The sequence below is a fragment of the Scleropages formosus genome, chromosome 12, assembly GCF_900964775.1.
Source record: "Scleropages formosus chromosome 12, fSclFor1.1, whole genome shotgun sequence".
In the NCBI taxonomy this organism is placed as follows: Eukaryota; Metazoa; Chordata; class Actinopteri; order Osteoglossiformes; family Osteoglossidae; genus Scleropages; species Scleropages formosus.
Window position 1 is genome coordinate 3,846,105 of NC_041817.1, and position 144,179 is coordinate 3,990,283.

General features: G+C 42.6%; 5 protein-coding genes across 7 annotated transcripts; 3 read left to right on the top strand and 2 right to left on the bottom strand.

Moving 5' to 3' along the window:
- Nucleotides 1-1,926: 1,926 nt before the first annotated feature.
- Nucleotides 1,927-2,583, bottom strand: cldn26 (claudin 26). Its single transcript, XM_018740511.1, has one exon. The coding sequence runs from the start codon at nucleotides 2,575-2,577 to the stop codon at nucleotides 1,927-1,929; it is 651 nt and encodes a 216-aa protein (XP_018596027.1). The 5' UTR covers nucleotides 2,578-2,583.
- Nucleotides 2,584-7,578: 4,995 nt separating this feature from the next.
- On the bottom strand, nucleotides 7,579-23,711 carry lztr1 (leucine zipper like post translational regulator 1). Of its 2 annotated transcripts, none has more exons than XM_018740482.2 (20): nucleotides 23,172-23,711; nucleotides 22,589-22,651; nucleotides 22,449-22,505; nucleotides 22,116-22,195; nucleotides 21,907-22,015; nucleotides 21,452-21,535; nucleotides 21,281-21,338; nucleotides 20,854-20,993; nucleotides 20,540-20,741; nucleotides 18,410-18,520; nucleotides 18,117-18,209; nucleotides 15,666-15,761; nucleotides 15,372-15,567; nucleotides 14,073-14,242; nucleotides 13,836-13,992; nucleotides 13,593-13,719; nucleotides 13,344-13,493; nucleotides 13,092-13,197; nucleotides 8,419-8,499; nucleotides 7,579-7,967 (listed from the first exon to the last, which is right to left on the bottom strand). In XM_018740482.2, the coding sequence occupies exons 1-20, from the start codon at nucleotides 23,339-23,341 to the stop codon at nucleotides 7,851-7,853; spliced, it is 2,367 nt and encodes a 788-aa protein (XP_018595998.1). In that variant the 5' UTR covers nucleotides 23,342-23,711; the 3' UTR covers nucleotides 7,579-7,850. The 2 variants fall into 2 exon arrangements, with proteins under 2 accessions (XP_018595998.1, XP_018595997.1); XM_018740481.2 differs by having other exon boundaries at nucleotides 15,372-15,582.
- Nucleotides 23,712-46,254: 22,543 nt separating this feature from the next.
- Nucleotides 46,255-88,041, top strand: scarf2 (scavenger receptor class F, member 2). Of its 2 annotated transcripts, XM_018740512.1 has the most exons (12): nucleotides 46,255-46,311; nucleotides 47,344-47,754; nucleotides 51,772-51,830; nucleotides 52,472-52,573; nucleotides 55,767-56,286; nucleotides 57,732-57,950; nucleotides 59,702-59,830; nucleotides 62,850-62,953; nucleotides 73,039-73,153; nucleotides 73,517-73,641; nucleotides 85,158-85,310; nucleotides 85,834-88,041. In XM_018740512.1, the coding sequence occupies exons 2-12, from the start codon at nucleotides 47,477-47,479 to the stop codon at nucleotides 86,985-86,987; spliced, it is 2,958 nt and encodes a 985-aa protein (XP_018596028.1). In that variant the 5' UTR covers nucleotides 46,255-46,311; nucleotides 47,344-47,476; the 3' UTR covers nucleotides 86,988-88,041. The 2 variants fall into 2 exon arrangements, with proteins under 2 accessions (XP_018596028.1, XP_029112550.1); XM_029256717.1 differs by lacking the exon at nucleotides 46,255-46,311 and having other exon boundaries at nucleotides 46,805-47,754.
- A 21,159-nt stretch (nucleotides 88,042-109,200) lies between these two features.
- On the top strand, nucleotides 109,201-110,519 carry LOC108927285 (selenoprotein M). The gene is given in 5 exon segments (XM_074559714.1): nucleotides 109,201-109,314; nucleotides 109,426-109,502; nucleotides 109,928-110,006; nucleotides 110,377-110,494; nucleotides 110,497-110,519. Coding segments are annotated over 5 exon segments (411 nt in total).
- Nucleotides 110,520-112,374: 1,855 nt separating this feature from the next.
- LOC108927286 (transmembrane protein 17A) lies at nucleotides 112,375-118,360 on the top strand. The gene is made up of 7 exons (XM_029256888.1): nucleotides 112,375-112,498; nucleotides 112,722-112,825; nucleotides 112,910-113,023; nucleotides 114,819-115,040; nucleotides 117,738-117,948; nucleotides 118,012-118,079; nucleotides 118,169-118,360. Exons 1-7 carry the CDS (start codon nucleotides 112,375-112,377, stop codon nucleotides 118,358-118,360), a joined length of 1,035 nt encoding a protein of 344 aa, XP_029112721.1.
- Nucleotides 118,361-144,179: the final 25,819 nt, after the last annotated feature.

Consider the following 144,179-nt stretch of genomic DNA (forward strand, 5'->3'; position numbering starts at 1 on the left):
ACCGCCAGTCAAGATGAGTTCATAGTGTACCACTAGTAATAAACATGTAATGTGCAAAATATCAAAACAAAAAAAAGCAAAAAAGTGTAAAAGATCTTTTTTTATGCATTTATTGGAAAAATGAATTCAGTACCTTAAATATACTGTATATTGCTTAATACGCTCTCTATTGGTCATTGGTGGCACTGCAAAAGCCTGTTTAAAAAATAAAGTTAAAATGCAGCAGAAAATGCAGACTAATAAATACTAATAACTAAAAAAGATCAGAGTGAGAGACAGAGAATCTGCCAGAATCATTACATCACCCTGAAATCCTTCAATTTCATTTCATCTCAGTAAATATCAAATAACAGCAACACAGTGAGCAGTGGGTGGCTAAGTGCTCCTAAAATACCGATTATGTATCTCAATTTGCATTTGATTGATCATTCTGCTATAATTAATTAAACTGATTGCAGCCCTTAATTAAGACAGGCTTGACTAAGCAGAGCTGGGTTAATTTCAAAAGAGCAAATAAATACTTCCAGCTCAAAATTGTAATAAGGCTAAAATCTAATATTTCAGATTAATCTAAATTTTGGCGTTGGAGTCCAAACTCCTATATATAATTAAATGGGCACCAATTTCAAAAGAGATTTTTTGAAAGAAAGTTTTAGTCCTCCTGCTAAACTTCACAGATTACACTATGGTCAGATTGTCAACAAAAAGAGTAGAAACATTTTGTTTTTACTTTTTTAAAAACATATTTTAGAGTTAAAGCATTTAACATCTTATTTAAAGCATTAACATTTTATTTCACTTATTTGATCAAAAAATCAACAATGTAGATGTGCATGATACTAGTTGTTTGATGCATCATGTAACAGTTTTCATATTACATTACATCAATTACACAATAATAAAAGGGATCATTTTGTTTGTTTACATCAATACAGAAAGAACAGTGCAGAAAAGAAAGGTGGCTATATCTCTGTGGTATCATATATAACTGGGAATTAACTTCCACCATTTCACAGGCATCAGATAACATAGTAGCATAGAGAATCAATTCAACATTCACAGATGCAGAGACAGTTGGATCTCAAGTTTTCTCTTCAGAAAACAGGTGGAGCTGTATGAGTGAGTACTTGTTCATTATAACTTCAAATCTCCTTTGAAGGTCAACTGCTCAAATGATCCAATGTGATAGTGCACTGTGATAAAGTTTTTTGAATACACTAACTCTTTGATATAACATCCTGCACCTACCTTTTCCTCAGCAACTCAGCAGCAATGCCAATTACTTACAAAATTTACAGGACTACAAAGTGACTCATTTATTCCATGTTATTACTGAGTTTCAGGTCAAGAGAAGTTAACGTAATGAAGGCTTAAAGCAACACAGTTCTAATTATTAACTTTGTTAGATGCTGTCGACTGCAAGCTTCCATTGAACTTTCCAAAACAGACGTGCTTCAATAACACCGTGTCTCAGAGAAGTAAGGGTACAGAAATATGACTTTAAAATCTATGAAACTGTATGGATAATGATACACATGATGTTAGAGCACCCATAAACCCTCTAAACTACATTTTCATGCATTCTGTATTAAAATTATCAGTTACATTGTTGCTCTCCTCAGCACAGGTTTGATTTTCTTAAAACAATTATAAGAAATCACAACTAACGGAATCCATCCTGTCTCATTCCAAAGTTAACAAAGGATAGCCAATTTTTTTCAGAAAATTAAAAGACCCGAGGATGGAGCTATGGTGAAGAAATTATCTTTGATGACAAAATCCGGAAAGGTTGCTATGGATGCTTTGGAAGAAGAAATCAATGTTCTGGCCTCACATTCTGTTGTCTAGCCATACCAGTTTACCTTCATATGAAAAGGAAAAAAGAAAAATTGTGGGGGGAAAAAAAACCCAAAGAACAAACGAAATCTATAAGACTTCTGTCTTTAGGTACTCCTGTGTTCTTGGAGTGTCCTGGGTACTTGGTGGGCTTGAGGCTTCACTGCAGTCACGCATGCAAACAGACACAAAGAAAAATGACCCGCCAGTGACAAGAATCAAGCCTGAGAACCATCCAGAGAAGAGTGCCTCTCCAAACTCCCAGCGGGGAACGACATCAGGGACACTCTGATCCCAGAACTCCACCACGGTCATATAGGCCACTAGTGAAATAGGCAGTAGTGTGGCAATGCCGGAGACCCAGGAAAGCACGCCACCCAGAATGAGCAAGCCCCTCTTCAGCTGTGCACGGCTCGGCCCCAGCTCCACGCCATCCAAGCCAAAGAAGGCTACGGTAACAGCCAGCATGCCTGTCCCGATGGAGATGAACATGAGCACGCGGGAAGCCAACACATCAGATGGCAGTGCCAGCAGTGACTCAAAGGCCTTACACTGTACACCAACCTCCTCTGTGAAGATGCAGGTGTGCCACAGGCCCTCGTACCAGTTCTCCATCTCGTTCAGCTCCGTGTTAAGAGTCTTCCATAAGGGCAGAAAGGTGGTGACAAAAGTTGTGATCAGACCCCCGAAGGAGATGAACAGGGCAACTCTTTGCATCACTTTGGTGGTCAGCAGCACCATCCTCTCACGTTGTCCCTCTCTTCCCTCCCTGACTCTCTGCCTTTCTGACGGAATGAAATTGCATTAATAGGATCTCTTCCCACGGCACTGTCTCACTGGCCCAGCTTCAGCCTTGTCCTCCTTCCACGTCTTAATAAATGCACCTAATAAACGATTTGACTATCTAATGGGGCCTCATGCATTACAACGAATGCACTGTTTTGTCACAGTGATAGATATCACCTTGGAGAACAATGAGCCCTGTTTAAGATGAAACTAGATAGGTTCAGACCAGGGAGTTCAAGTCTGTTTCTCTGACAAAGAGCTTCCAGCTGGTGAAACATGAGCATGTCAGGCATGAGGGAACAAATGAAAATCACCAGTAAAAGAAGAACTTCAAATGTGCTCAAATAATAGCCACTGAGTGCCAACGGCTGGACTGCAATTGTTTATACATCTTGTACACCAATGATGGAAGCTCCAAGGATCACTCTAGCATTGCATTTATATTCTTTTTCCAAAAAGAGCAATAACAATCCACTGAATTGCCAAGTAATGTACCTGTGAAGAGGAGCGTGGTATAAAGTAATATTCCAAAGTTGAGTTTATTGAGGTGTCCAAGGTATTCACTGAGCACAAGATGGACTGTGTGTAAGACATCTAACTGCACAAATTCACAAGACAGATTGCTTATAAATTCCAGGAAACAACCTAACATTTTCATAGAAACCAGTGGCCTGATTTATACCAAAAAACACTGGATGCATTTGTTACTATAATTACTTTAATAATTAATCAAGAGCTGGGGTGCGGTAATAAATGCTACATCATTGAAGGACCAATATTTGTAGGTGCTGCACAGAATATGATAGTATTTTGTTTTTTTAATGTTATTATACTCACAGTTGTAACATTTAATTTAAAAAATTCTAAGAGTGTAACGAGAAGGGCTTGCAAGGGGATCTAACCATGTTATGAGACTGTCCAAGAAAAGCATACAAGCATGACTCAAACGATGGTTGCAATCATAACACTTACTGTTTCAGCTGAATGCACTATAGATTATGGAAATAATGTAGACATTTTAATTTTATTGGTTTCTATTCCAAAAATAATTCTAATGACATAAATACTTATACATTTATGTCAGCAGCTTGCTTTTTTAGAAGTTTTAACCTTCTGGTTGAACTGCTGCTCTGAAGGGCATATTCATGTGATCTTATCTGGTTAATATCTCCTGAAACCAAACCTGCTGAAAGAAGCTGATTATTTGCTTTTTAAAAAAAGCATAGAGGCCAGTCCTTGTGACCTGTATATGACCTGTATGAACATTTTCTTTAAACTAGAGTCTGTGATCATTCATACTTGACATGAAGGAAACATGGCAACTGAAAGAGTCATGACAAACCAGTGGATTGTGTATTGATGTGTTGTCATGGTGTTCTTAATGTCATTTTTTTAACTTTAAAGAATCGTCTGAGTTTCAAAGCATGCAAAACTTTATTGTAGTGACATCTGCTATGTATTTTTCAAAAGTATTGTGCATTCATTAGGTTTCTGGCAGATTAAACTTGCAATAGCATTTCAGTTTCATAGAACACCCCAGAGTAGTAGTGCTGCATTGAATGTATTTCCTCTAATAGTTAATAATTTAATATTCTGACCATAAATTGTACAACTTTTTTTACATAAATTTTATGCCCTCAGATTAAATGGATTTGCTAGAATGGACATTATACACTGAGTAAATTTCACAGTTTGAGAAGACATCAGAATGAAGATATATGCCCTGTGCTAACAGCTGAACACAATGTCTGAAAAGTCTACAATGATTCATTGCAGATGCAGATGTTTTCAACAGACAGAGTTGTAAATTGCTACAGAGAAAAGCATCCTCTAAATGAAAAGTATACATGGAAAATTAGCTTGAGCATGTAATGCAAACTAAAATGGACTGCCATCACATCCAGGGTATAGTCCCTCAGCTATGTGCCCAACGTTTGTGAGATCACAGCTCCAGATCACCACAACCCTGCTCAGAGAAAGCAGTTTTTGAAATTAGATGAATGGATGTAATGCAAATTTAAAGGACTTGTAACTGAAAGACTAATGCTGGTTCATTACGCTACAAAAATCTTTGTTGAAAACTTTGTAAGAAACAACTTAAATAAAAAGGTTTATAAATTGCATGTTGGATCTTCAGAAGCAACTCTTTCAAATGTCTTTTCTTAGCAGTTCTTGCCTATATTTCCAACTGAATCTCCTGGGAACTGCTTTTTCTATTGTATCTGTGCAATTCTACCTCCATCACAGTCAAGCAACCATTACGTGCCAGCATGCTGGCCATTCCTTATTTACAAAGGACACAAGGCCCAAGAGCAGGAGGGTCCAGTTGCAGACCCTGGCAGCAGTTTTGGAGTGTCACCGTAAAGGAGAAAGAGATGCATTGTGCAGGAGCTTAATGCCTAATCCTCATTCCTACTCTTGTATTTCAAGTTATCCCAAGGTTAACCAAAGAAGTAGGAGAGGGCAACACCAAGTTCAGAACTGCACTGTCAGCCCTGCTAATTTCATCCAATAAAAGGCTGTATAGACCAAAGCATTTGCTTTATCATGCTAAACATTCCTTGCACCTTCTATCACTGATAGACATGTAACATACACTTACAAACACTATACAGTAGACATACAAAAACACAATGTGACAGAACATTTTAAAGGTTTATTTTTTTGGAGAGCAGAATATGGTGTACAAAGGACATGTCAGCTGGATTTTTTTTTTTTTTTAAATGTAAGACCAGTACTGGCACTTCAATACATTTATTTTGAGAATGTGACAGGAAACAACCTTATTGGTATGGTATTCAGTCACCCCTTTATAAAAAAAAATTGAAGTTAGGAAGGTAAGATGATCATTCGTACACATTTGGCAATATATTTGACTGCTTTATTCAATGCCAGAATCCCCCTCCCCCAATAAATATGTGGTTCACTTAAGTGTTTCAACTCTTTCCCATTAGAGAAGTCAACTTCTGAACAGCATAATAATTTGAACAAAATCCAGAGTATCTGATCACAGTTCTGGGACTTTAATGCAACATAATCACCACTGCTGAACACTAACCTTTTACCATGTTTGGTAATGGCAGTACAAACATTTGTCTTGTTATTCAGTCTTGCACATCCAGTTTTATCTCACACTCACACACACACACACACACACACACACACACACACACACACACAATTTCCGAACCACTTGTCCCATACAGGGTTGCGGGGGAACCGGAGCCTACCCGGCAACACAGGGCGTAAGGCCGGAGAGGGAGGGGACACACCCAGGACGGGACGCCAGTCCGCCGCAAGGCACCCCAAGCGGGACTCGAACCCCAGACCCACCGGAGAGCAGGACCCGGTCCAACCCACTGCGCCACCGCACCCCCTGCCAGTTTTATTAATATCACTTATTGTTAATGGGTGCAAATGATCATTTATCTGGTCTGTCATGATTAACAGACTGCATTTGATAATTGCACCAAGTAGCTGAGAGAGACTAAAAAAAAAAAAAAAAAAACCCACATAGACAACAGTCTTAGCCTTCTCACTCAAGCCAGTCTATGCACACAACACTAAATTTACTCTATGGAGAGAAAAAAAAAAAAAAAAAAAATGTTTATGCATATTAAGACACTTCATTAAGGAAATTTCCACAAATAGCTCATGTTTACCCTACTGACTCACAATGTGTGCTCTATGGATGGTCCATGTCAGGAGCATCAGCAGCAGTGAAGGGATCCAAAAAAAAAAAAAAAAAAAAAGGAAATCATAACAAATCTTTTATGCCAAAACTTTGTTATGAAATGGAATAAAGTTAAACAAAAGGACATTCATTGTTCTAACCTGTACTCCAAAAGGAAAAACTTAGACAAGGAAAGTCTGGCAGAGAACAGTGAGGAAGCCTTTTAGAGGTCTACATTTGCTACTACAACCACTGGTAACTCAAACATGCACACCCTTGATTGAAAAAGCTTCAATGACGTGGTACTTCAGTAATGCTTCTGGGAGACAACAGAAGAAAAAGATTTTTAAAATTATTTTCCGGGAACAAACTCTGTAAAATTTAAATGTGTTACATTACTTCTTGTTGGGGGGCAGTGGGTTGGACTGGGTCCTGCTCTCCAGTGGGTCTGGGGTTCAAGTCCTGCTTGGGGTGCCTTGTGATGGACTGGTGTCCCGTCCTAGATGTGTCCCCTCCCCCTCCAGCCTTATGCCCTGTGTTGCTGGGTTAGGCTCCAACTCCCCGTGACCCCATATGGGACAAGCGGTTCAGACAGTGAGTGAGTGAGTGAGTGAGTGAGTGAGTGAGTGAGTGAGAGAGAGAGAGAGAGAGAGAGTGTGTGTATCACACATAATTTAGGGTGCTTTGTGTGTGAACCAGTTATAGGCATGAGAACAAATAATTTTTCCCCAAGAAAACAACGGAATAATTAAAAATAATATTCAGTTTCTCAATATTCGGTCAATTTTCTAGAATTAATTGGGACATGTTATTGGGGATAAGTATTTACAAAGTCTTGGTATGTTTCTGTGACACACTTTAATAAGAATAAACCTACTTTAACAGTGAGCTTATTACTAGAAGGAACTAAAATAACCATATATTTTTACAAACACATAAGTTACCTCAATATTGATGTACATCTGTTACTTGTGTGTATATTTGATTACTAAAGAACACTATGCATTATTTCAGCAAACATTTAAAGGTAAATTAGAATATTTGCTTAATATGTACAACCATTAACATAAATGGCTAACTTCAAAGACAGTCTCAATAAGAGATCAAGAAAAGAATGACATTCTCAGCATTTTTCAATTATAACTGCTCAGAAGTTTTTTTTTTTTAAAAAAAGGAGTTAATGTTTAATGAGTAAACCTGCAAAACTCAAAGTAACATTAAAAAGTTTAACCCACCCCACAGGGAGGAGAGGAGGGGGGGGGGGGAAAAAAAAAAAAAAAAAAAAAAAAAAAAAAAACCTGTGAAATGTTGTGCTTTATGCTGGAAACAAGATACAAAAGTTTACAATAAAGCTAACAAGAATTCATGTTTAATATTGCACCACACACCAATAGTTGACCACAACATCATAATTTGTAATTAGGTCAAGCTGTTTGTGAATAATGAGAAAACAAACGGGACGTGGAACGTCACTGTAGGGTATATGATGTAAAGTAACAAGCTGTGAAAGGCTTGAAGTGCTAGGTGAACACCAAAAGTGTGTGTGAGCGAGCTCCTATATGTCGGAGCCCATCTCTGCACACTGTTTGTCCAATATATGAGTGGCTAGGGACTCGATGATATCCAGCAGTAGTGGCTGGCTGAGGGATCGCAGGTTGGGAAGCTTGGACACCTTTAGAGGAAGGAATGCAAAAAAAACAGATATATATATATATATAAAATTTAAAAAAAAAAAAAAAAAAAAAAAAGAAGAATTAAAAAGCAAGCGCACAGCCCTTTCGGGAATTAAACACAAACACAAAAAATCAAAAACAAAGAAAAAATGAACCTGAACTATAAAGTCTAATGATAAATTACATTAAATTGAGTAGCACAGGCCTTCAGTAATTTAAATTAAAAATATCCAGATTGTCCTTGATGCTGGGACTGGAGCTGTTTAAGTTGTAGATTTTCCACTTTCCTGCAGATGAACTTTAATGCTTCCAAGTCATTTTAGCACAAATGGCAGCCTTTCCATGGTCAAAACTGCAAGCCCAGTTCCCAAGAACGTGTTCAGCAGATTTCATTCAGCCCTGGTGCAAGGGCCAACAGACTGCCAGAGTCCCAAAGACCAGGACACCCACCTTGATAAACTGATGGACAATGATGTGAAGGCAGTGCTTCTTCATGTCCAGGGCCTGTGTCTTGTCTGCTGCCTCCAGGATCTGGAGCCAGAAAAGATAGATGTTTCATTTTCCTGGCACTGAATTCCCAATCAAGCCATGCCAAAATGCACATCATCATGATTAGAAGGTGTGTATATGTATGTAAATTATATATATTCTTCCACACTGTCAGAACATGCTAATCCAATGGCCAATCACAACCAGTGACACATCCCTTTCAGTGTGAAAGCATGCATTACTGGCAAAAATAACAGAACCAGGTCATCACAAGATGGAACTCTTGAAAAAGCTTGCTTATGTTCTCGGCGTACAGTCATTGGGCAGTAAACATAACTGGTCAGTGACAGAAAAGTTCTACCATAAAGATGCTCACTTAAACAACTGCACTCATATATTTATCAATGTTCATATGTATGACCAAACCTGTGCAACCTACCAATATTGGCCTGCATATTGACAACACTGGCAAATGATCAATAAACATAAATATTAACTGTTTGCAAACAAACCCCTAAAACATACAGTGTAATATGTGCTGCATCATATAACAAGGACAAACATAAGAAATTACATTTACATTTGACACTTTTCTCCAAAGCAACTTACAATATTAAGGTTACAGTTATTACAACCTTACAATTATTTACTCATTTATACAGCTGGGTGGTTTTACTGGAGCAATTTAGGGTAAGTACCTTGCTCAAGAGTAGTACAGCTGGAGGTGGGAATCAGACCTGCAACCTTTGGATCCAGAGGCAGTAACTCTAACCACTACGGTACCAGGTGTCCCACATTTCAAAGTTGTTTTTTCAATTCTCAAGTTCTGCTTATTGACATAATGTATTTTAATTTTTTTTTTTAAATAAATAAAAAAATAAAAAAAACTAAAAAAAAAACTAAATATTGCCATCAGCCAACTAACCAGAAATGTGCATCTAAAACACTGGTGCACATGCCTATCATTGCCAACTCCTGCGTAACATTAGAAAACAAAGCCCAGAATAACCGATGGACTTCGGGAAGAGCTACACAACCTGAGGCTACTACACGTACCAGGCCCTAGGACTGCGGGATCACCTGATGCCGCAGGCCGGGATGGAGGGACCCGGAAACGGTGTGCGAGGCAGCGGAAGTGTGGTAAGCAAGCCGACATTTATGCTAGGCTAAAGGCTAACCTTAGCTGTCCTGCTCTACCATCCATTTTCCTCTCCAATGTTTGCTTTCTCGACAATAAACTGGACTTCCTCAGAGTACAGCTAACTACCCAGCACAAAGTCAAGGACTGCTGTGTTCTTGTTTTTACTGAAACATGGCTCAAGGACAGCACTCCGAACGTAGCCATTCAGCTAGCCTGGCTAACTGCACATCACGCCGACAGGATAGCAGCAATGTCTGGCAAGACTCATGGTGGTGGTCTGTGTGTTTACACAAACAACGAATGGTGTGGGAATGCTGCTGTGGTCTCTAGCTACTGTTCGTCGCTGGTGGAGTTCATTATTGTTAAGTGCGGGTCAAACTACCTGCCCAGATAGTTTACCGCCATGCTCATTGTCACAGTGTACATTCCACCTGGTGATAACGCAAAGGAAGTGCTGAGCAAACTCTACTGGGCTATGAACAACTTACAGACAGCAGATCCCGACAGATTTGTCATTGTCACCAGGGACTTTAACCACGTGAATCTGAAATCAATGCTGTCAAAGTTGCACCAGAATGTTGATCTCGCAACCCATGGTACAAACACGTTACACCTTGTTTACGTAAACATTCCTGGTGCTTAAAAAGCAGCACCCCGCCCCCACCTTGGTTACTAAGATCACTGTTATGCTAATCCCAGCATACAGACCACTCCTGAAACATGCCAAACCAGTCCTGAAACAGGCGAGAACCTGGTCTGAGGGAGCCCCCTCAGCATTTCACGACTGCTTTGAACACAGACTGGAATATGTTCAGAGAGGCTGCTACATACCATAACACCACAGACCTGGAGGAATACACAAAATCGCTGACTGGTTACATCAGCAAGTGCACAGATGATGTAACTTCCTTCAAGACCATCACAACACGTGCAAACCAAAAACCATGAATGACTGCTGAAGTGCGCTTACTGCTTAAAACCCAAGACACTGCCTTCAGGTCTGGTAACAAGGCAGCCTACCGCACAGCAAGGGCCAATCTGTCCTGGGCTATCAAAGAGGCAAAGCGCAACTATGGAGGAAGAATCCACCGAAATTTTATAAATTCCAAGGGCACAAAGTGCATGTGGCAAGGCATTCAGGCCATCACAGACTACAAAGCTACATCACTTGTCTGCGATGGTGACGCCTCGCTCCCAGTTGAGTGATTTTTACGCACGAAGCACAGAACAACATGCTAGCAGATAAGACCACCCCAACTCCCACCGATCAAGTAATTATTCCCAGTAGACGCCAGGAAGGCTCTGTCCATAATTGACCCACAGAAAGCTGCAGGTCCTGACAACGTACCTGGCCGGGTACTCAGGGAATATGCTGTTCAGCTTGGAGATGTTTTCACGGACATATTCAATTTTCCCTGAGCCAGGCAGTTGTCCTTGTGTGTTTCAAGACGACCACCATCATCCCTGTGCCAAAGAAGTCATCTGTGTCCTGTCTGAATGACTACAGACTGGTTGCACTCACACCTATCATCATGAAGTGCTTTGAGCGGCAAGTCATGAAACACATAAAGAGCAGTCTTCCGACCACACTGGACCCATTCCAGTATGCCTACCATCCCAACCGTTCAACAGAACATGCCATATCTGCTACCATCCACCTTTCTCTGACCCATCTGGACAAAAAGGACAACTATGTAAGGAAGCTGTTTATTGACTTCAGTTCAGCATTCAACACAATCATCCCTCAGAAATTGATAACTAAGCTGAGCCTGCTAGGTCTGACCACCTCCCTCTGCAACTAGATCCTGAACTTTTTGACTGGGAGACCCCAGTCCATTAGGATCGGCAACTCCACCTCCAGCACCACCACACTGAACACCAGCGCTCCCCAGGGCTGTGTGCTCAGTCCACTGCTGTTTATCCTACTGACTCATGACTGTGCTGCAAAGTACAGTTCAAATCACATCATAAAGTTTGCTGATGACACTACAGTTGTGGGCCTCATCAGCAACAATGATGAGTAAGCATACAGAGAGGTGGTGAATCAGCTCGTAGAATGGTGTAAAGTCAACAATCTATCTCTTAATGTTGATGAGACAAAAGAGATTATTGTTGACTTCAGGAGGACCAGAGTAGACCGCTCACCACTGCACATCAATGGAACAACTCTGGAGAGATTTAAAAGGTCCAAGTCTTTTGGTATGCACACAACGGAGGACCTCTCCTGGACTCTCAACACCACCTGCCTAGTCAAGAAGGCACAGCAGTGTCTTCACTTCTTATGGAGGCTGAAGAGAGCAAAACTCCCTCCTCCCATCCTCACCACCTTCTACAGAGGGACGACAGAGAGCATCCTGACCAGTCGTCTCACTGTGTGGTACAGGAACTGCACAGTCTCTGACCACAAGACCCTAGAGTGAGTTGTAAGAACAACCGAAAAGATCGGAGTCCCTCTACTCACCACCGATACCTCGTACAAAAACCGCTGCATCTGCAAAGCCACCAGCATTGTGGATGACTCCTCTCACTCCTCACATTGACTCTTCACCCTGTTGCCATCTGGCAGAAGGTACAGGAGCACCCGTGCCACCACCAGCAGTCTCCGCAACAGTTTCTTCCCTGAGGCAGTCAGATTACTCAACACCCTGCTGCCTCCCAATGCTCACCTGGCACAGTCAAACAGCTAACCCAACAGGACTCCATACACTACAAACTGCCTACAGTTCGCAGCCCATGTCCGCATCCATCTCCTGTCCTGTGTATACATTTACTGTCTTGTACTCTGTTCTGTGTTGCACCATGGTCTCCAGAGAAACGATATTTTGTTCCACAGTCTACAAGATAAATAGAGGAATGACGACAAAAACAACTTGAACGTGAACATTAAAAGTTACCAGTCATCAGGACCTTAATAGACAGGTCATGTTCCCTAATTGTGCTGTAAGTAGACAATGCTAAGTGGCTGTGTTTTGGTCCCTAACCTTGATGCCTACTGTACATTTATTAAACTAACACTTTTCTCCAAAGCTACTAACACTGTTAAGCTTCTTACAAATATTTTCCAATTTATCCAGCTGGGTAAGTTTACTGAACCAATTTAAGGTGAGTACCTTGCTCAAGGGTACTACAGCTGGAGGTGAGACTCAAACCTGTGAACTCTGGGTCCAAAGGCAGCAGCGCTAACCACTATGCTACTAGCTGTCCCATGTTAAGCAGGCACTGACTGTAGTTAAAACTGAAAATGGGGAAAAACCACCACTGGTTTACAGGTGAAAACACAGATAGCAGACAGTTGGATAGTAGATAAATAGTTGAAAAAATAAGCAGTATAGCAGTTTTCCATAACTAGGTAGTTATTGGCAAATTGTAACACTGATAAATGAATGGGAAAGTGAGAAATTTAGCTTCAAAAACTTTACATGACAAAAGTGGTTAGATTCAGGACCATGTCCTCAAATCAAGAAGGGACTTAAATGCAGACAAAGCATTGTACCTGTAAAACATTCTCTACAGTAACATTCATCTCCAGGTTTTGCTTGCAGTAGGCTTGAAGCCTGTTGTTAGAAAAACCATAGTAGTATGGAGCTGCAAACAAATATCTGGACAGAGGTGAAGGAAAAAAAAAAAAAAAAATACTTTTACCAGAAAACACACACAAAAAGGGATTTATGTATAACAGATGGAGCTTAATTTTCTGTACTAAGGAATGTTGTGTGCCTTATTCTATGTTAAAATGATAGGATACAGTGAATCTTCAGGAGGCATGTTGACATCCCCATAGTAGATGTAACGCAACATAGACTCAAAGGCTTGCTGGCTGGGAACCATCTCCCCAATGGAGATGTTCACTTGGCCATCCTCTGGCATGAAGGAACGAAACATGGCCTCAAAGTAGCTAGAAAGGAGGAGAGAACTTGAACAATGACCATCCAAAGTGACAACAATGATACAAGGATGTCAACAACTTGAATTTCACACTTATTTGAAAGACTACCTGGAGCGGGCAGCTAATATGGCTTTGTGGGCAGGGCGTGGATGTCCATCTAAAAGCAGGGTGATGTCACAGAACTCCAGCCCTGCCCCTTCCAGGTAAGCTTTCATGTCTTGCACCAGGGATGTTCCTGCAGACAAGGAAGCCAGAACTGAGATGACCTGCAAATGCATACAGCCATAGAACCCCATACATGAAGGACGAAGAAAGACAGGACAAGAGGTGGATTCTGAGAGTCGAAAATACCTATATCGACAGGCTGGTCTGAGTAGACCCTTGGGAGCGGCTGCTGTTTTCTGCGGACTATTTCTACAATCAATGGGGTGGAGAGGTGCTCAAACTCTTTAGTCATTATCACTTGGTTGAAGTGAGTTTCTTTCACCACAAAGTTCAGACAGTGTTCCTAGAAAATGCAAAAACACTAAGTCAGCTTCATCCACACAGAAGTTTGTGTGTGTGTGTGTATGCATAAGAGGCATGTACCTTGAGCTGGTCCAACTGCAATTTGTTGGCATTTTCACACACACTCAGAACATTCTGGAGGTCCACTGATGCCTCTATGTACTGAACACACAGCTGCTCCAGTCGTGACAGCTTAAAGTTCAGAGCCAGTTTATACACGTCCATAATAAGGAGCACATCCTGAACGTGGCCTAAAGCAAAACACACCAACATTTTTTTTTTTTTTTACAGAAACAAATTGCTTTCCCATTTTAATTTCTACTGAATGAACATTTTTCTGCCACTCTTAAGCTAAAGCACATTATACAAGTAAATTAAAAACTCTCACGCATTAGACTCAATATGTAACACTAGACACTGCTACCAGCTAGTAACCTGTTCTCAGATCACTCAGCACAGTCAGTGTACGCCTTTAGTAGAGACACGTGACAAAGCAGCAAATATGACAGTTCAACTGGCAATATGGTGGTCCAGTGAGTAACATCTTTCTCTCTCAGCACCTGGATGGTGTGAGGGCATCAGTCTGTGCGGAGTTTTTATATTCTCCGTATCTGCATAGCTTCTTCTAGGTGCTCTGGTTTCCTCTCATACATCAGTGACTCAAACTGCCCATATTGTAGATTGTGTGTGTGACTGAGTGGGAGAGACAGATTGTATATTACAATGGTATGTAGATGAGTGACTCATTGTACGGACACCCCTCTACTTCGGCAAATCCGAGTTTACGTAAAAAAACTCCCGACATACACATTTACACATTGCAAAACATCTGAAATACGTTAATCACAAGTTAGCCGGAAGCTCCATCTTCCCAGTTCCCGCATGTTTTGATCCATGAACGCATCTCCTCTTGCTAGTGGAGTGCTTTTTCACATTTTTTGTTTTACCCATTTCATTATTCCCAATGCTTGGTGGTAAACGTGCACTTGAAGGAAAAACGTGAACCGTCTCGCAAGCGTGGACCAATCGATTTGGAGACTAAATTAAAAATAATGTTACAGTATTCAATGTGTCTTACTAGAGAATTATACTGTGTAATTTTTTTTATGCCTGTGTTTGCAACAAATGCCTAGGCTAGGGTAGGCTGGCCTATGTTGAACGGTGGGAGAATCTGACATACGTAGCTTTTGACTTATGTAAAGGGTTGAAGAACAGTCTATTTGCACGCAAGTTGAGGGGTGTCTGTAGTACATATAGCCTTCTAAGTCACCTTGGCTGAAAAAGTGTGGGCTGATAATACATTGTGTTCATTGTAAGTCACCCTGAAGAAAAGTTTCTGCGAAATGAACAAATGAAAATGTACCCACGAGTGGGACCAACCTTTCCGCGGATATTGGATCTTGTCTGTGTACAGGAACTGCATGAGGACCTTAAAGGGCTGGGCCTCCGCCTCTCGGATGCTGACCTCCAGCAAGGGCTGAGACCCAGACCCTGATGCCCTGGAACCCCCTAAACCCTCCTTTTGTGCACCTGAGACCACCTCTTCAGGCTCCTCAGCACCACCTAGTTTACACTTCTGAAAAGAAGAAAACTAGGATGCTTAATGCTTTAGTACCTACATCTCTAAAATAGTGTTTTGTGTTTTTTTTTTGGATCAAACTGCTCCACACTGACCTGCTTTTGCCTCTCCCGGGCTTGCAGGATTTTCTTCCTCAGCCAGCGGCACCGAGCTGTCACTATGGCAATGTGGCCCAGCACTCGCTCCTGCCTCTGTGCAAAATGAAATGATGATTCAAAGCAGGAACCGCAGCTTTCTGAGCAACGTTCCCGAGCAACGTTCCCTTGGCTGCTTGCAGTGTCTGTCTTCTGCTTTATGTGGACACATCAGGAGACAATATAAATGCTCAAAAAGACTGTGTATGGGTGGCATGGTAATACAGCAAGTAGCACTGCTTTCTCACAGCGCCTAGGTGGTGTGAGAGGATGTGGGTTCGATCCCTGCTCATTCTGTGTGGACTTTGCATGTTCTCCCCGTGTCTACACAGTCATGTCTATTTAGGTTTCCTCCCAAAGACAAGCTACTATTCAGGTTCACCCACAGTGTGCGAGTGATAGTGTGTTCCATTGATATGCGGATGAGTGACCCCTCGTAAGTAATGAACAGCACTAGCACTAAGTCACCTTGGTGAATCAGGTATGGGGTGTTAACCAGTGTTGTGGAGTTGGAAGCAATTATTGGGTAATTCGAGTCGGAGTCAAAGGTTTTGTGTACCGACTCCACAGCCCTCGTGATTACACTCCATAGAGTTCATTGAAAATCACTTTGGAAAAAAAGTGTCTGCTAAATAAATAAATGTGTATTTATACTTCACTAATGAAATATCCATGAGTCATAAATGACAATTTCACTACCTGGTGGGCAAACAAGTTTTATGTGCTTATTCAAATACTTAATGAATTCATGTTGTGGACATAATATTTCTTCTTTCCTTATTACAGCTACAAAGAATTTAAACATAATCAAAACTGCTCTGTCACTCATGATACATCGAGACTACATCCAGCTCTTTTCCCCCTCCACCCCAAGGATTACAAATGGCAGAAGTGTCTTTTCAGATTTTCCATTGAAAATTTCAGGAACTTTGAGATGGTTGAAAATTCTGGAAATTTTTTTAAAAAAATTTAAATTTTGGGTGGTTTTTAAAACTACAGCCTGTCTGAAGTTGACATTTATATTAATACCCTAACTGAGCGCTGCATAGGGATATTTCAGAATTTCTTACAGGGGACCAGGTGGTAAATTTTAATGGGTTAGATGAAAAACAAATGCCCCTCTGTGGGATTTGATGTGCAAAAGAAAAACACACACACACTTTCTGAACTGCTTGTCCTATATGGGCCGCGGGGAACCGGAGCCTAACCTGGCAACACAGGGTGTAAGGCTGGAGGGGGAGGGGACACACCTAGGACGGGACGCCAGTCCATCGCAAGGCACCCCAAGCGGGACTCGAACCCCAGACCCACCGGAGAGCAGGACCCAGTCCAACCCACTGCGCAACCGCACCCCCCAAAAGAAAAAAACAACCTCAATAATACTTTGATATCCCCTCCTTCAAAACCACCCTTCTGTGTGTTAGAAATTCTGAACGATTTTATAATTTAGTATGATTTAAAAATTATAGTACCTTCCCAATGGCTATCAAACTGAATAAGACATGTTATGAGAAAATGATGATGATATAGGTAAAATAATGGGCCTGAAAGTGACCATTCGCAACACTAATTATTTAGATTTTAACTGATTCCATTTAAGTTTCCACACAAATAAGTATTGTTAGTGATTTTGCCACCTCTTGAAGCTTCACTGCTCATCACTTTTAATCCTGGCAATCTCAATTATCTTTCTTGACCTTGGTCAGCTGAAGTCATTACACACAATGCACAGGTAAATTGCAATTTAAACTTTTCACACAGCGTTAAAGCAGAACTATTAATTTCCCTCTGAAAGATCTTGGCTCTGTTTACAGTAGTTGTTCAAACAGTACTTTGGATGACAGTGGTAACTTGTAAAGACATAAAGCTTTGACATATCCTTGTTCTTGTGTAGCCCACAAAGAGGCAAATTGCAGTTATTGAACCAAGCAAATTTTTATCTGAAATCATTCAATGAATTCAGCTGTATTATTTTCAAACAAAAGCATGTTGAGGACAGAATTTTATATATATATAGGTTTATAGGCCTGTGTGTTGATACCTGCATTACTGATGTTTAGTTTGCTCTTCTGGTTTATAGTCTTGCCTCAATTGCCATCAAATGTGTTCAAACATTTTACATTTATGAGTAAAACTTTTGAAAAATTCTCAAGATTTCGTTGGAACTCTTCCATGTTCAGAACTGCCGTTAATTTCGCAACCCTACCCACCACTCGACTTTTTGAGCCACAAACAACCCAAGAACTGAGCCAATTCCATTAGTTAGATAAGAGAAGTAATTTCTTTGATTTGCTTTTGCCTCTTGACCACTTAGGCAGACTGAAAAATCTGCAGATACACAGACCAGCACCTAGGGACTCTCTGCTCTGTAACTTATATAACATACAAATATAATACAAAGTTTGAACTCACCTCCCCCAAAACAAACTCTACATCACAAAACTGCTGGTTCTCCCACAGCTTGCCATAATCTTCATGTAGGGTACACTTGGGATAACAGGAGAACTACACAGGAAACACAGACTCAGCAAGGAAATATTTTTCACACACGCATTTATACAGACGAATTAAAGATTTTATACAAAATATTAAGTACATATATTTTGTTTATAAACAAAGGAACAGATTATAAAACTTGATAATGGATATTCATTAAAGTGTGTTAAAGTATGACTCACTTCCAGGTTAGAAACACCACAGCTCACCTGGAACCTGTACATCTCCCCACTGCGCACATTGTTGTCCACAGTACCACCGAAAATGTACATGGCGTCATGGATCACTGCAGCTGCGTGAAAGAGACGCCCACTGGGCATCTGACGAGAAAGGGTGGTGGAACACAGAGCAAACTAAAATAAGGACTCCATGTACAGATGCCCTCAACACCCAAACACAGAAAGTACAGCATAAAGAGCATTAAGGTGTGCTCTGGGTCAGTGTGTGAGAAGAGCGCTCCATGAAAATAGACTGAATTGAAATTGAATAAGGTGTAATATCTTTTTCTGCCTGGAAGAAACAGGCAGCTACTAGCAATTGGACCCTCAAATTCATTTTTCTCCAATCTCTTTGTGTTGACAGTTTTGTTTTTTTCTTTTGCTCTCCTTAATTGGCTTTCTTTCATATGATTGCAAACCATTATCCTCGTCCCTTGGTTTTCTTTCACGACCTTGGCATCGATAGTGCTCTTTTCCTCAGCATTACTCTATTGAGAAGAACACTTTATAAAAAAATAAAACAAATTAATCACAGGAGGCAGACATGATCCCCAGACATTTGTCTACCCATTTCCACCTCAATGCTGTCTAGGTTTGTATTTACATTGCTTACTGATGATTTCCTTGACTTTTCTGCTTACTCATGATATGTTGTACAGTAAGGTGCAGATTTTCAACCCTGCTCCTGGGTGATTCCTCTGTATTTTAGTTTTTACTCAAATATGGAGGAAAGGAACAAACTCTACTTAAGAATCACACATCTGCAACTATGCCTCTTTCTCCTAATGCACAAATTGTATTCTCTGAGATGTACATCACTTTGGAGAAACGCATCTACTAAATGAATAAATGTAAATATTCTTCGTTTATATGCTGACTGAACTCAGCTTATAATTAAAGCAGAGCTAATCTGAATACTTTTCTTGACATGAATTTTTGTTTAGATGACCAAGGCAACTTATGAGATATCTGAATTCTGATGAACACAATTTGTACTACTTCTGAAACAGCTAACGGGGAAAAGACCAACAAAGACATTTACCTACAACTTACTTCAAACGAGCAACACACTTCAGGTAAAAATTTGTTGTTTTTTGTTCATTGCTTTTTTCTTTCTTAAATTGAGTCCCAGGTACTACATTTAGGTCAAAATAATTTCAACTGAATGAAGGAATTTGCATTGAATGCATTCAACCAACAGCTCAATGATGGGAAATATGACTTTCCTGGTACAAAAATCAGCACACTCTGGCATTTACCAAGAGTAGGGATTACCATTATAGAATAATAAACTATAGAAACTCTTTGGAAAGAACATCAAGGCATAAAAAGAACCAGCACACTTTGTTAAACTTTATTTAAAAAAAAAAAAAAAAAAAAAAATTTTAAACCAATACTAGCAACAAGCAAGAATACATGTGCATGATATGCATCTTCACTTTTCAGGTTTTTTTTGTTTGCCTAAATTTAACTTAGAAAAACAGTTGCATTTTTAACATTTGGAGTAAATCTCAAGAAAAGATAATCATTCCATGAGTATTAACAGAGAACCAGAGAGTTCTAAGTACTCACCATTGCACTGAATGCTAAAATCTAGCTGATGTTTAAACAAGTTCTCTTGTACAGACATTGCCACTTTTTGCTGAATGAGAAATTTATAATATACCGATTACATAAAGAATGTATTTGAACCATAAATTTAACACAGTGAAACCTAGCTAGATGCAGAAGGCCATGGGATGTACCATTTGTGTTCGTAGGAAATTAAGTGTGCTTGACCGTGATTGGAAGCAAGTTTATCATTCTATTCAGACATTTTACGCTTTTTAAAAAATTAGTAAATATATTAAGAGTCCAATTAACAAAGAGCTACAATTTTGGTATTTAATAAAGTTCCTTCTCTCTTTTTTTTTTTTTTTTTTTTTTAAACCCTTAAGATGCTGTCTCATTTCCAAGGGGATCCGGCAGGACAGAGATTAGCAGTACTCACCAAACTGAGTCTCACCTTTTACCCACATTTAAGCAACTCCAAAACCCTAACCTTTACTATCAATGAAGCCCTGTGCCACAAATTCAGCCTACACCTAATCTACTTTCCTTAAGCTAGCACTAGAAACATACCTCGCTATCTTGGCTGGGCTGGATGACCTCCCAGGTCTGAGAGTCCACGTCATAGCAGTGCAGCTCGTTGGGTAAGGTGTTGTCAGCCGCACCACCAAAAACATACAGGTGCCGGTCGAAGGCCACCATGGTGTGCCCATAGCGCCTCTGTGGGGGTGGAGGGGAGCCACGTAGTAAGTGCTCTGTAGGGATGCGTGTCCACCTGGCAAGAGGAAAAGCATACAAGGATCTATCAGTAGCAAGATGAATACACCAAATTACAAACTGAAGTTCCTCCCATTCAAGAATATTTCTTCTTTACACTGCTTGCTTACACGTTGCCCTTAAATTCAAACTGGAACAGGTTGTTGGTGATCTTGGCACCACTCTGGCCTGAAAACACAAACATCTTGTCCCGGCACACAGCTACAGGGAAGTTACAGCAGGAGGGCGGGATTTCTCCACTCTGTTCAATCTGGAGAAAGTGGGATGGAAGGTGACAAGGGAGGCCCCCACAGAGTGATTTCTTTTTTGTATTTATCTAGTAGATGCTTTCACCCACAGAAACTTTAAACATCTATGGTGCAGTAACAGTTAATGTAGCTGAAGGAGGCAAATTGTGAAAATAGCATTTTGATCATTAAATATAAACATAACTATTTAATAAGGTTAAACATTCCAAAAATACTATTTCTACACAATGCAGACAGAAGTATTAATATAGGTACAAATATGAAATGCACCCAAAGAGGTCAAACACACCTCTTCCCAGCATGACTGCTCTCGGTCTTGAAGATTTATAGTCCACATGTCATTCAGCCTAAAGACACAGAAAATCAGTATCTCAACAGCTCTTATTGAGGAAAATGTACTAACCACAATATGATGCGAAATCCCTTTAAATCTGTCTGTACTTATTTTTAGCTAGTTTACCTGGCATTTCCATCGTATCCAGCAAAAATCCAGAGTTTATCACTGTAAACTGTGGCTCCATGTGCTGACCTGGCGACAGGAAGCCTGGGGAAAAAAAGAAAAAAAAAAGTTATGTTATTCAAGCGGACAGAAGTGAACAAATACAGATAGGATCTTTGACCTATTTGATCTATTTCTTCTTGAGCTAAAAAAAACCAAAATATGTATACAGGATTTTTTGGAACATCATGTAAGCCAGTATATCACCGTGTAGAAAACTGAAAAACTGTTTTTCTTCCTCTGAGTAACATGTAAATGCAGTTTCAAAAGGATCAAAAACACAAAGCTTTGTCATTTTTAAAAAAAAAAATAAAAAAAAAAAACCCATTATGTTATTGGAGGCATTACATAAACATTATGAGTATTATGATAGACCAGCAGTTCCGGGGTAATGCAAAATTAGTGTGCCACATTACCTGCTTTCCACTTTCCACTCTGTCCACTGTCCAGTTGCAAATTTGTATTCAAACAGATCATTCTTATTTTTCAAATTTGAGTTTGAGTAGATGTCTCCAGTATAGCCACCTAAAAATGTTATAAGTGTAATTATCTTGCATACAAATTAAATAAAGAAGAAAAATTTTAGGAAGCAGGATTTTCCTTTAGACAAGCAACTGGCACATACCAAATACAAACATGCTGCTGCCATACACCACAGCAGAGTGATGGTACCTTGGAGCAGGTGGGGTGCCCGTAGTAAAAGCCCTGGTAAAAAACAACAGAAATCGCAGCAGATTCTACAACTGATTAGACATTATTGTTGTAGAACTCTTGGATAAAGTATGCAACCTGAATTACTCCCGTAAAAATACCGATGAGTGTAATTCACCAAATACTTACATTTGCTTTGGCTAAAATCATTAGCTAAGAATGAATAATACAATTCATTTTTTTTTTTTAAATTTAAAAAAAAAACACAAAAATCAGAGCAAGGATCATCTTCTTTATTGTGTCTCACCTGCACCATGAGCAGTCTTTCACGTCAAACCTCAATAAATCATTCAACATATTTTTCCTACAGAAAAAGGAAAAAAGATTACACATTGCACTGGCTTACATGTAAATTACAAGTCAAACAAACCAAAAGGGAATACATACCCATTGTCTCCCCCAAACACGTAAATTGCATCCCTGTAGGCCACCACTGTGTGTTTACTGCGCCTGCAGCACAAAAAAGGTGCATATGTGTGTGAAATGGTGTGGTACAGAATGTTGAGGCATCAGGTGTGAGGTTGGGGGGATGAGAAACCAGAGTGAGATACGTCGTTGTATGGCTTGAGATGAGATCAGGTGAGGTATGCTGATGAGATGGCCGCGTGTCATTTCAGTTGCAATGCAAGGTCACAGGTGCACCCTCTGTATGATGATCTAGACTAATGTGAGTTACAGTGTGTGAAGTGACTCTTGAGATTTCTGTGGCCACCTCGCCCTGGGCCTGGAGTCTGGTGCGGTGGGCGACTCGCTGGCAAGGGTTTAAATTAAGTTTTAAAGAAAAAAAATTGTTAAAAATGAGTTTATGTTTCCAAAAGTGTTTGAATTAATGTAAGAGCGTATATGTGTGAATGTGTCATTTTAAGTGTTACAGTCAGTGCGGCCATGACTGTAAAAAAACGCAGAAGGGAACAGGTACGCAGTATTCTATGTGTTTGAGTGGCATAATATATGTTGTAGAGTACAGTACCTGGCACCCACAAACTCGTCGCAGGGCGGAAGGCGCCTCCAGCGATGGACGGTCTCGAAGGGTCCGAAGTTGAGTGTGAGGTACTCAACGCTGTCCGAGCAGCTGTGGTCAAAGTCAACGCTCGGGGCCACCTTGGACTTACAAGACATGGCTCGAGGAAACCATGACATTTAATTGCAGCATAACACAGCACGATCTGCGGGGTAACCTGCCACGGATGTGAGCGAAACGGGCCGAAGCGAAGACAACGAACTGCTGGATCTAACGTGTCGCTTCTCGGCCTCTTCTCTTGGCTAAGGCACACTTCAGCTCTGACATGAAAATACGCTGAGCAGCATGCTAAGCCGGCTACAGTTAAGCTAGTTAAAAAGAAAACTCTGAAAAAATATTTACATAAGATACCAAGCAAACGCGATCGACACAGGAAAACGAAAGCAAAAAACTAATACAACCGAAGGCAGATAACTCGTTTATTACAAAACCAAGTGCGAGACGTTTGAGTAAATAAAACTGATCAGTTTACCAGCCGCGCAAAGAAGGAAACGCCCACGGCCGTAGCTAAAAGGTTGATGGGTTCTGTCGTTTTTTTATGTTGCTCCTCTGAATACTTCTCATAAGCCTGGAGCATATATAAAACAACATTTCCCATGAGCACAAGATAATCGCTGACGTCCAACATTTTTCTCCCCTTGGTGAAATGGTCCTTATTGATTGGTTCAAGATGTCACGTGATGCGTTTAAGCGGATTAAAAAAAAACTGGTTTCGCGTGGTTATCGGTTATAATTTTTGTTAATAAAACACGCAATGCTGCAATACCAGTAAGGATAATGAAAAGAGAAAAAGGGGAACAGTAATACAAAAAGCTAGTGGAATACTGTAAAATATTAAAGTTTAGATTAAATTATTTAAGGATATATACAAAATGCTTGTCATTTAGTGTAGTCTTGTTGGAGAATGTATTTTATTATCAGTTTGACAGTGCTAGAAACAGGTTTATTATTAGTGAATTTGCTTTTATCTTAGACAAATCTGTGTGATATTTGGTTAAAAATATAATTACATATATTAAGCAGAATTGTTGCCTTCTTCAGGAGATGCGATGGCGCAGTGGGTTTGACCACAGTCCTGCTCTCCGGTGGGTCTGGGGTTCGAGCCCCGCTTGGGGTGCCTTGTGGTGGACTAGCGTCCTGTCCTGGGTGTGTCCCCTCTCCTTACGCCCTGTGTTGCCGGGTTGGTTCCGTGACCCCGTATGGGACAAACGGTTCTGAAATGTGTGTGTGTGTGTGTGTGTGTGTGTGTGTGTGTGTGTGTGTGTGTGTGTGTGTGTGTGTGTGTGTGTGTGTGTGTGTGTGTGTGTGTGTGTGTGTGTGTGTGTGTGTTTTTTGCCTTCTTGGGGGGGGTGGGTCGCAGCGGGTTTGTCCTGTGCCTGCTGTTTAGGGGGTTCGGGTCCTGCATGCGGTGCTCTGCGACGGACTGGCGTGCCGTACTGGGTGTATCTCCAGCCTTGCACCCTGTGTTGTCGGCTTAGGCTCCGGTTTAATACTTTTTGTTATCAACGCAGGACGATTTAGAAATTAAATACATAATTAAACCAAAAATATTAATGTCATTGTTCAGCTGGAAGAGTGCGAGGGACCTTACGGTCATCACAGCAAGAAAGACAAACACAAAACCGACATTTATTGGTGATTTTTTTTTTTTTTTTTTTTTTTTTTTTACTACGTAACCGCGTTCATTAAGTTTTTTTCTAGAATTTTAAAGTAATTACAGGAATAACCCAGTCTAAAGAAAACTAGACTTAATTATTATTTAGAATTAGAAATGATATATCCCATAATAAATATTATTTTCTAGGTTTCGGGTTGTAGCTGCTAGAACTAAGAACCAACATCATGGACACCTTTGTGAACTGCTTCAGTTAAATATTAATTATATTAAATGGGTAACATTTCACATTTAGGACATAATAATATTGCAGCAGGCGGGGGGCGTGGTGGCGCAGTGGGTTTGACCGGGTCCTACTCTCTGATGGGTCTGGGATTTGAGTCCTGCTTGGGGTGCCTTGCAATGGACTGGCGTCCAGTCCTGGGTGTGTCCCCTCCCCCTCCAGGGTTTCACCCTGGCTTGCCGGGTTAGGCTCTGACTCCTCACAACCCTGTATGGGACAAGCAGTCTCAGATGGTGTGTGTGTGTAATATTGCAGCTAAATAATCTTTGTCATACTTTTGTTTAAATATTATCCATGAAGGGGATGTGGTGGCGCAGTGGGTCCTGTGTTGCCGGGTTAGGCTCTGGTTTGCCGCGGTATCAGTCTGTGTGTGTGTGTGTGTGTGTGTGTGTGTGTGTGTGCGTGTGTATTATACATGATCTATAAGAATACATTTTTAAATGAAATTAACCTTTAGTTTAAAGTCATCGTCTTTTTCTCTAAAGCATTTCAGTTCAATTTATTTTTATAGAGCGCTCTTCTCATGCGGTGACACAGCAACTTCCAGTGAACACTATGTAGTGTTACCAGCCAACACCTTATTCACCCAAGGTAATTTACAATGCTAGATACACTACTTACAATGGGTCACTCATTCACACAAGAGTCAAACACTCTCTAACACTCACACACCTTGAGTAACTTGAGTCACCAATCCACCTGAACAGCATGTCTTTGGAGTGTGGAAGAGCAATTGGAGAAAATCCATGGACAACATGCAAACTCCACATAAACTAAATGGGAATCAAACGAATCAAACCCACATCCTCTCACAGCACGCATGTGCTGTGAAACAGTAGCGCTTCTCGCTATGTCACCATGCAATCTGTGAAGATGAGTTGTTTCCTACTGAAATGCTTACTTCAGTAAATGCTCAAAAGTGTGCCTGCAAGATGAGTTCATGCCTGCTGAAATGCGTACTTGTGTAACTGCCCAAAAGCAAGTCTATAAAAATGAGTTGTTGACTACCGAACTTACTTGTCAAACAGCACACAGTGCTTTTTGCCAAAGCGAGTTCTTGCCAACCAAAATGCTTCCTTCTCTAACTGCCCAAAAGCAAGTCTGTCACAGTGAGTTTTTGACTACCAAAATGCGTTCTTGTCTAACAGCGCAAAAGCGAGTCTGGCAAGATGAGTTGTTGACTACCGAAATGCTAACCTGTCTCACTGCCCAAAAACGTGTCTTTCAAAGTGAGTTGTTGACCACTTAAATGCTTACTTGACAGCTTAAAAGCTTGTCTGCCAAGATGAGTGGTTGACTACTCAGATGGGTACTTGTCTAACTGCCCAACAGAATGTTTAACTGCCTATAAGCGTGTTTGTCAAGGTGAGTTCCTGCCTCGTTAAATGTTTACTTGTCTAACTGCTCAAAAGCGTGTCCTGCCAAGATGAGTTCTTTCCTACCGAAATGCTTTCCTGTCAAACAACTCAAAAGCATATCTGCTGGTCCGAGCACAGGAACAATGTAGTGTCGTCTGTGTACTGGGCCAGCTTCACCGCCTCACCGCCAACCCCCAGCAGGAGCAGGCCATCAATCCCCCGGTGGGCATGAATGCCGGCTGCCAGGAGCTCGACGTAAAGAACGTAATGGAGCCGGGAGAACAAACTCTGCCTCACTCCACTCCACTAGGGCACCCACCCCTTGAGGGAGTCATTGATGGTAACTCAGCTACCTACCTCAGTGTAGAGTACACGCACCCACCTCAGGATATTAAGGCCAAAGCCCAATCTGCTCAGGGTGTTAAGTAGGAAGCAGTGATCCACTCGTCAAACGTCTTCTCCTGGTCCAAACCGAGCAGCGTGAGGGGGAACTTTCTGTCCTCCACCCAGACGATCACGTCCTGGACCAGGTGCAAATTCCAGAGCATAGAATGCCCAGGTACTCTGCACGTCTGGTCACGATGGACCATGTCGACAATTACCTTCTTCAGGCGCTTGGTCAGGACTTCAGAATGATCTTTCTTTCTTCTAACCTGGCTGGGCTCAGCCTGAAAAGGCAATGTGGGAGGCCATGTGGGCCCACCACCTGCAAGGTCCAACATGGGGTTGGGTGCAATACGAATCAGGTGGCAGAAGCGGGCAGGGTGGTACGTGGCCTCGTGACAGAAACTGGCTCTTGGCATGTGGAATGTAACCTCGCTGGGGTGGGGAAGGAGCCGGAACTGGTGCGGAAGGTTGAGAGATACCAACTGGATATATTTTTGCGGTTGCAGACGCAAAATCCAGAGCATGGGAGGAGGAGTTTGGAGAGGCTATGGAAAATAACTATTGGTCGCCTTCAAAGAGGTGCTGGAGAACCATCTGGTGGCTCAGGCAGGGTCGGAGGAGCTTCGCTCAAGCTGTGCTCAGCAAGGGTGAAGAAACTGACCTCTACTGAGGACATTGTCGGGAGGTGGAAGGAGCACTTTGAGGAACTCTTAGAAACTCGAGAGGTATGCCTTCCTTACAGGAGTCAGAGCCAGAGGCTTCCAGGCTGTCAGAGTCCATTTCCCTAATGGAAGTCATGGCTGACATGCCTCTGTAATGTTGCATGGCCCTTGAGGACAGTGCCTTTGGATTGGCAAACTGGAGTGGTGGTCCCTATCTTTAAGAAAAGGGGCCAGAGAGCGTGTGCCAACTATCGGTGTATCACACTTCTCAGCCTACTCTGGGAAAGTCTATGCCAACGTGTTGGAAAGGAGGCTCCAGCTAATAGATGAACCTCAGATTGACCAGCTTTTTACCCTCTCACAGATAATTGAGGGGGCATGGGAGTTCATTAATCCAGTCTACATGTCTTTCGTGCCCCCAGCGGTTGTCTTCGTCCTCGCCGGTATCTTCTCCGCCAAGGCTATGGTCGTCTTCTTTCTCACTGCAGTCGTCGTCATCGTGGTATTCATTCCAGTTGCCGGCATCATCATCACCCTCCCCGCCGACGTCTGCAATGCCTTCATCCCCTGGTGCATCCCAAGGCCGGGTTGAAAGTGCTGTAAAAAGCCCTTCAAAGGGTTGTAGAAATTCTCTTTTACACTCCCTGACAGCAAACCACGGTACTGCACTTTGATCTTAGCCAAAAGGCCGAGAAGCAGCCTGCCACTTGTTGTCCTTTGGATCAAGTATCTTGGAGCAAGACCCATCCAAACAGAAGCCATCTAGTAGGCAGGTTATGTCTGGCATACACTTGGATGCTGATCATGGTAGGTACTACTGCAGTTATCAAAATTCCTACATCAACCACTTTGCACAGAACAAGAGTGATGCATATCAAAGAGCACCTCAGCCATACCGATTACATAACTGCAATGCAGATGACAGGCACACAGAACACACGGCGTAGCGTCCGGATGGGAGTCCGACCCAGACGTGCACTGGTTTTACATCCAAACACGGACAAAAAGTAACATGACCCCACGTGCAGAGTGGTTTTAGAAGTATATAGTGCAAACTGTGAAGTGCTGGGTAGAGGTGAAACAATGAACACAGGACAAAGAGGCACACAGTGTATTCGCACAACGGTGATAAGTGAAACCTGAATCTGTGAGTACGGCTTGAACACGGAGGGATAACGAAAAACCAGACTGGAACACTGGACCAAGACTGGAGAACAAAAGGCAGGAGCAGACAGGACAGGCACTCAGGACTGGAAAATAAACACCTATGGAACAAACTGAGAAAACAGGAAACCACTGATCATAAGGAGAGCACAACAGAAAGTGTTGATTAAAAATCCTCAACCTATCATCCGCTACTTGCTCCTTTTATATCTCAGCAAGTATCAAATTGTGAACAGGTTCTTGGGTCTATGGGGGGTGCGGTGGCGCAGTGGGTTGGACCGGGTCCTGCTCTTGGGTGGGTCTGGGGTTCAAGTCCCGCTTGGGGTGCCTTGCGACGGACTGGCGTCCCGTCCTGGGTGTGTCCCCTCCCCCTCTGGCCTTACGCCCTGTGTTACTGGGTAGGCTCCAGTTCCCTGCAACCCTGTATGGGACAAGCGGTTCTGAAAATGTGTGTGTGTGTGTGTGTGTGTGTGTGTGTTCTTGGGTCTGGGCCAGTGGCAGTGAGTGGTGCCTCCTCTGGCCTGTGGGGTATTGCCCCTGGGGGGTCATAATGCACAGATAAAGCCCCTGACTTTACCTTCTCATCTTCCTTCTCTTAATCAACTGCTTTCTAGGCCTATCGTAATAATGACATGTCAGCAGTTAGACATTGCATAGAATTAGAAATCTTGATTAATTTCTTAGTTAAAACACTACCTAAAATTTTGCACTGAAATATCATGCAAAAAAAGGCTTAACTGGACTTCTGTGATATGCTAATAGAATTTTATTTAAATTGCCCTTTTTTCAGAGCAAGTCTGCTTTTATTACAGTGTTTAACAATTCACTAATTACACGTATTTATAGTAATTATTATGATGGCGGTGCTGTGGTGGCGCAGTGGGTTGGACCACAGTCCTGCTCTCCGGTGGCTTTGGGGTTCAAGTCCTGCTTGGGGTGCCTTGTGATGGACTGGTGTCCTATCCTGGGTGTGTCCCCTCCCCCTCCGGCCTTACACCCTGTGTTGCCGGGTAGGCTCCGGTTCCCCCATGACCCTGTATGGGACAAGTGGTTCTGAAGGTGTATGTATTATGATGGCACCACATAACTTCAAACATGAACAGATCCTGTATTATTTTGTTCTTTTTTTAACCTCATAAAAAAACCGCTACATGACTTTTTCTCAGTTAAAAATAACTGCATATTATAGCAGTCAAAATAAATTTTCCACTAGGCAATTAAATCTATTGTGGCAATATAAAATTCTCTTCTCTGCCACTGACTTCACATAGAGTGCAGCTAGGGCAAAAAATCATTAACAAGAAAACATTCTGTGACACTGAGGTTAATGATACAAAGGATAGTGAATTCAAAGCATAATCATTTAGGATGAAAGATTAAAGAGAAAATGTGCCTTTATTTGGCAAAATGCAGTTAATCATCAACTTAATGTTATTAATTCCAAAACACCAGAAATATTTTAATGATTTATGTACAAGCAAAGGCTATTTCAGTCATATTTTTGCTGCTTACCAGTCTGAAGTCATTACAATAAAGGTCAGAAATACTGTATATACATATACAGTTATGTTTTGAACAAAATCTTATAATGTATTTTAGGTGTTAAAAATGAGCTAGAAGTTCAATACAATTGATTTCTTTATTAAGAAACCCTTCATAACAGATCCCCTACAAAAAGTCTGTGTGTGCATGCGCACGCTTGCAACTTCCTTACATTGCACCAGTCATTACAGTCCTTTTGCTTTCAGCAAACTTACATGGATGACACCATTTTATACTTTATCAGTAGGCAAACATATTTATTTTTTCCTCAGGGGTAATTACGAATTATGTCTCAAGATGCAGCAGAAAGGCCCCTTCCAATATAAGAACCTGCTGCCTTTTGGTTTTAGATGTGCAGTGTCTTAAGCAGAAAACTTTTGTGCTGGAATTGAACACTCTCATTGCATGAATCTACTGACATTACCAAACTTATTTGAGATACCTTCCATCTGATTTGAAATTAAAGGGTTTTCATTTTGTTTAATATCGCAGCCCTTAATCAAAGCTGGTATGTAAATTAACCTCTGTTACAATTCCTTTTTGATGGCAATACAGGTATCTCTTTTATATGGACCTAATTAATTCCTGAATGGTCCGTTTATCAAAAGTCTGTAAACCAGGAGGTACTTTCCCAAAATTTTAAATGGGGGGAGGTGCTTTCCTGAACTTTATAGACATAATTTAACATTACGTTTTGAAGACACAATGGAGGACGCCTTCGACAGGAAGAAGTTGAAGTATGCTAACTTGGCTGCTGAGATGAGGGAGTGAGGCTGGCAGTCCTTTATTAGACTGGTGGAGGTAGATGCAAGAGAGTTTGTTGCTAAATCAACCACGTTGCTTTTGTTGGAATTTAGTTTTAGAGGTTGGTCGTTAAAGATAGTGTTAAAAGACTTGCCTGAGGCAGCGCAAAGATCTAGCCAGTGGTTGTGGCTCAGGAGGTAGCAGAATACTTGGGGAAAGCAGATCTAAGCTTGTGGGTATTTGCTTATGCTGTTGTTACCAGGATTATTTTGACTGTTGTAAGTTGGTTGGAGGGTGGTCAATGGGTGGTTGGAATGGGTGGCAATGGGTGATTTAAATGTATTTTGGTTGAAGTCTGGTTGGATCTCATATGGAACTGGAGGCACTGAGGCCCCTGTGACAGGACCAGTGAGGCTTCTGATGGACTGAGTCACTGGGACTGTGCTGTGAGCATGGAGGGGAGTGGGTCTGGGATGCCAGATCTTGCATTGAGCCTTCTGGAGAGGTTGTGGGCTCAATTCAATGAAACACCAACTGTGGGGGTATGGACGACGGGTGGAGGCAGCAGTGGAGAATTGAAGTAGCTGGACCAAAAAAAGGTTTATTTTTCTTTACTAAAAGGTATTCTTCAAAACACATTAACCCCAGCCAAGTACAAAACAAACATTAAGTTACAAAGAACATGAGGCCTATGAGTCATGGGCTTAACCCCTTGCATCAACAGCAATGCATAGCTCTCCTGTTTACTGCATGAGAGTCTGTCTGCATAAGTTCACATCAATTGGCAACCTCTCCTAGTGACTTAATACAAACTTATATAGCAGTAACTCCACCCTCTGATTATACCATAACAGCCTCAACTATTCCAAAATACATTTCCCCAAAAATTACATCCAACATAAATACTAAAACATACAAACAATACAAAACATTTTCTACTATAAATAACCCTACGTTACAACTTATAAAAACATTTATCACATTACACAATAAAACACCCCTGTCTAGTTGGTTGTGCCCAAGGACTCCCACCTAGAAATACCCCAAATGGTTCATTCCATCTGATTTACAACACAAGGTACTAAACACCACAGAATGCCAGATAGCTGTATGGTAAGCAAAAAGTTTATGGAAATAATTTTTAAATACAATAAATGCATTTACTTTTCACAACCAATTGCATGTACTTGTCATACTTTGATAAAAGAAATGTTATTAGTTAATGACAAACAGACAGATACCGGTAGGCCTTTCTCGGCACTCAATCTAGTTCAAACAGAAAGTGTTAAATGGAATACTAGGCCAGAACAAGCAATGTAGTAGTACAAGGTGAAATGCATGTGACAGGCAACAACAGCAACAAGGTTCAACACTTTATTGATGATATTTTGCCGGCGTCTTACTGATTCCTTGTTACCAACTTGCCTGTCACAGCTCAGTCTGTGACACTGACAAAGGAAGGTGCCCACTTGACAACCGCAGTGAAGTATATGCGGTGAACCCTGGTGAGGTGGATAGCATTCATGGCTACTATGTGGTGGTGTGCAGGTGTGTAGAGGTACTGTGAAGAGGTTTGAGTAGTAAGGATTGCTAGTTAAGATTAGATAAAATGGTTGGTGGATTGAGGTAGTCGTATTAGATACTGAGAAGGAAGTAAGCACTGTTGTTTGGTTAGGAGTTTGTGTGCACTCCCCATAATCTTAGCACAAAGGTTTTAACATCTTACCTTGTGTATTACTGTATGCAGAAATATTTCCACAAACACCATCCAAACACATAAAAACAGTGTCAAGAAACAGTAATGAAAACATGAGGATGATAAGGTGTAGGTAGTTGCATAGTGGTTTGGGCGGTTGCTTTTTGACCCAGAGGTTTGACTGGCAAAGGTTGTTCGAGGCACAGACGTTGTTCTTTGCTTGAGACAGGAATCGAGGTTGATCAGACAAAGCAGGAGATCAGAAACCAAGAACTCAGGGACCAGGGGACGAAGGACAAAAGAAGGGGAAGGACTGTAAGGACGAGAAGGTAAATGGGTTTCGCTGGCTGTTGCAGGAGAAGGGGTGGGCTCAATGAGATTCCAGAACCTTGTGCAGTGTATTAGAGCGCAGACAGGGAGTGTGCGCAGGCAGCACCCACATGAAACACCAGCAACTTGTCACTTATTTACGCAGCAATTTTATCAAGGAAAGTCACACTACTAGGTTCAGTGACCCATGGAATGTTCCCATTATTACTATTGGTGTTGATCTTTACATTTACCTTTACAATTATTCTTTTAGCTGATGCTTTTCTCCAAAGTGTCCTACAATGTTAAGGTTACAATTGCTGCCATTACAAAGACTTTAATCACCAAGTGTGTTTGCACATAAAAAGAACATGACATGGTGGAAGCTCAGGCACAAGAACATAAGTAAAGTACTGGCTCGCCATATTGTAGCGTATGGTGCTCTAGATTTGGATGGCGTAAAGGATGCATGGACACTCTTCTGTGACACATTTATTGAAACACCAGCACAGAGTGAGAGATATCGGTGAGTATTAATAGATGTGTTCTCAGCTTGAAGGTTTATAATCCATTTAAATCACCATTAAATTTAAATGACCAATAACACGTCACAACATACATGTAATTTCCCTTACTTGAAAAGCACCCTCTACTGTCCATTCAGTACATGTAAAAAAGTAACATAATACTCCATAAAAACATAATTTCCTCACCATGAATTACAATATAAAATACTCATAAAACAACAAAACAAAAAACTTACAAGTAAAATTTTTCACCTGTCATGACCCACAGGGCCAATACCCCTATGGGCCAGAGGAGGCACCACTCAGTGCCGCTAGCCCAGACCCATGCGCCTGTTCACAATCTGGTTGCTGCTGAGTTATAAAAGGAGCAAGCAGCAGAGGATAGGTTGCGGATTCTTAATCAGCATTTCTGTTGTGCTCTTTTAGTGATCATTAGTTCCCTGTTTCCTCAGTTTGTTCCATAGGTGTTTGTGTTCCAGTCCCGAGTGCCCATCCTGTCTACTCCTGCCTCTTGTTCTCTAGTCCTGGTCCCGTGTTCCAGTGCGGTATTCCGTCATGCCTCCATGTTCAGGTCCTACTCAGAGATTCACGTTTCACTTTTGACTCTGCATGTGGGGTCATTTTACTTTTTGTCCGTGTTCAGATGTAACAGCAACATGCGTCCATACCGGACTCCTGTCCGGATGCTATAACACTTAACAACCTACGTAATATTCTCTTAATAGTCAAACCATGTAATGAGACATCACATCATGCACATGTGATGAAGCAATGGCCTCCCAAAAGGCAATGAAACATTTTTAGAGTTTTCTGCATCTTATAAAACATACAGCACAATATACCAAGCTCATAAAAACAATATCACAATAAAAACAAGAAAATAACAATGTCTTATAAAAGTGCACAGGGGAGCCAAACTGAAAAGGCTGCTTAAACAGTGATAAAACCCACTACTAAAGTACAGTTCTACAAAAAATAAATAAGCATTCACATTCCACACAATACATAATTATTTGAATCCGTTGTTGAATCCGTGAGAGGTGGCGATAGGGCTGAGGGAAAAGGTGTAGATTGAAAAGGGTAGGGGGCCCAGTAATGAGCCCTGCGGAACACCAGTCGACAGAGGCTGAGGAGATGTACGGGAGCCCCGCCAGACCATTTGGTAGAATCCATCTGATAGGTTGGACTCAAAACAGAGGAGAGCGAGAAGTTGATGATCTTAGAGATGAAGGTGGAGGGGTGTGGGGAGATGGTCTGTAGGAGTGTTGATGGGATGGGATCGAGGGAGTAGGTGGTGGTTCTGGGAGACAGCAGGAGGTCAGATATTTCAGTTTCTGACAAGAGCTTGAATTCAGAGAGTGTAGCTTTGTACAGCGGTCCAGCATGATTAAAGCAGGCAGATGCTGAGAACTTCTCTGTGATTGTGTTGACTTTGTCTCTGAGAAACTAAGCAAAATCCTCAGCAGTAAGAGAAGATGGAGGAGGAGGCAGAAGAGAGCAGAGTAGAATGAGAAAGTGGCAAAGAGTCTGTGCGGTTTGTTAATTGGGACTGTATTTTGTTGTGGAAGAAGATGGTTTTAGCTAAAGAAAAAGCAGAATGGAAGGTTGCTAAAGGATCTTTGTAAACATCCAGGTCCGTGCGAGTCTTGGATTTTTGCCATTGTCGCTCTGCACCCTAGAGTTTGGTCATCTTGGCATGTAGTATATTGGTCAGCCATGGGGTGGAACTGGAGTGTGATGGTTTGGAAGTTAGAGGACAGAGAGAGTCCAGAGAGGAAGATGGGGCAGAGAAGAAAATGTTAGTAGCATTATCTGGTTGCAGCTCTGAGAATTGTGCAATAGAAGGGGGAGAGGACACTGTGCCAGGAAGGTGAGAGAGATTTTAGGTGGCGGTGGAAGGTGGCAATGAGTGCTGAAGCAAGAGAGGAATTAGTGTAGATACAGGGACGGAAGGAGATGATGAAATCATCAGAGACATGCAGCGGAGTAACAGAGTGCAGGACAGCCACAGTTACGGGAGAAGACAAGGTCAAAGTGATTGCCGGCTTTGTGAGTAGAAGGCCTGGGAGAGGTTGAAGGACTGTAGGAGCTATAGAGGGCTGCTTGAACATATGTCCTCAACATGCAAGTTGAATATGGGCACCACGGTGGCACAGAGAGTAGCACTGCTGTCTCACAGCACCTGGGTGGTGCGAGAGGACGTAGGTTTGATCCCTGCTCAGTCTCTGTAGAGTTTGCATATTCTCCCTGTGTCTGTATGGGTTTCCTCCCACAGTCCAAAGACATGCTATTCAGGTTCACCCATAGTGTGTGAGTGACACAGAGAGAGAGAGAGAGTGTGTTTCACTGATGTAGGGGTGAGTGACCCATTGTAAGTGGTGTATCTAACAGTGTAAGTCACCTTGGTGTATAAGGTGTGTGGGCTAATAATGCTACATAGTATCCATTGTAAGTTGCTTTGGAGAAAAGAAAAGTGTCTGCTAAGTGAATAAATGTAAATGAATTCACCCAGGGGGGTGTGGTGGTGTGGTGGTGCGGTGGTGCAGTGGGTTGGACCGGGTCCTGCTCTCCGGTGGGTCTGGGGTTCGAGTCCCACTTGGGGTGCCTTGTGACAGACTGGCGTCCTGTCCTGGGTGTGTCCCCTCTCCCTCTGGCCTTATGCCCTCAGTTGCTGGGTTAGGCTCCGGTTCCCTGCAACCCTGTATGGGACAAATGGTTCAGAAAGTGTGTGTGTGTGTGTGTGTGTGTGTGTGTGTGTGTGTGTGAATTCACCCAGGGGAATCAATGGAATATTGTCCCATGAAGGACAACAAGATGTTAAGGTCATCCAGGAAGTGGCAATGGGGGCTAGGAGGATGATAGAAAACAACCACATCAAGATGAGGGTACTAATAGAGACAAGATGCAATGCAAATCAAGTCAGGCAGGTGGAGAGGGAGAACAGAATATTTCCACTGGGGAGATATGAGCATGCCTGTGCCTCTACCTCTGCCAGAGGGATGTGAGGGTGGGGGAGAATGAGTAGTTGGTGGAGAGGGCTACAGGTGTGCCTGTGTTATCTGGGGTAATCCAGGTTTCTGTTAAGGTCAAGAGGTCCAGTAATAGGCGAGAGACATAGGTCAGGACAAAGTCAGCCTTTGTCACAGCAGACTGGCAGTTCCAGAGTCCCATAGAAGGGTTCAAAAAGGATGAAGTCTTGTTAGCTGAGGATAAACCAAGCTACTATAGCAGCAAGAGCATCTGGGTTTCTGATGATGGTGATGTTGGTCAGTTTGGTTCCCATACACAACTTTTATGTTTAACATGTTCGACGCAAGATGTTGATGGCAGAATGCACATAGTGGCGAAGACCTCCCTTGGTGAACTCCTGTATGTAGACTCCTTTGTCTTTGCACCCCAAGTCTTTGCACTTTGAGGCTGCAGATATGCATCACCTGCTGCAATTTGAACCTGGTTAACTCACGTCAGCTGAGAGCCAGAATCGAAACTACTCCATGAGTATAATCAAAACAAACAGAACAAAAAAGGTGGCACAATTAATCTTAAAACACATCTAATAGTTAACTGGCAGAATCTCGGCTTTGGGTCCACTGTTGGACCACAGATTCAACAGATGCCTCATTGTTCATCTATGGCTGTCATTTCCAATGTGCTGGTGCAGATGCTCAAAGGGACCTGCCAGACAAAAGCAGAGCTGTGTGAAAAAGAGAAATCAAATTTGAGAGGAAACTCTACTACTTTCCCACCCCTGTCTTTTCCTAGATACATTACCTCCTCACACTTCTGTTCATACCTTCCACCCCAAATCAAACTGAAAATATCTTTCACAAATCCCTTACACATATTCAGGGCATGGGGTAGACATGTGCCAAATATACCAGCATCGGGAGGATATTTACCCTTAATGCCATGGCCTTACCCAGATAGGAAGGAGACCTCATCCTCCACAGTCTCATTTTCTGTCTGGCTGCTGCCAGGCGTTCCTCCCAGCTGACACAAGCCAATCCCTCTGAAAGGAGCCTTACTCCTAACACTCCAAGGGAACCTTTGTATAAAGAGAAGACACCTATGGCATCCTCCCTCGCTTTCCAGAAGCCAAAGTATCTTACCATTGTCTTTCCCAGGTTGAGGGCTGTGCCAGAGGCCTTGCCAAACACTTGAGTCAAGTGATTGATCATAAAAAAGAGAGGTATCATCTGCATACTAGGAAATCCTTACTACTGTACCAACACCTCCCAGGAGGAGCTGTCATGTTCTCCACATCTGGCACCTCTGCGACACCTGCCGTTCCCTGATGGGAACGACTATAAAGAGGGAAGCCGAGGAAGCCCAGACGCGGAACCTTGTTTTGCCTCCTTGTTTCCCTGCGAACTGTATTACTGAGAGACCCATTCCGACTTCGACCCTTTGCCTGTTTCTTCCTGACCACGTTCTTTGCCTAGCCCTTTCTACGACGTTTGCTGATCGCCTGACCTTCGCCTGCCCCTGGACTACGATTATGGATTCTGATTCGGCTTCCGTGCACGTCGATCCGAACACTCTGCACTTGAGTCCGTCCGCGCTACGTGCAACCGTGACAGGAGCAGACTGTCAGTTCCTGGGAGGGCACAGATGGCTGCTGCCAGTAGCTCTATAGAGAGCATGCAGAGGTGGGGGGGATAATAGACAACCCTGCCTTACTCCACTAGACTGGGGCACCCACTCTCTGAGGGAACAGTTGATAGACACCCAGCTACCCATCTTGTTGAAAAGCATCCAGATCCATGCCAGGAAGTTGGGGCCAATACCCAATCTGCTTAAGATATTAAAGAGAAAACAATGGTCCACATGGTCAAATACCTTGTACTGGTCCAAACTCACCAGCGCAAGAGGGGTCTTTCTGTCTTCAACTCAGGCAATAACGTCTCCAATAAGGTGTAGGTTTTGGACTGCAGATCAGTTGGGTACCCGACATGTCTGGTTGTGATGGACCAGGGCAGCCATAACTTTTCTCAGGTACTTTTTATTACAGTGATACTCTTTGTAATTGACACACAGCATAGTCAGAGGTCTCCAATTGCCGAGATAGGCTTGATCGCTTTTCTCATACAGCAAAAGGTAGGAACCCTCATGCTCATTGTCATTTTACCTTGGCTCAGTGGCTCCAGCACTACCTCAAGAAAGACTGCACCTAGAACCTTCCAAAAGGTGGAATAAAACTCCACCAGTAAACCATCTAGGCCAGAGACTTTTTGATGGTTAATTGTACCAAGTACATCTGACAGTTCACCTAGAGTGATGGGCATTTCTAAACAGGCCCTTGTCTTCTCTGGGAGTTTTGCCTGCAGCTGATCTAGTAAATGCTCCCGTCTCACCAAGTCTGTCTCTCTTACCTCATAAAGATCCCTATAAAACCCTGCAGCAACCTCTAGCATTTGGGCTGTATCTGTGAAGGTCTCATTCTGTTGATTTCTTAGAGAGGTAAAACATTTCTTCAAGTAAGGTTCCCTCACCTTATCAAAGAAAAAGGAGGAGCATTTCTTGTTGTCCTCAAAATCCTTCACTTTGGCAGATATAAAAAGGGTATTAGCTTGTTGCTCATAAACCTGTGTTAACTTAGCCTTTAACTCTAATTCCCTCTCCCTGTCAAAATCCTTCCCATTATTGTGGCCGATACAGAGCTTCTGTAGTTTTCTCTCAGTTTTCTGGATAGCCCTAAGTGACTTAGTTTTACACCAGGCACAATACTATCTGGACTATTTGGGTTCTCACATTCCTAAGCATTTGCTTTATCATGCTGATTTCCACTCACACCGGGGCATCTACTGCCTTCTGAGTGGATGGGATCCATTCCGTAAACAATTTTTCATACATCAGAACCATCAGTTTTCCTGCACAGGTGGGTCACCATATGCCAGACTTCCCACGTCTGTCTGCAGTCCTAAAATGCGTGTACAGGAGTTTTGTTCTCGCTACACTGGAGTTGTGGGCAGAGTGCATGCCTGGTGAATTTATACCTGAACAGGACCACTTTGACCATCAATTTACTTTGTAAACAGCACCAGTTTGGTCCTGCCTGTGCTAGTCTAGCCCCTTGTACAAGGCCCTGTGCTTGAGGAGGGTCTCTGCCTTGACCCCAGCTGCAGTAGTCTTACTTCACTTTACAATGAGGCTGTGGTAAATAGGCAGGGTCTTGGCATTCAGTCTGGTTTTGGACCACCAAATCTTTGATCAGCAGAAATAATCAAAGATGCACAAAGTATTGGTGAAGATTTTTGATTGGAGCTGCCAGACTGTTACCTGGGAGAGGAAGAGACAATCCAGTTTGAGAGGTATGTCAGGCACATCCCTCCCTCCCTCCTCTTTTTAAAGGTAAATGACTTTCCTCCTCATGTACTCATACCTTCCCCCCAGACAAGACTGAAAACATCTTTTGTAGGCCGTCTCCACATTGAGCGGGGCAAGGGGTACATCAGTGCTAGGTAGAGTAGGAAAATGTCAATCTTCAAAGTCACCATCTCTCCTATTAAGGAAAACCTGGTTTTCCACAATCCCATTTTCAGTCTGGCTTCACCTAAGTGTTCTTCCCAATTAGCTGTGACAGCACTTTCCAAAAGGAAGTTGACCCTCAAAATGGGTAAAACCTCCGATACAGTCCTCCTTGTCTTTCCAGTTGCCAAAGTATTTGATAAGCTAATTGCTGAGATTCAACGCTACACAGGAGGCATGCACCAGGCCCCTCAAATGACTAGTCTGAGCACACAAACAGCATAGTGCTTTCCGTGTACAGGTCCAGCTTCACCATTTTGCCATCACTCCCCAGTCAGAGCAATTCGTCAGTTCCTAGGAGGGCGCAAATGGTGGCCACCAGCGGCTTCATATAAAGTGCATATATAAGCGGAAGGAGCAGACAGCCCTGCCTCACTCTATTAAGAGGGGGCACCCACTCCCCAAGAGAGCTGCTAATAGTAACTCAGCAAACTACCCCGGTGTACACGCATACAGTATGTGTTATTACCAATGACAGCAGACCGAGGAGAGAGTGAGGACCCAATCGCGGGTTGTTTATTTATCAGCAAGTGAACAAGGGGCAGACAAGAGTCATCATCAGGCACAGGCAAGGATCGTTGGAGGTGCAGACATTATCCATGGGGTCAGACAAGAATCGAGTTCGAGGAGATGAATCAGGAGGTTCGGAACCGAGAGGACAGGAATCAGGGAACTGGGGAAAAGGGTAAAGAGGGATTAAAGGAACAAAGAGCAAATGGTTGTCGCTTGACTTTCGCAAGGGGAGCAGTGGACTCAGAGATTCCGCAACCCTGTGCTGCCTCTTTTATCCCCAGTCGCTCTGACTGGTGGCAGGTGCGGTCACTTGAGTTGGTGGCATGAGCATGACAGTATGCACCCACCTCGAGGAATTGAAATTGAAGACCAGGCTGCTCAAGGTTTTTTCAACCTGGTGAAACACTTATCCCTGATCCACACTGACTAATACAAGGGGGATCTTTCGTTCTTCTGCCTAAGCAATCAATTGTGTCTTGAACCAGGCGCAAATTCCAAATCACTGAACACCCTACTACGGAGGGTATGGTGGTGCAGTGGGCTTGACTGGGTCCTGCTCTCCGGTGGGTCTGGGGTTTGAGTCCCACTTGGGGTGCCTTGTGACGGACTGGCGTCATGTCCTGAGTGTGTCCCCTCCCCCTTCAGCCTTACGCCCTGTGTTGTCGGGTTAGGGTCTGGCTCGCCGTGACCCCACTTGGGACAAGCAGTTTCAGACTGTGTGTGTGTGTGTGTGTGTGTGTGTGTGTGTGTGTGTGTGTGTGTGTGTGTGTGTGAAAACATCCTAGTACCCAGTAAGTCTTGTCTCAGTGGAGCAGATCAGCTATTACCTTCTTCACGTGCTCAGCATCGTGAGGAACCTTCAGTTGGCAAGATCAGCATATCTGCTGTCTTGTACAACAATGAGAAGGCCTCTGTCCTCATGCCCTTAGTAAGTGTGCCTCTGCTCAGCACCTCCTCAGCAATCTGTAAAACGACTGGTTCGAAGACATCCTGGAAAACATAACAAAATTCCACTGGAAGACCATCCAGTCCTGGAACCTTACAGTGATTCATTTTACTAAGCACCTCTGACAGCTTGCACAATGTAATGTTTCTGCATTAAATTTGTGTTGCAGGATTGTTGCTGCAGTTTGTTGTGATTCCGGTAAATTTATTTGTTGCTACTGCTATATCCCAACGCGTATTCTTCTTGTGTAGTTGTGTGGATAGATAGAACAAATTGATTGTGTGTTTGTGCAGTTGTCGGTTGTATATATGTACATATGTATGTATTTATTTCTTTATTTATTTAATTGAATTTGTGGTTTGTTATGGTGCTTGTAAAAGGAAAATAATGTGTCCTGTATTGTAGAGTGAGTATGACTAGGTCGATTCGATTAATCACATCTGTTTGTTCTGGCTACCATTACAGGAGTAGTTTCGATTTGGAATCTCAGCTGACGTGAAGTAACCTGGTTCAAATAGCAGCTGGTCACCCACAGCAGCAGCCTCCTGGTGCAAAGACTCAGGGTGCAAAGACAAGGGAGTATTCCTGCGGGAATACACCGAGGGGGGCTCTGCCACTACATGAGTTCTGCCATCACCATCGTGTTCCACGAGGGATCATGTGTCAAACATGTAGAACATCAAAGTTGTCTCTGATGACCAGACATAGATGCGTGATGACCTGCTGTTACGTCCGAACACGGACGAAAAGTATAATGTGCAGAGTATATTTATAAGTGCATGGTGCAAACTACAGAGTGCAGTGTAGAAGTGAAATGATGAACACAGGACAAAGAGACACACCGTGTATTCTCACAAAGGTAAAAAGTGAAACATGAATCTGTAAGTGTAACTTGAACAGAGAGGTTTGACTAAATACCACACTGGACCTGGACAGGAGAACAAAACACAGGAGTAGACAGGACAGACACTAAGGACTGAAACATAAACAGCTATGGAACAAGATTTGACAAACAGGTAACTACAGTTCACTAAGAAATCACAAACGGAACATTGACTAAGAATCTGCGATCTATCCTCGCCCACTTGCCTCTTTTACACTTTACTAACCACCAGATTGTGAACAGGTGGATGGGTCTGGGCTAGTGACACGGAGTGGCGCCTCCTCTGGCTTGGAGGGGTATTGTCCCTGTGAGTCATGACATCCTGTGCACACCAATTGCCATCCCTGCAGTCCTTTTCCCTTCTGCTGTGGCAGGCCACTGGAAGAGGCATCAAAATCGGTATGAGAGAAAATGGAAGCGAGGCAAACGTGGAGGTATGCATGCTAAGCTAAAGGCTAACCCTGCCAGGCCTGCACTCCCGTCCATTCTATTTGCTAGTGTATGCTCACTATAAAATAAGATGGATTTCCTTTGCGTACGAAGAACAACTGATTATGAAATGGAGGACTGCTGTGTCTATCTTCATGGAAGAGCGGTTATATTTGTATATTCATTTTGCCAACACTTAAGAGGGACTGACTGATAAGAGGGACTAGGCAATCTGTATGATGCCACTGTTAGTGAGCAGCAAACCGCACATCCCAATGGATTTTTTTTGTCATCACTGGGAATTTCAGTCATGCAGATTTAAAAACTGTGCTACCGAAATTCCACCAGCATGTACATTTTGCAACCAGAGGGTAAACTGCATTAGATCTGGTTTACACAGAGAGGAAAAATGAGTTCTTTGTAAGCCACTTTGGAGAAAAGGATCTGCTAAATAAATAAGTGTAAATGTAAATGCGTAGACTGGAGTGTGTTCAGAGAAGCAGCCTCCCACAGCCAGCACATAAACCTGGATGAATATGCAGAGACGGAGACTGCCTACATCAGAAAATGCATTGAAGATGTTACAGTTACTAAGACCATCACCTCTAGGGCTAACCAGAGGCCCTGGCTGACTGCGGAGGTCCGCTCATTACTAAGGTCCAGAGACTCTGCTTTCAGATCTGGGGAGAAAGTAGCCCTACAAACGGCTAGAGCCAACCTGTCCCATGGAATTAGGAAAGCAAAGGTCCAGTATGCACAAAAAAATCAATAGGCATTTCATGGATAACAGAGACATGTAACACTTGAGCAGGGGCATTCTGGCAATCACAGACTACAAGACACCACCACAGACCTGTGACAGTGGTCCCTCCCAGATATACTCAACAAATTCTATTCAAAATTTGAAATAATGAACAACATCCCCAGATGACCATGTCCTGCATGTGACAATGGCCAGCGTGCGGAAGACATTTACATTTACATTTATTCATTTAGCAGATGCTTTTGTCCAAAGCGACGTACATCTCAACAAAAGTAATTTTTTGAATTACATTAAGAGAAAGAAACATAGCTGCAGACATGAAAGTCTCAAGTAAACCTAGTTTGTTACCTACCACTTGCTTCACCGAGGTTCATCGTTTGAGTACATGCATAAAACACAGGATAGACAAATCCTGATACCCTCCCACCAATACACAAACAAGAAAATACAATGCCGAAGTAGTGGCTGAATAAAGGCTGTATCTGGGGATGCTCATGAAGTTATGGTGCGTGAACAATTACACTGTAAATGAGCTGGAGAGATCTTGGGCGAAGTGGGTCCGGAAAAGACTCTGTCCAGAGTGAATCCCCAAAAAGCTGCTGGTCCTGACAGAATATCAGGCCGGGCAATCAGAGACTGTGTTGAACAGCCGGCACGTGTCCTCTCTGACATCTTTAACATCTCATTGGCATAAGCACTTATCCCTGCATGCTTCAAGACCACCACCATCATCCTGGTGTCACAGCAGTCTTGTGTGTCCTGCTTGAATGACTACCAACCTGCTGAACTGATGCACATCATCATGAGGTACTTCAAAAGATTAGTCTTGGAGCATATCATGTTCAACCTCCCTGTCACACTTGACCCCCTTCAGTTTGTGTACTCCTCTAATTGCTCCACCAAGAAGGCAATAATATCAGCCCTCCACCCAGCCCTGTCACACCTGGAGAAAAAAGACTCCTATCACGATCATCCCACAGCACCTAATGACAAAGCTGAGCCAGCTGGGCCTCAACACGTCCCTGTGCAATTGGTTGCTTGGTTCCCTGACCGAAAGGTCACAGTCAGTCCAGATCGGCAGAGTCACCTTCAGCACCACCATACTGAACACAAGCACTATATAGGACTGTTTGCTCAGCCCACTCTTGTTCACCCTTATTTATTATTATTTTTATTTTTTTATAGAGCGCTCTTCTCATGCAGTGACACAGAGCACTTTAACACAGGCATACAGCAAGAAAAATTGATACAAACAAAGAAGACAGTCAACTAATGGCTACCATAATGAAGAACTTATTATAGAGCTGTAAGTATACCTACTGGTCACCGGGGAAAGGAACAAAAACTCCCAACTGAAGGTTGAGGGAGAAAGAACCTCTGGAGGTCCAAGGGCCAGTGGTTGCCCACCCCTCCTGGGCATTCTAGAAAGTAACAATTTGTAAGCCAGTGTTTAACAACTAATTATAATGTTGGTAAATGGCATCTTGGATCCTCAGCTCGGCACTTCTGACCTAGGACTGTACTGCAACACGTTTCCACCTAAATCAACTAGTTTGCTGATGACATGACAGTAATAATTGGTCTCATCAGCAAAAATGACGACCAGCATACAGAAAAAGAAGTGAAACTGGTGCAAAATCAATAACCTTTCATAGGAAAAACAAAGGAGATCATTGTCAACTTCAGAATGGCTCATGCTGCCCCCCCACTTACCATCAATGACACCACTGTAGAGAGAGTGAGCAGCTTGAAGTTCTTGAGAGTACACATTATTGAGGACCTCACCTGGCCCACAAATGTCCAGTCAGGAAGTCAGGGTTAGGGATAGGGGCCTTTGGAAATCGTTTAGGCAGGACACACGAGACTGCTTCGGCACCGAGACTTTGCCAAATGGCCGAGAGTTCAAAGTATTAAGTACATTTTCCAGTATTGTAGATTGATCTGCATAGAAAAATTTCTCTCATGAAACAAAATGTTCCACGAATACAAAACCCTGATGTGCAATTAAAAGAACGATTCTGAAATGAACATCCTGATAGATGTTAATCATGACCAGCTTAAATCACATTACATTCTGCATATCTAAAAGTACAACCATATCACACAAAAATAGAACACAGTGTACCTTAACCATGCTCCTGCATCCCATCACTCAGCTCCGAGCTCTGCAACTTCCCTTCATGGTTGCCCATCCCTCGTACAGGTTTCGCAGAATTCTCCTATATGCAACATCCAAATAAACAGTGATAATGACCGATTAAAGGAAAGAACACTTCCAAATGCACGCAACTCTGTACAGACATAGCACAAGAACTGTCAATGCCTATGACCTCAGCACCACTACACTTCCAGATTTGTGTTGTTTTTAATATATTCTTCACTGGTTTCAGGAGAATATTGTCTAAGTATTGCCCCTAATTCGGGGGGGATTTATTTCAAGCAAGCCTAATGTGGGCTTCATTACTAATGTATAACTGTATATAACTTCATTGAGTAGAACAGTTAATATTTTCTGATTCGCTCAATATGTAACAAGTTGGTGACTGAACGGGAAAATTTGGGGATTGGAACTTGGAATGCGCTAGTGATTATCCCTGAAAGATGTCGATTTTCCATTTTAGGCCACCAGGGGGCTGTGTTGCCTTCGTGTTGTTTACCATTGTTCACAACCAACTTAGAAAATGTCGTAGAAATCCACGCTACTGAGGGTCCCCTCTTGGAGCGGAAAAGGTTACTAGCTGTAAGTAATTGTTGTGGAATATAGGATGTTGGGAATGTAAATGAGTGTGTAACCATAGATCTATCATATCATGCCCATGGTGTACATGAAGTGTGTCCCTATTTGTACCGGTCACCGGTGTTTCAATAAACATTCGCTCGGGACACATTCCGTATCGTATGTCGTTTTATGTAGTGCACACCCCAGCCCCCCCGCGCAAAATTTTTGAAAAGTAGCTATATACTCAGATCGTTATATTTTGAACATAGAGTTCCACTGCTTGTTTACGCGTGATACGTTAAGTGTAATTTCTCCGTTTTTATGTATTTTTTCTTAATGTTAATCCTTTTGCGATGGAAATGAAAACGTGTGCAAAGCCCAAAGATAGTGATCCAACACTTGCGTCCAGGTTCGGGACGGTCCCGCCGCGGCCCTCAAGACACTGCACACTACCCACTACCCACCCCTCGCCAGCCTCACGCCCGACTCCCCAGCCCGAAGCCCTCAGATGTTACGCAAAAGCGAGCCTCGCGCTTAATTCCCAGCAGCCCGTGCCAAAGATAGGGTAACAAATCAGGAATTTCCTCCTGCCACTCCTGCGGAGGCGAGCGAGAATCTGCAGTGGGAGGAAAAAGGGAAGAAAAAAAAAAACAACCTAGTAACAGCTTCTTCTAAGTTCCATTTCCGCCCTTAAAAATGCGACTCTTGGTGCTGCAAAGTTTTCATATGTCGGATACATTTTTATCCACGAAATTATCCCAAAGACTGTGAAACCTGTGGAAAATCCAAAGAATCACTTTTAATTGTTGGCCAATCATTTTTTACATCTAAGATGCGCTTTGTTTTTTGTCTTTTTTCATTTGTGCAACTGCATACGCAAGACGGTCCTCTCGCTCTCTTTTTTTTTAAATTTATTTATTTATTTATTTATCTATTTATTTGCAAGATGGCTTCGTTTCGGTAAAATAGGGGAAGAAAGCGCCTCGCAGAAAGAGGCTTGTCGTGTACAAGTTGGGATTTTGTAACTTTTTTCCACCCTTCTTCTCCACCTAGATTGGTGTCGCTGTACCATCCAGCATTTTTGGGACGTGGATTTTCTTTTTTTTTCTCAGCTTTGCACACTTTTCCACGATCTGGATGTTCTCCTCCTTTGGATAAAGCTGCATCTGAGCGCTTTTACAGCTTTATGAAAACATCTGTACAGCGCCGAGGGACAGACGCATATTTGTGGAACAAAGAGCAGAAGAGGGAGGAGGAGAAGAATAAGAAGATCAGAGGGAAACTTCTCGCTGGTGAGAAGGGAGGAATGCCCGACAAAAGGACCGCCTGGAAGGATGCTGCTTCTTCTTGTAACATGGAATTAAAGAGCGCTTTGCTTTCTTTTGCGCTCATGCTCCTGCTTCTCTGTCCCACTTTGTGCCAAGAGCTGAACCCGAAAGGCAGGAATGTGTGCAAAGTTCCCGGGTAAGTTCTGAGGGTTGCAGATGATTCTTCTGCATCTGTTTCACGATCAGGGAGCCTTACAGGAAAGCAAACATATAACATACATGCGTATACAACCCGTGTATTGCCTTAGCGAAGGGCGACGGTTTCTGAAATGTAAAATAAATAAGTTTAGTGAGATCAGTCGAGATCACAGTGAAGGGTGTATCGAAGCTGGGTGCAAAAATTATACTCGTGTTTATATACTGCTTAAGTTATAGGATATGTATTTTTAATAAAACCGTTTAAATTGTAATTTATTCTGAACTACGCAAATTATCCCGACTCAAGAAAAGAAGTGCAGACCACACAGTCCAGATGTGCACAACTGCATTTTGCACAACCGGCTACCAGCCACTAGGAGGAGATTCATTGACTTTCCAAAATGCCATGGTCCCAATTTAATAGTTTGATTTCATTCCTTCTTAAAACGGATCGAAAAGCCTCCAGCTTTTTTTTTTCTTCTTCCAGACATACTACGTAATGTAAATAAATGCATGGAAAACAAAAAACCTTGGAAAGGTAAAAGTTACATTTTTTTCTGTAGACAGAAATAGCCATAAGTCAGTTTGGCCTAGGTCCTAGTAACCCATCATCCCTTGCACTGTGATTAAATCTATATCTAGAAATGTCATTTGCTTTCTGGAAGCACATATTTAAGCAAACGTTGAGAAAAAAGTTTAAAACACACCTGGTTTTAAATGTACTGTTGAAGCAATGTAAATATATAAATGTAAGCTATAAGAAACAGAACAAATTCCACCCACTTATGGATTTTTATCCATTTATTGACATTTGAATCATTTATAGATTAGAAAAATAAGCAATTGCAACCTGAAATAATAATACCAATATGTTACCAATCTTAAAATGCAGTTAACTTTAAAATTACCTAAGATTAGCAGATGAACAAACTATAATAAATGCATTTGCTTGTTCCATTTTGTCACTGCAAATGGACATCTTTCACAAATAATTCAGAGCTCTCTACATTTATTTATTGGTTATGTACTTCATAGTTATGTGTCAAGTCATTAAATGCACACATGGATTATTTAACCATTGTTTTTTAAATGTATTGATAGTGTTGGCCCATTTAATATGGCTGTTTAAAATGGAGCAGGAAAGACAAATAAAATGGCCAAGAACCCTTCTAATATGGGTAATGCAGTGAAGCATCTACTTATTTTAGGCAATTATTTTTTAAAATAAGAAGCTACATATAATAAACAGTATAACTGATTATCCCTCATGACAGTATTTTATGCATCTTCATAATATCTAGTAGTAGTAGGGACTATCTTTGATTCACTGAACCTGATGCATTATTTTCATCAACAGCTTCATCTTAATAAGTGAAAAACAAAAGAATCTCTGTTGGGTTTCAGATTTACAGGTCCTCCACTATACTGCCCCCCTTCCTGTAGCTCAACATGCAGCAGAGCTTCCCATTACTGACTGTGCAAAAAGGTCTATATCTGTATTATCCCATTCTTAACCGGAGATTATTTATTTACCCTGAAATTATTTATCGGTCATTATAACTGTTGTTCTTGTTTGCAGTGTAAAGAAATAAGGAAAACCTGGATGCTGTCTTCTGATTTCTAGGGCCAGGATTGGGGATTTATAGGTTAAAAAGTTGAGTCTTGTCCTTGAGATTGCTCCTTTATTTATAGAGCACAAATACGCCAGCACGGTCAAAGCATTACCTCTGTGTTTGTGGAACAGTTGTGTGTTTCAGCGTGGAGTGTCTGATGGACAAGCAAGCACTGGGTATTTTAGCGTCAACACAATACATTTCTTTATTGTTTTTTCATCAACAAATCTAATAATTGACACAGCTAATTGATCATTTATGACAAAAACTTTGTGCATTATAAATTTACTGGACATTTTTAGCTGAAGGAAAATGTTATACCAGTGGAAGTCTCAGATAGTGTCACTTTCCATCAGCCACCATCAGTGTACAATATTTTTTGTCGATTTTACTGATATACTTTTGCTGAGTTTGCAAATAATAACCTTTGTCTGATTACCTGCTTTCTGCTTATTTTTTTATTCCACCTTTTCTTTGAATATATTCATACGTTTATACAGATTAGTTGATACATATTGTGTGTTGTCAGTGTAGTTCATGTTTCCCAAAATTGATATGTAAACACATTGGTTGCGTTTGTTCAGGTTGGATGTTTCTGAATTACTGGATACTTTTTTCCTAGCTTTTGTTTCAGGGGTAATTCATCGTAAAATATCTAGTGCTGCAGATTAATTTATCATCAGCATTCCACATAGCATATTTCTCTGTCACAGCAGAAACACAGAACAATGAAACCCAGTGACTCTTTTATTTTGGTCACAGGAAAGCACTGTAACTAAATACTTGCGTTGAGGCAGTGAGAAGCCCTCCTTGTGGTCTTTTTTTTAGAGGAAATTACTCACAATAACATTAGTGCACTTCTTAGCTATTTATAGATGAGTTCCACCTGGTTGAAAGGATTTGAAGTCTATATTGCATTGTTCACTGTGGCAGAAATAGTCAAGGCCCTTTAGCGCTTGATAAGTTTAACTGTCAACATTCCCCTTGTGTGTGGCCTCTTGCTATGTTTCTCACATTAAAAGTGCTAAAATTTGATGGGAGCAACTCTTTTTTTAGTCTTATGTTTACAGATATGGTTAATTGAGAATTTGCTAGCCTTTTCATCAATAGCCTTCAGAGCAATGATTTTGGTAGCAGAAATACGGTGAAGAAAGTTAATAAATGAGGAAATTGCATATCCCTGATCAAGGTGCACACTGTGGAAATTCTTATATGTGAGGTTCGTGGCTTTTTTCTGTTATGTTACATAAGGGTGAAAAACATATTTTCTGATTCTTCTTGCAGCTCTTAAAATTAAATTGCAGCTACAGATACATTGCTGCTCTGGTTAACTGACTGACTTTAAGTGATAATTATTTCCCTTAATTAAAAATACATACTTCAACAAGTGAAACGGTATGATGAAATATAAATTTGCTTAGAATGTTAGTCATTGGTTATATAGTATATAATTTTGCACTTTGTTAGATGAAAGATATTTTCTTTTAATAGCCCTCAGTTTTGAAGTCCCTATAACCAAATCTACATCTGGATTTAAAGCTTTATCTGCTGTCAAATATACTTTTTTATTCTTAGTGGCAGGCCATTTTGAAAGAAAAAAAAGGTTCCTAGAATCATCAAAGCAAATAAATGCAAATGTAAATGTAAATATACTGTATGAAAGGGTTTTGGAGAATCAAGGAGGACTTGAAAACAGTTGTGACTCTTGAAGGCCACAGAAAAAAATCACTATGGCATTATGGTGGTAAACAGTGCAGTGAATGCACAAGTTGTCTTTGTCTGTGAGCCGCACTTGGTTTCTTCTCTTGGAGTTTTTAGCTTCACGGTGCAGTGTGAGGTTAGCACTTGAGCCACATCCTGGAGGTCAGCAGTCTTCTGTAGTAGCCCGCTGGAAAAACCCTCTGTGACAGAAAGCAGGAAGCTGCCCTGTGCACCTCTGAGGAAATGAGAACTTGGCCAAGTTGTCCTGTAGGTCACGTGGATAGGACTGAAAGGAGAAGCATCTGCTGACCTTGCTGAGGAGTTTGGTGTTTACAGTCACGTTCACCACATGAAAACGTTCCTCTTCTCCAGTCATCCGGCAACACCCTTACAGTCATCGTTGCCATGCAGCTTTTGAGGTCCTAGCCATGACAGACACTTCAAATATTGAAGTGTGTGTGTGTGTGTGTGTGTGGAGCAGAGATGGGAGATGTAGAGGAGGGGGCGGGTGGCAGGTCATCTGAAGCGACACGAGTGGCTTGCAGATGTTGTACAGACACTTGGAACGTTCAACACAGGAATCAGAAAAGAGCCACCAGGAGAGCATGGACTCACCACTGTCTGCTGTTGGCCTGTGGCACCATCTGTTTGCTGTTAAAGCTGTATGCGAGTTTTTGACACGTGACGTGCTTCCTCTCCAGGTCAACCGGCTTTGAGTGCTGTAGTGGGTGGAGCCAGCAGGGTGACGAATGCATAACACGTATGTACATAAAATCACCGTTATCATGATGATGCTTATTATTATTATCATCACAAACTTTTAATTTTGCCATTATTTTAAAATTCATTTTGAGTACTTGTTTTGTGCAGCATTGTATGGAGTGACCAAAAAAAAACAGTTGCATGTCAGATAACAATTGGAATAGTGGTTAGAAGAGCTGTCCTGCATGTGAAAAGCACAGGTTCAAATCCTTCTTCTTGCTGTAGTACTTTTGAGCAAGGTATGTAACCTAAGCTGAAAGAGTAAAAATGATATGTATGAATGGGTGAGCTATTTTAAAATGCTCTGGAGAAAAATGTAAAAAAAACTCAAAATTATTGGGGTGGTTACATCCAGTTATAAAGATGCACAAATTTTCTTTCATTTTTTAAAACTTTTTCTGTTACTGGATTATTCATAAAAGCTATATATACTGGAGAACTGGCCAAAATATTGTTTTTAATTGTTTAGCTGATACTTACTTACAGTTTTACCCAAAATATTGTCAATCTCTCCAGCTGGATATGTTTCCTTAATAAATTTTGTGAAAGAAATATTCACTGGGTAACCAAACAGTTATGCTCCATCCTTTCCCTTGTAGTGGGGCTTATTAGCAATTAATGGAGGATTTATTTTCTTAGCTGTTTGTGAAGGCAATTTCACCTGCAAGGAGAATGAGGTGTGTGTCAGACCAAACGAATGTCGCTGTCGCCATGGATATTTTGGAGCCAGTTGCGACACTAGTAAGTATGCATTTTTAAAATAAAATTGTTCTTTGACTATAAAATATCTGAAAGGCATATGTTTAAAATTTGAATTTCTGAACAAAGAGGGGGACAGAATGTATGATATATATTTCTTTTAATTTTTAATTGGAAGGGCTTCAAATAATGCTGTTCCTGGAATGTGGTAAAATGTGGAGTCAAACTCAGTTCAAATCTGGACAGTGTTCATCTTTAACTAAAAACATAACTGAAGATCACTTGAACTATGTCAAAGTCAGTGAAGCAAGGAGTTCCTATTCCTGAAGAAATGATAGCTACCTTTATGTGTTTCAAAGTACACCCTTCTTTGATATAATGACATCGTCTACAATGAAAAACTGCAACAAAATATGTATCTTTTTATGTGGGATTAATATTCAGCGTAATAGTATTTTTTCATTACACATTTTACAGCAACAGCAGGTATTTTATCGACTGCTTTCTATGTCTTACTCACAAAGCTTCTTTCATAACAAACCCACTGTCTTATATACCTCCTACTTCCTCTCTTGCAATTTCAGCCAATGATGACACTGATTATGATAAATCTAATTCACAACTAAAATAGCAGATTCAATATTACATTAGAAATAAACTATATAAACATCAATATTAACTCAATTACTTAAGTCATATAAATAAAACAAATGCACAATCTATCATAAATAAAGCCTTAATCTCTCAATGAAATGAAGATCATGTAGTATCAAACATTACACAGTGCCTCTCATCACATGGTGGCAATGCTCTTGTGATTTTATCATAAATATTCAGGAGCAAAACTGGTCCGCGTACGTTACGTCTATTCATTTTTTGATTCGAAATTGAAAAACAAAATGCGAATTACGATACCCTCATTCATTTTTTGAAATGCACAATCTATCATAAATAAAGCCTTAATCTCTCAATGAAATGAAGATCATGTAGTATCAAACATTACACAGTGCCTCTCATCACATGGTGGCAATGCTCTTGTGATTTTATCATAAATATTCAGGAGCAAAACTGGTCCGCGTACGTTACGTCTATTCATTTTTTGATTCGAAATTGAAAAACAAAATGCGAATTACGATACCCTCATTCATTTTTTGATTTAATATTTAAAGCAGAAAAATGAAAAACAGCTTTTTATTGTTTCTGAGTACACACAAAAAAGAAAAAGACTTGTTTATTAATTTTCTCTTTTCGTTTAATCATATAAAGTGTAGAAATTAAAATCGCACAATACCAAATATGATGAATGCCCTAAAGTGCACAATATTTCCAATCTAACAAGTAGCCTAACCTAAAATGGGCAGCATGGTGACACAGAGAGTAGCGCTGCTGTTTTACAGTGCCTGGGTGGTGTGAGAGGATGTGGGTTTAATCCCTGCTCAGTCTGTGTGGTGTCTGCATGTTCTCTGCATGGGTTTCCTCCCACAGTCCAAAGACATGCTGTTCAACTTCACCTATAGTGTGTGAGTGACTGAGAGAGTGTATTCCACTGACGTACGGATGAGTGACCCATTGTAAGTAGCATATATAGCAGTGTAAGTCACCTCAGTGAATAAGGTGTGTGGGCTGGTAACACTAAGTAGAGTTAAATGGAAATTGCTTTAGCGTATAGCGTCTCCCAAATAAATAAGTATGAAGTTGAACTTCTTGGTGCTTCTAGCACCTGCACTTTATTAGTACTAAGATTCTTAAGAAGTAGAACCTGAAAAATAAATCCTGCTGATTTTCTCAGTGGACATGTCATCCTCCCTTACTGTCAATCTCTTTCTGCTTTTGAAAAGCACCTAGTGATCCATATTAACTTATGAATAACTCAGAGTGAAGCCAGCATAATTTGATGAAGCCACTGATGGATTATGCACAGTCTGAATTTGTTTACAACGGATTGTTCAAGAATACCACAAAACAAAATAACTCAAAGCCAAAAAAATAAGACAGCAAGGAACTATAAATGAGATATATCTTAATATTTTGCATTTTGAGCAAAAAATGTTTTTTAAGCATAGTTAAATCATTATTTGCTTTTCCATTTTAAAAAGAAAAATGAATGAATGCATTTTAATTTGCATTTTGTTTTTCAATTTCTAATTTAAAAAAAAAAAAAAACAAATTAACGCAACGTACATGGACCAAAATCATTAATATGTCACCTAAAAAGGTTACAAAGGATGAATTTTTTAAAAAAAAAGTTAAAAGAGAAGTTGGAAACGATTATGTGCTAGATGTGGTGATAAGCGGAAAGATGTTACTGGAAATGCCAGTTTAGCTGGTTCCACTATTTATACCATTTTTCAAAAAGAAAAATAAGTAAAATAGCAGAAACTTTGTTGAAGGTGTCTCATTCTGAGCAATAGATGGGAAAAAAGAAAATTTAGAAAGAAAAGCACAAAGAGAAACAGACCACAAAAAAAGGAAAATAACTGAAATTAGTACTGATACTGCACTTCCCCCAGAGCCTTCCACTTCAGGACTCAAATAAAAAAGTGTTTCTCTTGTGATTAAAGAGTCGGAGTCCGAAGGACACACTGACAGTTCAAAAATGATTCACTCTGCTGCCTAATTTCTGCTACCAGTTTTAATTTTTTCAGTTAGTGATACAGTTTAGTACTTTTGCTCTAAATATTAGAAGATGAAGTGTAATCTGGACCATCTGTCTGTAAAAGTTAAAGATGTGGTTAAATTTCATATGTTTAAATTTCATATAGTAATAAATATGGTTACCGCTGTGAGTGCTGTCCTATGTACACTTTATTTTAACATTTTAAGTGGATCCAGAACCTGCTTACATAATATTTTTTTTTGCTTAATATTGCAGTGAGCAATATAAGGCAAAGTTCTATCTGACCAGACTTTTTTTAATTATTGCAGATGCTTTTAACATAACTTCTTATTTTTCTCATTTCTAGTTACACATATTATACACATATATGTTGGTATTGTTGTCATGGATAAAATTAATTTTCATGCTGATATTATAGTTAATGTTGGGTGAAATTTTTCATCTGGGTACCGATTATCTTATCCCATTAAAAAAATAGTAATTTGGCCCCTTTTTAACATTAATGGAAAGAATTAACCCTTTTAGTTTAGGAAAAAGGTGTATGCTGTGATGTGTTAGGTATCGCTTTGGCAGATACTTTAAGAGAGGACAAGGAGCAGCTGACTGTGCCTCTTGCAGAATGTCCAGCCCAGTTCTGGGGTCCTGACTGCAAAGGGAAGTGCAGCTGCTACCCCAATGGACAGTGCGATGATGTGACAGGGAAGTGCACCTGCAACCCCAACCGCTGGGGGCACAACTGCGAAAATGCCTGTGTGTGTCAGAAGGGCAAGTGCAACCAGGAAACGGGCAAGTGCACATGCCATGCCGGCTTCTGGGGCCCACAGTGCTCCAGCAATTGCTACTGCAGCGTGAACTCGGTGTGCGAGCAGGCCACAGGCCGGTGTCTCTGCAACCCAGGCTGGTATGGCCGCAACTGTGGTGCCCAGTGCAATTGCAACAACTCACCATGTGAGCAGTTCACTGGGCGCTGCCAGTGCCGTGAGCGCCTTTGGGGTCCCAACTGCGAGCGCTACTGCCAGTGCGTGCATGGAAAGTGTAACCAGGTGGATGGGTCCTGCACCTGCTCGCCTGGCTACCGGGGCAAGTTCTGCCGGGAGCCCTGCCCCGCAGGATTCTACGGACAGAACTGTAGGAACAGGTAGGTCTCCCTTTCAATGGAAAATCTTCCACTGGATAGCAGATTGGCAAAAATGTGTACTTGTCCTTGCTAAGGAACCAATTGCTCTGAGTTCAGCTGATTTATTAAGTTCTCTCTAAGTTGGGGAGAGACCCAAATGGGACCTACTCAAAATGCCTTCTGAAGGATGCACTTTATTTTTTGCTGATTAACAAGTCATGCCAACCTTCCTTTACCCAAAAGCAATGAATATTTTATTATCTAATGAGGTAATTAACTGGAACAAACAGTTTTGACATGAGGGGGGCGCGGAGGCGCAATGGGCTAGGCTGGGTTCTGCTCTCTGGTGGGTCTGGGGTTCATGTTCCGCTTAGGGTGCCTTGTGACGGACTGGCATCCCATCCTGGGTGTGTTCTCTCCCCCTTCTGCCCTGCTCCCTGCGCTGCTGGGTTCGGCTCCGGTTCACTGCGACCCCCACATGGGACAGGCGGCTTCAGACTGCATGTTAAGACCAGGACTGGCTGCCTCCGTCTTTTGTGTTCGATTCTGAGATGATAGAGAAGTTGTGCCATCTCGCTCTTATTTCCATGATCATACAGTTAGTCATACATTTACATTTACATTTATTCATTTAGCAGACGCTTTTGTCCAAAGCGACGTACATCTCAGCAAAAGTACAATTTATGCATTACATTAAGAGAAGGAGACATAGCTGCAGACATGAAAGTCTCAAGCAAACCTAGTTCGTTACCTACCACTTGCTGCACCAAGATTCACCGATCGAGTAGGTACATAAAACACAGGATAGACAAATCCTGGTACCCTCACATCAAATTTCTTTTTTTTTTGTTTTAAAATATTATAAGATACACAAATACTTACATGCAATGCTTGCATACTTACTGCAATGTCCCATGCAATACTTGCATACTTACTGCAATGTCCCATTTAACATCTTTCAGTGTTTCATGCAGCTAAATATATGCTTGTATTCATGTGTGGGAAAAAAAAATTAAAATGACCCAGTTATATCAATAGGCTGGGGGCGTGGTGGTGCAGTGGGCTTGCCTGGGTCTTGCTCTCTGGCAGGTCTGGGGTTCAAGTCTTGCTTGGGGTGCCTTGCGATGGACTGGCATTCTGTCCTGGGTGTGTCCCCTCCTGCCTTGCGCCCTGTGTTGCGAGGTTAGGGTCCGGTTTGCTGGAACAAGTGGTTACAGACTATGTGTGTGTGTGTGTGTGTCAATGGGCAAATAATTTTAAGTTGCTTTGGAGGAAAGCGTTAGATCAAATAAATCAGAGAAGTAAATAAATTTAAATGTAAGAGAGCAGGACAAAGGTGGAATCTGTGGTTAGTCTTCCTTTTCTAGTGATATTTAAAATGTGAAGAATATTGGTTCCTAAGAGGTTTATCAGACAGTGGATGACTCTCGGTTCTCATAATTCCTCTGTGTGACTTTCGGTCCCAGGTGTGGCCACTGCAAGGGCCAGCAGCCCTGCAAGGTGACAGAAGGCCGCTGCGTAACATGTGAGCGTGGCTGGAATGGCACAAAGTGTGACCAGATGTGCAAACCAGGTTTCTTTGGTGAGAACTGCAAGGAGGTGTGCCCGCTGTGCAAGGACGGACACTACTGCAACCGTATTGATGGCAAATGCTCCCACTGCAACCCCGGCTGGATTGGGGACCGGTAGGAGACCCTTATAGCCTAATTAACTCATTTCTTGTGATTCCGAAATACTTCAGACTCATGACTATTTCAAAGCTAGGTCTGTGCTTAACTCAATTTCTTTGTAACTCCAAAATTACTTTTACCACTAAGTCTCGATCAATAAAATCTACATTATACAAATATCCCTCCAGTTATTTAAGAGTTAGTTTCTGTAAAATCACCAATAAAGCTTTAATAAAAAAAAAACACTGTGTAACAACTATGTAACTGCTTGTCCAGTGCAAGGTCACAGTGGTCTTTAGCCTATCCTGGAGGCAGAGGGTATGAAACAGTGTACCTTCTCGATCTGACACAAATCCTTTGCAGTGTAGCAACTTCTTTTTTTTCTTTTAAAAAAGAAAAATTCAAATTACAGTAAAATTAAGACTCATTTATAATTACAGAAAAAAAGTCAGTTATCTCTATAACCTCCTGTTCAGTCCCATGTTCTGGCCAATTTATTATGTCAGCAAGACCAGTGTTTATCAGCTTATTGTCACTTTTTGTTCTTTATTATCATCAAAATCAATAAAAGCTTAGTTCAGGTTAGAGAAAATCTTAATGACATCCTTCAGTTTATTCAGGTTAAGTTCTGTGATAATCCTACACACTGCAGTAATAAATCAGAATACAGTGACTTTCTGTGGTTGCATTTGTATTAACTGTGAGCTACATTAGAATTAAAGCTAACTTAAAATGAAAGAAATTAAAAATACATTCTCTCCACTGGCCTGTTTAATGCAGATTGTTGACTGATTCATCCTATGTACACATGCAAATGTTCCTTATCCTCCTACTTAGTTGTCACCAGTGCTCAAGGACACCAGATACAAGCTATAAACACTGTGGAAGCCAGTTAAATTAAAGTGGTCGCATGCTCTTTTTCTTTCAGTAATGTTACTACTACAGTAAATACAGAAAGTATTCAGACCCCCTCACTTTTTTGAACATTTTTTAATGTTGCAGCCTTATGCTAAAATTATTTAAATTAATTTTTTTGCTCATCAGTCTAAACTCAAAATCCCATAATGACAAAGCAAAAACAGGATTTTATATTTTTTTGCAAGTTTGATAAAAATGAAATGCTGAAATATCAGTGAAATACAGTATTCAGACCCTTTGCTATGACAATTTAAATTTAGCTCAGGTGCATCCCATTTCTGTTGATCTTCTTTGAATTGTTTGTACACCTTTTTTTGGAGTCCACCTGTGGTAAATTCAGTGGATTGGACATGATTTGGAGCAGCACATACTTGTCTATATAAGGTCTCACAGATAATGATGTGTGTCAGATGTAGTCATGAGGTCAAAGCAACTTCTTGCAGAGCATAGTGCTAGGGAAGTCTGCAAAAAAAAAAAAAAAAACTGCAGCATTGAAGGTTCCCAAGAGCACGTGGCCTTTGTAATTGTTAAATAGAATATGTTTGGAACATCCATGACTCTCCCTAGAGCTGGTTACCTGGCAAAACTGAGCAATCAAGGGCGAAGGGCCTTGGTAAGAGAGGTTACCAAGAGCTTTTGAAATTTTTATCATGCTTATTGAATGCATCATGCAGTTTGTGCAGATTGATATTTTACTGGATTGGTTTAGAGTAAATGTGAACAGCACAGCTTTCAGGTAACCTTCAGATTTGAAGTTGATGTCCTTAACAACTGTATTACCTGCTCCTAATGATGCTGAGATGCTGTATATTTATAAGACTATCTTTTGTTCTTGGTCTTTCTCACAGGTGTGAGATTAGATGTCCAAATGGAACATATGGTGAGAACTGTGAGAAGGACTGTGGTCACTGCTCCAATGGGGACTGCCACTTTGAGACTGGAGATTGTCTCTGTGACCCAGGCTTCCATGGGACATTGTAAGTATGAGCACATCGTATGGTCGTTTTCATTTTTTGTCATCTGGTTGACTTCATTTAAAGCAGAAAACCAGCAACCTGCCTGTTCCAAATATATAACCCTTGAGGGTATTATTGTAAAACACCAAATTCATGAAACCTCACTCATCCAAGTGAGGTCTCTTGGCATATTGCATCAAGTGGATGATTATCCAAATATGACTGATCTATCTGTACTGCATGCCCAGCATCAGTATGTAGTACATCCACCAGCTGAGTTTGGACTGTTCAGATATTTAATGTATCTGGAACAGCAACCAATTAAGGTCAGTTTTTGTAGTATATTTAATCGGTACCTTTTTATTTGCTAGCCATATTGCCTTATACAGACACCTCTCGACTTTCGCAAATAGACCGTTCTTCAACCCCTTATGCAAGTGAAAAGTTGCATATGTCAGATTCCCCCTCCACCCTCACCATTCAGCATAGGCCAGCCTACCCTAGCCTAGGCATTTGTTGCAAACATGGGTATAAAAAAATTCTCTTGCTATAGATGATAGAAAGAGATGTTCATGCACTAAAACTCTAAGATCATGCCTGGATAGACCTATACAAAGCTACCCCTGTAATGTAAATGTGTATAGCTCCAAAAATTACTAGGAAGGTGATTTGAAATTGTGAATATTCGGATAAAGTTTTATGCAGCTACTTGTGTGAACATTGGTCATATGGGGGAAAAATTCTAACTGCACTTAAAAGTTGTGCGTCTGCATCTATGTCTATCTTTCTGATAATGTGCACATTGTATTTTCTGAGATGTATGTCTCTTTAGAGAAAAGCATCTGCTAAATGAGAGAATAATCTCTGTCCACCTTCATACTTCCTTATTTTCAATTTCATCTCCAAATCGATTGCTGTATGCTTGCAAGACGGTTCTCATTTTCCTTCAAGTGCACGTTTACCACCAGACATTGTGAATAATGAAATGGGTAAAAACTATGCAAAAAAAGCACTGCACTAACCAAAGGGGATGCATTCACGGCTCGAAACGCACACAAACTGCGAAGATGCAGCTTCCTGCCTTGTCTGGCTACACCGATTTGCGCTTCATGTATTTCAGATGTTTTGCGTAAAATAAAAGCACTATCCATAATTGTATACGCCGGGAATTTTTTATACAAGTTAAATTTACGTAAGTAGAGGGGTGTCTGTATCTTTCACACATGCTGAACATCTGGAAAGAACTCATTAGACGAATATAACTTACCACCTCCATTTTCAGTTACTGTGCATACAGTTGAGGGTCACAGTGCTTATACATACTGTTATCCAGTGCAAAGTTGTGGTGGTGGTGGTGATCCAATGTCTGTCCTGGAAGCATAGGGTGTGAGGCAGGGAATTCCACATTCTTTTTATTATTACTATTGTTACTAATAATCATATGATTCAAGATGTTTTCATCTTGAGGGTGAAGTACTGTTTCAGTGGCACCCAGTATTAAACAAGAGGAGAAAGACAATCTGATGGAAAAAAATCCATATTCTTTCCATTACACATTCGTGACAAAGACTACTTTCTCAAGGTCACATTACTGACATCTTCAGGGACATCTGTTTACACTTAGTGTCTTGTTGTTGCCCCCCCACCCCATTTGTGGTTGGTTTTTCACACAGTCATCCAAGGCCTGATAGCATCTCTTGGGTGGGTGTGCTGCTATTCGCAGTGATGAGTCAGAGCAATTTGCCAAACATTCCCTTTCCCCAGAGTCTCAGTGTCCTAATTACTGCTGCCTAATGGACCCAAATATGTATAAACAAGCAGACAAAAGCAACAGTAACCCACCATCCATGGTTGGGTCCACAGCTCAGCACTTTGAGTAAACAACAGACAGATTTATAAAAGTTGTCACATTTTAAAGGGTTTCATACATCTACTCCCTACATTGTTCTTACAGGGCATTATGCAGGTCATCCTATCATAGGAAATTGAAGAAAAGATCCATGCATCCTCTCTCTGTCCATGATCCAACTCCACAGATCTATGTTGAGGGCTTGGCACTATGTCTGCTCTTTGTACTACCCCTACAACTATGATAATCACTATCTTCTGTATTTCTCCCACTACCAGTATTACCATTACCTCTGTAACTATTACAGTTACAAATATGTACTAGTACTGAATTGTATGGAATTGAATTGAACTGAGCTGCACTGAATTTGTCAGTACCACAACAATTAAACTGACAATGAATTTAGTTTAACTGAAAATACATTCTCTTAAAGCGAGCAGTAAAATTTTACAAGGGACATATACATCACAGCAGTGACACAACACACTGGGACAGGAATGTAAACAGACAGTGAACACACACACACACACTGGCTGAAGCTGCTTGTCCCAAGCAGGGGTTGCAGCGAGCCAGAGCCTAACCCGGCAACACAGGGCGCAAGGCTGGAGGGAAAGGGTACACACCCAGGATGGGATGCCAGTCTATTCCAAGGCACCCCAAACAGGACTTGAACCCCAGACCTACCAGAGAGCAGGATCTGACCAAGCCTGCTGCGCCACTGTGCCCTCTCACTAAACACACCGGTTAAGTAAGATTAAAAAAAGTTGATGTACAGATTTCAAATGGACCAGTTCACCAATGAAAAAGTCCTTGCAGACCCAGCTAGGCCACCCTGCCAAAGTCTCTTGCCTGCCTGACTGGTGGCATCACATTCTGCCTTCACATGGGTAAGCAGGATGGTGTGGAGAAACTAGTGATCATCCCAACAGCTATCAGGACGATCTGCACCGAATCCTGGATGTCTTGCCTGTGACATGTTCATCAATCCACCACCCATTTACAAACATGGCTGGTTTTACCCTTTCCTCTACCACCTTTTCCACTTCCTCTGTCCACTAACTTAGTTCACTGGAACATCAGACTTCATTCTCTGCCTCACATTCTACTCAGTCCCATTCAGATTACCAAATCAGCAATTTAGTAATAGTATTAATAAATAAATAATAATTACACATGTCCTCTTTTGTGCAGCTGTAATTTGACCTGCGAGTCTGGTCAGTATGGAGTGAACTGTGCACAAACCTGTTCCTGCCACGACAACAACTGCAATCCCATCTCTGGAGCCTGCAACCTGTGTAAGATGCCTTCAAATATTTACAAACATTGAGTCAGGTCACTCCACAGAGCACTTAAATTTTTGCCTGCTTCGTTTCTCATTGATCTATTTAATGACATCCTTTAGTAGGTAGTTACAGTCCATGGGTAAAGAGCACAATCATGTTTTGCACCTCATTTGACACAGGGATAATACTGTGGATGGCCAGCAGTATCTTTATACCACACCCTAGTTCCTTATGTTTACTGGAACAGAAATGTACAGTTACCCCCCCCCCCCCTTTTTTTTTTTTTTAGGAAGTACACTGGGATTTTGAAGTAGTGGACTTTTCTATTATCTAACACTTTTCTTCAAAGCATCATTACAATTATTTACCCATTTGTACAGCCAGGTAATTATGATGGGTCATCAATTTAGAGTAAGTACCTTGCTCAGCAGTACTACAGCCAGCGGTAGGATTCAAACGTACAATCTTGGGGACCAAAAGCAACAGCTCTAAATACTACATCACCAGCTCCCCCTGGCTTGGTAGACATAGGGGTTCCCTCTCTTTTAATATAAATATGAGAATATGCAAGTATTCAGAGCAAATGCAGAGATATCCGGAGTGTAGTAGATTTCACATTAGTTTTACATGGAAAAGCTCCCCAGTTCAAAACCGGGTAGAAACAAGATTTATGCCCAGAAGGGGTTGCAGCCACTGGACCCCGAGAGGGTATTGCTCTCTTGCCTTTCAGTTGGGTGTTTTTTGTTTCCTTTTCTTCCTGGCCAATTGGCTTACTTATCGCTTTAATAAGTAATATAGTTATTGTAGTAATTTCATGTATAGTCTAACTTATTTAAATTGTATTCTGATCCTTTGTTCAGCACTCTGTAACTGTGTGAGAAGAGTGCTCTATTAAATTAAAATTAACTGAACTGAATAAGCAGGGGGGTGCAGTGGCGCAGTGGGTTGGACCGCAGTCCTACTCTCCGGTGGGTCTGGGGTTCGAGTCCCGCTTGGGACGCCTTGAGACGGACTGGCGTCCCGTCCTGGGTGTGTCCCCTCCCCTTCCGGCCTTACGCCCTGTGTTGCCGGGTAGGCTCCGGTTCCCCGTGACCCTGTAAGGGACAAGCGGTTCTGAAAATGTGTGTGTGTGTGTGTGTGTGAACTGAATAAACACAGACAACGGAAAAGAAATATGCTGATAATGAAGCAAACAAATTGGAGAGAACATGAACTCACAACTTTCTGCATACATAAATGTACAGAAAACAAATGTCTTGTAATGGCATGAACTGTGAGATTGTTTCAGAAAGTCCAGGGAAGTGCATGTTGAACCATGTTTTTTGGCTGTGTACAAAGCTGCATGGTGATGGCCAAAACAAGCACATAAGTGTTTTTGTGTGTAATGTCCCTTTATGTATGAAAATGGTACTATATTCAAAAACCATTCTAAAAGAGCCTTTTTTTCTAAATAAAGCCTTAAAAACTGTCATGCCACTACTTAAATATCAGCAATAAAATTGAATAAAACCAGCCAATATAATCAATGCATGATGGATTCTTAAACACTTAAGACACTAAAAAACACCCCAAAGCTAAAAAAGTAAATCAATCAAGGAAACTTATCAGCAACTCTACCACTCAAAAGGGGCAGTCCCCTGGCCTGTTCCCAGGGTGTTGCTGTATACCTTACCTACCATTTTCTTTGGGTATTTCTCTTTTCACATCACATCACCCCCAATTTAAACATGAAGAAGTAATTCTACAATACAAATACAACACAATTAACCAAAAACCCAAATAAACAAAAATAAAGATTAATACGCAACCACCTACGTGTATAATGAAGACTAAACTACACTAAACTTAACCACACACACACACACATTTTCGGAACCGCTTGTCCCATACGGGGTCACGGGGAACCGGAGCCTACCCGGCAACACAGGGCATAAGGCCGGAGGGGGAGGGGACACACCCAGGACGGGACGCCAGTCCGTCGCAAGGCACCCCAAGCGGGACTCGAACCCCAGACCTACTAGAGAGCAGGACCTGGTCAAATCCACTGCGCCACCGCACCCCCTTGTAACTTAACCAATATTTAAAAAAAAAAAAAAGAAATTATAGTAATAAGAAATTACACACCACAGAGGTAGTAGTTTTCAAGGACTACTTAAAAGTGCAATAAATCACTTAAGTTATGTAAAATTGTGCAATTAAATAAAGTGATTTAAGATAATTATTAAAACCCTTACACCTGACATAAGACACGTAAAACACCACAAAGCACAATGCTTACACACAACAAAATAGGATTGTGGTGTCTTCTATAAAATGCATGAACTAAATGATGTGTGATACTTACCCAAAGATGGAGAGCCTGCCACAAACCTGTGGGGTTATAGCCAAAAGTAAAATAAGCAGGAAAGGGTTCAATACATGGTAGATGGATATAGCAAGGAGTGTTGTGTGTACTGATAGTGGGGTAACATTAAAGGTTAAGGGTCTGAGAGCTGAATCCGTTCAGGTGGCCATGGCCAACATCAGTGAAGCATAATGCTGCATGCTCTGCCAGGTTGTTGAAAATAAGAGCATGAGTGTCTACATTTGTGTTTGTTGGCAGCCATTTTACCCAGGCCACAGTTTGCGATACAGCATCTGAGCTCTGCTGGGTTGAAAGGAAAAGGGATTTTTTGAGAAATGACGTTACCATGGGCGGAAATGTTGGAAAGCAGAAATAATGTCATGATGGTTGCTCCACAGCAGACCTTTCTTGTTCCAGCTGCGAATACAGGGGATGCACTTACTCACCATCCTCATATACTACAACACCTCTCACAGCTCCTTTGGCTTCTTGCTCGAAGGTGTCCAGATATTGTTTCATTCAAGAGCCATTCAAGAGCATGTCTATAACACTTTTATGTTCTATGTTGGAAAAGCCCTGGTTCATTATAGGCTATCAGCATTTATGGCATATTTATGGGCCATATAAGTGGTACATGAATGGAAAAATACACACTCATCATTGCATTAGTAATATTTTTATTTGTACACTTAACTGGTGGCAATGTTTGATTCACGACCACTGCTTACACACACGCACATTTTCTGAACCGCTTGTCCCATATGGGGTCGCGGGGAACCGGAGCCTACCCGGCAACCAATCAACAGCAAAAAAAAAATTAAAAATTCATAATTTAAATCCATATGAAACAACCAACCAACCAGTTTCAATAACCGCTTGTCCCGAGCAGCCTATCTCCATATGAAACAGCAAAGTGTGTTTTTATTGGGTACTTCCCAAGAACCACAGTCAGACAGACATTGCAACATTTCAACTGAAACACTTTCGCTTCTTGGTTTTTGGGCATAGGAAGTAATGAGAATTTTCTGCCTGGAGGTACAGACTGTGCTCCTTCATAATGAAATCTGTGAGGAGTTCCAAAGAATCGAAACATTTTGGAAATACGTATGACGAGTATTGGAGTTGGAGAAATGAAGATGAAATTCCCAAAGCTTTTATTGCTGCAATCAGTTCCACTAGCATGTGACATTGTTGAACTGAAAGCATGAAGGTTTGGTCATAGACTGAATTTGTATTGATGGGAACCCCCCTCCCCCCACTACCTCCACTCCCCATTCACCAGAAACACCAGCTGCATACAACTAGGAATACAATTGTGAACTTCTTCACAATTTGGGTGTTTGACAAGAAAAGCAAATAGCTCCCTTTGAGGTGGAAATATCCGTAATAGCTGTGATAATTAATAGAAAGATGAGACAGTTTTGACTGCTTAGTGTATGATTTGATTGTGCTGGTATCGTATCTTGTTTCACATTGCATATTCAGTCTATCTGTTAAATAAGATATAAATCACTGGAAAATATTTTTCAATGCAAGACTTGCATCTGAAAGCATACTGCACTATTTACATTTACATTTTCATTTATTCATTTAGCAGATGCTTTTCTAAAGAGCGATGTGGAGAAGTACCAAGTCATGTTATAGAACATTTTGCAAAGTCCAGACATGACAAGAGCACGGATGTATTTTACTGTAATGTCCAGGCATGGACAAAAGTAATGAGAATTCAAACGCAGAGTATAAATAAAAGTGTGCTGAACAGATTAATAAGTGAAGTGCGCAAGTGACACAATAAACACATGACAGAGTTCTTACGTGGACAACAAGTGGTACAGGATATGAGACCAGAGCAGGTATACACTGACATGACAGAGACAGAGCTGGAACACAGGACGAGGACAAGGGCACAAAGGACTGGTGCAGACAGGACAGGAACAGAAATGCATGAAGAATGAGACTTTAAGGAAACAGGTACACAAACAAGGATCTTTTGCTCAATAGGCAAGGCAGAGAAAGCCAATAATCCTCAACTTGATAATACTGCTTCACCCCTTTTATAGGACTGGTCATTCATTTGGTATCTGGTGTGCTGATGGCACTGGGTGGACCTGGAATGGCATCTCTCATGATTGTTGAAGGATATTGTCGTGACAGTATCCTTCCTCAAGGAACGGTTCCAGGCACTGGCAGTTGATGAGAAGGGGATGACCTATGGAAGTCCTCTGTGAGGGCTGGGTCCAGAATGTCATATGCCATACCCAGGACTGTTCTTAAGGACCATACCCCCTCCCAGTCAACGAGGTAGTAGATTGTGGTGTTTTGAGTCCAGGAGGGCCTGCAGTGAATATGCTGGAGAACTATCAATGTCCGTGGGAGGAAGGGGGGGGAGCTGACTCTATAAAGGGAATGTACAAGGGGGTTTGAGCTGGAAAACATGGAAAGTGGGGCATATTCTGTAATGGGGAGGCAGCTGTAAACAGTACATGCCTGGGTTGAGGATAGTGTTTTCAGGATCTTAAATGGCCCAGTATATTTGAGGGCTAACTTTGAAGAAAGGCACGTTTTGATATCATGAGTTGACAGTCACACTTTTGTTGTCCAGGATGGTATAATACTGTGACGTGCAGCACCGTGCGTTTGGATGGGGCAAAGAAGGACGCAGAGGCAGCGTTCATTTCGAACGTTTTATTCGAACACCAGCACACAGGGAAATAACGCCCTCGGTCCAAGGACCCCATTTCCTCTAGTACCTGCGCGTCTAGCCAGCCTTCTCATCCTGCTTAGCGTCCCCTGGGTCTCTTCTCTTTCTCCCCCTGGCAGACGCAATCACCCCCTTATATTTCCCCGTACGTCACCAAAAGACAACCAATTACAATAAACACATTTCCTGCTCAGAACAGTAACGCGGGTCATTACAATACTCTTCAGTGCTTTCTGTCTGCTTTCCTCTTCTGTGAAGCCACTGAGCCCCAGAGATGAATATGGGCAGATTCTCCACACAGCCTCACTCTTTTTGTACCAGTCTTCTAGTGCAGGGACCTTGGTGGATTCAATTATCCAGGGGAACACACACACACACACACACACACACACACACACACACACACATTTTCAGAACCACTTGTCCCATACAGGGTCACAGGGAACCAGAGCCTAACCCGGCAACTCAGGGCGTAAGGCCGGAGGGGGAGGGGACACAGCCAGGACGGGACGCCAGTCCGTCGCAAGGCACCCCAAGCGGGACTCGAACCCCAGACCCACTGGAGAGCAGGACTGCGGTCCAACCCACTGCGCCACCGCACCCCCCATCCAGGGGAACAATGGGGGCTATTAACCTAAAGCACACTGGAAAGAAGTTAGTCTGGTGGAGGAATGAACAAAGGAGGGTGTGGTGGTGCAGCAGGTTTGGCCAGGACCTGCTCTCTGTTGGGTCTGGGGTCTGGGGTTCAAGTCCCGCTTGGAGTGCCTTGTAGTGGACTGGTGTCCCCTCCCCTTTTAGCCTTGTACCCTGTGTTGCTGGGTTAGGCTTCTGCTCGCGACCCCGCTTGGGACAAGCGGTATCAGTCAATGTGTGTGGATGAGGAAAGGCACCGAGAAGTACAAAGGATTTTCAGTTACGGTTTAATACTCTTTATCATCAATGCAGGACAATTTAGAAATTAAATACATAAACATATCAGATAATGTGTGTGTCTTCCTATGGGAGGAACCAACGCCAGTTCATTCTGCTGTGTGCACAGAAGCTGCGCAGATAGCATCCAGTTTCTTGATTGAGTTGTCTGCTTCACCGACTGTTGATGATATCCCAAGGTCAGGCTAACCGATAACCCTAACCGAGAAAACTCTCCATACCCTGGATGTGAATTGTGGACCCCAGGTGGAAAAAACGTTTAATATTATAGAGGTATAAGGTCTCTTGATGAGAAAAAACCAAATGCTTTCAACTTGATTTAGCCCTATTTGAACCATGACTGGCACTGTCCATCGGTCAATAGCACCAGATCCAATATGTTCCGTATCTAATGAGTTAATGCGGAAAACATGGTTACAAGGTTCATGAGGGACACCCCAGGCCCTAACTGTGGAACAATCTAAAATGTTCCCAGCAACCCCAGAGTCAGTAATGACTAATGTCTTATACTTGTCCTGACTAAGACATTTGGGCAGGTAAAAGTAACTGAGAAGCATGGTTGAAAAAAACCACTCACCGCTAACTGCTGTGTAGTGGCTCCATGGGGGGATCATACAGGACAGGAAACTCGGAAGTGGTCTGGAAAGCCATAGTAAAAACATAGCCTCTCCCATAACCGGCACTGTCTCTCCTCCTCAGTCAGACGTCCTGCGCTGATCCACCCCAATTCTCTTTCACCACTCAAAAAGTAAACCTTGTGGTTTTTCAGCTTGTTTCCTTTCCCCCCTCTGTCTTGGTGATTTGTGCAGGCTGCTTGAACTCCCGCTGTGTGGCGCATAGGCGGGGCTACTGGTTCCGACGGGTCTTCTCTTCCAGAACAACTGAGTGCAGTGTACGTGGTTCCGCCAGCTATTTGCAGTATTCAGACAATGGCATTGGTGAGGTGAAGAAGTTTCTTTTGATTTATGTGCAGAAGTTCTTCGTTTGCCCCCTCAGTCTTTTCAAGTACTTTAAATTCTGCTGAATTCATTTTAAAGGGCAGATTATTCTGTAACATCTGGATATGACACGAACACGGACGTATTTTACTGTAACGTCCGGATTTGGACAAAAGTAATGAGAATTCAAACATAGAATGTAAATAACAGTGTACTGTGCAGATTAATAAGTGAAGTGCACGAGTGATACGATAAATGCGGGACAAAGAGACAGATGCACACAGTGTTCTTATGTGGACAACAAGTGGAACAGGTGTGCGAGACCAAAGCAGGTACACAGAAGCCTGACAGAGACAGAGTTGGAACATGGGTCAAGGACAAGGGTATGAAGGATTGGCATAGACAGGACAGGCACAGCAACAACAATGCATGGAGAACAAGACCTTGAAGAAATGGGTACATAAGCAAGGATCTTTTGCTCAATGCAGGCAAGGCAGTAGAAAGCTGATTAATAATCCACAACCTTATGGTACCCCTTCACCCCTTTTGTAGGGCAGGTCATTAATTTGGGATCATGTGCACTGATGAGGGTGGGTGGACCTGGAGTGGCATCCCTTATGATCCTTGGAATCCTTTTGGGTAGTGACACGTGTTGAGTTCCTTCACATATGCCTGATGCCCTAGTAACTCCAGCCCAAAATGTGCTGCAGACTGATAAGGCACCCCGTGTCTTTTGTTCGCGGTTCTGGTTCTGATGTGGTGGAACAGCCTACCCCACTCACTCAGAACTGCTGAATCTGTCTACATTTAAAAAGGGTCGTAAAACTTACCTCTTCCAGACTCACTTCTCACATGATCTCTTAAGTTCATGTAATGTGTAAATGTTCATGCTCCATAAGTTTAAGATCATAACTGTTTATATATACATGAGGAATGTGAGTAGGAATTGTTGATATTTGGATAAACTTTTATGTAGCTACTCGTGTGATGTACACTGGTTCATATGGCAGAAAGTAAGCTAACTGTACTTCAGAATCATGCGTCTACATCTAAGTCTCTCTTTCTGCTAATGCAACGCACACATTGCATTTTCTATGAGATGTACGTCGCTTTGGAGAAAAACGTCTGCTAAATGAATAAATGTAAATGTTTTAAACACCACTGCCCGCGCTGCCCAGGGATTCGTCTCCCAGCACATGCTGCTTGCCACCGTTGTTCTCACCAAAAAATAAAGGCAAAGCTGCATTGAACCTGAGACATATGGAAAATTCTTCCACCGTGATGCACATCTCAGAGAACAATACAAAAAGTACATTACATTATTTTATATTGTTTCAAATCATTACATTACTTCACACAGCCTATTATGCAATATTGATTATGAGCTTAATTGTTATCGGTATTTAATTGCTATGGAATATTTATTTTCAAATTATATGTTTCAAAATAATTTTCAAACTGACTTACACATCCATCCCATTCTATTATGCATTCTGAGCAACCACTTATCTAATGCCTCATAGGGTGCGTGGCAAGGTTCAGGACAGGACAAAAAAATCAATCACAGAGTGATTGCACACTCACACATTCACTGATATACACACACAAAGGGTTATGTGTAGTTCCAAGTTCACTTGAAACAAATGTTAGTCCATAGGAAGAAACAGAAGTGCCTGGAGGAAAGTCACACAAACACAAGGAGAACATGCAAATTCCACACACTCTAGGCCGGATTTGAAGCCAAATCCAAACCCTAGTCCAGGACTTGTGAGGTACTGTCACTGTGTCACTGTGCCACCTCGACTTACATATCATAAATTTTTAATTTCCTTCAGAGTTTTATAGCTGATGCATTTTTTTTTTAAAGAATGCAAGAGAAAATCCCTTTATTGAATTCACATTCAAGTTTTTCCTCTTAGGTATTAACCAGTTCCTGCCTATAACAAATGCAACCAACACACTACCAAATACACTCATTCCTTATGCAATGGGTTCCTATACAAAAAAAAAAAAACCACTATCTTTCTTTTTACAGGTTTTTGTCCCTCAGTAGTATCATTCTAGCTATTTTCTAACTACTTGTCGATTATTTCCTTGGAAACTGTGAAAGTCACCTTGGTGAATAAGGTATGGGCTGATAATACCGCACAGAGGTTGTTTGAAATTACTTTGGAGAAAAGCATCTGCTAAATGAATAAATGTAAACTCACCTGAACGGGATGGCTTTGGCCTGTGGGAGGAAACCCATGTTCTTTGGCACCACCCAGGTGTTGTGAGGCAACAGCATTATGTGTTTTGCTACTATGCCGTCCATGTCAAGCTAACAGAAAAATTATATTTTTCATTCAAAAACCAAATATTTTATTCCATAACAAATAATGGTAATTCAACCTCCCTCAGAATGGGAATACAACTAACAGGGCCATTTCATGGAATAAATTAACCCCCTTACGTGAGGGACGGGTTTACTTTATGAGTACTAGAGCTGTCAGTGAACAAGTGTTATATCAGTTGTATGACAAATTTTTATTTGTCCCTGGTTAGTAGAAACAAACTCACTGTGTGATGACTCAATTCTGAATTGACACTGGTGTGCTGAGTGTTCTTCTTGGAAGCGAAACAGCTAAATAGTGGCATGGTGGCACAGCAAGTAGCTCTGCTGTCTCACAGTGCCTGGCTGGTGCAAGATTACATGGGTTCTGATCCCTGCTCAGTCTGTGTGGAGTTTGCATGTTTACCTGTGTCTGTGTAGGTTTTCTCTGGGTGCTCTGGGTTTCCTCCCTGTGAAGTCCAAAGGCATGCTGTTCAGGTTCACCCATAATGTGTGACTGACATGAAAAGAGAGTGTGTTTCACTGATGTATGGATGAGTGACCCTTTGTAAGTAGTGTGTCTAGCAGTATAAGTCACCTTGGTGAATAAGGTGTGTGGGCTGATAATGCTTTGTAGTATCCAGTGGAAGTTGCTTTAGAGAAAAGCATCTGCTAAATAAATGTAAGTGGCCATGTCCTATAGGAACCTATTAACAGGCACCTGAACTAGCAAGAGGAGCAGATGAAAGATTTGGGCAGCTGTGCCACCTGCATGGACAGCAGGGGCAGGGCTACACTGAGAGCAAGTAATGGTCTGGCAGTGATAGAAAGAGGCAGAGGGTGAGTAATTCTCTTTTGCACCCTGTTTTGCAGTGCCAAACCAACGGATGGGTGTGATTGCCGCGGGGTCGCTGGTCTCCTTCCTTCTTCTCGTCCTTCTCTCCCTCTTGTGCTGCTGCTTCTTTTGCAAAAAGAGGGAGGTCAGCAAGTAAGTGGTAGTGCCATGTCTCTCCTGAGACAGGCTGGTGGACTGGGAAAGCTCTTCTGGACTTGCTCTAAAAGTCTGCGAGACAGAGTTCAAACACCACTTGTCTTCTTGGTTGCCCGCATTTGAGTTTGAAGGCTTTTTAGAATGTTATTTCCATTCTGTACAATTATAAAAAGCACTGTAGTTTGCATTGTACATTGTATGTTCTGGGCATGATTTGAGTGGTATTCTAAACATTTAAATTTGTATTGCAAACTCTCCCATCTCTCCTGTCTGAGAATTATTTTAAATTCTTTCTCTTTGTAATTGCTTGTTTTTGTGTGATCCATAAATCTGTGTCTCTTCTTTTACCCCTCCCCCCAGCCCTGACCGCGAAACCTCCACTAGCAGTAAAAAAGCAAAAAGGCTCCTCTGTGGACGCTTTAGCCGAATCAGCACCAAGCTCCCCAGGATACCGCTGAGACGACAGAAGCTGCCCAAAGTTGTCGGTATGGTCCAAAACATTGTTCTACATTTTTGATGTTTTTGGTCCGTGTCTACTTGCATGTCATACACTATTAGTGTGCCATTTATAGATCAGGACAACCTCAGCTGGGGAGTCACGGAGATGTGTGCTTTAGTTCAGCAGTGAACTTTCTGATTTAGCTTACTCTGTTTACATTTATTCATTTTGCTGACACTTTTCTCCAAAGTGGCGTAACAATATTAAGGTAACAGTTATTACAGGCTTATAGTTATTTACTCATTTATACAGCTGGGTAAGGCGCAGTGGCGCAGTGGGTTGGACCAGGTCCTGCTCTCCGGTGGGTCTGGGGTTTGAGTCCCGCTTGGGGTGCCTTGCGACGGACTGGCGTCCCGTCCTGGGTGTGTCCCCTCCCCCTCTGGCCTTACGCCCTGTGTTGCCGGGTAGGCTCCGGTTCCCCGCGACCCCGTATGGGATGAGCGGTTCAGAAAATGTGTGTGTGTGTGTACAGCTGGGTAACTTTATTGGAGTCATTTGGGTATGTACCTTGCTCAAGGGTACTACAACCTGCTTCCTTTGGATCAAAAGCAGTAGCTCTAACCACTGCACTCCCAGCTGTCCCCACTGGTCCTTGACTGGACCATGTCACTGTGAGCTCTGAGTAGTTTAAAGACATCTTGAAAACTTGTAGGACCACAGCTGAACACCTTAGCTGCAGGTTCAACATGTTACAAAATATCCCAAAGAGGTGAAAGAGACAAATCAGTATAACATCAGAGGCAAAGCCTTGGACTTGGTGGTGCCCAATTCTTTTCACTAAGATTTGCCCTTGCAGGATTGAATCCTCTGCTTTTACTGCCAAATGGGTATGCGATTTCATTTGAATGGAATGTTCTGGTCGCTTGCCTTATTATTCTTGGCATTCTTAAATGCCATGTGTTCATATTATTACAACCCTAAACAGGCCTTTTTCTCTTCTTTTGACTCTTTCCATTTTCCTCAAGTGTCAGTCTTTAGCTCAGGACTATGGTATTAAAAAGCTGGAGGTTCTGGGGTTGAGTGGCACAATATCTCCTATCGATGGCTGTGCTCTTTGGTCAGCATGGAAATCCTATTTGCAAGTCTTGTGATTTTAATGCTGAAGGTTAGTGTGTAAAAAACACACACACACTTGCATGTACACACACATACTAACAGATACATATGTACATGAATTTGGATTAAAAGAAATAGTCTTGTGGGGTATGGTCTTTCTCTCTCATCCTAAATGGTCTGAAGTTTTGGCTTTTAAAATGGGTTTTGATTCATTTTATGCTTAATATGCCAACGTTTTATTAATGACAGGAACCTTACTAGGAAATTAGATGTAAGAAGAATGAATCTGAACATTTTGTATTAAAGAAAATTATGAAGTTTATGAGAAACCAAAGTTAAAGTTGATTACATAGTCCCATAGTATCATTTCTGATGCACTTCAGTATGTCCATTATAGTTTGTCTTATGTTCAAGTTCAAGTTTATTGTCATAGATGCAAGTACCATGTACAAGTATCATGAAATTCTTCCTGAATGCTTCTCCACAGACTATGGACAAATACAGAGACAATAGAAATACTGCACAAACAAAACAATGACAATGTCAGTGAGTAGTGCAACAGCAATAGCAATAAATAATGGTAACAGTAATAACAATAATACCAGTTGACAGCCAGAGAACTCAGAATGAGAGAATGAGAATGAGAATGCTTAAGTGACAGTGTAACTTACCAATGTGCTTGGGAGGAGCAGTCCAACTCTAGTTACTAAAGGTGGCACATTGGTTAGTGTTGTATACTCTTACAGCAGTGGGGTAAAAACTGTTCCTGTACCTAGCAGTGCGGGTTCGAATTGGCCTGAGCTGCTTTGCAGATGGCAGAGAAGAGAAAAGTGTCCGTGTGCGGTGACTGTGATCTTTCATGATGCGCATTGTCTTTCTGAGGCAGCGTGTGGTGTAGGTGTCCTGGACTGCTAGTAGCTGTGTGCTGATGATTCCCTGAGCTGTTTTGACCACCCTCTGTAGGGCTTTTTTGTCCTGTATGGAGCAGCTGCCACCCCAGGATGTAATACACCATGTGAGGATGGACTCCACAGCACACCTGTAGAAAGTGATGAGGACTGTAGTGGACATCCGGGCTTTCTTCAGATGCCTGAGGAAGTAGAGACGTTGATGGGTCTTTTTGATGGTTGATGCTGTGTGCTCAGTCCATGTGAGTTTGGCAGTGAGGGTGACCCCTAGGGATCTGAAGCTGTTAACCCTCTCTACAACGTCCCCTCCTATGTATATGGGTGCATAAACCGTATTTTGTTTCCTGAAGTCAATCACCATCTCCTTAGTTTTACTGACATTGAGAGACAGGTTGTCATCCTGGCACCACTCTCCAGGAGCCTCACCTCCTCTCTGTAGGCCATCTCATCGTTGTTGGTGATCAGACCCACAATGGTGGTATCGTCAGCAAACTTTATGATGGTGTTGGAGCTGTGACTGGCCACACAGTCATGTGTGAACAAGGAGTACAGCACTGGGCTCAGGATGCTTCCCTGTGGAGTGCCAGTGTTCAGGATCAGTAGGGAGGAGGTATTACTGCCAATCCGCACACACTGGGGTCTGTTGGTGAGGAAATCCAAGATCGAGTTGCACAATGTGGCACTCAGTCCCAGCCCTAGTAGTTTGTGGATCAGCTTAGTTGGGATGACAGTGTTAAATGCTGAGCTATAGTCTACAAACAATAGCCTTGCATAGCAGTTTTTATTATCCAGGTGAGACAGAATGGTGTGAAGTGTGTGTGATATTGCGTCTTCAGTGGATCTGTTGTGGCATTAGGCAAACTGCAGTGGGTCCAAAGTGTCTGGGATGGTGTCTTTAATATGTCCCAGCACCAGCCTCTCAAAGCATTTCATTGCAATGGGGGTCAGTGCCACTGGGCGATAGTCATTAAGGCGGCTCACTTTGTTTTTCTTAGGAACGGGGATAATGGTGGTGTATTTGAAACAGATGGGTACAGTTGAGCTTTTTAAGGAGATGTTAAATATGTTCATGAAGACAGCAGCCAGTTGTTCACTGCATGTTTTTAAAACTCGCCCTGAAATTCTGTCCGGACCAGCAGCTTTGCAGATGTTGACTCGGCTAAAAGTTTTTCTCACTTGTACTACAGAGATGGTAAGACTGAGGTCATTCGCCGCTATAGGGATTCGCACCGGGGGGTCTTTGTTCGCGAGCTCGAAGCAGCCATAAAATGCGTTCAGTTCATCAGGGAAAGACGGAGCGGCACCTGTCCATGTCCGCATCTGTGGTTTATAATCTGTTAATGTTTGGATTCCCTGCCAGAGCCTGCGTGCATCTTGAGTGCAGTTAAACTCTGATTCCACCTTTCTGCTGTTTTCCTGTTTCGCGCTGGCTTTGGCTTTGCGAAGCTCGTACTTGCTCTTCTTGTACGCGTCTGTGTCTCCGGACTGAAACGTGCAAGTTTGCGCGTGGATCTTATTTCGGATTTCGGCAGTTATCCACGGTTTTTGGTTGGGGAACAGACAGACTGTTTTATGGGGTATGTAGACACTAACACAGTAGCAGATGAAGTCCGTGACCACTGTGGCATACTCGTCCAGATTGGAGGATGAGTTTCTGAACATGTCCCAGTCCACGGAGTCAAAGCAGTCCCGGAGCCTTTCCTCCGCTTCTGGTGTCCAGTGCTGTACAGTGCGCGTCACAGGTTCGTCTCACTTCAGTTTCTGCTTGTAGTCCGGGAGCAGCAGAATCGAGGCGTGATCTGACTGCCCGAGGTGTGGACGCAGCAGGGAGTGGTATGCACCTTTTTGTGAAGTGTAGCAGTGGTCGGGGGTGTTTGAGCCTCTGGTGGGGCAGGAGATGTGCTGATGGTACCTTGGGGTACACGTTCCTGAAATCAGCTTGGTTAAAGTCCCAGAGATAATGAACAGTCCATCTGGGTGCTTGTTCTAGTACTTAGTGACGATGTGGTACAGTTCATTCAGAGCGCTGTGTGTGTTCCCTTGGGGTGTGATGTAAACTGCGGCCATAAGCACAGCCGAGAACTCCCTTGGCAGGTAGAAAAGTCAGCATTTGATCAGTTGGTATTCAAGGTCCGGAGTGCAGTTCTGTGCAATTAGTTCCACATTCGTACACCAAGCGTCGTTAATAAGAAAGCATATTCCCCCTCCTCTTTTTTTACCCGATGACGCAGTCTGATCTGCACAGTAGACTGAGATGCCCTCGGGCTGGACCGTGTGGTTCGGCATGCTGGCAGTGAGCCACGTCTCTGTAAAGCAGGAAACACAGCAGTTCCGTAAGTCTCTTCGGAATTTAAGTTGCCCTCTGAGATCGTCCAGTTTGTTGTCCAGAAACTGAAAATGCTGAGCATCGGAGGTCGTAGCCCGCGACGTTTCACTCTCACCTGTACGTCGGCCCTGCAACCCCGTTTCCCAGCTCGCGTTTTCTGAGTGGTCCCAGGTGGGTCATGATGCCATTTACGGCAGAGCGAAGGTAGCAAGTTCAGCTCTCTAACGCTAAGAATTGCATTTGATCGCACTGTTTCACGTATTTGCAGAAATGTTTGACGGTCAAAAGTAATAAGAGAGTAAACTGGCTGGAAGGATAGTGACACAACCAAAATAATATACACTAAACTAACAAGTCTGCGAGGAGAAGCAAACAACATGTCGCCTCACGCCAGCGCCATGTTTAATTATGGTTTGTCTTAATAGTTTTAACTTTCTCTATGTAGAGTGGTGACAAAAGGTTTATGAACTGTTTTAAATTACCTTGATTCCTGCATGGAACTCTGAAAATGTGATCTGATCTTCATCTGAGTCATAATGATAAACAGTCCTATTTAATAACACACAAAAGTATATATTAGATTAAACAAAAGGTTTAAACAATCAAGGTCATTAAAGTATGCGAACCTGTAGGATAAATACATACACACACTGCTTGCCCCAAGCGGGGGTCACAGCGAGCTAGAGCCTAACCCGGCAGCACAGGGCCCAAGGCTGGAGGGGGAGTGGACACACCCAGGACAGGTTGCCAGTCCATCGCAAGGCACCCCAAGCAGGGCTTAAACCCCAGACCCACCAGAGAGCGGGACCCAGCGAAACCCGCTGCCCACCGTGCCCCCCAGGATAAATACATCTTGAAAATAGGATAAATGGAGTCAGGTATACCAGTCTATTCAGATGTGAGTTTGACCTGCCCTCTTGTATAAAAATCACACAAATTTGATTATCTGCTGTTTGCAAAATAATTCTGTTGAAGTTCAATATGGCCCAATCAAAAGAGATTTCAGAAGACCTCAGAAGACCTCAGAAGAAGAGTTTTTGAAGCTCTAAGACTAAGATGGATTGTAAAAGTATTCCTAAAGACAGGGGTCTCCATTTCCTTGCCTTGTCTACAGTCAGGCAACTGAAAGAAATTCAGAACTGTTGCTGTTCTCCCTAGGACTGGACACACGTCAAATATTACTGCAAGGGCTATAGCATCTGCAGCATAAATCAAGAAAAGAGGGACTTAAACAGAAGAAAGTGTCTTTTAGAATAGAATCTGTTTGAGAAAATAACAGAATAGTGCTCTCAAATATTGCGAAGCAATAAACAATTTAGTTTGCGCAAAACATGGCTGTGTTTTGGCTAAGCACTTTCATCAATGTATTTTCCAGTTCTTTCTTGTCCTTTCTTCTGAAAGATTCCATACATTTGGGATTTCAGCACCCAAGCTCGTTCTTTAATTTAGTCATGAAGTTAATCACATCTTTTTGATATTCTTACTTAATATTTGATTGGCCAAGTTGGAGTCCTGGTCTCAGTCTCCTTGAAATGCTGTGGTGTGATCTAAAGCAGGCAGTTCAGGCAAGAATACACACGATCTGAAAGAGTTTTGTATATAGGAATGGGCTAAACACCTTGTACTGTTGTGGTGATCTGATCAGCAGATACAGTGTTTGGTTGACGTTATCTCCAATAAAACACGTTCCACTAGTTACTAAATATAAGGGTTGACATACTTTTTCCATAAATAACCTTGTTTGTTTAAACAATTTGTTTAAGAAACATATAACAGTGCAAAATGCTGTGTTCATTACTTGTAAAATAAGACTGCCTTTATTATTATTGTGACTTAGATGAAGATCTGATCATATTTTATGCAGAAATCCATATAACTCCACAAACTTTTTCTCACAGCTGTGTATATAAACATGGAAGCAGTGTGTATATTATGTGTTGCTTCATTCCAGATTGGCTCACTTTATTACACATATGGACTGCATCACTGGCTGGAGTTAAAAATAGAAGTGACCTTATTTTCACTTGATCCTTGATTAAAAATAAAAGTTATTTTAATGCAAGGTTTAATTTTTTTGCACAGGAAACAGCCCTTTAGACTTTATCATACATGTTGAATGAACTGTTTTGTCTGCTTGAAATGTGATCAGAAGTATCTGACTTGCTAAGGATAGTAATATGGAATAAATAGAAGAAACCTGACTGAGATTATGCTTGGATAAAAAAAAATGCACCTCCATTTCCATTACTTTGGGATTATCTCAAGCAAACACATGTCTATTGCTTTGTATCAGAGAGCTTCCAGTTTTTCTGCCCACATCTGAAGTGTCCTTTAGGCCATGCAAGTTTTAAATGGGGCAGAAAGCTTTACAGGCATACAACAAACCTTACTTTTGCTGATTTTCTCAGTGGACATCTCATCCTCCCTTACTGTCACTCTCTTGCTGCTTTTGAAAAGCACCTAGTGATCCATATTAACTTATTGAATAACTCGACATGAAGCCAGCATGTTCGTTAAAGCCACTGATGGATTATGCGCAGTCTGAATTTCTTTACAGCAGATTGCTCAAGAATACCACAAAACAAAATAACTCAAAGTCAAAAAATAAGAGGGCAAGAAACTATAAATGAGGCATATTTTAAATATTTTACATTTTGAGCAAAAATATGGTTTTTAAACATAGTTAAATCATCATTTGTTTTTCATTTTTAAAACAATAACAAAAAAAAATGCATTTTTTTTTTTAACCCGGCTACGATGTCCCGTCTTATCTCTTATATATATATATATATATATATATATATATACATACTTTCTGGTGAGTCGGGTTCGACTCCTGCTTGGGGTGCCTTGCAATGGACCGGCGTCCCGCCCTGGTTGTGTTCTTACCCTGAACTGATCCAGTAGAACTTATCCAGTTGTATAAATGGGTAAATAATCATACTTAACATTGTTAGTCACTTTTAGAGCAGCACCAGCTAAATGAATCACTAACTAAATAAACTAAAAAAGAAATAGTGAGAGAGCTGTGGAAAACAAGGACAGTCTTCAAGGCCACAACCCCTTCCCAAAAGTTTTTCTTAGCAAGAGAGGCTCAACTCTGTTCTTTTCCCTCCTTTTCCTCTCTAAGCCTGGAGCTCTGCTTTTCTCGTTGGCCGTCGGCAGCAGCGAGATCCGCTGCTGTTTGAAACCTTACCCTCACATGGGATCCAAAGTCATGCGCATTCCACGAGGGGGCCCTCAGGACCTTCAACAGGAAGTGGCCAAATTTATCCCAGCCCGCGTCAAACCTGTGATTTATCTGCAGCAGGTTCGGTGGCAGCAGATGTTAAAGACAATGGGGGTAGGGTGAGCTATGGGATATCATGCTTCCTAAAAGGGTTACTCATGATAAACAGAGTCCTGTAGCAAGACTCTCCATCCTCTCTTAAAGAGTTACGTTTATTCATTTTGTTGATGCTTTTTTCCAAGGCGAAGTATGTCTCACAGAAAATACAGTTTGTGCATTACCTTAGGAGAGAGAGAGAAACATGGCTGCAGATTTGTGATTTTTAAGTACAGTTAGTTTGATCCTTTCACCATATGCACCGGCGTTCATCACACAAGTAACTGCAGAAAACTTTACCAAAATATTCCTGATTCCTAATCCAAGTTTTTTTTTTGGAGATACATATAAACATTCATGTTACGTTGCAAGAGTGGCTCTGTAAAGGACTGATCCGCGCATGATTGTGAACATGTATACCTTACAGGCATGAACATTTATACCTTACACGAGCTTAAGAGCTCATGGGTGAAGTGAGTTCAGAAGAGATGAGTTTTAAGACCCTTTTTAAATTTGGACAAAGGTTCAGCAGTTCTGAGTGAGAGGGGGAGGTCAATCCACCACAACGGAGACAGAACCGAGAACCTCCGTGCTTTACCTTTCATGCATGGGACCACCAGGCAGGCAGATGTGGAAGAACGTAGCAGTCTGGCTGGCATGTAACAAATGATCAAGTCCTGTAATAGCCTGGTACAGTTCCATTCATGCATTTGTAGGCCATAACTAGGGTCTTAAATTTGATCTGGGCAGCTACTGGAAGCCAGTTAAGAGAGACGAGTAGAGGAGATACATGCAAACGCTTTGGCAAATCAAACACAACTTGGGCAGCAGCATTCTGTATCAGCTGTAGAGGTCTGATGACAGTAGTGGGAAGACCAAACAAGAGAGAGTTGCAGTAATCCAGACAGGATGTCACCATGGCCTGGACAAGTAGTTGTGCAGAGTCAGTAGTATGGTAAGGATAGATCCTGCGGATATTATGCAGGATGTATCTGCTGGTCCGGGTTGTGGCTTCAGCGTGCTGGGAGAAAGATAGACTTGAGTCAATCATTACTCCCAGACTCTTAGCCAAGGAGCTAGGCAAAATGAGTGAGTTGTCCAGTTTGATTGAGAGATCATAACAGGAAGGTAGGCCAGCTGGGAGGTGTAGGATCTCTGTTTTGGAGAGGTTGAGTTGTAGATGGTGATCAGACATCCATGCAGAGATGTCCGACAGGCAGGCAGCAATGCGTGAGGAAATGTCTGACGCTCCAGGTGGAAATGAGAGGAAGAGCTGGATATCATCAGTGTAGCAGTGGTATTTGAATCCATGGGATGCAATGACAGGGCCAAGGGAGGAGGTGTAGATCGAGAAACTTACAATGTTAATCTACCTACAATTGTTTACCCATTTATACACCCAGGTAGTTTTTTACTAGAGCAATTTAGGGCAAGTACTTTGCTCAAGGGTGCTACAGCCAGATACCTGCAACATTTGGGTCCAAAGTCAGCAACTATAACCACTACTCTACCAGCTGTCTCGCAAGTTATTCGTAAACTTGGCGGACTGTCCATTCAAGACAACACATCTTCATGTATTTCGGTTTTTTATGGCTTTTTTGGTATGACCTGTCAAAGCAAGCAAAAATAAACACTTGAAACAAACATAAACACACACAGGCACACAAATGGTCATAAAATGCACACATGTGGACACCCCGCTCCCCCATCCTTATCCATGGTGCTAGAGATCTAGGACACCTGCTATGTTGGGCCTGTCCCCTGGAAGCTGTAACTGACTCTACAGCTGGGCCTTATCAAGAGTGCAGTCTTGTCTCATAGTGCCGTCTAGGGCCAGTGTTCTGTGGGGCCCATTTGCAGTTTATCCTGCCAAACCATGTCTGGTTGTTTACACAACAGCGGGCGTTCACCTCCAAGGTGTCGCATTATCAAGCACCAATCAGTTCCTTTTGCCTCTATTTCTGGTGTCTTGGGTTCACTATAAGGGTCTTCTCTGTGACTAACTTGTCGTGTGGGATCTAATCTTTCAGAAGTCCTGGCATACAAACAACAGCCTCAGAGACAGTTTTCTGTGCATGTAGAAGAAATGGAGAAGTTTTGTACACACCCCACGTGACTGTGCAGCAACTTCTGTGTTATTCCCCTGGAGTTCACTTCAGAGACTGTTGCAGTTTTAGCATAGATTTATGGACAGTTCCTCATTAGTCACACTTACTTGTAGGTACTCCACATGTAAGGGTTTTTTGTTGCACTGCATAGCATTTTGTTTGCCATTGTAAAAGACATCTGGGTGTAGGAAATGTCAGTCTATTTTACTGCCATTTCTCAAGATCAGAAGTGTCCAACAATCGACCCGAGGGTTGCATGTGGCCCGTCATTTCATGTAATCCTACCTGCAAAAACATTTGTAAAATTCTTAATATATAGTATATAGTGGCTACCATACATACTATAAATCCTGTTGAATTACACTGTCATGCTGTCATTGCCGCCAGATGCAGTTGAGCGACAGACTCAGTTGCATGCTCATCTTCGGTTATAAGCCAGCAGACAAAAGTCAAAGGGAAAAGCAAACAGGGAAATGTAGGAACAGACACAGGTCAATCGCAGGAACAGACACAGGTCAATCGCATGACAAACATCACCGGGGAAAACACCAGAATCGTAGCTGAAGGAAATGTGAAGCACAGGTCAAAGCTAGGAAAACAGGACAGATGCTCAGTAGGCACTGGGGAGCCGTTGTGGTTGCTCTGGGGAGGTTCCACGCTGGACGGATTCCAGCACGCCTTCTTATAACGTGCCCTCGTGACTGGCTCCAGGTGTCACTGACGAGCTGATGGGTGGGAGTGTTACACACATAATAATTACGTTATAGTTACACACATACGTGAGCACACACCACAGCTAAATAAAATGCAATAAAATAAATAATAATATTTCAATTTAGGTATTTAAGATCCATTTGGTCTTTTACTATGTAATATTTAACATACGGGGGTGCGGTGGCGCAGTGGGTTGGACCACAGTCCTGCTCTTCGGTGGGTCTAGGGTTCAAGTCCCGCTGGGGGTGCCTTGCGATGGACTGGTGTCCCGTCCTGGGTGTGTCCCCTCTCCCTCTGGCCTTACGCCCTGTGTTGCCAGGTAGGCTCCGGTTCCCCGCGACCCTGTATAAGACAAGCGGTTCTGAAAATGTGTGTGTGTGTATTTAACGTACATGTTATTTGCTGCAGAATCTGTATCAAACATCTAACTGTAACCGTGATAGAATAATTATAGAGTAAACTTTACGTGCATTTTCCATGGGAATTGCTGTTGGAATTTCTGCCATCTAAGGCTGAGGGAAAGGCAAGGTCATCGATGCTGGGAGTTCCCTGGGAAGTTTTTATGGACAACAAATGGATGGCATCAAGTGTCACCACTACGTAAACAGATGTGCCCCATGTGGTCACAGACCAGTTGCTTCCCAGTCTGCGGGCAGATGAGAAACAGACTGCAGTTGTCCTCCAGCTGTCCATCTGGGTCAGCAGAAAAGAGCGACATCAAAGACTGAAGGAAGAACAAAAAGCCATAACAATGTACTGCAAAAGCGTACCATCAGCCTGCTGCTGCAGAAAAGCGCAAAAATGGAAAAGTGCCTGCCAGTTCTCCTCTACACACCTCTAACTACTTCATTAACAGTGGTTCTTAGATGTCTTGTCTTGCTTTGGCAGCCTTACATGTTTTTAATTTCTTTGATCTCGATTTTTTTGTGAGCCCCTTTAATTCTTTATTGGACTGCCTAGTCAACAGACATGAACCAACCTTCCAATTCATAGTAGATGGATATCTTTCTTTGACTGCTTCCGTCTGAGCTGGCATTCCTCTTTGTGTTCTTTTTCAATGTTCAGTGGCTCACCATGACCCTGAGAACACGTTCAACTGCAGCTTCATTGAACCCCCCTCTGTGGTGGAACAACCCTCCCCATCTTGGTCATCCAGAGGGTCCTTTTCTTCCTTTGAAACCAGTGATGATGGCCCTGTTTACTGCATACCCCATGAAGGTAAGTGACTCGTGGACCTGCATCATCACTCTTAGCAACCAGCCACCTGGCTGTATGTCTGTCTGCCAGATTTGGCTCAACCATATAAATATGCCATATTGAATAAAAGGGCCAACATATCACGCTGTGTCCATTTTCAGAGCTGAGCATGTTTGTGAAAATAACATCCGCTTATCGTGTGCCATCTTCCTGAAGTGCTTTTGCAAACACAAACAGGAAATATTGCAAATGAAATATCCATGACATGGCGAAGGTCCAAGTTGTCACTTCTCCAGTATTTTTGGGACAGGAAAGAGTAAGAAAACAGTTTCCACCCATCTTCTCTGTGTAGTATGTGGGAGGCTGGGAGGTTAGAAGAAGTGAAGGGGTTTTTCAGAGAACCAGAAGAACCCAAAAACTTTGGGAAGTGTCTGTTGTGATGCAGATCAATAATAAACACATTGTTCTCAACCCACTCATTACACAAAAATGTATTTTAAGATTGAATTCATTTGTGTAAACAAAGCTTCTTGTTTTTCTTTAGACTCTGTGGCAGAGAATAAGGACAAGGGTAATTGCCCTGTGGCAGAAAAGGCAGCATCAACAAATGAGGATGCTGGGGAGTATACACTGCTGAAAGACTTGGGTTCCTCCAAGCAGTCCACAGTAGACAATGGAGAAACACCATTGCTTAAGTCCTCTGACAGTGAAGGGTCCAGTACTGGCTCAGAACCCACCAGCGGAGCCCTTTATGCCCGTGTCGCACGTCTCTCAAAGCAGTCCAAGGATGAGGAGGACCAACGTGGTGTGGAGACGAACACCGAGGGGAAGGCCTCGTCCCCAGAAAGAACAAAGCCACGCCCACCAGACCCTTCTACTAAGCCTAAAATCTCATGGATCCATAGCACGTCAGGCGCTGGACAGGCTGAGAAGGGCCAGTCACTGGCAACTCCAAAGGAGAAGAAGAGGACCTCCAGTGAGCCCTCTGGGAAGGGCGAGGAGAGGCAAAGGATGAAGGAAAAAACCGGCAAGCACAGGGAACCAAGGCACCCAGAGCTCAAGGAACCAGTGGAGGGGAGTCAGTCCCCCAGCAAGCAGAAGGCCCATAGGAGCCTCCCAGGACAGGAACAGATTGAGCATATTAATGGGGCTGTGCAGAATGCCCTGAAGAAAATTGGGAACTTCCACCTGGACAGGAAGGGTGCAGAGATCAAGGAGACTCCTTGGAGCCCAGGCAAGGCGTGCTCTGAGGTTGTCCACCCACATATGAGCTCAGAGGCAGCTACTCTTCTGGCAGCCCAGTTGAAGGAGAAAACACAGAGCATCAGCAGGAATGAGGGCAATGTAAAACCTAACGGCCTGTCCATCCCACAGGCCCAGCGAGAGAAGCCGGCCCCACCCCAGAAGGCTAAGCGCTCTTCAGCTGGGCTGAACCAGAGTCCTTGCAAACCCCTGCTCCCTGCCACCAGTAGCCTGCAGAAGATGGTGGCCCCTGTCTCAGATGCATTGCCTCTGGAGTCAAAAAGCCCGGAGAAACCAGACTCCAATTGTTCCAGGGCCAGTGAAGCAGGAGACCTTACGCCGAAGAAGACCCCCATCAAAAAGCCCCCCAGAAAGAAAGGAAAGGAAGGAACTTTGGATATAGAAACTAAGACCGTTCCGAAGACAGCTATAATGCCACCTCAGATGGTGAAATAGGCTGTTTTTCTTTTTTTCTCTAAAACTTTCCACATTGTCATTTTCTTTTTCAGATACTTGGGGAAATTCTGGCAATAAAGCAAATATAATTGTGGGTTTCCAATGTAAAGGATCTAAATATATTTTTGCTTTTTCTGTTCTCTGGGCGAACAAAGGAAACAGACTACAGACATGGCTCCCAGCTTTTCTGAAACCAGACAATGTATTATTATTACAAAGAATTATAAATCATTCAGTATTACTTGGAGTTACAGTGTTTTTACATTTTTCAACTTTTTTACACAATACAGTAATTTTTTTGTTATCATGAGCAACACAGGATATTCATTTAAGAGTGCCAAGTTGTAAGCTGAATTCTGACAGTAGCTGACAACCTACGTTTGTTTCAAATTGTAAGCCTTTTTATTTTGGTATATCCCAGGTTTTTGTTTTATTATTTATGATTATATATAATACATGTATATGTATTATAAATTAATATTAATAGTAGAACTTTGGCATTTACTATGTGTACAGACAATCCTATACTTATGACGTATGCAGTATCAACTCAAAACTACAACAAAATTCTCATAAGCCCGATTTATATTTATCAGTGACAGCTAGGTGTAAGGACTTATGAACATTTGATGAGCATGTGATACGATTACAGTTCTCCATGGCCAGAGTGGCGTGTCTGTTTTAGGTGAAATCACTCATTGCTTCCATTTACGCTTGGCCTTATCAGTCATTTTTTGGAAATTTGGTGCTTTTAGTATGAAAAGATAGAACAAGTACTAACTTATGTTAACTTATCATTAATGTTGGTGCCATGCTAAGTTGTGTATTTCAATACATAATACGGGCATTGTCATTTAAAACAAGATTCCCTCATAAGTCCAGGAATGTCTGTATATATATGTGAAGTATGTGAATTTCATACAACAGTAGTAATATATGCTAGAAAAGAAAACAAACAGCTTGTATTTTAAGAATGAAAGGTACTAAAATGTAATTGACACACTCTAGGCTATTCATATTACAAAAACCAAAGAATTTGTATTTCCACATATTTGTCACTTCTTTGTTATTTATATGAACAGATAAGGTTGTCAATTGCTTCCTCATAGTTTCAGATAAAGTATTTATACTATATATACTTGTTAATGTCTTTCAGTACTGAAACAACAATGAAGGTGTTTCTTTTGGCCAATAATGTACGTAGGTATTTAGTGAAGGTAATGTGCTACGAAATAATCCTCAAGGTAGGCTATGCTTTCATGATGCTCGTTGAACAAAGTGTCCCATAATATCTCACCGCAGCATTTTCATGTTCGTGTATTTTTGGATAATTTTCAGATTGAAAATGCCATGCAGAATACAGAGGTTTTGTATTCAGATACAAAAAACAGCAGTAGCGGCATATACAGTCTATATGTGATGTAGGGTGCAGTACATTTTTAGATCACACAACCTCTTCTTCTGAGCAAAACCAGTTGTCTACCATTCCGTGCTGGCATGATGGGGTAAATAGGGCTTGTTCAGTGTTAACAGGGTAAAAGTGGCATGGCTTCCCTTTGAAGTGTGAATGATATGATTCTGTCTCGGTACTTTTCACAGCAGTTGCTTTTGCAGTAAAACATACCCAGCCACTATAAAATTTTGCTCCAAGCATCTAATATCATTATCCAGGACAAGATCTAAAGAGGTGGTGTTTTCCGAGTGTGCATTCCGATTTCATGGTGGCAGGAGGCAATGAAAAAAGAGGTAGAGACATTCAAGGCGTTGAGATGACACCATGCTTGTTTTACAGCCCTCTGCCCGCAGTTAATGGTTAATCTGTAAATGGCATCAGTAGACGGGGGCCACTATGTTATTAACATAGTGAAAGCCAGTATAAAGGCAATACTTTACAGCCCAAGGATAACTGGATTAATCAAAATAAGTTTGTGATCGTCCTTGATGACCAGTCAAGTACACAAACTCCCCTGTCTCTCTGTGTCCCTCTCACCTTTGACCGACCAAAATTTGTCCTTTGATTGGTTTTTCAGATCTGATGTCGCCATGGGTGAAAGACTGAATTTAGAGGACACCATCTGCATTTGGTATATCAGGATTTGTGGTTCGGTCTTTGAGCTGTAAAACAAAACAAACAAATAAACACAAACACAGCTTGTCCTGAGCAGGGTTGCGGCAAGCCAGAGCCTAACCTGACAACACCGGGTGCAAGGCTAGAGGGGGAGGGGACACACCCAGGACGGGACGCCAGTCCGTCACAAGCCACCCCAAGCAGAACTTGAACCCCCAGCCCTGCCAGAGAGCAGGCACAGGTCAAACCCACTGCACTACCACCCCCCCATAGCTGTAGAACAATTGTCTTTCATTTCATTTCAATACAAGACGATCAGTAGCCTTGACAGGGTTTGTTAAAGTGATTAGACCACTAGTATCCTTTGGTACTACTGTGTCAGTAAGTAGGGCCTAAAGCAGGTATATGTTTACTGCATAATCTCTTGTTATGAAGTTCTGTAGCTTGAATGCCTTGGCTGTTTTCCAAAAGCTTTTCCGTTCTGTTTATATCTGCTCAGCAATTGCAGCCACATGCAATGGTCGCCAAAAAGCTGTTTAAGGAGCTGTCCCATTATTGGAATATGAAAATATGTCCTTATGTGGAAAAACTTTTTTCACAGGAAGTTCTTCTTTTTTCCCATTAAAGGCATGGTTTAGAAAAGAGATGATAAACTGATTTTTGGTCGAAAGATGATAAATGTGTGTATTGTACTTGATAGCACAATGAAACTATTACAAGTCAATCTTGTTAAAAAAAAAAAAAAAAAAATTGAACATCTCTTGTCTCGAAAAAAAAAAAAAGTTTCTAGGCTATGAATATCCAAAATGCAAAATGAGCTGGCTTTTTCAGTAAATTGGATATGAGTGTTGAACACAATGTATTTTCTTTTAATTTTAGATTGAAGTATTTTTATTGTTTTTCTGCAGTACCTGTTGAAATGCTGAACTGCAAGTATTGCTGTGATAAATATTCTATTTTATGCTTTCATGACAAGTTTTCCAGAAGTAATTTGCAACTGGTAAGAAATGGTTTTACATCTGTTTTTTTTTTTTTTTAATGGTACAACTATGTTCTGCATTACAAGTGTTATTATTTTTCCATTTGTAAAGGGGTTGTTTGTAATAGTATTTTTTATTGTTGTTATTATTATAGTTATAATTAATGAGCATAAGCTGTGCTTATATGATTTAAATTGCTACTTCATGTTGCTTTAATGTCTATGAACTGGCTTCCATACTTTAATCTCTTTGAAAACGGAATACATTGGGATTTCAGGCAAATACAAGTGAACATTTTTTACTGTCAAGAACTTTTGCTGGGAATTCTTATTTTCCAATTGAAGACCATTTGCTGTAAAATGAAGAACTCTATTTCATTTGAACATAATGATTTAGTACAGCATGAAATGAACTGAGTGCTGAATGGCATCTGTTGTTTTGCTGTTTCGATGTAAAGAAGGGCAGATTATATATCTCTTACAGTATTGTAGAGCCAGTGAACATGTTTTGTTTACTTCAACAGAGTTCAAATGGAAGCCAAGAGTGAAACTGACCAAATGCTTAGCCGCATCATCAAAGCGCTTTCAGATCTGCCTGGCCTAGATCTTACTCTGTTTCAAGGACCCGAGATGTTTGGTTTCGTTGATTTTGTTTTTGTCATTTGTTTGTTTTTCATTGGGCTTTTTTTTTTTTAATTGATGAAATAAAAACATATCTATATGCATCAGAACTTACTTTTGTCACATGAGTCGTCAGTGCCATTTCTGATCTGTTTTCAAAGTAAGAAACATTCAGTCAGTGAGTCAGTTCAGTGATTCAGTATCAATCAAAACCAAAATCACACAGTAAAATAGCTCGAGTTCACGTGGCAGTCATACACTTGTGGAGTTTTTGAGGATCCTCAGCTATCCTAAAACTGGAAACTCTTCCCTCCAATAATTGCTATTTTACAGCTTCCAGGTGACCCTTAGCCACCTCTTCTGGAGACTAATGGTGTGGTCAAAGGTGGGGGGGGGGTCACTTTAGCCCAACCAGGACAGTCATACGAAACTGAAGCCAAGGACCCACTGCTGGGTTCCTCCTAAGGACAAGGGCCCCATTCATGGTGGAACAGTGTGAACTCTGTGCTGAGGAGCTTCGTTAATGCATCATGCGCTGGATATTTGTACTCTTTTGGGGCTGGGGGTTTGTGGGGGCACAGGAGTAAAAGCAATAGTGAGAGCATGGATCATGTGGTCTTTAATTGAATCCAGACCTCAAAGCTCATTCTGCTGACAACGCTTAAATTACCCCTTTTTTAAAATAGACTAAACAATCCTCTCCGGAGCTGAGATAGTGAGGAGAGACCAGACGTGACATACATATCAAAACAGTGAAAATAGTGGAGCCTGATGCAAACATCCAACAATGCTGGTTCTATCATTTTCAACATCATATATAATAGGGTCAATAATGGCAGCTGGTTTCTTGTTTGTACTTTTTTCGTGCAACTTGTTTATTTTTGTTTCCGTTAAGGAATTTTTGGAAAGTGTTTATTTATTTATTTATGTATTTGTATGGGTTTTTCAGGTACTTTACACAAGATGCAATTAAAATAATACAACATACAATTTAATACACTGAAACTTAGCCAAAGTAGGGCACTGTAAATCTAATGCTTTTTGAAGGAAAAACATACTATGCAATTATTTTGATTGATCTCCAAGTTTGGAACATCTTTAGACTTTGTGTCTGGTGTGTTAATATACTTAATTTTTAATGATGAATTATTTTTTACATTTACGTTTATTCATTTAACATGTGGTTCTTAAGTAAAGTTAGTTTCTTTCCACCATATGCACCAATGATCATCACACGAGTAGCTACATAAAACTCAGAATAGAAGACGATTCCTGATCACCTTCCTATAAATTTTTTGAGATACACAAACATTTACGTACAACGCAGGAGTAGTGCTGTGTTAAGATTTATCAGGGCATGATCATAAAGTTATGGTGGATGAACATTTACACCTTACATGAGCTTAAGAGATCATGAGTGAAGTGAGTCTGGAAGAGGTGAGTTTTCAGACCCTTTTTAAATGTGGACAAAGTTTCAGTAGATCTGAGTGAGAGGGGGAGGTCATTCATTTACATTTAGTCATTTAGCAGATGCTTTTGTCCATAGCGATGTACATCACAGCAAAAGCACAATTTAAGTATTACATTAAGAGAAAGAAACAGCTGCAGACATGAAAGTCTCAAGTAAACCTAGTTTGTTACCTACCACTTGTTGCATTGAGGTTCATTCCACCACAACGGAGCCAGAACTGAGAACCTCCATGCATTTTTATGTTTTGTTCAGTGCTTTTACACTTTAATAATGGCCTTTTTTACATATGCGTACTTATAAAATGAAATAATTCATGAACAAATGAATTTATATGACAATGGACTGAATGTAATTAGATTTGAAGACTCTTCTGTCCATTGTGATTACCTTTGGTTCCAGAATGTGCCATAAGACATATCATAGATTGTTGTGAGATTGAGTTGGTGAGACAGTTATAAAATGAGATGTTTAAAAGTTTCTTTCCTCAATTAACTTGAACACTAGGTTTTTATGGTATATAGTTGCATTTGTATTTGATAGATTTTCTGTGTAGGGTTATTGTACTTCTTTTGAAAAAGCTGTAGATGAATTAAATCTTAAATCTTTAAATCTGAAGAAAAAAAATTGAGTCTTACAGATGAAAACAATACAAACAAGGGAACCATATGTGATAACTTCCAAATATGGCAGTTAAATGTATGTTGAGTAGAGAAAGAAAAAAGGGGACTAAAATGACTTGTTGACTGCCAGTCTAAACATATCTTGGAACTTGGCTTGTAATCAAGTGCCAGGTTTCTAGAAACAACTAGGCCTTAGGCCCTGTAAGCCAGCCAACAGTCTAGGCCCAGAAGCCTAATAAGATCTCTTGGTTTCTATGGAAACAGGCAGAGGTTGTATCCACATCTGGTAGCTATTTCAACCCTGAAAAAGGAGGAAGAAAGAAATTTATGAGCAGGGAGAAGAAGGCTAATATTTTCTGCAATGCAAAGCAGAAAAAGCCAGGTTAATGTTACACATAAAAGGAGATAAAAATATTAATTTTCTTCTATTTCTATTGAGAGAAAGTCTCTCTCTAACAAGATATTGGTGTGAAGTTTCATGCCTTTTTTACATGTTACTCTCACATCTAAAGTATTTCAGTAGATGTACTTGATCTGGAAAAAAAGATAAAGGTTCATTTACATAGATTCAGATGAAATGTCATGACGGTGCACAGACTGCTTTACTATGTTACAGTTATTCACATTAAAAGCATTATTTAATTGGTTTTTAAACTGTCATGTCATAGTCATTAGAATAATCTCAGTGCAATATCAACAAAAAATGCATTATGGTACTGTATAGTACATACTAGAAATGCTGCTCAGCATTTGTCATTACCACTAGCCTCACTGTGACCCAAGAATCTGCTCTTATCTCTGCAGTTTGTAACCCTCCTGTAAAGACAATAAACATAAAGTATGACTTTTTGGTAACAGTTGATAGTGGAATAACTGCTTACTGTGCACTGTGTAATATTATTACAAATATCACAAAACATACACTGTTTGTATGTAAATATATATACACACAGACATACCCTGATGCCCACCTTTATTCAGTTCCTGAAAATGGGGTGCATAAAGAAAAGGCAGATAGCAGGAGCTCCTTTCCCACTATTCTTTATGGGGAAAATAAACTAACTTTGCCAAAAGATATGACATTTCAAATAGTAATATATTAAAATACTCAAGAGACAGAAATGTCAGAACGCAAACTTGATTACATCTCTACATTGTTAGATAGCGGCACACAGACAGCACACACAAAAGCTCAAAACTCCAACTGAAAGCCCTTGAACAACAGAAAAACATGGGAGTCATTAGTCCCCCATAACTCCCCACAATGATTGTCCAACAGTTATTTACAGCCACAGCAGCAGTGTTGTATTATGGGGGAGAGCTACCACTCCCAACACTGCTGTTACAATATGTTTTGCAGCATTTTTTGTCAGTTTGACTTAGAAATACAGTATAAGAAAACGTATTCTTAGAGGTTAATTTTTATTTTTTCAGAAACACTTTGACAAAAAGGTGTTATACTGGAAGCAAATAGTGAAGAAGGCTAGAAGGTGTTAATTTTAAACAGGCATTATAGCGAAAGTGCTGATAACCCAAAGGGTGGATTGTGGGGTACTCCTGTATTTAATTTCAACACATACATAAACGTGCATTTGATGAAACATGGCTGATTTTCCATGCATGTTCTATGGCTTATATGGAGCAGGAAATCACAGTCGCAAAGTCTGCCACTGTAAGTATGAAGTATTGCAAGTATTTTTCAAGGTCTGGAGTGAAGCATTTGTACTTCACAAAATGTATACTCCAAGAGTTTTCTCTGACAAGCATCAGCAAAACTAATTACTATACTATGGGTCAGCAGTTTTTCATCGGCCTCCACCCACCCAGTCTTTGATAATAAATATATTTACATTTATTCATTTAACTGACACATTTCTCCAAGCAACTAAGTTAACAGAGTGTTAATGTAGCGTCCGGACGGGAGTCCGACACGGACGCGCGTTGCTATTACGTCCGAACACGGACGAAACATAAAATGACCTCACGTGCAGGGTGATGTTAAAAGTGCACTGTTCGTACTGTAAGACACTCGGTGGAAGTGAAATAGGAAACAGGAGACCAGGAAACACACACGGTGTTTGAACTACGGTGAACAGTGAAACGCTACTCTGTGAGTATGACTGGAACCCCGAGACGTGACGAAATACCGGACTGGAACACTGGACCAGAACTGGAGAACAAGAGGCAGGAACGGACGAGACGGGCACTCGGGACTGGAACATGAACACCTAGGAAACAGACTGAGGGGACAAGAGACTACTAATCGCCAAGAGAGCACAATGGAACCACTGATTTAAAAATCCGCAATCGGTTCTGCTCCGCTGGCTCCTTTTATACCTCCGTGTCCTATGAGACTGTGAGGTGATACGTGGCTGTTCCCTAGCGGCGCTGAGTGGCGCCGCCTCTGACCAAGAGGGGCAGTGACCTGTGGGACGTGACAGTTAAGTTATTTAAAATTAGTCACCCATTTATATAGATGAGCAATTTAGAAAAGTACCTTGCGCAAGGATATTACAGCTGGTAGTGGGATTCAAACCTGCAACCTTGGATCCAAAGGGTTGGGCAAGACTGTAAACCAGTATTCAGTGTGCATGATCTTCAAGCCATCAAATGACACTACATTAAAAACGATATTCCTCTGTAATGAATGTAACCACATGGGCTCGGGAAACCTGTGGAAAAGTGAACGCAGTTCTCCGTCGCATCAAAAAATGCAAGTTAAAACTATATTATGCAACACAGAAGCCATACATCAGCAGCATCCAGAAACGCTGCCAACTTCTTTAGACTAAAGCTAATCAGAGATGGACTGATGCAAAGCGGAAATGTGTGCTCTGGTCTGACAAGTCCACCTTTCAACTTGCTTTTGGACAAAATGGACATTTTGTTCTCTGGCCTAAAGAAGATCATCCCGATTGTTACCAATGCCAAGTTCAACAGCCAGCTTCTGTCATGGTATGGGGGTGTGTAAGTGCCCATGGCATGAGAAACTTGCGCATCTATGAAGGCACCATTAACGCTGAAGGGTACATGCACATTTTGGAGCAACATAATGCTGCCATCTAGACAACATCTTTCTCGGGGACATCCTTGGTTATTTCAGCAAGACAACATCAAGCCACATTCAGCGTGTATTACGACTGAGTCGGTTCGCAGTGTGAGTGCTAGACTGGCCTGCATGCAGTCCACACCTGTGTCCTATTCAGAACGTATGGCACATTATGAAGTGCAAAATATGCCAACAGAGACCCAAGACTGTTGAGCATCTGAAGTCCTATATCAAGGAGGACTGGGAAAAAAATCCCACTTTCAACATTACAACAACTCATGTCTTCAGTTACCAAAAAATTCTTTAATGTTATCAAAAGTAAAGGTGATGTAACACAGTGTAAACACACTCTTGTCCAACTTTTAGTGGAACATGTTGCAGTCATAAAAATACACACACACACACACACACACACACACACACACACACACACACATACACATTTTCAGAACCGCTTGTCCCATACGGGGTCACGGGGAACCGGAGCCTACCCGGCAACTCAGGGCGTAAGGCCGGAGGGGGAGGGGACACACCCAGACTCACCGGAGAGCAGGACCCTGTCCAACCCACTGCGCCACCGTGCCCCATTCATAAAAATATATATGAGCTTATATTTAGAAATGTATTTTTGAAGTAAAACATTAAATATGTTGTCTTTGTAATATTTCAGTTAAATATGGGTAAAAGAGCAATTAGAGATCGCTGCTTTCGATTTTTACTTGCGTATTACATAGTGTCCCAACTTTTTTGCAAATGGGGCTGTATATTTATACATACTTTTCACTGAAACACGTAGATGAATTAGTAAAGGTTGGTAAGCGTTACGAGTATGGAATTTCCTTTGGATGGACCAGCATTGAAACAGAGAGCAAAGACAATGACAGCCAAGGTTTGAAATGCATTAGTTATCAAGTGGAAAATGTGTGTAGTCTTTCCCTTTTGGAACCAATAGAGATCGCTAATTTAGAGACAAACTGGCTGGAAAGAAATATTTTTGGTTTCCGTTCAAATCTAACAGTGCAAAAAAATGAAAATGAAATACTTAAAAAATCCAGAATAATTTTAGCCTTTTTCATTCTTTAATTTGTACTATCCTCTTCAGAAGGCCTGTGTGTATAATACAATAATTATAACTTACTTTTCATCACATAAAAATGTAAGTGTTACTACATATTTTAGAATGTATAATTAAAAGGCTTTGGTGAACAGATTGTTTTGAATTACAAATGTTCAGGTAAAGTAAATTTTACTGTTTGTCCCTTACGTGAAAATTAGCAAATTGTCAAAAAAGCTGTTTTTTTCTTTTCTTTTTTTTTCTGCTTCTTACCCCCAACCTATCTTCAGTGATCTCTTTTGCTCACCATATTGAGTGTGATGTGGTAAAAATTAAAGCCAAGGAAAATATACTCTGATATAGTAGAGCCTTGCTTATGTAGTTTTCGACTACACTGCCTTCTATGTTACCTGGCCACTGGTATTTTTTGTCGTTTTTATGCTGGACATTTTGCAAATTGCCTTTCACTAACATTCTGTCTAACGGGGGTGCAGTAGCACAGTAGGTTTGGCTAGGTCCTGCTCTCTGCTGGGTCTGGGGTTCAAGTCCTGCTTTGGGTGCCTTGCATCCCGTCCTGCGTGTCCCATCCCTGCGCCATGTGCTGCCGGGCTGGGCACTGGTTCACTGTGACCCCACTTGGGACAAGTGGTTTCCGACAGTACGTATATAACATTTTGCCTAGTTTAGAATTGTTTGCAAGCATCAAGTAGTGATATTCATACTCAGTACTCACATTAACAGTATTCCTCACATCACTACACTCAGTACTCATATTAACAGTTTTCATCAGATCACTACATTCAGGATATTGTTAAGTTTAGTAACTGCAAGTGGTCAATGGCATTATGATAATGTAATTCTATAGATGAATCAGTACATGGGATACTGACCAAGTGTCAGGTTGGGTTTTTTTTTTTAACTGAGTTCACTGAAATCTCTGTATACTAAACCTTTACTAGCTTGGTAGTTAATGAATGCTATGTATTATAAACTTCACTTAGATTATGTCATGAATGACATTCACAGTAGTTCTGCTTTCAGCTCATGCAGTGAACAAGCAAACTATCAGTTTAATGTGGCATGTGTATTTTTTCTTGCATTTATACAAAATGCATTCTCGGTAGTGCATCCTTTAGTTTTCCATTCTGGAAAGGCTTATTCTGCAGCACAAAATATTATTGCAAACATGGATCACAGTAGGACTGTATTCAAAGCAGCCTTTATGTTGTTATTGTCACGCCCCCAGGAACAAGCCGAGTGACCGCACCTGTGACTCATTGACAAGATCAGGTATAAAGGGAGCCCCATAATTCCACAGGGGTTTGGATTCTTGCAAACGCCTCCCTTCGTGGATTTGCAGTTTCAGCGTTTACTCCTCGCCCTTAGTCCCTGCTTCATTCTCTGACTCTCCTGGCTCCTGACCCTCTAGTGCTCTCCTGACTCCTGAAATTAGCTTCACCCTCATATTGACGTCTTCGCCTTAAATACCTTCGCTTGTCTCCGACCACTGCTTTTGTCTGACCCAGCAAACTCCATCCAAAATAAAGCCGACCCGCACTTGGGTCCATTCCGTTACCTCCTGTCTCCAGTCCTCTTGTCTGACAGTTATAATTAATCTGATGCTGACAGCCCTGAAGTGTTATAGCAACAATGTCTGTACTAACAGGCAAAGCTGGCCAAATTTTTATTAAAATTTCACAATTATGCAAAATTCTCAGTCAGTTTTAAAAGAAATGCTTGTTTGCTATAAAATTGGTATGTTTAAAGTTAAAGCAACATACAAATAAAAATGCCTTTTTTGTCTCAGAACAATCACTTTGAATCAGTTTGTTGAAATCAAACCAGCAAATGGATTCAACACTGGGAATTGTGCAGCTCTACTAGTAAGTCAGGTCTTACTGGACCAGAAATGAGTCTCTCAACAGAATGTATTGCCATACTGCATACACCCAAAACAACTACTTACACAGCATTTTTTGAGACACCCTGCATGATCCAGCTCCTCCACCCCCCATAAAAACAATGCTAGCTTATGTTTCAGAACTCCCGTTCGCAGTTGGCAGACAATGCAGTAATAACGTGGACTGCAGTCTGGGCTCCAGGGCCCAGTATGCATCTGAATAAGTCATCTGGAATCCTGCCGTGTAGTGTTGTTCTTCCTTTTCTCAGTATGCTGCCATCATGCTCTCACACAAATTCCTTTTTTTCAGTTGTATTCAAGTGAACATCTTACCTTTTGTTCAGTAATACAACACACTCTTACGGGAGGGTTTATTTTGAGAAATAATTCAAGATTCAAAACTGAATTCAAGATTTGTTTCATGTTAGTATGATCCTTAATGAAAGGTTAGTGGTTTCAAAGAACTGAGTAATATTAGAGGACATTGAGAAAGAAGTTGAGTTTTTATCTCTTAATTAGTCTAAATTTGTGAAATTTGCGATGTTTTACCTTACTTTTTAATAAGGAGAAAATCAATATTAAAAATGTATAGTTTATACATCTTTCCTTTTTAATGGAAAGCACATCAAGAAGTTGCATTTATATGTGCTGTATATCACAGAACAGCCAAACATAAAGATGTTTACATACTATAGCCAATTCACTTGAACTGCCTTTCTGTAAACTGTGGGAGGAAACCTGCGCAAACTTGAGGAGAGCATGCAAACTCCACAAAGACTGAGCTGGGCTTAAACCCATGCCCAAACAGCCTGGGAATTCCTGTAATCCATTTACTCTATGTGTGAGTTGATATTACATTCAGCAAATTTTACAGTAGAAATTAAATTTTTCGTAATTTGGAATTCTCTTAAAAGGAGTCTTCTTTAAATAAGGCAAGCCTGTACTTCAACATCCTGCTGTCGGTTTCACAATGGAGGGGGGCGCGGTGGTGCAGTGGGTTGGACTGGGTCCTGCTCTCTGGTGGGTCTGGGGTTCAAGTCTTGCTTGGGGTGCCTTGTGACGGACTGGCGACCTGTTCTGGGTGTGTCTCCTCCCCCTCGAGCCTTACACCCTGTGTTGCCGGGTTAGGCTCCAGCTCCCCGCAACCCTGTATGGGACAAGTGGTTCAGATGGTGTGTGTGTGTGTGTGTGTTTCACGATGTGCTGCTTAGACATTCTTGGTCATAATAGTTTAATCAGTATCATTTCCTTGTAGGCTCTAGCTAGCATCCAAAACCCAGAGATTCCAATTGTTATTGTTGTATTTATCAGTCATCGGAGTCTAAGTCACACAGTTTCTCCATTTTCACGGGCATTGCTTGGATCACAAACTTGCAATGCATTCCCACATCATTTGATGGGCCTCTGATAGCTTCTGGTCTATAAATTCTTTATTTGCAAATCCAGCATCAGTTTCCCAGGGCACCTGACTCTCATACATACCTGGTTTCCTCTTGTGACCCAGTGATTCTTTTCTTCCCACACTCAAAGTGTAAAAGCTTCAAGAGGCATTGTTTATGGACAACTTTGTGGTTCCTCAATATGGGTTTATTGTGCTGCTCCTGCTTGCTAAACCTTTGACTTCTCCTTCGTGCTGCAAATAATTTATGGCACTTAGAAAAATGACAACGTTCCAGTCCACCCAAACTTAGTCTCATGTTGACTCCTGAGTGTGCTGCTCTGCACATATTTCAGTACTTGTTGCAGATCATTTTAAACTTCACATTCGCAAGGAAGAAAACTTTTATTAAAAACTTAGATTAGCCTAAATATGCCTTATTTTACTGCACTTTTATGTGCTTAGCATGACTCAGAATGAAATAAAACAAAGGAAAAATTATTCAAGGGAGAGAACACAAGATATAATGAATGCCATATCTATCTTAATTAGGGCATTTCATGCCTCATTCAGTCAATATGTGCAGACAGTTTGTCTGACTGTAAATGGTAGGGTTTTTCCCTTTTTGTCAGCACAATTGTAGGAGAGTTTATTTCAAAGAATTTGGCATTGATGGAAAAAGGTCTGAAGTGCGCCCCCTCCCTGTCCTGGTCTTCTACTGGCCCTACATCTCCCTGGCATGAGCTCTGTCTCTTTTTTTCCCCTCCTGCTTGATTGTCTATGCTACAGAAGTTGTCTGGTTCAAGGTTTCACTTTTCATATGTGCAAAAATCTCGGCATTGCTAGTATTAAGACTGAAGGAGGAACGTGCTTGTTCATCCCATACATAAAAATCTTTTTGACTGAAATAGAAAACAGTTATTTAAAATTCTATTTCACTTTCCAAAAAAGGATGTATGATTTTATGTGGGTTTGCTCTCTGTTCAGTTTGTTTGGATTTTGAATGGATTCGCCCTGTTTGTGTAGCATTCTTCTGGGTACTCTGGGTTTCTTGCCACAGTTCAAAACATGTGGTTCAGGTGAACTGGTGATTCTAACTCGGTCCATAATGTATGCATGTGTGTGACTACCCTACAATACACTGGCACCTTGCCTAGGGTGTACCATCTTAAGACTAGAACTTCATGCTTCCAGAATGGGCTCAGGATCAGATAGATGGATGGATCAAAAGTAAACTAGATGGGCTTTTCCTACGGACTAAATGATAATTTTTTCTAAATTTTCAAAAGTACATTAAAAATGATTCATCAAACATTATTGAATCATATACTTTCCATCTTTTGCTATTCCTTGTGTTTTACAAGCAACTTTTTCGCAATCTGAATGTAGCTGCAATATATAATTTAACCCCAAAGGTTGCAGGTTCAAATCTCACCTCTAGCTGTAGTACCCTTGAGCAAGGTACTTACCCTATATTGCTCCAGTAAAAATTACCCATGTGTACAAATGGGTAAATGGGTGTAGGTAGATTAACATTATAAGTTGCTGTGGATAAAACTTTAGATAAATTTAGGATCAATTTAATTTCATTTTTCTTTTACATACTCTTAATTAAGCTCCTACAAAGTGAACTCTCACCAAGAAAAATAGGACTTGTCATGCCCTCCGCTGCGATACGAGCAACACTGGTGGCGGAACAGGAGACGGGCACATAAAAGGAGAGTTCAGAGTGCAGATGGACGCGGAACTTTGTTCAGCCTTCCTACTTGCTCGCGTCTCTCTGATCGGCTTACGTACCTCTCCTGCCTTCCCAGATTCCCCGTCCTCATTTCCCTGTTCCTTCTCCTGTGTCTCCACATCTCCCAGGCTTTTCTTGACTTCTTGCCTGTGTACTGGATTACAATTCTCGGACTCTCCCTTCGGATTACGTTAGCGCATTGGTGACCATTTGCCTGTTTCTTTGACCATGTCTTTTGGATTTCCCCTTGAGAAAACTTCCTGTGCTCCGCACTTGGGTGTGGCGCTTCCACTCCAGGAGGACTCCATGACAGGACTGATTACTCTGCTCTCAGTTGTTTTGTGAAAACTTTTCATAATGCTTTCTAGGAAACGCTTTTTTCCTTTTATGGTCAAGGTGTAGATAAAGATTAAGTCAAACTGTAAGATCTGCAGAAGCCACAAAAGGCAGCTGAATTGGCCCTTTTTAAATATACACCAGCCATCCCAGTCAGTAAAACTTCAAGGACAACGAGCGATCTGCAGTTGTAGGATAACAGCAGAGTAGCAAGAGTGAACATGTATAAGAGGGGCTTACATGCTCGACCCAGTGTTGGGAATATATCCCTGGTCTAGAATCTCTCACATATGGATAGGCAGCATTAGGGCTACTGACAACAGATCAGTTATAATAAGGTATTAAAAAGTAAGGTAGTCTCTAACAACAGGCCTTACCTTTCCATAAACATACCACAGGATCCTCTAGGACAGGAGTGGGCAATTAATTTTCCCAAGGGGCCACATGAGAAACTGGGACTGTTGTGGAGGGCCGAACCAATGGGCTGAGCTTAATTCTGATCAATACTAATTTTATCGCTTCATAAAAAGCAGTAAATTGTATGGTTTTGATTAGCTGCTACGCGTAAGAATACATGTTATGATAAGACTATTAAAATGTGGAGTAGGTCAAATATAGCAGTAAAAAACAGCAGAAAAGCCAATCACTACACCACTATTTCATTTTTAACATAACGTACTTTTAACCTTCACAAAAACAATACTGAAAATGTGTATGCTTCGCAGTATGTTAAAGACCAGCAATGAATTAACTTTATACAAAAAGCAATAAGTGCTTTTGATGTTTTTTGGTTCTTTTTTCATGTTCAGTGAGAAAAATCCAGTCTGTCTGGGGTTTGAACAAGTGCACTGAAGTCTGGTTGAATGTCTGAGGTGGATATGCGAAGGACAGCTGACAGGTGATCATGAGTGAGAGAGGATCTGTTGATCTTGAACTTCATCACTGAGAATGTTTGTTCACATATGTAGGTAGATCCAAAGAGAACAAACATCTTCTGAGCATGCCTCCTCATGTGTGGAAAGTTCTCTTCTTTGAGAGAAGAGTAAAAATCCAGCAGTGATAGTGACTAAAAGTGCTGTGCCAGTAGTGTATCAGACTGCAGGTCAATAAGTTTGAGCTGAACATCGCTGGGTGTATTATTCACACTGCAGGGGGGAAAAAGAAAAGTGCAACAAACTATCTCTGATTCAATGCTCATGCCCTGATGAATTTAACTATTTTAGTTACAACATCGATAACATCGGTAATTTTTAGCACTGACTTACAGAACACCTCCTGATATAATACAATGTAAAAATACCAGTTTCTGGGTTAATTTCAGTCATTTTATCCTGCATCCGCTTCAAAAGTCCAACATTTTCCCCATCAGATTTGGACAACCATCTGTTGTAACACCTGCCAGTTTGTCCCATTTCAGTCCCAGCTTGTCCAACTATGCATTTACCTCCGTGAACAAATCCCTCCCTGCCTGTCGTCGTTCCTTTCAATGACCGCATTGCTGCCAGCTCCTCCGTAACCTTAAACTTTCCTTCGTTATCCCACGTACAAAGACAAGTAACTGGGCTGTGTCGCAGACATCGCAGCTTTCATCAAAGCCAAGGAGAAAAAGTCAAAACTGTCCACTTTGTTTTGCAGCTAAAGCTCCAGATTTCCCGTGATGTCCTCGATCCTTCTCATTACGGCACGCACGCACATACGTAAATTGAAAAAAAAAATAGCCGTTGCTTTCAAAATAAAAGCAATGCAGCTGTATTCTGTGCATGGAGTACACTTCTTACATTCTATTTTCCGATTGATCTCTCGCGGGCCAGACAGGGACGGCCAAAGGGCCAGATGTGGCCCAGGGGCCGTAAAATGCCCAGGTCTGCTCTAGGACTTAGTGTATGTCTCTGCACTACTTAAATCAGTCAATAATGAATCACACTTACTTATAAATACCAATTAATATTTATTCAGCTATACAGTATACTTATTTGTCGTGCATCCCTGAGTTCATTCTTCAACAAATATAACTTGTCGAATTTCTCCTTTCTGTGTAATTTCACACATTTGAACCCCATGCATTATTGTAAAATTTACTGCGTTTTCAATGATACCTGGCAAGGATACAACAGACACAGCTACCAAATTTGTTGCTTGAGATCTGCTAATAACCTCACTAACTCAAATCGCACATCACATTCAAAAACTCCAGCTTGGGCAGAGTCAACCAACATAATAGAAGACGTGCAGAAAAGCACATGGTACAGGTTTCTTTTTCATAAGCATGCTGACAGATGAGAACAACATCCTGAAAAAAAAAAATCATAAACATCTGGAGGTGCCATTTTAGCCACTATCAGGGCCAACACAGATATGTCAACAAGTTAGTGCTTTGGGTGGGTCACACACCAACAGCTCTAAGTAATCACATGCATAATTAATGGGAGCTGATATTTTCCTATCAGTGGTATACCTTGTCTTTCCATGCACTACACAGTATTTGCAGATTTAAGTTATTTATAATCAATGCGTTAAGGGGCAGCTGGTACTGTAGAGGGCAGAGCTACTGCTTTTGGACCCAAAGGTTGCAGGTTTAATTTCCACTTCCAGCTGTAGCACCCTTGAGCAAGTTGCTTACCCAAAAATATCTGCAAATTACCCAGTTTTACAAATAGATAAATAATTCTAAGTACCTTAACATTGTAAATTGCTTTGGGGGAAAAAGCATCAGCTAAGTGAATAAATGTAAGTCAAGGGAAGTATAATATTTACTGTCCGGCCTATAATGTATATTTATCATCCCTTCAAGTAAAAGGAAGTAAAGTGAAGTAGATGTCCCTCAGTTTAGTGAGAGAAGCATCACTTATGGTTTACTGTTGACAGTCCAAGCACGCATCACCATCGACAGCACCTGACGCAGATCAAGCACCGGACACCAATCAGTACACGCACCCTTAAAAAACCCTCCTCCGCTCCTGTTCCCTTGCGGAATCTCGCTGAGACAACCATCCCCTTTGCGCTATGTCCTGCCCTTCCTCGTCCCTTGCTTCCTGTATCTGTTCTCTGGGTTTCGACCCTTCGCATCGTCTCCTGACCAAGTCCATGGATCCTCGCTCTTACTCGACTAACTCTTCACCCATCCCACGACAACAAGAACTCGCCTGACAGCTTGGTTCCTGACAAATGACCCTACACTTGGGTCCAGACACCCCGGTGTCCTCAGTTCCGTGTGACACATCTCTCAGTTGACTGGTTGCAAATTGCAAATGTTTTTGCTTCTGTGTTCCACAGGACATTGGGATACTATGTTCTAGATATTTAAAAATTCGAAAAATGTATTGTGGTTAATACATTTTTTTTGTGTTGAAAAAATTATATTAAATATTCTTCATTAAAGATTAATGAAGAATGCATTTTCCTTTTTTGCTATTCCCTATAGAGTTACACAGTATTTTTTTTTTTTTAAATGTAACTGTGATATCTTAATTCAAAGCTTCCATTTAAACAACAATTTTTCACTTATTTATCTTAACTTCTATTATACATGCTTAAGAACTTGGTTCAATGTGAACTTCCACAAAGAAAAAATGATTGATGAGTCTACTCTCTGAGGCTATTTTGTGAAAACCTTTTATAACAGCTTCTAAAAGCTCTAAGATTGTTTCCCCATTTTGACCAAGGTGTGGGCAGACTTAGACTTAGACTTAGACTTAGTCAAACAGAAAGATCTGCAGAAACCACAGAGTAGTTGAATCAGCTTTTTGCCTTGATTAAACATACTGCAGTCATCTAAGTCAATAAAACAATGAGCACAAGGAGCAATCTTCTACTGTGGAGTTATAAGATCACAACAGAGCAGCAAGAGTGGAGATGCACAAGAAAGGCTTAGATGCTGTACTGCTACCAGACCTTATACAAAGGTGCTAGTCCTGAACAAGGAAATAACTGAAAAATCACAACAGATGGTCCCTTTAAAGGGGAGTGAACACCTCAGCAATGTGAAACTTTAACTAGTTTTATGCTTGTTTTCAAAAGGCTCAAGTGATCTGTACAAAAATCTAAAATCACTTGCAGTATTCATGCCATTTCAACTCCTGATATGATAACCTGATTGTTTATAAGGTTTAGCATTGTGATAGAACATCTAGTCTGGGTATCAGGATTATGAATAAAATTTAGTTTACAAGATTCTCTGCTCCTACAAGAATGGCAATGTATACATTTTGAAAATAGAAATGATTCAGAAGTAGAAACTGTTATTTATCAGAGCAGAAAATTAAGATGCCCTTATTCTTGAGAAAAAAGAAATTTGTGCTACAGTCTGGCTAGTTGGAGGCTGAGTGTGGACTGCAGAGTGAGCCATTGCTGCCCAGCTGAAATCCACAATTGTCAGTTCTCTACATAGTTCCTGCAGGTTTAATAGCAGCTCACCGCCATGCTGTCTACAGCTGACTGGGAGAGAAGGGCATAGACAAGAGAAGTGCTCAGTTTCATTCTAGTTCTGCATGCCTTTTCAAGCCCTCTTAACCAGCACCGAGGACCTCTTTTATGGACAAATCTAGAACCTAAAAGCATATTGCCATTTTACTTGCCCCTTTTCAAAAGTAGAGAACAGTAATGTCATTGATAAATTACATACTTCACAATGTTTTTGCTGTATTTTTATTTTAGAAAAATACTAACTGTATAATTTAAAATGTGCATATATCCAAACTGTGAATATGGCATGTGGTTATATTCAATGTAATGATAAAAAAAAATTAGACAACACTGTAAAGAATATTCAGTGTAGCTGGATGCAGAGACCTTCAGTGATGGATTTTTCTCCCTGACAGTGGTGACTCATAATACTTTTATAATCAGACATAAAACCAAAATGTAAAAATCAGATCTGTCTATTTAGCATACAAAACCCAACGAGCCACAAGCATACAATTTAGTCCATATGTAAAGGGGAAACCATTTTTTTCAATTGTTGTATGAATTCATAGCCACAGTGACCACACTTCCTTCATGTGCCTGTATTTTATATAACACCAGCATGCGCCTGTGACTGAGTAATAAAAATGCATAGTCGATCATAATTCATAAATATAAGAACTAGACATTTTAACAACTCCTAAAGAAAAATGTAGTTTAAGACTTTTGAAATGTAGTTCAGTCAAAAATATTCCCTCTTCAACAAAGTTAGACAACGTACTGTAGTTCTTTTTTATAGTAGGTAGTGGTTATGATTGACAAATGCAGTTATGGCATGACCCATGTGATTTAAATTTATAATTATTTTAAAAAGCACCTTCAACATTGTCATCATTATACAAACAGTTTGTTGTTTATGTAAATTAACAGTTTATATGTTTTTCTTCCTTTATCCTTTTTATTCTAGGATGAGTCTGATAAAGGTATTTACTTTTACTTAATTTTAATGACCTCCATGTTTCCTCCTTCTGGGATAGGTAGCAGATGACTAAGGCTGTCAGTTTGTTTTGGTCTGAACTATTTAAGCAGGCAGATTCATCAGGACATTATATCTTATGGAAAGTTATTTTTGCTTCTTCCTGAGCCCTGTTTTTTCTCTCTAGACAAAAATAATGTTAGCTGTCAAAACCAGAATGAGCAAAGCACAAGAGTAGGGAGGTGTACACCCTAAATGGGGCACCCCTCCATTGGAGGGTGTAATTGCATCATTAGTGCACAAATCCATCATTAGCAGTTTTACTTTGTATTGCAATTCTCCTTATGAGAATGTTACTTTTTTAATGCTCTTTTAGTTATGCTCTTACTTTTTCCATGAAACAAATACACACAAGCCCATTTCTATGTATGTCTCACACTCTCCTTTTGATACTGTAATGTAACTGTGCTGTAATGTAATTTAAATGGAGTTAGATAAAAGGAGATACACAGTGCCAGAGCTACAAAAAATTAAAAACATATTTTTCTCTTAAAATGGCAGCATATTAGAGATCTAAGGTTGTTTTTTTCATGCAGATGTAATAGTATGCATTTTCAAGATGAAGACCCTCATCTTTTTCAGATCCCAACTAGACTGAAGTCTTCTCCATAGCAAAGAAATCAAAGCGTGTTTCATGGGACAGTTGTGCCGCCTGACTCACCATCATCAGCAAAAGTTGTCCTGAGAGTAAGGGCTGCCAGGAAAAGATAGGGAGAAATGGTCTCACTACAGCATTCCTATCTGGAAGGGTTTATTGTAGCTGGAAACATAATTGTCTGTGGTTAGCATTTTGAAGTATGTTTTACCCTCAGAATGGCCAGAATATGCAGAGGCAGACTTTGTCGTCCTCTGAGGGTAATATGTTGTCATTACACCCTGTGAGACAGTGATGGCAGTGTCTGACCTACATCCATTGTCCTAATCATTACTTGGTTAGATAAATGGTGACAAAACAAAGTTACCAAACACCAGTTTTTTGAAGTAACTTTTCATGCATTTCCATGTTAACATTTCACTAGTATGCTGTATTTTAGCTGTATTTCTGTAGTGTTTTACTGTATTTTTGAAGGTATATCAGTTGCCTAGTTTTTTTTTTTTTTTGTTTTTTGATGTGCAATAGAGTAAGAGATTTGTTCTTTCCTAAATGTGGTCAAAACTGGAGAAGTACTGATGGAAAAAAATTGAAAAGTTAGTTATTCCACATGGTTTTGTGGGAGAAAATGATAAAAAGACAGATGCTGTCAAGGTCAGTACACACTTAGTTGGGAGAAACTTAGTAATCAACTAAGTTAAGGGATTTCACTGAAACAAATAAAACTGTTGAAGTGCAAAATCTTTTTTGTTAATGTAAATCAGTTTTTTTTTGTTGTTTCCTGCTTATTTTTAATGTTTCATTTTTCTCTGTGGGCTCAAAACAAATGAAAACAAGTGAAGCATCATCAACGATGAACACAGATGCCCCCCCCGAAGCCTTACAAAATGTAGTCCAGTCCACCTGTACCATCAGTTTTAGTCTTGATACTGTCCCTTCTTTCAGTGAAAAGGTAAAGTTGATAGCAAAGATGTGGGCTCTTCTGTTGCTTGTGTTGGCCCTGTCTCATAGTACAATTTGCGATAAAAATACCCTAGAGATGACCACTGAAGAAAAGGTTGAAATAGCCAGAGGAAAGCTCTTGGTGAGTTGTGGAAATATTATCATTTCAGACTGCAATCCAAAATTATACAGCACATGTGATTAAGGGCTGGACACTGAATACATCTAAACTTTTTTGATTAATTGTCTTGAGGCACCCAGCGTTGTTGGATGATCTATTAAGAAGATGCCACAACTCCTTGAGTTTCTGATGGAGCGGTGGGCACTATAGTATCCTTTGACCTTCAGTGACACTCGAGCATTACTACTGCAATATACCATCTTTAACAGACACTTATATCCAAAGGGATTTACAGTTTTTGACTCTGCTAATTTTTTCCATAGATTATTTTTACTAAATTTCTTTGCTTGTTTAAAATACCTTATTCCAAAATAAAGTTGTAGAACTTGAATAAGCAACCTTTTAGTGGCAAATTTAATTCTTTAGTTGCTCTGGAATTAGTTGACTTCCTACTCCGTATGTTTGCACAAAATCATGTGGGGTGACGTTATATGTGATGACTTGTATGTTTTGCTAAAGTTTTATTGTCTAAGGTTGCAGTGAAAGAAAAACCATAAAGTCTATTATTATTTATTACTGATAGAGTGGTTTACTTGTTTTTACATACTGTTACCCTTCACTTGCCATCCAAAAGTCATAATTTAGAGTATGATTCAGGGGAAGAAAAAAATCCCCGACTTCTTTTCTACAATTCAAAAGATGAAGTTGTGAAGGTAAGAAAAATCACACACAAGCAACATTTTTATTTTTTTATGTATTGTAACTGTATACATTAGAAATTGCTTAACATTCTTTTTCTTGAACATTAAGGCCACTGCAGCAGAGTTCTGCTCACAAAGCCCAGACATGTTCAGATGTGACAGATTTTTTAAATATATTTAATAACCAAAAAAGAATTTTCCTACTGAGTCCAAGACAATCAAATATATAATACAGAAGGAAAGTGTGTGCAAATATTATTGTATTATTGCAAATATGTTGTTATTTTGTGCAAATTCAAAATTCATTTTATTGTGATTTAATGTAGGTTCAGAGTTATCTTTTTAACTACTATTTTTTTCATTTAAACATATGATGTTTCAGACTGTTTCAGTGAAGAAGATGAAAGCAGATGAGATCAGTAACTTGCTAGACTCTTTAGGATTCTACAGAAGGTCCAAGAAGGGAGAAGAGGTGCCTAAGGAATTCCAGCATTTCCCCTGTGGACACCTAGGGATGAGCTTTAACGTCACCCTGTGGTCACCTGTGTTACTGCACCAAGTCAAAATGACGTCTGGGACCGGAGGGTCGAACTGGGCCTGGTTCCATGACTGAGAAAGTCGACTTTCTGGAGTCATACAAGGGCAAACAGTATTGTCTTTTCAGGAATCAAAATAAAATTATTCAAATGAGTGAACTAACTGGTCCTTGTGGCTTCAATTTATTTAATATTACTAATCTACAGCACTTCTACAAGGAGCGAAACATGGTAGTTAACCTTTTAACATCCATCACATACTCTCATTTGCTTATACATACACATCAGTAAGTGTGTAGGGGAGACCGGGTACTCAAAGGAAGCTCACACAAACACAGGAAGAACATAGAAAATCCACATAGACCGAGCTGGATTCAAATCCATGTCCAAAATTAAACCAACAAGGTGCACTAAGCAACTACTCCACTGAAGAACAACAGAAGATTACAACAAAATAAAAAGGAAAATCAAATAATACTGAAATGACCAGTACTGCTGAAAGGTGTCCCCTTCAAGCAGGAGACAAGGAGCACTGTTGTAAACAGCTGTGAATGACGGGACTTGTGAGGAATGTAAAATAGTTGTGCAACTACTGTGGAAGCTGTCAAGGACTATAAGAGGGTGAGTGCTTGTTGGGTAGCATGTAGCGTTGGTTTGAGGTGTAGGTCTTTGAGGAAAAGGGGGATCTCCTATTCCTTAATTAAGTTTACCCTCATTTGTGGATTAGTACATGAGTTCTAACGATCAGTTGTATGGGGGGTGGATTTTAATACTATGTTAAAAATGTGAGGATGACAGTTTATGGATTTTAATGATTTTCTATAATTTTTTAAAGAATTTAATTAGTAATATTGTGGATCCTTATTTAGCTTTCTCGTTTCATTTATTGTCAATTTTAAAATAACAACTTTGAATGTCAGACTAATTAATGTTTTTAAAAGAACAGCTATTTTTGATCAACCTGGGCTTTTCCCTTTCTAGCTGTATTTCTTGCAGGAGGTTCACCTCTGGGACAAGCAGGACATAGCTCTTTTTTGGGAGGCCATCCCTTCATGGTGTGGAATGTTCCCTCTCATTATGTAGTTATACCATTAGGAGAATATTACATCATTTGTTATGTTTGTGTTAAGTAAATGTTGTACTTGTAATTTTTACTATTTTGTTTTATGGGAATTTTATCATAATTGACGGTGAGGAAAAGTTCTTTTATATTAGAACAGACAGTAGAGGGTGCTGTTCAAGTCAGGAAAATGTTATGTTGTGAGGTATTGGTAAAGTGTTACTGGTGATTTAAACTTCATTGAATAAAGTTGGATTACAAATTCTGTGGATTGAGAGCATTTCTTAGTGTTTTTCACAAATCTAACATACAATCATGCAGTGTTTAGACTGGATGAATTTGTTACATGTTGTTGGATATTTTAGTTGTGGCATGATGGTTATTGTGGCTTTATTTACTGAATAAAGATTTTAATGGCAGAAGTGATGAATGGAAAGATTTTAACTGTCATGTACTATCTGTGGTACCAGACAGTTTTGCTGTTCTGGCATTCCATACTGATCTTTTCTGTATGCTGATCTAGTAATTTTGTAAACTTCTAGTAGCAATGTTCAAAACCATCTTTGATTATGCATAAATAACATTCATTACTGACATCTGTTTGGACTGATTAGAAGCTAAATTAAGTAGTTGTACAACTTCAGCACATGCCATTTATAATCCTTCAGCAGGCTTTGTGTTAATCAGATTACAAATCCAGCAGACATACTAATCCCTGCAGGCCCATAACAGAAGGAGCAGTAATAACAAACAGAGCAAACTGGGATGTTTACAATAGTTTTCAATGCCAGTGCACTACATACCAATTCCCAAGAACCTGCATCTGGGGTTGGCCTACGCCAGTGGGTCCGTTTTTGCAAACAGAACATTTGATGGTGGAGAGAGCCAGGAGGACAGACAGAAAACAGGTAAACAGAACTCACTCGGGTGCTGAATAAAGAAGGCTGTTTTTTTTTTTTTTTTTTTTTTTACAATTAAGATTCATTCATTAGTTTGTTCATTGGAACTATTGCTTTTCTGAGAGGATTTGAAATGTCGAATTCGATTCCTCTTTCACATTATGTTCACATCATGTTAGTGAACAGTTAAACTACTTTTAAGTTGTGATTCATTGGGTTTATTTATTTTCAGCAAATGACATTCTGTCACACCTTATCCTTCAAATGCTGCTGTATTTCAATGTCTTCTTCTTCCCGTTCTGGTGGATATCTGCAGCAGTCATGCTGGAATTGAAGGTAAGTGTCAGTATTTTCATAGCTATTTTACAGCTCAATTTGAACGGAATGATCAATATTAAACAATATATTGCCTCTTCACAGTTTGACATCCTGCCTGGGTACTATCAAGGTGTCCTAGTAACAGGGATGGTGTTGATCACAGCATTTGAAGGGTTAAGACTTTACCTTGGTGTTGTAGGGAATCTGAAAGAAAAGGTATGGCAATCATTTTACAGAGCAGTTGTTTCTGTTATAATGTGTTAGATGCTAAACCTTCTGTCACAGAAAATGGAAGAATAAAATAACGGGGCTTATGGGAGACGGAGTTGGGGCAGATGACTCAAAACCTAAACAGATTTGTAACAATGCATTACCAATTTCAATATCAATCTTAATAAATACATTAGCATGGCTTAAAACATGTTAAATTCATAACAAAAAACTACACTAAGTATAGAACTTTCACTTGAACAAAGTGAAGATAGCTAGAATGTAATGTTGACTTTGTCATTTGCCTGAAAGATATCACATTCATTCCATTCAAAAAGCTTTATCATAGCAATCTTTTCTTTTACGCTCATAACCCAAAATGTTATCACCAGCATGTTTGTTTGGCACATTCTTGTTACCTGGCTTACTTTTTCTTCTGGTGATAAAAAGATTTTGTGCATCATGTGTATTCCTTAGTTGTTACTTTGAATTCAGTTAATTTACTCAATGACACAAAAAGTAAAAATGTTTAGGATGATATTCTTAGTCAAGAAGTTTTCCGTTATGCTGACACTATTTCCATATTTAGCAATGGCATATGAGCCAATTACCATTATGAAAAGTCATGAGTACCAGAACTCGGTATGTACTGATGTTACACACAAGGCAGCCAGTAACTCAGTTAACTGGCTTAATCCAGTAACATATGGTTTTTCCATTTATACACGATAACATTTATCAAAAACATTTGTGTTAAAACATTTCTACATTTCTAAAAACTACAAACATGGCTACATGGACTTTAACCAATACTCTTAAACTCACATCTGTATCCTTAAGCAACAAACTGCCTGTAAGAGACGAGGCAGGAAACAGGAGATAGTCGCCCATTGCTGTGGGCTTTTATTTGCCTTAGACAGCGGAGAAGGAAGGAGACGGGAAAGGGGTAGTGGGGAACAGGTAGGGAGAGGTTTCGTGCTGGTCGGGGGGCTGGGAGAGTCGGGTTGGTCGGGATGCGGGTATCGTCTCAGGGTTCGGGTCTGCAGTCGCCTCTGTCTGGTTCTCCTCCTCGGTCTCTTCTCTTTACTGCTGGGCACCGGGGAAGAAATAGGGGATGAAATCAGCCCCAGCTATGGCTGCTTTGCCCCTGTCTCCGCCCCCTCCCCGGGCAGCCTCGGCGTGCTACACTGCCCTTTAATTTTCTTTCGTTAGATTTGTTATTGAAATGCTCTCTGTTCAAGTCTGAGGGCCTTGCTGATGCACCTTTGACAAAGGTTACATTGCGTCAGTAAAACGTTAATCTGTAAGAAATGTAACCTAATCTCGATAAAAGTAACTACTGAGCAAAGCAGTATAATAATCTCCTAAACTGCAGTGAAGACTATGTTCAATTCAAAGACACTTTCTCCATATATGAAAAGGAAACTCTACAGGAATCTTTTCCAAAGGTAAAAAGTATGTCACCCTGATTTATAATAGGTGTTTTATCTCAGGGGGGCGCGGTGGTGCAGTGGGTTGGACCACAGTCCTGCTCTCTGGTGGGTCTGGGGTTCAAGTCCCGCTTGGGGTGCCTTGCGACGGACTGGCGTCCCGTCCTGGGTGTGTCCCCTCCCCCTCCGGCCTTGTGCCCTGTGTTGCCGGGTAGGCTCCAGTCCCCCCGCGACCCCGTATGGGACAAGCGGTTCTGAAAATGTGTGTGTTTTATCTCATATACTTAAAGCTGATGAATTTTACAATCTTGTGAGCATTTCTGTGACAAACAGCTCCTAAAAATCATGCTTTTTTTCCATCATCCAAACAGGTTCCAGAGCTTGCAGGGTTCTGGCTCCTCACTTTCCTGCTCCAGCTACCCATCCTGCTGTTCTTCCTAACCGACAATGGCATCATCATTCTTCCCTTAGAGAGGGCCATGCACTCACTTTACCTTGTATTTCTGTTGTCTGAGATCCTAGCAGCTCTTCAGGCACTGCGGGTGATGACCCGCAAACTCACACTCCAGTTTCATCTCCGTCAACTCAGGGAAGTGTGTCCAGCCCACAGACATGAACCCTGCATTCAGTCTATCACAACCCACGGGGATAATACCCCTGCTGACCAGAGGAGGTGCCATTCAGTGCCACTAGCCCAGACTCATGCACCTGTTCACAATCTTGTAGTTGCCAAGGTATAAAAGGAGCAAGCAATGGAGGACAGATTGTGGATTCTTAGTCAACATCTTCTAGTGTGCTCTATTTGCAATAAGTAGTTCCCTGTTTTCTCAGTTTGTTCCATAGGTGTTTATGTTCCAGTCCCGAGTGCTTGTCCTGTCTCTTCCTGCCTCTTGTCTTCCAGTCCTGGTTCAGTGTTCCAGTCTGGTATTTCGTCACGCCTCCGTGTTCAAGTCCTACTCAGGTTTACATTTCACTTTTCACCTTTGTGGGAATATACTGTGTGTCTCCTTTTCCCACGTTCGTTGTTTCACCTCCACCCAGTACTTTACAGGTTGCACTGTGCACGTGGGGTCATTTTACCCTTCGTCCATGTTCGGATGTGTCGGACTTCCGTGCAAACGCTACATCTACCAGGAGGAGTGTGCTCCCAATGCTGTCAGTAGTAATATGGTCCTAAATTTAAAATAAAACTTCCTTATGGGTTGAGATTGATGAGAACTTCCAGTGATCCAAAAATAACTTAAAAATATAAGTAATGGGTTAAAATGATAATAGCTTAAAAATAGAAGCATTAGGATACCTAAAATATTTGTTATTGTGTTTAAAGAAGGTTAAGTTGCACTATTATCTTTTTGTACAGTAATACATTTACATTTATTCATTTAGCAGACGCTTTTGTCCAAAGTGATGTACATCTCAGCAAAGAACAATTTTATGCATTACATTAAGAGGAGACAGTTGCAGACATGAAAGTCTCAAACCTAGTTTGTTCCCTACCACCTGCTACACCGAGGTTCATCGTTAAAGTAGGTGCATAAGACAAAGGATAGACAAATCCCGATACTCTCCCACCATTTTTTTTTTTAAATATAAGATACACAAATGAGCAGTACAATACCAGAGTAATGGCTGAATAAAGGTTGTATCTGGGGATGCTTCTGGAGTTATGATGCGTGAACAGTTACACCATAGATGAGCTGGAGAGATCTTGGGCGAAGTGGATCTGGAAAAGGTGTGTTTTCAGACCCTTCTTGAATCTAGACAGAGTTTCTGCAGTTCTGAGTGACAAGGGAAAGTCATTCCACCACAATGGACCCAGAACCAAGAACCTCCAAGCTTTGCCTTTCGTGCGCAGGACCACCAAGCGAGCAGAAGTAGATGAGCGAAGGGGCCTGGCTGGGGTGTACTGGTTGATTGACTCTTGTAAATAGCTGGGACCAGTTCTATTGATGCATTTGTACACAGTAACCAGAGTTTTGAATTTGATTCGGGCAGCTATAGGAAGCCAGTGCAGAGAGATGAGTAGAAGAGATACATGGAAGTGCTCTGGCAAATCAAACACAACTCGTGCAGCAGCATTTTGTAGAAGCTGCAGAGGTTTGATGGTATTAGCAGGAAGGCCACACAGAAGAGAATTGCAGTAGTCCAGAAGGGAAGTCACCATGGCCTGGACAAGTAGTTGGGTGGAGTCAGTAGTGAGGGAGGGACGGATCCTACGAATATTATGCAGAATGTTTCTGCAGGACCGGGTTGTGGCTTCGATATGTTGAGAGAATGACAGACTTGCATCAATTGTTACCCCCAGACTCTTAGCAAAGGAGCTAGGCAAAATGAGTGAGTTGTCCAGTTTGATCGAGAGGTCGTGACAGGAGGACAGGCCAGCTGGGCGGTAAAGAATCTCTGTTTTGGAGAGGTTGAGTTGGAGGTGGTGATCATACATCCATGAAGAGATGCCCGACAGGCAGGCAGCAATGCGTGTAGAGATGTCTGATGCAACAGGTGGAAAGGAGAGGAAGAGCTGAGTATTATCAGCATATCATCATCATTCATTCATGAAACATAAACATTCTTAAAACTAGAAAACTATTCTATTTAAAACTGATTTTAAAACATATTTTTCCTGGTTTTTCTTCATCTCATTTGCCTAAAATAGAAAAAAAAGAAAACTCCAATAAAAGTACTTCAGTGTACACCCACAAAGCAATTAAAAACAGGTTGAGGAGACAGTGATCTAGAAAAGCTTTTATTATTAAAGACATACATGTCTTTCAATAACATCCTTGACAAAAATGCAACACATTGTACAACAACCCTCTTGAACACTTGAGAGTTCTCCGAAGTCACTCTGAACTCCCCTATTCCCCACAAGGGCTCACTCTAGGAACCCCACAGAAGTCTCCAGTGACAGACTGAGCATCAGTGACATGACAGCCCGTCAGAAACATACGTACAAGAATAGACACTAACACAACTATTTACATTAATCCACGCCAGCCCCCCAACCCCCCCACCGCAAAGCACTGTTACAGGAGTCTAGTAACAATTAACATTAGTTATGGTTGTTGTTTAATTCTGCACACTGTAAATCATGTTTTGCTACTAAATCATGTTACTTATTTACTGATTAAACAGATTGTAAAAATCTTGAATGTAACTATCATAAAAAATAAGCACTTTCAGCATTGTTATTAACCTTGGGGCCAACTAAAACTGTAAACAGTGGGACCGTGAGAGAAGTGTGCGACTGGCTGAGGGTGTGGAAGACACGCACCACACCTCTCCATCTGCAGAGTGATGGTCTGATGGAGCGTTTTAACTGCACACTTGCCACACAGTTGTCCGTCCTCACCTCCCAACACCAGCGTGACTGGGAAAGGCGCTTGCGGCTGGTGCTGTGGGCGTGCCGCTCCACTGTCCAGGAGTCCACAGGCTGCAGCCCCGCCCTGCTCATGTTTGGGCGTGAACTGAGAACGCTGGTGGACAAAGCTGCTGGAACCCAAGGTGAGTGGAGGTGGCAGAAGCGCACATATGACACCCAGTGTCATGGGCGTCCCCTGTCCTCAGGGGATCGAGTGTGGGTGTACAGGCCCCAGGAGAAACGTGGGCTCTGCCCCAAGCTCTCTGACAGCTGGGTGGGTCCCTGCGCCATCCTGGACCAGCTTCAGACGTCATCTACAGGGTGCCGATGGGACCCGGACGTTGGCCAGTGGTTCTGCACTAGGACATTCTCGCCCCTTACCACCGCAAGGAGTCCTTGCTGGAGCCCCTCATCATGAGTCCACCAGATCCAGCAGACTCACCACCTGTACGCAGACCCAGGAGGGAGTGCAGGTTGCCTCAGCATCTTAGGGACTTTGTGCTGGCAGGATCGACAGTCACTGGTACTGCTGGGGAGGCAATGTATGAGTGCTGAGGGGGGTGCATGCAGACTAATTTAAATAGTTGACTTTAGTGTCAATCCCTATACAAAGTCCTGTGTTCGGTTCTGATTGGCTGTTACAGTATGTTACTTATCCTTAGTTTGCCATAGGAGAATTGGGGGGGGGGGCGTTGAAGGAGTGACCGCCTAACCATTGGGTGGAGTAGGGGGGCTTAGAGTGGCTTGGGAGAACTGTCCAGTGTTCAAGGACTGCTTTGTACTGTTTGGGGTGTTTTTGTCAAAACTGCTATCAAGAAAATATGTACGCAGTCAATAAAGATCATTTTCCTGAATCCCTGAGCCTGTTTCCAGTAGCTCTATGGGGTGATGCTGCAATATAATGTTATGTGTATTTGTCATAATTTCACAGTAATGTAGAAACAATCACTTTTACTTTTAATCAGCTTTGCATTGCCTTCACCGATTTATACACCAGGGTATTCTCTCATTCATTATTATCCATAAATATTTGTATTGAATTGAAATTGTTGGTATCCAGGAAAAGTTGGACAGTTCCTGCTTTATTTACAATTCCTGTTATTTGCTTACGAGCAATATGAAAACACACACACACACACACACATTTTCAGAACCGCTTGTCCCATACGGGGTCACGGGGAACCGGAGCCTACCCGGCAACACAGGGCGTAAGACCGGAGGGGGAGGGGACACACCCAGGACGGGACGCCAGTCCGTCGCAAGGCACCCCAAGCGGGACTCGAACCCCAGACCCACCGGAGAGTAGGACAGCGGCCCAACCCACTGCGCCACGGCGCCCCCCAATATGAAAACATTTTGGAAATATTTTAGGAAGGTGATGTTGTGATTGACCAAACCTTTACTGAAATAACTGAACACTGGCATTGTTACTGTTACTGTTGGTCTCTGATGATCAACACAGATTCACAACCTCAATGACCAGCCATTAACCATCACTTCTGAAAAAAAGTCTGCACAGTTTGATTCCACTGGGTGGCAACAAAACATCACAAAAGACTCAACTCAGATACAACATGCACTGCTGCACCACACGGATGCTTCACACATTTATGACTACTCAGAAATAGCTTCATATTCTTCATGAAATTCTATGTAATTAAAGCAGTGCCCTTTCTTTTACTGTCACATCACTTGGCATTATCTTCGTAATATACACATTTTTTTTCAGAACCGCTTGTCCCATACGGGATCACCAGAGCCTACCCGGTAACACAGGGCGTAAGGCCGGAGGGGGAGGGGACACACCCAGGACGGGACGCCAGTCCGCCGCAAGGCACCCCAAGGGGGACTCGAACTCCAGACCCACTGAAGAGCAGAACCAGGTCCAACCCACTGCGCCACCGCGCCCCCCAATATGAAAACATTTTGGAAATATTTTAGGAAGGTGATGTTGTGATTGACCAAACCTTTACTGAAATAACTGAACACTGGCATTGTTACTGTTACTGTTGGTCTCTGATGATCAACACAGATTCACAACCTCAATGACCAGCCATTAACCATCACTTCTGAAAAAAAGTCTGCACAGTTTGATTCCACTGGGTGGCAACAAAACATCACAAAAGACTCAACTCAGATACAACATGCACTGCTGCACCACACGGATGCTTCACACATTTATGACTACTCAGAAATAGCTTCATATTCTTCATGAAATTCTATGTAATTAAAGCAGTGCCCTTTCTTTTACTGTCACATCACTTGGCATTATCTTCGTAATATGCATCAAAATATCTGGGTCAAATTGGAATGAAAGTTATTTTAAATATATCACAAACAATTAAAATAACTACCAGTTGCAAGGAACACTACCATTACAATGATAGACACCCATCAGCCACAAAATTAACACCACTGACTGGTGAAATGAATAACATTGATTATCTCATTACAATGCCACCTGTCAAGGGGTGGGATACATTAAGTAGTATTTGAAAAGTCAGTTCTTGAATTTGTTGTGTTGGAAACAGGAAAAATGGGCAGGGATAAGGATCTGAGTGACTTGGGCCAAATTGTGAAGGTTAGATGACATGGCCTCGTCGGGAGGCCATGTGGGTCCACCACCTGCAAGGTCCATCATGGGGGTCGGGTACAATGTGTACCAGGCAGCGGGTGGGGGCAGGGTGGTGCATGGTGTCGCAGCCCCTCGCGGCAGAAACTGGCTCTTGGTATGTGGAATGTTACCTCACTCGGGGGGGAAGGAGCCAGAACTGGTGAGGGAGGTTGAGAAATACCGACTAGATATAGTTGGGCTCACCTCCACTCACAGTGTTGGCTCTGGAACCAAACTCTTTGATAGGGGGTGGTCTCTCTCCTACTCAGGAATTGCACAGGGTGAGAGGCGCCGGGCAGGTGTGGGGATACTCACAAGCCCCCGGCTGGCTGCCATACAGTTGGAGTTTGTCCCGGTGGACGAGAGGGTCGCCTCAATGCGACTTAGGGTTGCAGAGAGGAAAACTTTGACTGTTGTGTGTGCTTATGCACCAAACAGTAGTTCAGAGTATTCGGCCTTCTTGGAGAGGGTGGGTGGGGTTGTGGACAGGACTCCACCTACAGACACCGTAGTCCTGCTGGGGGACTTCAACGCTCATGTTGGTAATGGCTAGGAAATCTGGTAGGGGGTGATTGGGAAGAACGGCCTGCACGATCTAAACCCGAATGGTGAAATGTTATTGGACTTCTGTGCTAGTTATGGTTTGTCCATAACAAACACCATGTTTGAACACAAGGATGCTCATAAGTGTACTTGGTACCAGAGCTCCTTGGGCCAAAGGTCAATGATCAACTTTGTAGTCGTTTCATCTGACTTGAGGCCACACCTTCTGGACACTCGGATGAAGAGAGGTGCTAAGCTGTCAACCAATCACCATCTGGTGGCGAGTTGGATCAGATGGCAGGGAAAACTGATGGACAGACCCAGTAGGCCCAGACGTTTAACGAGGGTGCGCGGGAAACGACTGTCAGAGGTCCTTGTCCGGAATGATTTTAACTCGCACCTCCAGAAGAGCTTCTCCCATGTCCCAGAGGAGGTAGGGGACATGGAGTCTGAATGGACCCTGTTCAAAACCTCCATTGTGGAAGCAGCCAGGCACAGCTGTGGGAATCCGTTGGTGGACATCAGTGGTGAGAGAAGGCATTAAGCTGAAGAAGGAGGCCTTTCGGGCCTGGTTGGCTCTGGGGACTCCTGACTCAGCAGACAGGTACCAGCAGGCAAAAAAGATGGCAGTGGCTGCAGTTGCAGAAACAAAATCCAGGACATGGGAGGAGTTTGGAGAGGCCATGGAAAACGACTATCGGTCAGCTTCAAAGAGGTTCTGGAGAACCAGCCGGCAGCTCAGAAGGGGTTGGAGGAGTTTCGCTCAGACTGTGTTCAGCAGGAGTGCAGAAACGCTGACCTCTGATGAGGACATTGTCAGGAGGTGGAAGGAGTACTTTGAAGAACTCTTAAACCCAAGTGATATGCCTCCCTTACAGGAGTCAGGGCCTGAGGCTTTCGGGCTGTCAGAGTCCATTTCCCTGGTGGAAGTCACTGAGGTAGTTGGTAAGCTCCACAGTGGCAAAGCACCGGGGGTGGATGAGATCCGCCCAGAACTGCTTAAGGCCCTGGATGTTGCAGGGCTGTCATGTTTGACACACCTCTGCAATGTTGCATGGACCTCGGGGACAGTGCCTTTGGATTGGCAAACTGGGGTGGTGGTCCCTATTTTTAAGAAAGGGGACCAGAGGGTGTGTGCCAACTATCGGGGTATCACACTTCTCAGCCTCCCTGGGAAAGTCTATGCCGGGGTGCTGGAGAAGAGGCTCCGGCCAATAGCTGAACATCAGACTGAAGAGGAACAATGCGGATTCTGCCCTGGCCGTGGAACAATGGACCAACTTTTTATCCTCTCACAGATAACTGAAGGGGCATGGGAGTTTGCTAATCCAGTCTACATGTGTTTTGTGGACTTGGAGAAGGCCAGTGACCATGTTCCCCAGGAAATTTTGTGGGAGGTGCTTAGGGAGTATGGGGTACCAGGGCCACTACTGTGGGCCATTCGGTCTTTGTACATACGGAGCGAAAGCTGTGTCCGCATACTTGGCATTAAGTCAGGCCTGTTCAATGTGAGCGTTGGACTCCGCCAAGGTTGTGCCTTCTCTCCACTCCTGTTTGTGGTTTTCATGGACAGGATATCAAGGCGCAGTTGAGGCCAGGAGGGCATTCTGTGTGGGAGTCAGAAGGCGACGTCTCTGTTCTTTGCAGATGTTGTCCTTTTGGCACCATCACAGGGTTGCCTCCAACACGCACTGGAATGGTTTGCAGCCGAGTGTGAAGTGGTTGGGATGAGGATCAGCACCTCAAAGTCTGAGTCCATGGTTCTCTCACAGAAAAGGATGGCATGCCCCCTCCAGATACGGGTTGAGGATTTGCCCCAGGTGGAGGAGTTCAAGTATCTTGGAGTCTTGTTCACGAATGAGGGGAGAAGGGAGCATGAGATCGGATACAGACTGGTAGCAGCGGCAGCACTAATGTGGTCGCTGTACCAGACTGTAGTGGTGAAGGGGGAGCTGAGCCATAAGGCGAAGCGCTCCATTTACCGGTCGATCTACGTTCCTACCCTCACCTATGGTCATGAACTTTGAGTAATGACCGAAAGAATAAGATCGCGGATACAAGCGGCCGAAATGAGTTTTCTCCGCAGGGTGTTGGGACTTACTTTCCGTGACAGAGTGAGGAGTTCTGACATCCAGGAAGAACTCAGAGTAGAGCTGCGACTCCTCCACATTGAGAGGAGGCAGTTGAGGTTGTTCGAGCATCTGATAAGGATGTCCCTTGGGCGCCTCCCTTTGGCGGTATAACAGGCACGACTAACTGGGACAAGGCCCCGAGGTTGGCCCAGGACCCACTGGAGGGATTATATCTCACAGTTGGCCTGGGAACAGCTGGGGATCCCCCAGGGTGAGCTGGAGGAAGTTCCCCCACGATCTACCTGTTCCCTGTTCCCCCCTCTGCCTGCTTCCCCGCACGACCCTGAATAAAAGCTCCCCCTTCTCACATACTCTCCTTGTCTGTGCCGGCGCTTCTTTGCTACATACATATAGAAAAGCCTACTATTTTCACAAAGAACACACACACACACACACACATTTTCAGAACCGCTTGTCCCATACAGGGTCACGGGGAACCGGAGCCTACCCGGTAACACAGGGCGTAAGGCCAGAAGGGGAGGGGACACACCCAGGACGGGACGCCAGTCCATCGCAAGGCACCCCAAGCGGGACTCAAACCCCAGACCTACCGGAAAGCAGGACTGTGGTCCAACCCACTGCGCCACCGCGCCCCTCACAAAGAACAATACATTATAATAGATTGTAGAGATTTTTGCTACTCAGCCATAAACTGTGACCACTTGGTCAGTTCTTTAGGCTGACATTTTATGCCATGCACTCCTTCAGCAAAAATATTAATGAATATAAGTGATTGCTACTGTCAAAACTACAATGATCATATCCACATAGTATCTTCACCTTTCGAAACCGTCCACTCCAGTACTTACAGTACTTTCAAATGTGTTTTAATTTTATTTTCATGCAAATCTCACTGTTGTCCTGTTTTATCATCTTACTTTAAAAAGTAGCAGCTGTGACACATCACCTATCTGCTGCTTCTTGTCACGCCCTCCAGGTCCACACAACAAGGAACACCTGCGGTGGATCACGTGATGCCCGCATAAAAGCGAGCTCAGAGCGCAGCAACAGACAGAACCTTAGTTCAGCCTTGCTAGTCATCTACGTATTGCAGCTGCTCTCCTTCTCACCCCCTGTTTCCCTATCTCTTTACCCTTGTTTCCGAACTTGTCTCCCATCTCTTCAAGACCTCCTGGTATCCCCTCGACCTCCTATCTGTCCTTATGGTTTACGTCTTCCGGATTCTCCTTTTGCCTACGTTTGTGCCTCAGTGACCCCTGCCTGTTTTTGACAACAAGTTCTGGATTTTCATTAATTAAAACATCCCGAGCCCCACACTTGGGTCTGGCGTCTGACTTCCGAGAGTAAAACATGACACTTGTCAACTTACTTTTAATGCTTTTGAACACGGAATATATGAGGGAGAAAAAAGTCACTTGAGATTCAGACATATCCTAACCTGCTCCTTAAGTTTCACCTGTGCAAATTGTCTTTCTTTGCTAAAGTACAGAAGATAATAGTTCTTTAATTTTTTTGAAGACGTAAGTGCTTTCATCTCCTTTTGAAATGTGCCCCATGTTCAGGATGTTCATTTCTAAATGCTTCTCCTTCATTCCCAGGGGTCTCCTTCGTCTTGGTAGCAGTTCTTTTGTGTGGGCTGCAATCTTAATTAAAACTAGGTCTGGCTTTCAAGGAATCCTGAGACGCAAACCAGGGGATGAGCATCAATGTTTGTAATAATGAGAAATGACATCAGACACACACTCACACACACTCACACTCTCACACTCACACACTGTCTGAAACTGCTTGCCTAAAGTGGAGTCACGGTGAGCCGGAGCCAGGCCATCAGACTCCTCAACATGGACACATCCCGCAATTTCAGGACTCCGGTGGCATAATGTTATTCATTCATCAGTGCTGCACATTGCACTTTATCATTGTATATTGCATATTCAATACCTGCACATTTTTTTGTTCGCTAAATCTCAATTTTAGTTTTTAACATTTTAGCTTTAATTCAGTTCCCTGTATATTTTCTTAATTTTTCTTTAATTATATTCTCTTGTCTTTTAAAATATTTTTTCTCTTTTAGTATATTGTCTTGTTTACACAGTCTACAGAGCTGATTAGATTAACATTTCACTACAGGTTGTATGCGTGTATAATGTGACATAAAATCTTGAATCTTGAACCTGGCAAAACAGGGATAAAGGCTGGAGGGGACACACCCAGGGTGGGACACCAGTCTGTTGCAAGGAACCCCAAGCAGGATTTGAACCCCAGACTCACCAGAGAGCAGGTAGAGGCCTAATCTGCTGTGCCACCACACCCCCAGAAACAACATCTCTGTCACAGTTTTTTTCTCATTAAAGGCATTATCCAGTATTTCTTAATGACTAGTAACAATGTTATCACTTGAAGCACACACACACACACACACCGATTAACTGAAATTGCTTATCCCGAGTGGGGTCGCAGCAAACTGGCACCTAACTCGGCAGCACAGGGCGTAAGGCTGGAGAGGAAGGGGACACACCCAGGACAGGACGCCAGTCCATCACAAGGCACCTCAAGCAGGACTCAAACCCCAGACCCACCAGAGAGCAGGCACAGGCCAAACCTACTGTGCCACCCCAACACCCCACACCTGAAGCCACAACTCAAAATTCTTAAACACATGTCACACATATAATACACACACACACACACACACACACACACACACACACTTTCAGAGCCGCTTGTCCCATACGGGGTCACGGGGAACCAGAGCCTACCCAGTAACACAAGGGCGCAAGGCCAGAGGGGGAGGGAACACACCCAGGACGGGACGCCAGTCCGTCGCAAGACACCCCAAGCGGGACTCGAACCCCAGACCCACTGGAGAGCAGGACTGTGGTCCAACCCACTGCACCACCGCACCCCCTACACACGTATAATAACTTTACCAAAATGGGAAAATATTAATATAATATAAATGATGAGCAGTGCCTCACCCCACAGTCCTAATTCTGTCTCTGTCTAGATTTCTTCTCACCTATGTTGCTTCCTCCACAGGCAATCACAGTTAAGTATTTTTTTATTTTCTGCCACTTCAGCTGTCTGCTGTCCGTGTTTCCCAACTTTAAAAGGAGATTGTTGTTGCTGTAATGATTTATAGTCATTATATGACAATTCCAATGTATTTGGTAAAGGGTATAAAAACTGTGCTGAAATGTACATGCTGAAGTGTGATGAAGTTTGGACCCTCCAAGACTCTTCCTAGCACTGATCATCTGTTCAAACGAGGTGTTTAGGCAAGAAGGTTAGGAAGGTGACTGAGAACCCAGTAGTGACTCTAACAAAGCTTCAGTTCTTCTCTTGTGTACACATGGGAAAACCTGTTTGGAAGGGCAACCATCTCAGCAGGATGCCATCTATCAGGTATCTATGGTAGAATGGCTAGACAGAAGCCATTGACTAAAAGGGATATGACAGCGTACATGGAATCCGTGAAACAGGAATTAAAGGGCTCTGAGAACATGAAAAAAAAGATTCTCTGGTATAATGAGACTGAAATTAAGCTCTTTTTTAGGAATGCCAAATGCCATGTCTGACTGAAAACACATTTCCTCATCTACTGGCTATTACCATCCCATCAGTGGCACATGGTAATCAAAGAATCATTCTGTGGAGTTACTGCTCAGTGACAGGGACTGGGAGACTGGTCAAGATGGAGGGAAAGATGTCAGGAGCCAAACACAGAGAGGCTCTTCAAATAAGCTTCCTCAAGAGCCCATATTGCTTTGGTCTAGTGTAGAGATTCTTTTTGCATGACAGCAATTCGAAGCACAAGTCTTTGAATATCCGTGAGTGACCCAGACAAAACCTTGACTTGAAAATCTGTGGAGAGACTTGAAGATTGCAGTTATCAAAGAGGATCTGAAAGGAAGAATGAAAGATACTGCACAAATCCAGGTGTGCAAAGCTGGTAGAAGCATATCCAAAATACCCGTAGCTTTAATCTTTTGTTAAACATGGTCCGAAGAAGTACTGAGTGAAGAATCTGAATACCTATGTAAATGGGAGATTTTCGGTTTTATTTTAAATATACCTGAAAAAAAAATCATTAAAATGTGTTTTTATCTGGGGTGTTGTGTGTTGATTGGCAGCAAAAGAGGATCAATTCAATTAATTTTGAATTAAGTCTACAGCACAAAAAGAAGACAAAAGGGAGGCCTGTAAATACTTTTTGATGGTATTGCGTCTACATACCCCTCCTTGAACCGCCACCTTACTGTGGTGGAGGGGTTTGAGTGCCTGAATGATTTCAGGAGCTATGTTGCCTGGGGCTATATGCTCCTGGTAGGGTCTCCCATGGCAAACAGGTCCTGGATGACAGACGAGACAAAGTGCGGTTCAAAAGCCCCTTATGATGACAGTTAAACCAAGGCTTTCGTTTACCCAACTGGTATGGGGCCACCGGGGCCCCACCCTGGAGCCAGGCCTGAGGGGGGGGGCTATGCCTACGGGGCCTGGGCGGGCTCAGCCCGAAGCCATGACGTGGAGCCACTCTTCGGTGAGCTCACCACCTGCTGGAGAGACCATAAGGGGCCAGTGTGTTGTGATTTGGGCGGTGGTTGGGGCCAAGTGCCCGGCCGACCTAAACCTCGGGCGCCAACTGTGGTTTTTGGGACTTGGAATGTCACCTCACTGGCGGGCAAGGAGCCTGAGCTGGTGCAGGAGGTTGAAAGATACCGTCTAGATATAGTCGGGCTCACTTCCACTCACAGCTTGGGTTCTGGAACAACTCATCTCGACAGGGGTGGACTCTCCACTATTCTGGCATTGCCCAGGGTGAGAGATGGCGGGCCGGTGTGGGCTTGTTAATAGCCCCCCAGTTTAGCCGCCATGTGTTGGAGTCTACCCCGGTGAATGAGAGGGTCGTCTCCCTACGCCTTCGGGTCAGGGAACGGTCTCTCACTGTCGTTTGTGCTTATGCGCCTAGTGGCAGTGTAGAGTACCCGGCCTTTTTGGAGTCCCTGGGGGGCGTGCTGGAAAGCGCTCCCACTGGGGATTCTGTGGTTCTACTGGGAGACTTTAACGCCCCGTGGGCAGCAACAGTGACACCTGGAGGGGTGTGATTGGGAGGAACGGCCTCCCGGATCTGAACCCGAGTGGTGAGTTGTTATTGGATTTCTGTGCTAGTTGCGGTTTGTCCATAACATACACCATGTTCATGCATAAGGGTGTCCATCAGTGCACTTGGCACCAGGACACCCTAGGTCGGAGGTCGATGATCGACTTTGTAGTCGTTTCTTCTGATCTTCGGCCATATGTCTTGGACACTTGGGTGAAGAGAGGGGCTGAGCTGTCAACTGATCACCACCTGGTGGTGAGTTGGATTCGATGGCGGGGGAAAAAGCTGGACAGACCTAGCAGGCCCAAACGCATAGTGAGGGTCTGTTGGGAACGTTTGGCGGAGGCCCCTGTCAGAGAGGTCTTCAACTCCCACCTCCGACAGAGCTTCAACCAGGTCCCGAGGGAGGTGGGGGACATCGAGTCTGAATGGACTATGTTCCGCGCCTCCATTGTCGGGGCGGCGGTTCGGAGCTGCGGCCATAAGGTCTCCGGTGCCTGTCGCGGTGGCAATCCCCGAACACGGTGGTGGACACCGGAAGTAAGGGATGCCGTCAAGCTGAAAAAGGAGTTCTATTGGGCCTGGCTGGCTCATGGGACTCCTGAAGCAGCTGACAGGTACCGACGGGCCAAACGGAGCGCGGCTCTGGCAGTCGCTGCGGCAAAAACTCAGGCTTGGGAGGAGTTCGGTGAGGCCATGGAGGAAGACTTTCGGTCGGCCTCAAAGAGATTCTGGCAAACCGTCCGGCGACTCAGAGGGGGGAAGCGGTGTTCCACAAACACTGTTTACAGTGGAAGTGGTGCGCTGCTGACCTCAGCTGAGGATGTTCTCGGGCGGTGGAAGGAGTACTTTGAGGATCTCCTCAATCCCTCCGACACGCCTTCCGTAGAGGAAGCTGAGGCTGGGGACTTGGGGGGGGACTCGTCCATTACCCTGGCTGAAGTTGCTGAGGTAGTCAAAAAACTCCTCGGTGGCAAGGCTCCAGGAGTGGATGAGATCCGGCCCGAGTTTCTCAAGTCTCTGGATGTTGTGGGACTGTCTTGGCTGACACGCCTCTGCAGCATTGCGTGGAGCTTGGGAATGGTGCCTCTGGACTCGCAGACCGGGATGGTGGTCCCTCTTTTTAAGAAGGGGGACCGGAGATTGTGTTCCAACTACAGGGGGATCACACTCCTTAGCCTCCCTGGGAAAGTCTATGCCGGGGTACTGGAGAGGAGAATCTGACCGAGAATCGAACCTCGGATTCAGGAGGAGCAATGGGGTTTTCGCCCTGGCCGTGGAACACTGGACCAGCTGTATACCCTCACTAGGGTGTTTGAGGGTTCATGGGAGTTTGCCCAACCAGTCCATATGTGTTTTGTGGACCTGGAGAAGGCATTTGACCGTGTCCCTCATGGCATCCTGTGGGAGGTACTTCGGGATTATGGGGTTCGGGGCTCGCTGCTATGGGCTGCTCGTTCCCTGTACGACCGGAGTAGGAGCTTAGTTCGCATTGCCGGCAGTAAGTCAGACCTGTTCCCGGTGCATGTTGGACTCCGCCAGGGCTGCCCTTTGTCACCGATTCTGTTCATTATCTTCATGGACAGAATTTCTGGGCGCAGCCAGGGAACGGAGGGTGTCTGTTTTGATGGCTGCAGGATCTCGTCTCTGCTTTTTGCGGACGATGTGGTCCTGTTGGCTTCATCGAATCAAGACTTACAGCGTGCACTGGAGAGGTTTGCAGCCGAGTGCGAAGCGGCGGGGATGAGAATCAGAATCTCCAAATCCGAGGCCATGGTTCTCAGTCGGAAAAAGGTGGATTGCGCCCTCCTGGTTACGGGGGAGTTGCTCCCTCAAGTGGAGGAGTTTAAGTATCTCGGGGTCTTGTTCACGAGTGAGGGAAAAATGGAGCGGCAGGTTGACAGACGGATCGGTGCGACGTCCGCAGTAATGCAGTCATTGTACTGGTCTGTTGCGGTGAAGAAGGAGCTGAGTCGTAAGGCGAAGCTCTCAATTTACTGGTCAATCTACGTTCCTACCCTCACCTATGGTCATGAACTCTGGATCATGACCGAAAGAATGAGATCGCGGATACAAGCGGCAGAAATGAGTTTCCTCCGCAGAGTGGCTGGGCACACCCTTAGGGATAGGGTGAGGAGCTCAGTCACCCGGGAGGAGCTCGGAGTAGAGCCGCTGCTCCTCCCGCATCGAGAAGAGCCAGTTGAGGTGGCTCGGGCATCTGTTCCGGACGCCTCCTGGACGCCTCCCTGGTGAGGTGCTCTGGGCATGTCCCACGGGGAGGAGGCCTCGGGGCAGACCCAGGACACGTTAGAGAGACTATGTCTTCTGGCTGGCCTGGGAGCGCCTTGGGGTTCCCCCAGAGGAACTGGAGGAGGTGTGTGGGGAGAGGGAAGTCTGGAGGACTCTGTTTGGACTGCTGCCCCCGTGACCCGGCCCCGGATAAGTGGAGGAAGATGATGATGATGTGTCTACATATATCTGCATCTGGGTAATTTGTGGGAATAATGATCTAATATATATGAACAATGTTGAATTATCTCAATTTTGATTGTCTATTTCATTTTATGTTTCAAGTTTTTTATCAGACAGCATTATTATTTTGTATGTTTCTTCATACGCCTATATGAAGAAAAACAGTCCACAACAAAAGACCACCACCTTGGCGTGGTCGTGAGGTTTGTGTGTCCCAGAAATTCTGAAAGCTACATCATCTGAACCCTGGTTTTCCTGATAGGGCTTCCATTAGCAAACAGTCTGACTCAGTTTAAAATAAAATGGCTCACAAAGGCTCATATGAGCACACATATGAAAACAAAGCCTGGGACCTAGCCTATGGGTGTTGTTTGACAGCAAGCACCTGGTGGATACCGACAAATCCCCAGTAAATATAGTACAGCATTATTTTTCCATGCTACACAGTTTTTTTTCACTTTCATTTCTGAATCTGTTCTCTTTCGATTTTTATTTCTGCACCAAAAGAACACTCACACTGTCATGCCTCCAGACACACCTGTCACATCTGAAGACTGATCAGTATGAACCTCATGTAAGCAGCATCAGCATCCACCAGCAGTTACTGTGGAACCCCAGATATGAGTGCTGATAAACCTTATCTTGTCTCCTGCTTGTTCATCTACATGTCTCCATCTTGTCTGAAATACAAGTCCAAGTCTCCTTGTCTCTTCTTCTCACCAAGAGCACAATACAATTTTGTACCTGGGTTCACCAGTGCAGTGGTCTCTGAGTGCTTCATGACACACAGTTTGGTTCCTAGCTATTGTAAAAAGTATCTTGAATGGAATCTCAAGCAAAATATTCCTTAAATAAAACAAGGTTTTATAAGTAAAATGCAATCACTGTTAGAGACACAGACTAAGTCAATAAGGGCTATGGTGCCCTACATAGTGCAGTCAGGTGAAGTTATCATACAACAGATGAAACGTTGTCGTTAGACGGTCATCATAAATACAAGCCATCATCAGCTGCATTTGTTGTGAGTTGAGAACTGCCTACAACTGTAATATTGTTTTTTTTCAAGGAGGTAAAAAGCATACTTGTAAACCTATACAGTGCAATCCTTTTGACTGCTTCCTGTATCCACTCTACGGGGGAACTACAAACAGGAATGAGGGATCAAGCCTGCTTCGAGTGCACCGATTGGAGTGTTTCTGAGGCTGCTGCTAGCATCTGGATGAGCTCACAGACTCTGTAACATCATATATTAGTTTCTGCGAGGATATGTGCATCCCCACCAGGATTCGTTAACATACAACAATGACAAACCGTGGTTCACTGCAAAACTCAGACAGCTTCGTCAGGCCAAAGAAGACGCCTACAAGAATGGGGACAGAGCCTTGTATAAACAGGCCAAAAACACACTGGCAAAGGAGATCAGAGTGGCTAAGAGAAACTACTCTGAAAAGCTTAAGAAAGAGTTTTCAGCCAATGACCCAGCATCAGTGTGGAAAGGCCTGAAAGACATCACCAATTACAAGACACCATCCCCTGGCACCGTGTCAACTCAACAACTGGCCGACAATTTGAATGAGTTTTACTGCAGATTTGAAAAACCCTGTCTCACATCCCACACCCATTCAGACCCTCTCTCCACGCATCAATTAACACCTTCAGTAACCCCCACCTTCCTCCCTCCTGCACCTTTGATCTGTGAAGAGGAGGTGTGTCGGGTCTTCCGCAAAGAGAAGACAAGGAAAGCACCAGGCCCAGACGGTGTCTCACTGGCCTGCCTAAAAACCTGTGCTGACCAGTTGGCCCCTATCTTCACAAAGACCTTCAACTGATCACTGGAGATGTACGAAGTTCCTTCCTGCTTCAAACGCTCCACCATCATCCCCATTCCGAAGAAACCCAAAATCACAGGACTTAATGACTACAGACCTGTCGCCTTAACATCTGTGGTCATGAAGTCACTTGTGGTGTTGGCCTACCTGAAGGACATCACTGGACCCTTGCTGGACCCCCTGCAGTTTGCTTACCGAGCAAACAGGTCTGTGGATGATGCAGTCAACATGGGACTGCACTACATCCTGCAACATCTGGACAAACCAGGGTCTTATGCGAAAATCCTGTTCGTGGACTTCAGCTCAGCCTTCAACACCATCATCCCACACCTCCTCCTGTCCAAATTAACCCAACTCTCTGTGCCCACCTCCATCTGTCGGTGGATCACCAACTTCCTGACAGACAGGCAGCAGCTAGTGAAGCTGGGAAAATTCTCATCCAGTACTCGCACGATCAGTACTGGCGCCCCCCAGGGATGTGTGCTCTCCCCACTGCTCTTCTCCCTGTACACCAACGACTGCACTGCTAAAGACCCCTCTGTCAAACTCCTGAAGTTTGCAGACGACACCACACTCATCGGCCTCATCCAGGATGGTGACGAGTCTGCTTACAGACAGGAGGTCCAAGAGCTGGCTGTCTGGTGCAGTCATAACAACCTGGAGCTGAACACGCTCAGAACAGTGGAGATGATCGTAGACTTTAGGAGAAACACCTCAGCATTATCCCCACTCACCATCATGAACAGCACTGGCAACAGCGGAGTCATTCAGGTTCCTGGGCACCACCATCTCACAAGACCTGAAGTAGGAGCCCCACATAGACTCCATTGTGAAGAAGGCCCAACAGAGGTTGTACTTCCTTTGCCAGCTGAGGAAGTTCAACCTGCTACAGGAGCTACTGCTGCAATTCTACTCCGCAGTCATCCAGTCTGTCCTCTGCACCTCTATAACTGTCTGGTTCGGCTCAGCTACAAAATCAGACATCAGAAGACTACAGCAGATAGTTCGGACTGCTGGAAGAATCATCGGCACATCCCCCCCAGCTCTCAGAGAACTGCACTCGTCCAGAGTCAGTAAAAGGGCTAGCAAAATCATTCTAGACCCCTCACATCCAGGCCATTTCCTCTTCGAACCTTTGCCATCTGGCCGGCGCTACAGAGCACTGAGCACCAGGACAGCCAGGCACAAGAAAAGTTTCTTTCCTCAGGCCATCTACCTCATGAACAGCTAAATCCCCCCTAGAGAGTAAACCAGTGCAATACACAATGCTATTTATATTTATATTTATAACTATTCATCACAATATATCTCTTACTCACACTCACTTACACATTTGTATCTAGTGACTATTTTTGTATATTGGGTACTTTATATTTTTATATATTTTTTATCCCTTATTCACATACTCTACCTTCTCATCTGTCTTGTCACTGTCATTCTGTCTGTGCTGTGGAAGTTTCTGTCACCAAGACAAATTCCTTGTATGTGTGAACATACTTGGAAATAAAGCTTGTTCTGATTCTGATTCTGATTCTGATCATTGTATGAACATGATTCTGGAGTTTTATTTATCGCTTTTGGGGTCAAGGCAGCCTGTATCTCAGATATGACACATGTGGAATGAGATTTTCTCAGTAAAATAGGAATATGATTTATGGTACAACTTAGGGGTTAGCTTTATTTTTGTTTCCATATCTGGAAAGGAATTTAGAGGCCTGTGTGAGTGGAATTAGAAAGGTGTATTATACACACACAAATTTTCTGAACCGCTTATCCCATATGGGGTCGCGGGGAACCGGAGCCTACCCAGCAACACAGGGTGTAAGGCCGGAGGGGGAGGGGACACACCCAGGACGGGACGCCAGTCCATCGCAAGGCACCCCAAGAGGGATTCAAACTCCAGACCCACCGGAAAGCAGGACCCAGTCCAACCCACTGCACCACTGCGCCACCGCGCCCCCCGTTCAAAACACATTACTTATACAAAATCAGTCAAGAATCACATGCAATTTTATATGACTGCTTAATTTAAAAGACTAAGCAATAGATTATTTCTTACAGAAATAAATTGAAAACGTTTTAAAATAGGAAATTCATTTTTTACATGAGTACTTAAGTTGTATCCATGGATTTGTAAACATATGGGAATATATTACCTTCTTCTTAATAGCATGGCAATATAAAGAAACTCAGGGCATATTGGCATTGGTGTAAAAATACTAGATTTAAATAGCTCTAGCAGTATTTATAAAGAAATAGAAAAAGTAAGTGAAATTGTGCTTTTTCTTCTTTATTTTACAGAACAGAGTGGCTTTATTTAAAACAGTGGCAAAACTTTCCACTTGAAACCAATATCAGCTCTGTCAGCCAGTTTAGGGATTGATGGACTTTCCAACTGGCTGTAGTAAATTGAATAAAGTTCTATTTGTTTTTATTCCTTGGCTTCGATACCTGGAAAGAAAAAAAATTCACAGGCCAGCATTAAGTTCTTTTCTTCATCTTTAGCCTACTGCTAAATAATCTTTACTCAGTGTAAGTACAATATAAAACAGATTGCAGTTATTTTATTGAAAAATGAGAAACCAATCATTGCATTATTTTAAAATACAGAATTTTATTTATTTATTTTATTTAATGGATTTTCACAGATGGTAATGAAAGGTTACAGAATTTAATGAGTAACTACTGCCCCTTCTTATTGTAATGTCTAGACGTGAAACGGACATGGACATGTGTCACTGTAACATCCACTGTGGTGATCTCGCACAAAGAGTGTATTTACAAGTGCACAGTGCAAACTGGGCAGAACACTGTAAAGGTGATATCATGAACACAGAACAAAGAGAAGCACAGGGTATTCGTACAATGGCAGGAAACGAAACAGGAATACGTGACTGGGACTTGAACACGGAAGTGTGATGAAATACAGGACTGGAATGCAGGACCTGGAAAGGAGCACAGAAGAGTGATACAGAAAGACAGCAACTCAGGATGAGAACATAAACAACTACAGAATAGGACTTGGGAAACTGTTGAGTAAATAAGGGTTACTAGGGAATTGTAAGAAAAGCAGCAAAGAGCTGATCAAGAATCCCTAGTCTTGCTTCTGTTGTTTGTTCCTCTTATACTTGTTGATTGAGTGTCGCGTTATGAACTGGTGCGTGGGTTTGCGTCCTAAGTTCACTGGGGGTATTAATCCTATGGGTCATGATTCTTATTCAGAAATAAAAAGGAAAACAGATGTTTTCTGTTTTTCATACCTGGATCTGAAGGTAACCAATACCTCAGTTTGTGTGATATGTGCGTCAGTCTTAGTTATGATAATAAGGAAAATTCCGATTGAGATGTTCTGTTATGAAATGAGACATGACTTAGATTATGTATTTTTACCTGAGGGTTTCCTTTTTTTTTTTTTTGCTTATCCACTGGTACATCATCCAAGAAAAACACTTAGGTACTTTTGTAACTTTTTGTGTCCTTAGTTTCTTTGCTATATCACTTTGCTTTGGCTTGTTTATTTTTGTGATTGACAATTGTAATTTTTTCCTTAATACAAACTGTGATGTCAGAAGATAATCAAAATGAGATTTCTTATTTGTGTACAACACAATCTCCCATTGTTTCTGGAAAAGAATGGCCTGTAAGAATATTTTGGAAAGCTATGTAAGAAAACAGTACAGTGGCTCAGTGGGTCACACTGGTGCCTTGCATCTTTTGAGTTGTTTTGGATTTGACTTTAAACCTGGCTTTGTCAGTTTAAAATTTGGACATGCCCTCCTCCTTTTTGTGGGTGTTTTGTCACAGTGGAAAGATAAGTGTGGAAGGTGTTGTGTCTTCAGCAGGCAAGGGAAGCAGGAGAATTATTCTTCAAAGATTTTAAGAAAGATAATGAACAACAGCAAATAAACATCACCATGTGCACACACTCTCTCACTCTTCTTCTTCTACTCTCTTATCTCTGTAAAAGCATTGCAAAACCCCCAAATGCCAACTAGTGGTACACCACTGCAAGAACACCACATATTCCCCTCTCACTTAAAGGAATTCTTCTTGTAATCACAAACAGTACTTGAAATAGGAATAGCAAGCATTACATTTGTGATCAATGAACAATTTCACAAGTATATGAAAATAGACTATACAGCAGATTGAACAAATGCCAGTAACTCGTAACAAACTAGCAATACAAACATTTCAAAAGCACTTAAATGTCCACGTATGTAACTAGTGTACATAGTCCTTTAGCCAAACAAGCTTACGCCTTTGGCATTTCTCACGCGAACAAGCATCCGAAGGCACCGAATTTTCAGACATTGGCACATGAGATGAAAGCAAGTATCCAGCAAGAAAAGTTCATACAGGATCCGGTGTTTTTGTTGGTACTGGTGTGAGGGATGATGCATTCCATTTCCTTTCATCATCCAAGAGGTAGGTGTAAGGACCAACTTGTTTCCTAGCCTCAACCGGAGGGGTGAATTTGGGATGAGCCTTTGGCACATGTACTGGCTTCTTTATGTGCACTTTATCCACTTCTCAAGAAGAAGAACGACACACGCGATGAATGAATGAATGAATGAATGAATGAGCTTTATTGCCAAGTATGTTTACACATACAAGGAATTTGTCTTGGTGACAGAAACTTCCACAGCACAGACAGTATGACAGTGACAAGACAGATAATAAAAGTAGAGTGGGCTAATAAAAGATAAAAAAGAAAAATATATAGAGTATAAAGTACATATCATGGTTTCGTTCAACACAATGATGGACTCAAGTGGGGAAGTCTTCAAATCGATGTTTATTATAGCAGGCAGACATAATTCAAAAGAGAAGTCGGGGACAGGTCGGGCAATCGGCAAACAGGATACACAGGACAAGGCGATAATCGTGGTCAAAGAACAAACAAGCAAAGGTCGAGGTCGGAAGGAGTTACAGGAAACACAATCAGGAATGCAAGAGAAGTCGCTGAACAAGGTTCCGCAATTGCTGTTTCCTCAGTGTCCCTTTCTATCTCTGTTTCCATCAGTGAACAGCAGGTGTCGCCAATGTGCTGGTCGATGGAGACATAACAGTGCCGCCCCCGATGGGCAGCTCCTGATGCCTGAGGCCGGGACGGCGGGCGCCCCCTGGGGCGAGGGCAGGACGCTCGGGATGGTCTCTGTGGAAGTCCACGATGTCGGATGCTGCTACCGAGGACCATTCCTCCGGGCCGTATCCCTCCCAATCGACCAGATATTGCAGCCGACCCCACCACCGGCGCGAGTCCAACAGGGCCCGAACTGTGTAAGGAAGGCTTGGAAGACCGAGGGAGCATTTACTAAGCCAAACGGCGTGACCCGATATTCATAATGCTCTAGGGTGGTGGAAAATGCCATCTTCCATTCATTCCTCTCTCGAATACTGATTGGATTGTATGCAATGCAGAGATCCAGTACGGTAAACCAGGAGGAACCATGGATGCTCTCCAAGGCAGCAGTGATAAGCGGCAGCGGATGGGGATATTTAACTGTGATGGCATTTAACCCCTGATAGTCAATGCAAGGAACAAGGAACAAGAGATATTATTGCTGACATTCGATGGATACTAGAGAAGAGCAAGGAATATCAGAAACCTGTCTACCTATGCTTCATCGACTACAGCAAGGCTTTTAACTGTGTTGATCATAAAAAACTTTGGTCAGCTCTGTCGCAAATGGGAATACCGAAACACATTGTTCAGCTAATAAGAAATCTCTATGATGGTCAACAAGCTACGGTTCAAACAGAATATGGGAACACAAACTGGTTTTCAGTCCAGAAAGGTGTATGACAGGGCTGCATTTTATCACTGTATTTATTCAATCTGTATGATGAAACCATATTTCGAAAGGCTACCTTAGAAGAAGATAACATTGGAATACTCATAGGTGGAAGACTAATAAACAGTCTGAGGTATGCCGATGACACAACATTGCTGACTGAATCAAAGGAAGACATGGAGTGTTTGTTGAAGAAACTCAGGAAAAAAGTCGAAGGATGGGATTAGAACTGAACATGAAGAAAACCAAGATCATGTCAACTGATAACATTGATAAATTCAAGCTTGATAGAGAAGAAACAGATCGTTTCCAGTATGAATCTTTTGGGAGCACTTGTGAATACTGATTTGACCAACACTCAGGAAATATTATGTCGTTTGGCACTGGGCAAGTTGACCATGAAGTCGCTAGACAGAATCTTCAAAAGCAAGGACATCAGACTGCAGACAAAGATAAGGCTAGCTCAGACTCTCATATTCTCAGTTGTCAAGTATGGTTGTGAAAGCTGGACTATCCGTAAACATGACCAAAAAAAAAATTGATTCATTTGAAATCTGGTGTTGGAGGAGAATTCTGCATGTGCCATGGACAGTAAGATGAACCAACAAGTCAATCATGGAGGAAATCAAATCGGAAATGCTACTTGAAGCACAATTGATGAAGATGTGTTTGTCATATTTCAGTCATGCCGGCCTCCTCCAACCTGCATGGGGTTCCGGGTCTTCCTCTGCAGGGTAAGCAGGAAGGGCCACCTGGCCACCTCTCATCTGTTGGTTCCGGCCCAGGTTGTCATTGTTTATTGCACCAGTTTACTCCCTAGGGGGCATTTAGCTGTTCATGAGGTAGATGGCCTGAGGAAAGAAACTTTTCCTGTGCCTAGCTGTCCTGGTGCTCAGTGCCCTCTAGCGCCGGCCAGACGGCAAAAGTTCAAGGAGGAATTGGCCTAGGTGCGAAGGGTCTAGGATGATTTTGCCACCCCTTTTTCTCACTCTGGACAAGTACAATTCTTGCAGAGTTGGGGGTGGTGTGCCAATGATTCCTCCAGCCGTCCGGACTCTCCGCTGTAATCTTCTGAGGTCTGATTTTGTAGCTGAGCAGAACCAGACAGTTATAGAGGTGCAGAGGGCAGACTGGATGACTGCGGAGTAGAACTGCATCAGCAGCCTCTGTGGCAGATTGAACTTCCTCAGCTGGCAAAGGAAGTACAACCTCTGCTGATCCTTCTTCACAATGGAGTCTGTGTGGAGCTCCCACTTCAGGTCCTGTGAGATGGTGGTGCCCAGGAACCTGAATGACTCCACTGTTGCAACAGTGCTGTTCATGATGGTGAGTGGGGGTAATACTGGGGTGTTTCTCCTAAGGTCCATAATCATCTTCACCGCTTGTGATCAAAGTGAGCTCTCATGACATCCTGCCATGTTGAAACACATTGGTGCATTCGTGCAGGCTCATGACCAGAAGGTGGGGATGGCAGAACATTAAAGTGAGTGCGCATTTTCAATTCATGAAGCAATTCAAAGGGTGAGACACCTATGCATGCAGTGTAGTGGGGTAAATCTGGAGGAAGTCAATCACTGGTTGCTTGCTATGGTGCCAACTACAGGATGGCGGACTGAATCGTACTATTAAGCACACAATGGAAGTGTTCAATAGCTCCATTTGCAGCAGGATGATACACCGATGTGCGAACATGCTGAATGTCCCTTTCAAGAACGCAGCAAACTCAGACAAAGTGAACTGAGTCCCACTATCAGTAACCATTGGGTCATCGGGTTGCCATGTCTACTGAAATCAGAGGTGAGAAAAGCTGTCACTTACTTCATTGCCACAGATGCAGCAAAGGCTACTTCGGGCCACGTACTATAATAATCCGTGAGCATCAAGACATATCGACAATCCCAAACAGCCGTATCAAAAGGGCCTACAATGTCTATCGCCAGTTTTGATGTAGAACTACGTCTTTCTCCTCACTAGGTGGGGGCTAACTTGGGAATTGACCGTCACGAAAAAATGCAACCCCTCTCGCTGCTACTGCTCGCAAACAAAAAGACACAGAAAGATAGTGCATATACCATTGGACAGAGGAAGGAACACAGCATCAAACGAGGTATGAACAGCCGCTGCCAGTTCAGCCTGAACGAGCTGGCAATGTTGCGAAAATGTCCCACATTTTCCTCGTTATGGAGTTGCCATGCGTTGCATTACATGTCATCGCGTTCAGACTACGTCATAGCATTGATGTCAGCATTTCAGTTCGTCGCTAGAGAGCCGCGCTATCGGACATGTATCGCGTCGGCAGGAAAACTTCATTTAGACCAAGGCAGCGGGCCCGAAGGCAGGTCATCGAATTTAACATTTCAAAGATGCCAAACAAACACAACGCAAAATACTATCGTGACCGACAAGCTGCACTGAGTCTTAGGGAGCAAGCCGAGGCCTCTGGGATTCGAAAGACACCAGCCAAGACACCGGCTCAGCGAAAGCGTGAGCAGCGTGCTTGGGTGAAGGCAGTGCAGGAGGCTGAAAAATCACCTCAGGCGGCCTCGGAGCCTCAACCATCGACTTCTCGCGCACCTGACATCGCCGTGCAGCACGAGCCCATGTAAATGGATGCAGCAGCCGGCCTACAGGAATCAACGCGCCCTCCGGCCTACAGATACGAACGCCCTCCGGCCAACAGGTTCAGTCAAATCCATGTGCCCACCCTGTAATGTTCGGTCGACCGCCTTGGGTAGGGACAGTAACAGGCGGGACCTAGCAAGCCACGGCTGGCTAGCACGGGATGGTAGGGACAAGTCCGGCGTGTGCGCACTCGACCAACCGAACTCAGGCAGAAGTGGTCGGCGCCACTGGAAAGGAATATGTGTCAAGAGTTAGTAGCCATTACCTTTATCGTCAGATCATAGGTATGTGATGCGCCCTTATCGCTCGTGAGACTCAGACCATTTGGTCCGTGGGGTCCGCCCCTCCGTTACTCACGGTAGTCCGCCCCTCCCAGAACACTGGGAACTACCACTGGCCCTCCGCACTCACTCCGCCCGAGCGGGCCGGGGGCCGGACCGGCCGAGGGCAGCCCGGCAGGCCCGCGGCATCCGCGACCGCAGGCGACCGCAGGCCCAGGCGAGGGGAGGCCACGGACCCGTACCGCGCCCGACCCACCCCCGAAGGGAGAGGGCCCGGCCCGACGTAGCCGCCAACCCCCCCCGCCCGGCCGCCGCCGCCACGGCCCGCGGCCCGCGGACCCCCGAAAGCCAACCCCCGACCGACCCGGGGATCCCCCGCACCCTGGGCGGGCCCGGGATCCGGGCCGCCCCGGAAAGCACGGGCAGACACGCGCGGCCGGCGACCCCCAGCGACCGTGCACCCGGACAAAGGAGGGGACCCCCGACCCGAACCGCGCCCAGCCCCCCCCACGGGAGGGTGCTCGGGCCCGACGTAGCCGGCTAGTCCGCCCCCCGCCGGCACCACCGCCGCCACTGCCACCACCGCGCGCGCCCCAACCGCCACCGCCCGGGGCAGCCCCGCGACCCCGGCCCGCCGGGACCGGCAGGGGCCGGGCCCACCCGGGGGGCCCCAAGGCCGACCGCCCGGCCCGCGCACCCCAGCAACGGCGCCCCGAGCAGACCCCAGCCAAGCGACCCGTACCGCCCCCCATCCCCCGAAGGGAACGGGAGGGCGACGTAGCCCCCGCCCAGCGGTCCCCCGGCACCCGCCACCGCGGCACCCGAACCGAAGCGATCGCATCCCCCCGGGCCCCGCCGACCGAGCACCGAACCCCCGACCGGCCCAAGAGACACCTCCAGTACATACGCCCTCGGCCTTTACGGGAATCACATCCATGCGGTCCACTCCTGATATTTGGCCGAGTGGGTCGGGGCTCACCACCCACACGTAGTTCTATGTAAAGACATGCAGCGTAGTAAAGCTATGCACCTGTGATTTTTGTTTCCAATGTGCAGAAAGCAAAGCAACGGGCTGGAGTCGTACAGCAGAAGGTTTGGCAGTCTTATCCAAAGAAAGACAAGTGGCAATTTCCTCTGCTATGAGCACGTCTATTTGAGGCCACCAATAGAGTTCACGCAGGCGTTGTTTCGTTCGCACAATTCCCTGGTGACTTTCATGTGCAAGACGAACTAACATCTCACACAGTTCTTTAGATACTACCAGCCGAGAACCTCTAAACTTAAGTCATCTTGCACATTGAACTCATGCCATAGTTTGTAGCACAAACATAACACAGAATCCAAAGCAGCAGGAGAAGAAGGCCATCCATGTGCAATTTGTGTACGCAGAGCAGAGAAATCAGAACAGTGAGCCAAAGCAGCAGCAAAGTTTTTGTGTGAGACAGCGGTCAGAGCAGTGGACAGCAAAGCCACCAACTCAGGTTCCGTCTCTTGCTCAGTGGAATGACAAGGGAGAGGCAGGGGAGACAAACAATCCGCAGTATAATTTTTGGATCCAGCATGGTACTGAACAGTGTAGTGAACAGCATCCGCTGGCACAGGTACATCGATTATTGCAGAGGGGTGTTTCTGGTCTGGCTGAATAAGATGTACAGTCACTGTGTGTGTTAAGAATCTCAAGCTCAGCTTCCTGAAGTGACAGTCTGACTCATTCAGCAGCAATCCAATGTCTTTGCAGCACATCCTTCAGTGCTTGATCATGCTCCTCCAGCGAGTGTCCCCAAATGATGATGTCATCCAGATAGTTTGCAACATTCCGGAGTCCCTTAAGAATGACAGCCATCATCTTCTGAAACGTGAACGGAGCAGAAGCCAAGCCATAAGGTACCCAACAGAATCTGAAAAGACCCTTGTGTGTAAGCCCTGCTGTCTTCATGGAAAGGTACCTGATGATACGCACTTTCTAAGTCTATGGTCAAAAACACAGTAGCACCTCACAGTAGTGTCATAATCTCTTTCATATGTGGCAATGGTTTACTGTCCACTATAATTGCCTCACTGGGCCCTCGCAAATCCACACACATACAAATTCCCCCCGTTCTCTTCTGAACCACTACAACTGGAGACACCCAGGGAGAGCAATTAATTCTTTCAACAATGCCTGCATGCAGAAGCTGGTCAAGTTTTGTGGAAACAGCATCCTGCTCAGAGAAAGGCAAGCAACACAATTTGTACCTGACAGGAGATGCGGAGTCAGAAATTTTAATCTTATGAGTCAAGTTTCTCACACAGCCCAATGCAGTATGTTGTGATGGAGGAGTGAAAAAGACACAAACCTCGAGCAGAGCGTGGTGGTACCAGCACTGTGTGCCTGTCAAATCGAAGCTAAGGTCCATGCCTAACAAAGCTGCACCATCAACAAAGACGAAGAAGTGAGAAGGGCAAGTAAGGCCATATTTAGACACCATTGTAGGTAAACAGCTTAGCACTGAAATTGGTTCACACGAGCAAACAGACAGTAGGAGGTTGTAACGGCACAGACTGAAAATGCTACTCATACACTTGTTTCGGTAAAAGGGACACTGAGGAACCAGAGTCAACTGTGAGTCAAAGACGTATGGGTGCAGCAGCAGGTGAAACATTTATGGTCACATCACATAGCAGACGGTCCGTTGGTCCAGGCAGGTGGAGAATACAGACCTCTGGCAATTCAATTCCATGCACTAAATGAGTACGAGCAGAACGGCAAACTTGCAGAAAACATCCCATCTTACTGTAGTTCCTACATTTAGCAGATGCAGCATATCTGAGAATTATTCTTCAAAGATTTTAATAAAGATGACGAACAACACTAAGTAAACATCAACACATGCACACACTCTCTCACTCTTCTTCTTCTCCTCTCCTATCTCAGTAATTGCATCCCAAAACCCCCGAACACCAACTAGCGGTACACCAATGCAAGAACACCACAGAAGGATTCAACAGTAAACTACTACTTTGCCCAGCTAGTCTTACCAT

Bases quoted from the DNA above. Each gene is read 5' to 3' on its own strand.
- cldn26 (XM_018740511.1), bottom strand. From the start codon at position 2,577: ATGGTGCTGCTGACCACCAAAGTGATGCAAAGAGTTGCCCTGTTCATC.
- lztr1 (XM_018740481.2), bottom strand. From the start codon at position 23,341: ATGTCATGGTTTCCTCGAGCCATGTCTTGTAAGTCCAAGGTGGCCCCG. The intron at 22,506-22,588 runs GTATGTATTCCC...CTTTTTCTGTAG, and splicing joins GTGTTTGGGGGAGACAATGG to GAAAAATATGTTGAATGATT. The intron at 20,994-21,280 runs GTGTGTTTGACC...CACTTTCTCCAG, and splicing joins AGCAGTCATGCTGGGAAGAG to ATTGAACAGAGTGGAGAAAT.
- scarf2 (XM_018740512.1), top strand. From the start codon at position 47,477: ATGAAAACATCTGTACAGCGCCGAGGGACAGACGCATATTTGTGGAAC. The intron at 52,574-55,766 runs GTAAGTATGCAT...TGCCTCTTGCAG, and splicing joins TGGAGCCAGTTGCGACACTA to AATGTCCAGCCCAGTTCTGG. The intron at 59,831-62,849 runs GTAAGTATGAGC...TCTTTTGTGCAG, and splicing joins CCAGGCTTCCATGGGACATT to CTGTAATTTGACCTGCGAGT.
- LOC108927286 (XM_029256888.1), top strand. From the start codon at position 112,375: ATGCCAGTGCACTACATACCAATTCCCAAGAACCTGCATCTGGGGTTG. The intron at 113,024-114,818 runs GTATGGCAATCA...TCATCCAAACAG, and splicing joins TAGGGAATCTGAAAGAAAAG to GTTCCAGAGCTTGCAGGGTT. The intron at 118,080-118,168 runs GTGGGTCCCTGC...GTTCTGCACTAG, and splicing joins CCAAGCTCTCTGACAGCTGG to GACATTCTCGCCCCTTACCA.